This window comes from Sinohyriopsis cumingii, chromosome 7, assembly GCF_028554795.1.
Source record: "Sinohyriopsis cumingii isolate HCF-2022 chromosome 7, ASM2855479v2, whole genome shotgun sequence".
Lineage (NCBI taxonomy): Eukaryota > Metazoa > Mollusca > Bivalvia > Unionida > Unionidae > Sinohyriopsis > Sinohyriopsis cumingii.
In genome coordinates, this window is record NC_142967.1 from 73,744,439 (window position 1) to 73,863,031 (window position 118,593).

At 35.7% G+C, this 118,593-nt stretch overlaps 2 protein-coding genes across 6 annotated transcripts; one reads left to right on the top strand and one right to left on the bottom strand.

The window, feature by feature from the left end:
• The first annotated feature begins 21,896 nt into the window (after nucleotides 1-21,896).
• LOC149795520 (L-seryl-tRNA(Sec) kinase-like) lies at nucleotides 21,897-47,425 on the top strand. Of its 4 annotated transcripts, none has more exons than XM_089965323.1 (6): nucleotides 21,897-21,982; nucleotides 25,777-25,979; nucleotides 33,895-34,171; nucleotides 38,312-38,504; nucleotides 43,647-43,819; nucleotides 46,717-47,425. In XM_089965323.1, exons 2-6 carry the CDS (start codon nucleotides 25,791-25,793, stop codon nucleotides 46,953-46,955), a joined length of 1,071 nt encoding a protein of 356 aa, XP_089821449.1. In that variant the 5' UTR covers nucleotides 21,897-21,982; nucleotides 25,777-25,790; the 3' UTR covers nucleotides 46,956-47,425. The 4 variants fall into 4 exon arrangements, with proteins under 4 accessions (XP_089821449.1, XP_089821452.1, XP_089821451.1 ...); XM_089965326.1 differs by lacking the exon at nucleotides 21,897-21,982 and adding an exon at nucleotides 22,001-22,153; XM_089965325.1 differs by lacking the exon at nucleotides 21,897-21,982 and adding an exon at nucleotides 22,196-22,382.
• A 7,471-nt stretch (nucleotides 47,426-54,896) lies between these two features.
• LOC149795521 (lipid droplet-regulating VLDL assembly factor AUP1-like) lies at nucleotides 54,897-109,471 on the bottom strand. 2 transcript variants are annotated; one of them, XM_089965321.1, is made up of 12 exons: nucleotides 109,339-109,471; nucleotides 108,049-108,183; nucleotides 100,457-100,610; nucleotides 98,513-98,624; nucleotides 94,510-94,582; nucleotides 92,232-92,268; nucleotides 81,311-81,352; nucleotides 74,490-74,563; nucleotides 72,458-72,657; nucleotides 69,090-69,254; nucleotides 60,859-60,965; nucleotides 54,897-57,710 (listed from the first exon to the last, which is right to left on the bottom strand). In XM_089965321.1, exons 1-12 carry the CDS (start codon nucleotides 109,371-109,373, stop codon nucleotides 57,597-57,599), a joined length of 1,248 nt encoding a protein of 415 aa, XP_089821447.1. In that variant the 5' UTR covers nucleotides 109,374-109,471; the 3' UTR covers nucleotides 54,897-57,596. The 2 variants fall into 2 exon arrangements, with proteins under 2 accessions (XP_089821447.1, XP_089821446.1); XM_089965320.1 differs by having other exon boundaries at nucleotides 54,897-57,734.
• Nucleotides 109,472-118,593: the final 9,122 nt, after the last annotated feature.

The following is a 118,593-nucleotide window of genomic DNA, read 5'->3' on the forward strand; positions in this document are numbered from 1 at the left end:
CAAGCATTAGCATCCTACATACATGATCTGCAGAGAAGGTTACTAAATCTGGTTGGTTTTGTAGCTAGCTGCTCAAGTAATCACCAGACCCTGTTAGTGGCAGTACAACTTCATCATAGTTCTCAAGTTTATAGCTTTAGCTTCATTTACCAAAAAAAAATTATTTAGGTTGTTGTTGTTGTTGTTGTTCTAGGGTTTAACACCATTTTTCAGCACAAGATAGGCTATACATGGCGGCCAGTATAACTGGTGGAGGAAGAACCCTGGAAAACCCAGGGAAGAACCACCGACCCACGAGAAGCTACTGGCAGGCTTTCCCACATACCCACCCTAGCCGAGCCTTGGACTCGAACCCACGCAGACAGAGGTGAGATGGCAGTGATCCAGAACGGTGAGCGCTTTAGACCACTCGGCCACTCAGGGCCCCTTGTTATTTAGGTAAGGAAATGTCACTCATTTCTCATTACCATTTGCATAAAGCTTAATAGTGTTAAGTTTGTAGCTTATCTCTGCCAGTACTCACTCTCATTAGGAGAGTGGCTTTATCCTTCACATGGGAACTAAAGTTTTAATATCCTCCAAAGGATGACATTTATAGAGGTTGCATGCTCATGCATTTCCTCCACCACTAACCTGTTCTTCTAATATTAATGTGATAATGATTGGATAATGTATTTAATGGGGAAAAGACATTTTTATTGTAAGTTATGTTTCTTAATGAATACTTACCTGATCACATTACAGTAAGGCTCTTGAACACCCACTTGAAATGCTAGCATCGGCATTGATGTTTCACTTAAGCCTAAACTGAAAACACCTTTTATATGGGGAATCACCTGGCAGTGAAAAAGGGATGTGTGTGTGTGTGTGTGTGTGTGTGTGTGTATATATATATATATATATATATATATATATATATATATATATATATATATATATATATATATATTATTTTGAAAGAGTTAATTCCAATAGATAATTTTTAAAAAATTGGGAATAATTTTTTACTTCTTTTTTTCTTTCTGTTGGTATCCTCATTAACTAGACTGTTGAGATTCTGTATTACAGCTTTTATACTCCAAAACAGTGTTTATTTGTGTGTCTATATATCACACTTTGGTCAAGTTTGACATTTAAGTAAGGGAATTAGTATATTGCAAAAAAGACATGATGGGGCATTTGTGTTCTTTTGACACATAGTTTAAAGTAATTCTGCCATTGAACATTTGACATAGCTTTGTTGTTTTTTTTTTTAATTGACCCCTATTAAAAATATAAGGTGAGAAAATGCATTTGCTTGAACTTAAAATGAATATCGTTAGTTTGCTGTTGTGAATATGAAAAAGAAATAACTGAAACATTGAGACAAAACATCGTTATGGTGATATTAGCATTTATTTTTATATGATGGGTAAATGAGCCATAATCAGTACATGTATTGTATTCAAGAACAAAGTATGCAATTTCCAGCAACATCTCTCCAACTCTATTTTTTTGCAATCCATTAGTATGTGATTCATCAGTCATCGAGATGATAACATTAACTATTCAGTTTTATTATCCACCATTATCTGGATATTGTCAGTTTATTACAGTCTACTAGTGTGTGGTTTATGTTGCAAGTCATTTGAGATCATAGCTATGTTACAGTACACTTTATATTATCCACCATTACCTGAATGTTGTCAATTCATTGCAGTCTGTTAGTATGTGGTTTATCATTAAAGTCATTTGTGATAATAACTATATTACAGTAGAGTTTCTGATATTTTCATGGGTTTTTTTTGGTGCAAAATAAGTTTTTTTGGCACTAATGTTGGTGGTTTGGGCACATAATTATTTTGTTTCCATAAAAGGATCATTGTTCATTGGGTCTTTAACTTCATGGTTTGTAACAAGCACAAAATACAAAATTTGGTTCCTCACAATATTGTTTCTTCTAAAAATAATGGTAAATTCACAGTATTTCATTTCATTTTGAGCAAAGACCATATCTTCAGAAAGTTAAATGAAAAAGACAGTTATCTGAATCCCAATTATCCGAACAATCTCTTAATTTGTCTTTCCCTCATCTCCCTCACCACCCCCCCACAACTGGCAAGTTCAGATAAGTGAGGTTCTGCTGTAAGTAAAAATGATATCAGTTTTCATTTTATTTTCAAGATGTGAAATTGTGATAAGAAGTATAAAAAAATTATGCAAGTGCAAAATTAAGGTATGAAAAGTTTTTTTTGGGCTGGATTGCATGGATTGATGATGTCTCTGTTCATCCATCTGTCTGACATTAATACTGATAAGGATTTGCATTGAGGTCTCAAACACTATTGCTAACAGGGTCACATTACTTGATATGTAAGTATTTTATCACTAATGATAAAGTCATCAGTGAAAATTAAGTAAGTATGACCTCTATTTCATGGTTCAGTGATTTGTGCTTACCTTTGCGCTACACTCAGTTTCTTAGTTAAAAACATTATCTGAGTATAATAACTTAGGGAGTACTACCATTACCTTGCAAAACCAGCCCTCTCAACTAAAATGTTTTGCTATAGGAGCTAAATGCTGTGTGGCCACAAATGTGGCTGACAGTGATCTCCCCTTGAAATAGGAATTAGTGCAAAATCCCATGTATACCTTATTTACTACTTTTGCTTGTGCCAAGTAGCATACTCTCATCTGTTCAGAGACTTCCCAAACCATGTTCAAGAATTTTGGAGGGAAATATACTCTATGTATTTCAAGTTTTCTCTTGCTCCTTTCTTTTTCAAAGCCAAAGTCTTTTTACTGTACAATTATAACTTTTTCGTGAAGATAGGAACCCTTCTGTATTTACCATGGGTTGCATGTATAGCCTTTCATCTTGGAGCATTTGTAATAAGAATTATAACATTATTGTATTGTGCAGGTAATGTTTATGTTACCTCACACATATAGCTATATAAATTCACTTTCATCGGATACATGCATACATAGCAACCACTTTGTAGTTATTAAAAAGAGATGCTTCAGTGACTTTACCCAGTATACTGTAATGGTGATAGGTCTTGGGTCATTAAAAAATAAAATAAAATTTGTGTACCAAGACTTGCATGCAGGTAAGAAATCTAGCATTTCTTATGTCCCAACACTCAGACACCAAAAAATATCAAGACAAAATTTGGCAAGATCATCATATGTCACACAGCAGTGACCAGCTCATGTTCGATGACGATGTCAGTAAACCGTTATAAACTACTATAATTGGTTTGCATTTTATTTATCCAACTTAAAATAACAAGGTAAATGGAGACTTCACAATGCATGGGCTGAATAGAGATTACTGGGAGAAGTGTACTGTAAATGTATGGTACTTACGCTGCAATCATCCTTAGCATCGTTAATGTCCTGTATATTCCCAAAACTTTTCGGTGCAAATTTGCTTTATTTATCATTTTTACCAAATTGCATTCTTCCAGATCACATTAAAACTAGAAGTGCATTGCTGTTTTATTTACTTTCATCTATACATTCAAGAGTTACCATTTTTCAGTGATATAAGCGATCCTACAAAGCGATGTAATCTATATATTAAAAAAATGAAATAAGACAAATAACTTGGATATATTTACATATATTCATTAAAGAATGATCACAATATAGCTCAAAATTCGGAATATCAATCAACTAAGATCATCATCAATCCATTTTAGTGTTCTGTTTCAGCTTAACACAAAATTATAATTTTCCACATAAACAGTGGAAAGATGTCAGTGACAACCATAGAACAGAGTACATGTCTAGCTCATGTAGGTTGCCACACAGGAAATAAATGTCAGTATACACTGTTTGCACTGGAATTATATGTCAGTATACACTGTTATATATGTCAGTATACACTGTTTGCACTGGAAATATATGTCGGTATACACTGTTATATATGTCAGTATACACTATTTGCACTGGAAATCATTGGGCTTCAGTACTGGGAGTTTGAGCTGAACACAAGTGAAATTGCAGAATTGCACTCCAAAAGACAATGATGCAATGATCATCGATACTGATGTAATCTTTGTCAATAATTTCTTGTTGAATAAGTATTGCAAAACAGAAAGCTCACCACCCAATTAACAACATAGAAGATCCCTTTTGACCTCACCACCTCAACTAGAAAACCGATTTTGGAGGAACCCATAGGCATGATACCACTATGTTTGATAGCCAGTCATCTGGAGGAACCCATAGGCATGATACCACTGTGTTTGACAGCCAGTCATCTGGAGGAACCCATAGGCATGATACCACTGTGTTTGACAGCCAGTTATCTGTGCTAACTATAAATGATCAAGATTAGGATCAAATCAAGCCAACTCAGATGCTGTATCACACGATGCAAGCAATGACCTGTTCAGTGGATCAGATGTCTCATAACCTAACCCAGCATAAAGAACTGGAGAACAGTTTTGTTCTCTGCTTTCTCCATCAGTAGCTTGGTCCAGAGTTCCAGCATAAATTGACATGCTAATCAAGAAAGACCAGTTAGTGTTCAACTGTAACCATAGTCAGGTCTAGTGGCTGACTTTAAGTGACAAAGCATAGACTAATGACATATCACATCAGAATGTCAGATCCTTCATCACTATGCACCTCCGATACTGTCTTGCATGGTATAGGTTAGGACCAGTTTTGTGGCTGACATATCCCATAACCCTCTCCAGTATAAGAAACTTTACAAGATTGTGGAGGAAAAGATGGCTGTGTTCTGTCACAGATGGACTGCCATTTGAATTGGATTGCACAAGGACACTGATAAAGCCAATCATGCCAACAAGGTTGAATGATGGCCCTGCTTACACTGATCAGTATCTCATGTACAGTCCCAGCATCTGAGCATTAGCACTCATCGGGATGAATCTACCCATCACCTCCAATTCCAAAGGTATCACAAAAAGCAGGAGAATAGGAGGGTCACATCATCCCAATTCTTCCCTTAAGTGGGATGAATTATGGATAAATAACTTGATAAATCTCACAGTGGAAACCCATTTGAAATACAGATATTTTCTCATCTATGTAAGTAATCTTGATGGCAGGCATTTCACCCCATTATAGAGCTGTTAACCTGTACATCTGGATTGTAATGAACACGTCCTCAAAAACTAATAGTTCTCACAAGGAGTGGTGGAGATAATCACTTGAGCAAGATGGCCCTCCACTTTGAAAGTATAGAAGGGTAAGTGGAGAATTTTTTCACAATGTTGTGAGCATGAACTCATTTCTCCGCTTAAGGCGTCAATATCCCAAATAGTTAACTTTCTGCTTTGGCTCTCTGAACAGAAATAGCTTCAATCATGACAAAAGCTGCCATTCCACTTTATCTGGCATGCTGCATCATCACGGAAGAGAGGAAATAGGATAAAACAAAGACCTCTATTTTCTGTCAAATTTTAATTTTGCATGCCCAAATGTGCTGACTCTGTGCCCCAAGTGGAATCTATCATTGCTGCTTGTGTGACGAAACAAGGCACCCTTTTAACTGCTATAAAGAACTTCATTGGTTCACCTCCAATATAAGATCTGCTTCGTGTTAGTTATGGCATACTGAATCAGCATAATATAAATAGCTTCGTTCATTGACCTGAACTACTGAAAGTTCCAACTGGTTGGGTCCATCACAGTCCCTGCTTTCATTGTCAAGAACAGGCTCTGATTTTGGGGAGTCAGTCTTTTGTGGTGAAACCTCTTTCTAGCCTGGACCCTTGAACTCCCAGTCATCTACAGGACCAAATGAGAGTTTTGAAGTGGTACTTGGAAAGACTGGAACCAGTGTGAAGAGGGAGATCCCTTCTGTTATTACCTGTAAGGGGAAAGGACGATATCTCATTGCAGGCTCTATAGTACTGGATAAGATGGGTTAGCTCTTCTGCATGCAGAGAATTAACCCAAATCAATGAACTTGATTCAGCTCAGGGAGTTAGGGCAGTGTCAACTAGTGTTGTATTCAAGCAAAACTGTGTAGCTGACATAATATAAGCATTGGGATGGTAGTCGGAGTAAACTTCAACTAGCTTCTACCTCTGGGATCCTTTACCCCAGAAGGCTTAATTAGACCTTGTGGGACCCATCTCAACCACACAACAGGATACAATCTCTGGTAATTTGGCAGCTCATTAGGGGCATGGCATGATGGCTGCAGCTGGATTTGTTGGAGGGTAAATTTTCCCTTCTCCTATAGCCTCGTCATGGCATATAGAATCAGTGCTTCAGCTGAGTTCTCAATCTAGAAGCTGCCTCACATAACTTGGGGAATTGAAGATGGTCTCTCAGGAGTAAGGGTATGTATTTCCCTTCACATCTTACCTATTCTTCTAATGTATTATGATCCTGTAATGTATTTGAAAAGACAAGTTTTATAGTAAAATATGCTTGTGTGATAAAACTTACCAGAGTATACAAATCCCATTTGCCAGCCTTCCTGCTGTTAAATTGTTCTAGGAGAGCACATGTTCTGCTCCAGGAGTAACTGAGGTACACACTAGATTTGGCACCAATCCCTGTATCAGGGATAGATATCTCTGTCTACTTTAAGTGCCATAGTTGTGACCAGACAGCATTTAGCTCCCATAGCGTAAAAATGCAGTTAGAAGTGTTGGATTTGCAAGAGAGTGGTAGAACTCACTATGATATTATGATCAGGTAGTTTTGCTAAAACAAGTTAGTTTCTTTCGGTTAGGGTTTGCATTTAGCTTGGTTTCTCTGGCACTATTGTCTGCAGAGTAATTTAACTTGGATTAAAGATGCATCTTGAAGAGGAATACAATCTTCATTCAAAATTAGGTCATTGTGACCATATTTCCCACTAGTGTCCTGTATTAAACATTGTATTTAACTTAGTCTCTCAGATACTAACTATGGCTGCAGAATGTATAGCTTGGTATGTAGATGCTGCATGAAAAAGTACTACACACTTCAGTCAGAACTAAGCAGTCCTGGCCTATATTTTATGCTCCAATGACCTGCATTAAGTTTTGGACTTTGATCACATGTAAACTATTACTGCTGAGTGATGTAACCGGATATATAGGATGGATCATAGGAAGTAGTACACCTATTAGACAACGTTTTGCAGTCCAGCCATATCGCCATTAATGTTTTTTTTAAATCTTGAAGCATGTGATGAGTTAGTTTATATGTTATGTACATTTTTATAAAAGGATATGAGACAATTGATTGGTCCAGAATACACTATGTTATATGCCAAGAACACATTGAATATATGCTTTTTTTATTAGTGTTATTCCAAGCAGTTAATAGTATATTAATGTTGGTGTTCATTCACAACACTTTCAAATGTCATGTTCAAATCCTGTTTCCGCATTTCAGTAGTACAAGCTTTATCCATATTTCTTCAATACATGAAAGACAGGAATTTAGTTGTAGAAAATTTTGTTCATTATTTATGTTTTATTCTGGTTACAAATGTTCACTGGTGGAAAAAAATAAGAGAGTTTAATTGTGTAAATGAGGTTGATGCTTGGCTTTGTCATATACGCTGTGCCATGTAAACACATATGCTATCCAGGGTAGGCATTTTTCAAAACTGTATGCAAGGCTACTCTGATTACTAAAGAGTTCAAATGATAAAATTCTAAGTTGCATCAGTGGGTGACTAATCCACATATAAAGTGCCTTTCCAATTACTGGAATAACCCACATCACCACCACAATGTCATATATGGCATATTTCTTAATTAATGCCCCCAGGGGCACTACATTTTCCAAAAATGTTGGGCATTTATTAGGACACAGTAGTGAAAGCTAAAGTTTGTCTTTTGATGTACTCTTATAACGACCACATGTATACCTGGGGGGTCTTTCTGCTACTGGATTCCATCATTGTAAATATCAGCACGGATAAAATGATCAGTTGATCATCAAATTTTCCTACTCAACATCTCACTGAAGTAGGACTGGTACTGCTAATCTGTTACACATAAACTGATACCCCACTAAAATAGCAAAGTTCTCAAATGGGAAGTGTGCACCACTTATACCCACAGTGACATGCATAGAATATGGGAATGAACCCATGTAATTTAAACATTAAATCGATGAATCTTATTGAATAATACTGTATGCCCTGCACTTATAGCAGTCTGTGTAAAATTGTGGGTTTTTTTGGTACAGTGGTTTTAGCTCTGCAACTGGTTATTGGTCAAATCAAAACTGTATTGATGTGCCCTGGTTTATCAGTATTTAACCTCAGTTTAGGTTGCAAGACAGCATGTGGCATTATGAACGTGTAGTGAAATGATGGCATCTTATTCATCTATGTTGACAGGGTATACAGTTGGAGATCTATTTTTAAAATTTGTTTTTAATTGCAGTCTGGAATTTATCGAAGTTCAACATGTAAAAGCAAGTATTTGATGTCTGAAATTATCCTATATATATTTCATTTAGTTCTACAGCTCACAAAAGAGTTTCTTGCCAAATATTTACCATGTGTTTTCTATTCATTAAACATTTTTTCTGGCTCATTTTTATATAATCTATTATGTTGTAATTTCAAACTATAATATGTATTTTAAATCTTTTATAATGATATTACTTTTTTGCACCCTTCATCTTGTGATTATTGTTTTTTATTCAGTTACCATATGCTGTAAAGATCATAAAGGAAATCTGTTTTTCACAAAAAAATTTGTTCCTTTTCTGTAAATTTCTAAATAACTATTGTTGGCAATGTTTCTAAATAATTGTTGTTTGTGTTGTTTTTAAATAATTGTTGTTTGTGATACAGTACTCAGTCACTTTATATCCACTCATTATAACACTAATTGAATAATTAGACTTGTTGAAAAAATGTCAAGAATAGTAATGTATTAGCATATTAGCTGAATTAAGACGGAGTTGCTAAAGGTGGGTGTGAACCAGTTATTGAAGATTTATGTCTGAAATAAAAGTGTGAATTTCTTCTTCTCATATATTTGAAATGAAGGTGTACTTTCCTACAAATGTTGGGCAATACTTAAATTTTTAATTGCCCATCATATGTTGGGCATAATAGGTCATTGGGTTGGCCAATTAGATCGTTAGCAGTTGATTGTGTGACCCATAATTATGTAACAGTTTGGAGATATTTTCATGAAACTTCATCTAGTTATGTATCATAATTAGGCACTGTTAGCCATGCTCCTCACCTCAGACATTAGATCACAGCAAGGGAAGATGCAATTTTGTGACATTAAACCTTGTCTGAAGTATAAATTTTGAACCACTTTAGATATTTTAGTCAGTTATATATCATGTAAAATTAGTGACTTGCATACCATGGCCATGGACCCTGCCTGAAGATCAAGGTCACAGCAAGAGATGATGCAAGTCTGTGTGTGACTTGTATTCTTTTCTGGAGTCAAACCTTTAAACCACTGAAAATATGTTAAGTTTTGTCATATGTCAAGTATGGACAGTTGGGCACATTCTATAGTAATTGCAGCCAAGGTGAAGGTCACAGAAAGGATGATTGTAATTCTGATTTGTGTCTTTGTCTGGAGTAGCTCTTTTGACCCACTGAAGATACTTTAATTGAACTTTGACCAGTTATATATCATGACTAGACAGTGTGTCACATACCATTGTCACAACCCTGCCTCAAGGTCATAGTCATGGTGTGGAAAATATAAAAAGGTCACCTCGATCCATTTATGGGAATAGCTTTAAAACCAAAGAAAATATTTTAATGAGACTTTGCCTTTTATCTGTCTTGACTTGAGAGTCTCACATATTCATGATCATACCCCTTGCATCAAGGTTGAGGTTACAGCAAGGGTTAATGCATATCAGTGTCCATTCTCCTTGTACAGGCTGTCATTTCTTAACCCCTACATATATCTTGAAACTTCACCTAGGTTCACACCTCATCTTACATTAATCCATTCCCTAGTGCAGAGGTCAGGGCCATTAATAGGGTAAGTGTCTATAGATGGGTTTGTCATGTACTGACATCTCTTGATGGAAGCTCATAATTGCAGTCATTCAGCATGTCTGTCTGTCTGTGTCCAATGGTCCATCTGTCTGTCCACATCCAAGATTAAGATTAGTTTAAAGATTTGGGTGTTTTTGACATAAAGTTTAATACTAAAGTTTTATGTTTTCTAGTTAAATAAAAGGCAAGACTTTACAGAAAAGGGAGTCATTTGTATTTTATTGAGAAACATAATATTTTATCAGCTTTATATATCTTTTTACACCATTTTAACTTTCAGCACCAGCTAAATTTAACATTATTTCCCATTGATGATACTAATTATTAATTCCCTTTGTCTTGTTGGGTTTCTGTGTTTCTTACTGAAAGTTTTGTAGTTTTGTCAAATACGTTTTGCGTCAGAATATTGTCCGTAATTATTGATTATTTAGTCCTTCCTGGAGAACTTTGCTTTGAACTCAAGTTGTGTTTAATATTGGGCTTTCTGTTCATTGTGATGTGCAATGACATGGAATGTGCACCTAATTTTTTATGTACATTTGAATAAGATTTGTTAGCCTGAATTTGCAGGTATGTGTAACGTTTTAGTGTACTATGATGTTTTTGTCAACATGGAGGTTTTGTATTATTGTTTTACTGGTCATAGACCAGCAGAGCTTACAAGATGGCCTGTCATTCATTATTGCTATACCTACCTTCTAAACTACTTGGAGGATTACAACAAAACTTTACATATAAATTCATACCAAGGCATAGTTGGTTTGAAATGAAGAGAATACTGGTTGGACATGCAGTATGGCCTCCACAGTGGCTGAAAATCTTGCCATCACATCTTCTCCTTAATGGAAGGTCATATTGACTTGATGACTTCCTGTGATGTATGGTTGGTCCTGAATGAAAATGGTTCCAGTTGGACTTCCATGAAGGCCACCTTCTTCAAAATATTGTTATGACTACACTCCTAAGCAGACAGTCATATCCAAATGTGGTTTTCACAGAATTATTATGTCTGGTTGGTTATAAATCAAAATGGTTCAGTCTGTCATCCAATATGGCCACCATGATGTCCCTTTTGAAAATCTTGTTTTCACTAATTCACCTTAAGAGATAGTCATGTCAACATGGAGTTTTCACCAAAGACTTTTTATGATGTCTAGTTGGTTCTAAATAAAATGGTATAAATCTTACATCTAATATGGCCACCATGACGGCTGTCTTAAAAAATGTTGGCTCGTGAATAAAACACATGATTTCAACACTCGGCAGTTAAAAAGAAGAAATGGTCTTTTCTTGGATTTCTGGAAATTCTTTCCAGCCAGTAGAGTGTCAGTCCCTTCGAGGAACTCTTGTTTTAAAAGTATCATATTCAGGTAGAGAACATAATAGAGTATGTTGCTGGCTAACTCAGGATGCACTTGACACTAATATTGAACCTCGTGATTTGCATGCCTTGCTATGTGTTCCCATCAAGAGGTCATAGATAAGCATTAAGGCATCTTCATCAAATCACAGGCCAGATATAGTATTTTTTAAACTGTTTTTCCAATGTCATTAATTGCATTAATCAGACAATACCTGTACCCTGAATGAAAAGTTTCCTTGATTTTACATCTGGACATTCATCTTTAGCATACAAATCCATGGAAATAACCCTTTATCACAAATGGGCAACATGGTTCTGATGTTTATTTGCATATTATCTAACTAAAATTGTCAGTTTAAAAAGTTTCTTAAGAAAATAAAAACAATTAAAGGAAACATTAAAAAATTAAACAAGAAAGGTATTGTTGTTGAAAGTGTCCTTATAAATTGATGACAAAAAAGCTTTATAGCTTTTTCATTGTCTTTAGATCTGAAACATCAAATGACATGTACAAGGCTGTGTTCAGTGAAAAGTCACAATATTTTAATTGTTAGAATGGAATGATGGATTCAGTTAAACTGCTTGCTCATTTCTTGCATTTTCAGCATGACAGACACAGAACAAAAATGTGGTGCAGAATTACTAAGGAATTTAAATTTACTTATTATAAAATAAACTGAATTTACATTTAATAAATTTCAGTTCAAGTTGACATTTTTGAATAACTGAGAGAATACTGATTCAGAACTTGCCATAATTTCAAGTCAAATCTTAGTGAGGTTGCAAGTTTGAACCCCAGCCAAGTCATAAGTAGGTAGAGAGCCCACCTTTGATTCTGGAGGTCACGGGTTTGAACCCAGCCAAGGCATACCAAAGACTTATAAAAATGGTACTAGTAGCTTCCTAGCTAGGCACTCAGTATTAACAGGTTAGTGTTAAGGACTGGTCAGCCTGGTCTCATGATAATATGGACAAGACAAGGAAGCACTTTCATTATTAATCTGTGTCAAATGTGTAACCAGCTATAAACAACATAGATCCATATCTACCATTACATAATGTGTAACCAGCTGCAAAAAAAACAACATAGATCCATACCATTACATAATGTGTAACCAGCTATAAACAACACAGATCCATATAATTACATAATGTTGGATTTTTAACGTAGCTTTAACAATTTTTCAGTCATATTGCTGCGATGTCTGCAGTGTGGCAGTTTATAGTGATGTCTAGCACTGGGGCATCATGCCACAGACATGTAGCATAATGTCCCACCCAGTCACATTATCCTCACACCAGGCAGACCAGTCCTAACACTAACCTCTTAATGCTGAGTGCCAAGCGAGGCAGCTGTTAGTACCATTTTTGTAAGTCTTTGATATGACTTGGCCAGGGATTGAACCCACGACCTCCTGTATCCGATGAAGATGATCTAACCACTAGGCCACCGGAGCAGTATTCACATAATGTGTAACCAGCTATAAACAACATGGATTCATATCGAGCTACAAATAACAGTGATCCATATTTACCATCACATAATGTGTAACCAGCTACAAACAACATAGATCCATACTGAGCTACAAATAAAATAGATCCATATTTACCATCACATAATGTGTAACCAGCTACAAACAACATAGATCCATACTGAGCTACAAATAAAATAGATCCATATTTACCATCACATAATGTGTAACCAGCTACAAACAACATAGATCCATATTCAGCTACAAATAAAATAGATCCATATTTACCATCACATAATGTGTAACCAGCTACAAACAACATAGATCCATATTCAGCTACAAATAAAATAGATCCATATTTACCATCACATAATGTGTAACAAGCTACAAACAACATAGATCCATATTGAGCTACAAATAAAATAGATCCATATTTACCATCACATAATGTGTAACCAGCTACAAACAACATAGATCCATATTGAGCTACAAATAAAATAGATCCATATTTACCATCACATAATGTGTAACCAGCTACAAACAACATAGATCCATATTGAGCTACAAATAAAATAGATCCATATTTACCATCACATAATGTGTAACCAGCTACAAACAACATAGATCCATATTGAGCTACAAATAAAATAGATCCATATTTACCATCACATAATGTGTAACCAGCTACAAACAACATAGATCCATACTGAGCTACAAATAAAATAGATCCATATTTACCATCACATAATGTGTAACCAGCTACAAACAACATAGATCCATATTCAGCTACAAATAAAATAGATCCATATTTACCATCACATAATGTGTAACCAGCTACAAACAACATAGATCCATACTGAGCTACAAATAAAATAGATCCATATTTACCATCACATAATGTGTAACCAGCTACAAACAACATAGATCCATACTGAGCTACAAATAAAATAGATTCATATTTACCATCACATAATGTGTAACCAGCTACAAACAACATAGATCCATATTCAGCTACAAATAAAATAGATCCATATTTACCATCACATAATGTGTAACCAACTACAAATAACAGAGATCCATATTTACCGTCACATAATGTGTAACCAGCTGCAGCTGCTTAAACCCACAGCTAATAGTGTATCTACCATACAATAAAAATGTCATTGCAGTTCTGTGCTATGTAGATCCTGGATCAAGATTTAAAATGCATTGATCAGCTTAAGTTCAGAATAAGCATAAATAGTGATACTTGTTTAATTGACATCTTTGTCCAAATAATTAATTTGAACTTATTACACAGTGTGATTTTTCTGGTAATCTGTGCATATTATTTTGGTACACTATGCATCTGATTTGCCTTATTTACATCATTAATTTTGTCAGACTTTGATAGTTTCTGTTCTTAGATTGTCATTGTCACTGGACAAAGTTGGACAGATCTACCAGCAATATATATATATATATATATATATATATATATATATATATATATATATATATATATATATATATATATATATATCCCCAGAATCAACTTCATACGTAAAAAAGGTGGGTGTGTAATATCATCTTCAATTGCACTTCCATTGGTAGCCATGATAAAGGTAGTTACTTTGTAGAATACACTTCTTACTCAGGTTTGTCTGCAATAACAAGTTGGAACTGTTAGCAAATATAAAATGCCAAGAACAAGGGCAAAATACTTTCAAGAGACAAAAGTTTGTTTACTGTTTGGCATGATTGTGATTTTTATTGATGTGACGAGATCATAGCTAGTTGTTATTATTAAGAAGTACAAATGTGAATATATTGATATGTAATTGGTAATTGCATGAACGGTCAATAAAAGATACATTTTTAGTATTGGCCTTTCTATTTATATTGATTGATTCATATGGGTCATCACATTTTTATTACTGGGTGTTCCATTTATATTGATTGGTTCATGGGATCTTCTCATTTTCAATATTGAGCTTTCTTTATATAGATTGATTCATGGGATCTTCACATTTTTAATATTGGACTTTCTGTTTGTATTGGTTGATTCATAGGGCCTTCACATTTTGAAGACGGAATTCTGCAGTAATATTATATGTGCACGTGTCCAAAACCTGTTTACCTGTTTTCATCACACCTAGAATTGATATATGTGATGGGTGTTGTTTGTTTGTTTTTTCATTCTTTTATAATCTCTTTTTAAGCATTCTTTTAATTGTTTGAAAAGCCCTTTCGTCAAGACCATCACTCTGTGGATATTTTGGACTACTTGTAATGTGCCTGAATCCGTAATTTGTCGCAAACTCTTTGAATATTGCGAATGTGTATTGCTGACCATTATCTGAAACTAATACTTCTGGTGTACCGTGTCGTGCAAAGATTGATTTGAGATGACTGACAATTGCTTCTGAACCTGTGCCTTGCAAGTTTGCTATTTCCATGTATCGTGAAAAATAATACCAAGAGATATGTTGGACCATTCAGTTCAAACAAGTCTGAAGTGACTTTTTGCTAAGGTCGACTTGGAAATGTATTTCGTATCATTAGTTCAGCTTGATCTCTTGAGTTTTCTATGCAATTTTGGCAAGACTTTACCAAGTGTTCTAGCTGAGTGCTTAGTCCTTTCCACCAAACTGACATTTTGACGTGTTCTTAGCATTTAACTATGCCTTGGTAACCATCGTGAATTCTCGCTAGGATTTTTAAAAAAGTGATTCTGGTACGACCAGGCGTGTACCTTTCATTAAAAGACCATTCTGAATGGTAAATTCACCTCTATCTGCCCAGCACGATTGAAGTTTCCCGTCAATAGTGGATTCTCTGGCCACCCCTTTTCAAAGAATTGTACAGGTTGTTTGCAAATCGAATCATTTCGATATTCAGACTTTATTTGTTCAAGCTGAGTATTTGATGCGGCCAAATTACTAACTACGAAATCAACACAGGCGTTAGTTTCAGCCTGAAATTATCTGCCACTCTCAGAGTGATAACTTAAAGGTGCTCTAGACAGAGCATCAGCAGTTAATAGATTTTTGCCAGCAACATGAACTATACAAAAGTTTAATCTCATCAAACGCATTCTAAAGCGTTGAATTCTAGGGGGTAAATCTTCCAAGATTTTTGTGCTCATTAGTGGTACTAATGGCTTATGGTCAGTTTCAAGTTTTAATTGTGACTCAATTAAATAGCTACTGAAACATTCACAAACCCAAGTGATTGCAATGGTCTCTTTAGTTGCTCAGTTTCTGACATACCTCGTGATGCGAACGCAACCGGTCTCAGAGTGCGACCGTGCTTCTGCCGTAGCACAGCACCTAGTCCAAATGAAGATGCATATGCAGAAACAACTATTTCTCTGTTTGGATCATAACGTGCTAAAACTGGTGAAGATCTAATTTCTTGCTCGATATCTCTAAAAGCTTGTTCTTGATCTGGACCCAAAGTCCACGAGTTTTACCTTTCAAAAGCTCATGTAATGGTCTTGATTTTTCTGCCAAATTTGGACTAGATTTGCCAAGTTGGTTTGCCATACCGAGAAATCATCGTATCTCTCTTTGTATTTCGGTGTTGTTTATAGATTTGACTATTTCGGGATCAGGTATGCAACCTTTTTCGTTAAAAACATGCCCAAGAAACCTAATGGATGGTCTTGAAAATTCACACTTTACAGCGTTCAGAGTGAATTGATTTCATGACCATTTCTAGTATTTCGCCATGCTGTTTCTGCATTTCCCCCAAAACAAGAACATCGTCCATGTGAAAGAGTGTTCCCCCATGCCGCTCCAGAGTTTCTGACATCTTTTTGGAAAAAAAGTAAGGTGCGGAACTGATTCTGAATGGAAGGCGATTAAAATAAAACCTACTAAAAGGAGTAATGAAGGTTGTAAGGCGGCGTGAATTTGACAAGTTTATCTGCCAAAAGCCTTAGTTTGCATAAAGTTTGGTGAAAAACTTTGCACCTGCTAGTTTTGCAAAGAATTCTTCAACTGATGGTAGTGGGTGGTTCTCTCTTTTAACTGATTAATTCATTTTAGTTAAAGTCAAGCAAATTCTTACCTTACCGTTTGGTTTCGGAGCGACAACCATTGATGGCCGCAACACTCAGTGGGCTCATCAACTTTTGAAATAACACCCATTTTTCCATTCTATCGATCTCCTCTTAAACTTTATTCAATAAAGGGATAGGAACCTTTATTGGGGTAGATATGGCATAAGGTTTGGCATTTTTGTCCAGGGTTATGTTATAGAACCATTTTGTTTTCCCTGGACCTGTCAACAAATTTGGGAATTTCTCGCGATAATCCTTATCAACGATTATAGATTTATTGTGAATTTTGGTCTCGGGCATTTACTGTGGATATATTTACCTGTTCAATAATCTTGAGACCCTGAATCGCGGGCCTGCCCAAGAGTGCCTGATTCAGTCCCTTTACAACAATTATGTCTTATACACACTGAACGCATTGTTCGATTCCAGTCCACATGTAAATTTTCCCAGCACCTTAAGTTCAGAGTTTCCAGCTCCATACAGCTTTCGGTCAGACTTTGATAGTTTTGGTCTCCGATTTTTCGTAAATCCCTCTCAGGAATTATAGTCATCAGCTCCAGTATCAATCTTGAACAAAAGTGAAGTGTTCAATCTCACACGCGTTATCCACGGCTGACCCTTCTTTGTGCTAATGGTCCCTAGAAATCCAGATTCCGCTCTCGATTCTATTGTGCGAACGGCTGATTTTGACAACATTTTGCATAGTGTCCCCTTTTCTTACACTTGTGGCATTTTGCTTCTTTTGCTGGACATTGGTCCAGAGAATGATTAGCTTTGTTTCCGCATCTTATGCATCCTTTTCTGCTTAGTATATAATTATTCTGTTGAACTTTTGGTATTTTATGTTTCTGCTTCCCATATTTCATTGAAGAAAATTTTACTGCATCCAGTTCAGTCATTCGTTCTCCAGTTGCTCGTATAGTTGATTGTTGCTTTTTCACAGACTCATTTTGTCGAGCTTGACTAGCGGCAGACTCTAGAGTTAGATTTCAATTTTTCCGATAGTTTTGATTCTCGCAGTCCAACTACAAGTCGATCTCTGATGATTTCGCCATGTAGTGGCCAGAAATGACAATTATCTGCTTATACATAGATAGCTGTAACAAAAATGTTCACTGTTTCTCCCTCTTCCAGCTTTCTGTGATTAAATTTTGCCCTTTCAAAATTTACATTCCTCTTTGGAATGAAATATCGCACGAATCTATTTGTCACGGGCTTCCACTTCTTTTGATCTTCTTCTGTCAGGTTGAACAAAGACGAAATGTCATCAGCCTCACTTCCCATGGAGTAAATCAAGGTATTTACTTGAATTTCTTCCTCATTTACACTAAGTCCAGACGCTTGACGAAAGTGTTCAAATCGCTGAAACCACTTTTCCCCAAGTTTCAGGTCTCGAAAAGTCACATTTTTGCGGGTTTGTAAATTGAAATGAAGCCATTTTCAACTCTGATAATTTTAATCCTGTGTTTTTACCGCTGCCACCATGTAATGTTATTTGTTATTGAAAAATAACTGCAGAAGGCATTCTATACTTTTTTAAAAAAAATATAAGACATCAATGCAGTTAGGAAGGGGAGTAAAGACTGCCCTGAAAGCCTTTTTCCCCATGGAACATAAACCCTAGTGAATGCATAACATAATCCAGCTGTTGGTGTATTTCGGTTCTAATCCAGTGTGGAATATCTGATTACTTTTACTGTCAAGTGATATTTCAAAACTGCTTAGATTAAAGCTTATACTGCATTCCGTACCTCGTTGTTTGATATCGTTTTATTGTTGGGCTCGTCGTTCGTTCATTCGTGTATCGTTGTTTGTTACAACAGACGTTTGGCTCTAGCCTTCTGAGATTTCTGAAACTTACGATATCCTCGGAATTTTAACATCTAGCCTATGAAAGTTTCTCTTCCTTCCTTTTCCCTTTGTTCCTCTTTTTCCTTCTTTGTGTGTACTTTTTCGTCCGAAAATTGAGGCGTCTTCTTTTTATTGCCCTGCATGCGCTTCTATTTATTCTTCGTTTTTTTTTTTTCTTCTTTTCTTTCAGAGCTTCCCGAGTCACCTGAATGTGGGATGTTTATTATTATCTAATATGCCAGAGCTTTCTCATATTCGTCTTCGGCTGTAACCCCATCGCTTGTAATTCCCTTCGTATGGGGCAACTCTATTTTCTTGTTTGGCGCGGTATCTCTTTGTCTAGTGTTTCTCTATTTGTACATTTCTTTGATGCATGGTCTGTCATTCAACATTTCTAGCGCTTCCTATGGAAAACGCACCCCCGGTACCAACAGTTAACCAGACAGTCATACATGTAAAAGAAAGTTTTATTTCATTTAATTGCTCTCTCAATTTCCATAATTCGTGTCCCCGTTTGGATTTTGTATCCTTGGTATTGTTGCATCTCGGCGCCATATATTTTCAATCCACATTTCTGATGGCACTTTTAGATTGAATCTTCCAAAGGAATTTCATTCAGTACACCAGAAATGTATATCTCATCCAATTTGTCCCTTTTTTTAGGTGGAGACTCCGCTATGCTTACTTTCTTTCCACTGATGCTTATGTTTACTTTCTTTCCACTGATGCTTATAGGACCATATACATGGCTCTTCTATTTTGTGATGTAGACTGTGTAATCAGTTTATGTCGCTGTTGCTCAGTTTTTTTCCCCTGTGATTTCTCAGTATTTTAGGTCTTCCAAAATCTGTGCTGTCTTTGGCCATTATTCCGGTGGCAATGAAGTCATATCAAGCCTCCTGTGCCCCTGCTCTCCGCTGGGCCAGAAGTGTTTTCTCTGTTCCTGTTCTTTCCGTTGATGTGGTAAAATAATTATCCAAAACTTGCATTTTCTTTGCTATTATGTTCACCTACTATGTTATGTTAAAAGTTCTAAGTAAAGTACAGTGCCTATACAAGAATTGCAGGGATTGCACGTGTTTTAAAATGCACCTGCTCAATTTTCCTGTTCACTTTATAGAAAGGCAATATTCCATCCTGTTGCGTTATGCTCATGGGCAAAACTTATCTTTCTGCATTTGCACTATTCTATGCAATGATTATTCCAGTTGCAGTAGAGACAGGCAATCTCTATTCTAAATGAATTCTCTTTTTCAGATACTACTTATGCTGGACTTCAACTGCAAATTGAACCATAGTTTGATTCAGGTGTATAATATTTCGAGTAATACTGCTTGTGATCACGTGGCTGAACTGGCTTAAGGACTCTGGTCACAGTTATTTTTTCCTATAAATTCTCGACATTTAGTTACTCAGTACTGAAATTTCCACTGTGTCCAAATCTTAACAAATCATATGTTAATCTAAAACACCTTCCGAGATGAATTCACGGTGAAGCTCTTGTCATAGGTAATCTAGCCTTTTTTTTGACAGGATGGACTGTAAATAAAGCAACATGCATTGGATCATTGATTTCACCTCATTATTCATTGTGCACTGTTGCCAAATACACACAGACAACCACACCATAATACTCAATTTCCAAAAATAAATAATTACATTTAAGTCAATACCATGAATGCCGAAATCAAAACACTTGTATCACCGCTAAAATGAGAGGAAAAAATAAAATAGACTGGGACTACATTAGTGGGTGCTGAACCGGAACTAATAAAGGTGACCCAACTCCTTAAGCAGGGCAAGACAATGTAGCTACAAATTTCATCTTTTGACCATGTCGGCATGGTCGGCTGGCTTGATTGTTTGAAATTTGTCAATGTGTATTATACTGTTTACGAAAAGAAATATTTCAGAGAGGATTAAATACATTAATTGGTTATAGATGGGTTATTCAAGAGCCCAATCAACATCAAGCAATGAACATTTACATTGGGGCATAATTCCACGTGGGCCACATTACAGATCTAATTAACAAAACTTTACAGTCAAATATTTTTTCCTGCTCATCTGAAGGAAGCTAAGGTAGTTCAGGTTTCAAAAAGAACAACCCTATTTATTCAAGTAACTATAGACCTGTCAGCGTTGACCCATCATATAAAAACTTTGAGAAATCAGCGAGACTCAGCACCATTTTTCGAGAACATTTTTAACAAAGATTTGAGTACTTTTCTTTAAGGTAATGGATGACAGACCATTCTTTTGTGCCTGTTGGACGACAGGAGGAAGGTTTTTGATGAAAACAAATATGTAGATGCAGTTTTGATGGATTTATCCAAGGCTTTTGACAACGTCCCTCATTTGCAAGTCAAGGGCTTGTGGTATGTCGGGTAGTTCAGTATGACTCTTACTGGGCTATCTGTCAAAACGAAAGATGCAAATTAAGTTGCAGGGTGTCATGCCTATCTGAACTGAAATTCAAAAAGGAGTTCCACATTGGTTGATCCTCAGACTATTTCTCTTTAATGTTTTTATCCATGATATCTTCGATTATATTACATGTGGTTAACTCACATTGGAACCACTCTGCACCATCGATTCATCGTCTTCGATTAGCTCCGAATAATTCAATACATTTCCGTAACCTTGGGACTTGCTTTTACATAAGAGTTGAACCGCTTGCCATTTTTATTTTCTTTATTTTTTTAAATATAAACTGGACTATTAAAACAAGACTGAATTATTATTAGATTCCTATGTCAGACTGGTTGTTTCCACTAGAAACTCCCATTTGCTTTGAACCGCGGACAATACGACAGTGCTAGGGACCCCCACAGGGGTACATATTGCGATCATTACTTGCAGTTTATTTATAAATCATGCACAATATAACACGTACGTAAGTTATAGGTACAACGATACAAGCCCCTGTGGTGATGGGGAATCCATGTCTATAATCACTTTAGAAAGAATAAACTAATGAATAAAATGACTAGGCTTTGTGGATTTCGTGTATCCCTGATTCGTTTCGAGTTTTTAGATCGCGTACAGATTGACGGGGTGGTGGTGGTGGGTGGGGTTGCCGAATACAAAGCACATTTATCTGGGAACACGTAGCTCAAAATGATTAGCCATATTCGTTTCGTTAAAGATATGAAACAACATGTTTACCCACTTCGGCATTTCTCGGCTACCGTCCCTATTCAAAAAAGGAAATGGCGCAAACGAGTTTGAAGACTGGACCACCTGATTTTGACTGGATTTACTTCAGTAAGAAGAAAGACATTACAGTAAGTATAGTACGACGAAAAGCAGTGGGACTTTTATCTGTGCAATATGGGCTGCCAGTTGTGTGAAATACACTTGAAAAGTATATTTCTAGTTCCGGGAACACCTCTTATTCGGAGTTTCCTGTGACTTACTCGAGTTGATTCATGGAATACTCTTAGTCATACAGCACAGTAAATATATTAATTACACATGAATTAGTGGAAGAGTGTCTATATATGCTGCCAAATGACTAAACTTTGACTACTCATTCCGGTGTCAACGACATCGGAACACGCTATACAAGGCCGTTATTTGGATAGTAAGACACTAAGATAGCAGTAAAACAAAACCAACATGTGCTACGTCTTACATTGTAGGAGTAATGCCAGGTTGTGCAAGAGGAGCTACTCTGATATTGTGGTAATACAGAAAATATATGTTTACGATTGCTTATACTTGAAAAATTGTTGCTACTTCCATGGCAATAATTCTGCTTGTGCCTTCCAACAGAAACTTTTCAGAGAGAATTAAAGAAATGCATCCGTAACCTGTAAAACATATCTGTAACCACCTGTGATGGGGAGTGTAGAGCCGGGGTTGTCGCTGAGAATCAACCACAAACATGAGCATGAAAGTACGTGTTGATCCTTTTGAACAACTCCCATTATTATAATGAAAAGTAATACACTTTGTAAAACAATGGTTTAAAGTCAATACCTGTCAGTTGCAAAAGCCACCAGAAAACAACACTCCATACTTCATTTTGACTCTTATTTGCTATCATAGATTTGATCTCTTGGTTCTTGACAGATACGGTAATCATGTGATCTAACTCTTGCATAACATCATTGGACATTATCAGATGACAAATTGGTTAACCATTTGATTTGTTACAGTGATAGCAATTTTAAGAAGATATAGAGTATATTTGAGAACATGGGGTACAACCATTGTTTGGAAACTGATATTCATGGGTATATTTTAAAATAGTGTGCTCATCAACAATCCCAAGATTTTCCTAAAATCACCTGGTGGTGCAGAAGTAATAATTTGTGGTCATGTAGTATATCTAAGATAAGTACAATATTCATTAGATACATGCTGGAAAAGACTTGTTTGTTTATATGTAATCTGCCATGTTCATCCCGAGTTCTAGAAGAGTCCATTTTTGATCCTGCAATGAAGTCAAAGGGAGGCAACTACATTTTGGCTGAATAGAAAAGCTGATCATAATAAATAAACAAATTAACAATTCCACAGATTATGGTGGCATGGAAGAATTTGATTTGAAGAGACCACCCTGCATGTAATGACTAGCAATTGTTACACCATTTGTTGATACAAATGGTGTTGGAATAGTTTATGCACAAAATGAATTAAGTAACTTAATATGTATTTAAAGATGCTGACACGAAAATTCACAGAGCTGCAGACACTGATATTATTTGTGATGCTGTGAATAATGAACTTTAGGTGGATGCACTCTATATATTGATTCACAGAGCTACAGATGCAATATCATTTGCGATGCTGTTTGTATAAACTAAAGGTGGATGCACTCTATTTATTTGCCACCAGATATTACAGCTTTTTGAATAGATTTACTGGATGATGCATCCATAATAACATGCAAGTTTTTAAATGTTATACGGATTGAAGCCAATAAAACATAATTAAAGTTTGTGCACATACAACTGGCTTCGCTGCCATATTTTCCAGTTTTGTCTAATTGAGTATAGTTTGATTTTTCATAGATGATGTATTTTTGGCCAATAGGGTGTCAACAGTATTTGTGCAAATGTCAATCACTGTCTGTCACTCTGTCACACAAGAAAATTTGTTACGGACAGCACACACTCTGCAGGAAATGAAGCCAGAGGCAAATCAAGGGTAATTAAGACTGATGTGTCAATCTAAGGCTACTTGAGTAATAAAAATGCACAGGTTTTAAATTCTATGTCTCAGAAATGGGGCACATTTAAATTCTAAGCATCAGAAATTGAGAACCCTGCTATTAATGTCATTATCCTTGTTTTATTACATTGTACAGCGATATATAGATGTGTACAATAAATAAAATTAGATTGAAGAGATGAAACTGGTGAACCTTATATGTTGTAAGTAACAAATATAAACTGCTCCGGTGGCCTAGTGGTTAGAGCGTCCACCTTGGATGTGAGATGATGTGTGTTTCAAACCTCGGCAGAGTCATACGAAGGCTTATAAAAATGGTACTAACAGATGCCTCGATAGGCACTCAGCATTAAGATGTTAGTGTTAGGACTGTTCGACCTGGTGTCAGGATACTGTGACTGTGTGGGACAACATGCTGTCTTTGGCACAATGCCTCATTGCTAGACACTATAAACTGCCACACTACAGACATCGTAGCAATATGACTGAAATATTGTTAAAGCTGTGTTAGAATCCAAATCACACACACGCACACACAAATATAATCATAATTTTTGTCCATTGACAAATGTAGCCAGTGTATTTATGTCGAGGGTCTGAATTATTTGTAGTTCATTCTTGAATCTCTATAGTATTTTTGCAGGTTAGTGTTATTTATATCTGTAGCATGCGTTTAATTGTAATGGTCATTTGTAAACCATATATTTTTCATAGAAAAGTTTTGTTCATGGTTGTAGATTTAGGAAATTCTTCATCTGTAAACAACATATTTACTTGGATTTTGATTCAGGACCATGGTTGTTCCCTGAGAAATTCTGTTGTCTATCTGATTTTTGTCATCATGTTTATTTGAATTTAAGTTCAATGACTGGCCTTGTTTGCCAGTTTGGTATTTTAATGAAGCGAACTTGCTTACAAATTTGATGGGGAAAATGACCCACATCCTGGGTATGTTGTTGTGTCAAAGGTCAGGTGAGAGTTTCTGTACAAGGGATTTTTTTATATTCCAGTATAAATATCAGTTAGTGGAATTAGTCATAATTGTTTTTAGTTATAATATACTTTATAAATAGAATGTGAGAGGAATTAGTTATCTAAATTATTCATTGGAATTACAAGTGCTTATAAACTTTTTGACAAAACACTGTTTTGGGATTATTGAGAATTCATTAAAAGACATTCTGGATTACATCATTGTGATACATCAAGATTTTTGGTACATCAGCACATTCAGGATTCTTGGAATTCTATCACAACATTTAAAACTTTTAGACTTGCGATAGAACGTTTAGGATTATTTGGTATTTAAATTCACAATAATGTAAGTTCCTTTTTAATTTTCACTTTGTATACTAGTGAAATAAATTGTTGAATTTTATCTTTTGTTTGATAACACTTATATCTTTTAATTACTTTAAGGCCATAAATTGTAACAACAGAGTCAGAGAAAAGAACTTGTTACATTGGTACCATTGAAAATACAGCCAGGAATCAAGACTCCAATTACCATCATGCAGTGATGTGTTCATGATGGCATCTGTTGTAGATTTTCTGCTATACAAGTTTAGTTGGTATAATATGACAGAAAGTAATGTCATCATTATGTAATATAAAACTCAAACTAGACTGCAATGGATGGAATGTAAAATGACAATAAGTACAGGTAATGAAAATTAGATCACGTACAGATTGACGGGGTGGTGGTGGGTGGGTGGTTTATGAAAATTAGATACATGTACCACTAACTATGAGTGCCATCTTTTCTGTATGAATAGTAAGCACTTATAATAGTTTATTAGCAGGAAATAACAGCCTTTATAAGATGCATGGTTCAGCATAAATACATTGTTAGATAAAATATTCTATATGTAAAATTGTCACCTAAATTCTGTTGTTTCAGGTTTCTCTTGTTTAATGGCCGGTCGACCAATTCCCTGCCTCCTTTTGCTGTGTGGCCTGCCAGGAAGTGGAAAGACAACCCACACAAAAGAGCTAGTTAAGAAGTTAATAAATGAAAATGTTCTTGCATTGGTCTTTGATGAGCTGATGCCACAAGAGTTGGCAGAAAAGATGATCCTTCAGTCAGCAGTTGATGAAAGTTTGGTAAAAGAAATTTTTATGTGTTAAATATATGATCTTGTGAAGCACAGATCACACTGGAATAAAAAAAAATTTGGGATAAGTTCACCTCTCCTGTTAAAGAATTCCAGAGTGATTGGAAAATCTAGAGAAGTAAGTTAGGAGTCAGATTTTAGAAAAATAAGTTCACCAAGCTGGTGTTTTACTCTTGAAGTTAACTAGTATTGAATTATACAGAATACACCTCATTATACTTTATGACAAAATTAAAAAATTTCTATATTCTGAAAATCTGTTGTATAACTTTGTTGATAACATTAGATAGTAATCTTAAATACAGGTATCCATATTGAAATAGGTGACTAATACCAACATTATGGCCATTTGTCTTGGTTTTTTTTTTTATGAGCTAGTCCATTTTTCACCTGGTCTGTCCTCTGCTTAACCTGAGTATTTTTGCATCTGTGTAAAGTAGTGTTCTGTATTCTTGAATTCCTTTTGTGGCCACCCTAAAGGCAAAGAATCTAATCTCACTTTGTTATCAGGTAGGACATTGGATATTGGTCTCAAAACTACCTTAATGATACAGTTTAAGGTTTGAGGGTTTTACTTACTTCCAAGAGTTTACAATTCTGTATGGTGCAGAACTCAAACAAGTGCCAGAAAAATGGGAGGAGTCACTTCTTCATCCAGATAGAACAAGGCATAGTGAGATAGCTTGAAGGAGTAGTGAATTGTAAATATAATTTTCTTGCAATAATGTATGTGTATTGTTTAAAATATCAGTATTGTTATTACTGTCTATATTTGTATGATTTGAAGCAGAATGTTCTTTTGATTTGAAATTTAAGATTACATTGCTGCTTATTTATTTTAGGTCTTGTTAACAGAATGAGTTAAAAAGGTCTGGTTATGGTGATGTACCAGTAATCATGGTGATGTACCAGTAGTCAAAGCAATCTCTACATGTGTTGATGTACCAGTAGTCAAAACAATCTCTACATGTGTTGATGTACCAGTAGTCAAAACAATCTCTACATGTGCCCTGTGAAGAATTTGAAAAAGGCACATTTTACAAGATCTAAATATTCAATCCTAGCATCATTCTCAGCGATTTCCTGGAGGCAGCTATTTGAATTCATCCTTGGCATGAACCAGGTCTGTGGTGGCTGAGTGGTTAGCATACTGGACACACATCCTAAATAGTACAGGTTTGAACCCTACAGTCAGACTAGTGTGCACGAGTCAGCAACCTTGGTATGCCCTTGAGCAAGGCACTTCACTCCAACTTCCTCAGCTCTAAACAACCAACTTGTGTTGATGTAACAAAAAAAACACCAAACCAAATCATGACATGAATATATTGTATGATGGTATCATGAGGAAATACCATGCTAAGTTAAAAACGTATTTCTTAGCTTGAATATCTTTAATTCCCTGTCATGTTTGGGTACATGCTACATTAAGCTGCATACTACTCTGTTGTGCAAGCATTTTGTACTGATTGGCTTTAAAATTTTCACCCAAAATGTGGTAGTCAGTCCATCTGCACTTTTTATGGCTTTACAGAAAAAAACAGTTTGCTCTGATTGCTATAGATGTGTCACTCATTAGATTTTTTTATACATGATCATGAAATCTATTTTCACTGTTGATTCAGTGCAAAAAAATGAAGGTGTTGCATTTGGAACACCTTGGAATTTAGTCATCAGACAGGTTTGCTCATATCTTTTCCTTGGTGTGTTTTTCCACAACGTATCTGTTGGAACACTAGTTAAGGTTAGCAGTAACTTAAATTATTCCCTTTTCATCAAGTCAGCTTGTCTCATAAACTAACCTATCCAATCCAGTGGTTCGTTATGTAATTGGTTAAGCTGATAATTAATATTTTTTTCAGCCCATTTTTATGAATTTGCTGCATAATGGGACTTTTAAGAAGTGTTCATTCTTATGTTAAAACCTGACTGGGTGCTTCAGGAACCTGGGATCTCCGTTGTTGGAGCAAGACTGGTACAAATCCAAGCCATGCTATATTGGGTGTCTTTTCAAATCAGTCTTTGGGTGAATATCACTCAAATGAATTACAAAAGTGACATCTTGGCAAAAATAATTGTCACCAGTAGGGCATAACCGATTAGCATTTTTCTACTGATTTCTGATTCCGGATTTTGGGCATGAAATTTTTCCGATTCCGGATACGATTCAATTAATTGGAAATGCTAAATTAAAAGGTTTTTCAAATTAACTTTTTAAACCGTGTTACACACGTTTTGCATATCACACCGATGTCACAAGGGGAAGGATATGGCAGGACTATAGCAAAATGCAACGAAGTTCAAAGCCACAAAGAATCCATGAAATTTTTTATTTTTGTAAAATGCACTGAAACATTATAAACGTTTTTTCTACGATCACATTGTTATACATAATAATTATAAAAACTTACGATTTTACAAATAAAACTTGCAAACTGAAATCCACGTGTTATGGCGCCCTAAGTATTTATTTTCCTGTGATATTGTTCTTGTTTTTTGGCAAAGATATTATAATATAATAAATTTAGAAATGCGAGTTAAAGAGTCTTGAATATTGAATCATTTATGTCGACCAGCTGCCAGTTCCGACCCATTCTTTGTTCAACAATTAGTTGATCTTGCCGCCACGCTTTAATTTTCCCGCCTTAATCATTTATGTCGGCAAGCGGCCAGTTCCATCCTGTACTTTATTCAACAATTAGTTGATCTTGCCGCCATGCTTTAATGCCGCGGTCAAATAAAAATAAAACAGGCTTTTGTTTGGTCCTATAAAGTTGGCCTCTTGCAGCGACTTAAATAAAAGCAATGAAATCTGATCGATTCTTGCATTTTCCAAAGTGATCGGTGATTGAAACAAGTTTATTGTGCTGTGAAAGTTTCCTTATTAACTTTATTTATATTTACGATTGTAAGAATCATTTTCTTTTAATACCTCATTAGCATGTGTCAATGTATTTAATATTATGCCTTCATTATTGAGGATGTTGACATAAACGGGTAGGTCTGTATTATATATTTTAATAAATTTAAATCTTTCGGTCTAACTCAAGTATTATCGTTTCATCCCGTTGTGTTGACCATATTGGACTTTTCTGACTTCTTATTTAACTTTATTAACGCACTATCGAATGACACGCAGTGTTAGACACGATGCTATAGAAATTCAACTTTATTATTTTTATTATCCGAATCTGTCGTTCCTGCCTTGTCCGACTCCGATTAATCGGAAGTTCATACTATCCGGTGGAATCCGATTTCCGGATCAAAAGTCGGTTATGCCCTAGTCACCAGCTTGATTCAGTCCTGGGTTGGCAATAAAATTAAAACTTATCTTTGAGGGGATCCTAAGCTGCTAAAGTTGTTCTGGTTGTTTAGTTTTTTTAGTTTTCTTTCCACCTTTCAACATGCCAAAAGAAATTGGCAAATGCAGCCATCAAAAGGCTCGTTGGGACACCACCCTACCTGATTGGCACTTGACCAAAAGAGCTTTTGGGATGGTCTGTTGCGTGTCATAAATCGATCATGCATGGACAAATGCCCTTTTTGCATGTCATAAATCGATCATGCACAGACAAATGCCTTTTTTGTGCCTTGTGGACAGAGGTGTGGGAAATGGCAGAACCACTGCTTCTTTAGCTGTAGAAGAAAACTAACACTTACCCTCCTTCCCCATTGGACATACTCCAGTGCAGTCAGATCACTGGCACTTCACAGTATAAGGAAGTTGCCAGAGTATTGATTCTGGGTGGGATCGATGGCATTATTGGTGTAAGGAAGTTGCCAGCATGCCAGGTGAAGAAAGGATCAGTAGCACTTCCTGCTGTAAGGAAGTTGGCATCTATGAGCAAGTCCTGAGTATTTGGCATAAGGAAGGTTGAGTCATTTCATCTCACTCAATGAAGGATTGTAGATCATTGGAGTAGACAAGTACCCTGGATATGGAATTCTCAAGATGAGCTTTCTTTCCTGACTTGTCAGTCACCAGTCATTGGGTTGTGGCATCAGGCTCTATGTACCAGGCATGGGGTACTGATCACCAGTCATTTAGTACCAGACATTGGACTTTGGTCTATGCCCAGCGAGCCATGGAATCAGATTGTTTGCCAACCCATTTGAGATGTTCGCATTAAAGAGTCCCCATCAACATCATCATTCCCAACCAGGACCAGGAAGCCACCTGCCTTCTCTAAGAATAATTCCAAATACAGTCCCAGCTAAACTGGGTGAGTGGAAGTTCCAACCTAAACAGTCAAGTTTACATTAAAAAAAAATTTTTTTTTTTTGTATGGCTACTTTTTACTTAATTTTATTATCTTTACTTTCTATAGGTTATATTCTTGTACTTCATTTTTACATTTATTTGGACACCGCTCTAGTGGCCTAGTAGTTAGAGCATCCACCTCAGATGTGGGAGGTTGTATGTTCTATTCCTGGCCTAGTCATACCAAAGACTTTTAAATATGGTACTAACAGCTATTTCGCTTGGCGCTCAGCATTAAGAGGTTAGTGTTAGGACTGGTTGGCCTGGTGTCAGGATAATGTGACTGGGTGGGACGTCATGCTACATGTCTGCAGCATGATGCCCCAGTGCTAGACATCACTATAAACTGCCACTCTGCAGACATTGTAGTGACATGAATGAAAATTGTTAAAGCTATGTTAAAAATCCAAATAAAACACACACACACATTTATACGGACAAGTAAAACTTTGTACAGTTCTTCATTTTTCCTTAGAACTTGAATTTTCATTGGCACCATATGTTGATGTACCTTTAAACACTGATACATACATATAAACATATATCATTCATAAAACTGAAGGAAGTCTGTGGACTCCAGCACCCTCCCAAAGGAGGGAAGCATTTGTCTCTAGAGACTTGCATCCACTTCTGACATCCCAGTAAGTGCCAGACAAGGCCTTGTCAGACCTAACAAATGATGACTAGATTCTGTCCCTGATAAGATGTCTTCTGTGGTTCTTAACCTCTTTCAGGGACTTCCTTTGGTTTTCTTGAGGAAAGGAGGCCTTTCAGTTTTGGTCTCTTTGCATTGGCCTAGTTTCCTCATCCAGAGTCTTTACCAGGGTGATCTGAATAATAATAGCTTACTTTAATTTGTTATGAATTTCTGATGAGTGGTTGATACAAAATCTTCTTGAATGTACCTTTCTAAGAGCCCTACCAATGTGTTGGAAGATGGTGGTTTGTTTTGGTTCGATAGTTCCCCATGGAAGACTTCATATGAGGCATATCCAGTTTCTAATGCCAGCAAACTGGAGAACTACAGTACTGGTTCCATTGGTATCTAGATTTCCTCACCAAACGAGTTGGTAGCTCAATCAGGACAGGCTTGTAGCCAGAGTTCCGATACTTTCCCACAGAACTTGGCTTTTTCTTGTATTCCAACACCTCAGAAATAGGGCTAGGGTGCTCATCTAGAGTTAGAAGGTGTGGTGTTTCATCAACATCATGTGCCTCGATGAATTAATTGCAATTTTTTTGAAAGGGTACCTTATGGACTAATTTTTCTTATACATTTCATGAATTTTTTTTTGAATATGCACATATAAATATAGGCAAAAATGGAAGTCTAATTTTTCAGCTCACTTTAAATTAGACACATTTGATAACTTCTAAAAGTGACATCAGTGCAAATAGTGAAAGAAATATTAGTGTTTCTGATAGATTAATAGTGTGAAAATTTGGATGGTATGCAGTTCATTTTAAAAGCTCACAATGAAACTAAATTTTGGACTGGCATTATGAAGGTCTCATTCTTAGAAGCTGTTTATTATAATGGTCTACTCATCCTAAACTCACAGGTCTCACTAGGATTGTAAAACTTGGAGTCCAGGACTCTCATTTTGGTGAAAATAGGAGTCCCACCATCAAAAGTTGCAGTCCCTTCTTTCCTACAGAATCAACATAGACATGAGTGCATCTATTTTTAGATGGAGAGGTTTTCGTAATGTAATCACTAATTATAATATAGCTTCATTACAACAGTCTATTGACAGGATCGCAGATTTATGGTTTATTTATTTGTATACATACTTGTAGTAATTTTAGGCAAATTAATAGTATCTGATTTGCTGTTTTTTTCCCCAGTATCTTCGCAAATACATGCCAGGTTGGAAAACAGCTTAGACCTTAAAGCGCATCTTGCGAATTCCACAACATAGCATTGAACCATACATTTCTGACCTACATAATTTGCATTTTAAAGTTAAATCGTTAATCAAATAATACGTCGGCTTTGGTTTCAATGATTTGCATATTTTTTCTGAATATATTTGCCCAATGATTTAAGAAAACAGACAATCTAATAAACTGGTACATCCCAGTCTTAGCAAAGTCCGCCATTATTTCCCGTTAGGCCTACTGATTCACTTACAGCTTCAAACTAATTTTATGACGAAATAGTGTATAAGAGGCAGTTAATATATATCCAGATCACCGATTCTGATCTTAAAACACACGTTTGTATGTTTTATCATCAAAGGATAGCATGCAAGAAATTGATAGTTGCTACCTTACTCGGAAAAGGGTTAATGGTCAGTCAGCTATCAAAACATAATGCTGTGAATGGGCAAGAGTTTGTTTGTCAACGTAATTGATATAAAAACTAGGCCTAGCTACTGATGCCTTGATGAATACATTTCGCTACAACACTTGAACTAACCGGGCTGAGGCAAGGGGCATTAAAAAAAAAAAATAGTATGGTCAGTCAATGTACCTCTTACAAAGTCACAGGGTGAAGTCGTTTTCGCTTTCCTAACAGAAGAAGGCGAAGTTTACATTTTTAGGTGCCTTGTCACCCACTTACAAATGGCATTTTGTCAAAGTCTCAACATGTCTTGATTCTGAGGTCACTTGCATTGTTTATTCTGCTACATTCAGAAATGAACACAATAACGAAAGCTAAAGTTGTTTATTTGATGTACTTTTATAAATGACCACATGTATATCTCTGGGTCTTTCTGCCTCTGAATTCAATCACTGTAAATATCAATACATTTTCCCACCCGGCTGCCAGGCAAAGCCTTTGAACTTGCCGCCTGGCTATTGCTTCATGTTCTTTTTTACGTACTCTTATAAACTGGCAACATGTATGTATCAAGGGGTCTTTCAGTCACTGAATTCTGTCATTGTAAATATCAGCACAGCTAATTGATCAACATATTTTTCCCACAAAGCAGGTGGTTGAAGCAGGACTCGCAAGTCTTTTGAATTTTGCCACACACCTATTATATGCATACGGAGGACTCCTGCCTCAGTGATTTTCTGCATCCCATATAAAAAATTGGCATCCAAATACACGTAATTAAGCGTTTCCAAGATCTCCGTAAACTAGATGGAGAATTGCCATGAAACATTACACAGGTACATTCATCCCATGGTCTAGTCAGTCCTAAATGAAAATTGTGCCCCTCGGACAGCCAATATATCTACAAATTGGTATTTGGAATCTTCTGTTCAGAAATGGGTGACAGCAGGATAGGTTTGGCAGCTTTATCAGCCCATTCATTAACCTCATTTATACCAATGTGACTGGTTAGCCATCTGCACAGAATCCAGTGTGTCTGATTAGCCATCTGTACAGAATCCAATATGACTGGTTAGCAAACTGTACAGAATCCAGTGTGATTGGTTAGCCAAGTGTACAGAATATATTTTCCATATTCTATGCAATTAACATTTCCCTTATATATGGGATATTACTAAATTGTCAGTTTTAAGGTTTTTTTAGGCTTCTAATGTAAAGAGATGATTTGAAAATATGACATTCTTTGTTTTGATGCAGTGGGAAGATTTGAATGTGGCTTTGGTGGAGACTGTATTTGGCAGGACATTGTGCTGCTTTACCCAATCGGTAGTATATGTATATATTTGATGTTTTCAGGTTCCATCCCCATGGAAGCAGTTCCGAGAAGACATACTATGTTGTGTTGACACACTTGTCAGCCATCTTGTTAGTGACCTCACTGCATCCAGCAAAAGAGACATTTTGAATACAATCAGAAAACCAGTTCATGTTAATGAAGAATTATGGCATGGTTTTATGGCAGTGATTGTTTCAAGTTTGGTAGCTGATTGGACAAAACCTGCTTTGATAGTGATCGATGACAACATGTATTACAGAAGTATGCGGTACCAGTACTACCAGATTGCAAGGAAGTGTGAGTTATCTTGCTTCTTGTGAACAAAGAAGGTTGGTTCTAATATGAATAGAATGTAGAGAATTTATAAACTTGTCATTCTTGTAATAATAAAATTTCATCATTATCTAAGATAAAATGTAGCTATATGAGTATGTTCAGGATAATAGGTAGGGATTAAAATAATTATGTCTAAGAAGTGCAGTAAAAGTGTTGTGCCATAAGGAGTGCAGTAAAAGTACTGTGCCATAAGGAGTGCAGTAAAAGTGCTGTGCCATAAGGAGTGTAGTAAAAATCTGCTATAAAGAGTGCAGTAAAAGTGTTGTGTCATAAGGAGTGCAGTAAAAGTGATGTGCCATAAGGAGTGCAGTAAAAGTGCTGTGCCATAAGGAGTGTAGTAAAAATCTGCTGTAAGGAGTGCAGTAAAAGTGCTCTGCCATAAGGAGTGCAGTAAAAGTGCTCTGCCATAAGGAGTGCAGTAAAAATCTGTGCTTTAAGGAGTGCAGTAAAAGTGCTGTGCCATAAGGAGTGCAGTAAAAATCTGTGCTGTAAGGAGTGTGGTAAACATTTTCAAGTAATTTTGACCAATTATTTAATTCCTTAGGCATTTATTAGGTTTTTCAAAATTTAAGAGTCATTGACTTTAGCATATCTTTGACATTGTTGGATTAGACATTTGACACTGTAGGCTAAGACATTGAGAGTTACAGTCTGCTTGAACCATATTTGTTTATGAAATGATTGTCTCACATTGTGATTAGTGAAGCAAATGTATTACTTGTACAGCCCTGATAGCAGTGGAGGCGATGCTACATTTTGAAATGACAATGTTATTAAATTTGGGCAATTTCTTTTTTTATGATACAGTGTACCACCATCTTGTACTATAAAACTGTCATTACACTCTGTTTATAACAGCTGCAATGGGACAAAGTTAGAAGAAAACAGACAAGTTTTTTCAATTTTAAATGTAACTCAAAATTGATAAATGATAGAGATGTTAGAGGAGAGTTTATTTTAAAGCTTTAAAACATGTTAGATCAGAAAAAGGACAACGCATTAGTGCTTTACAATGAATGTTTGTTAGGATATGATCTTTGCAAATTTTGTTTAATGTGCTATCCTGTCAGTGGTTTTGCATCGATAGCAACCATACTGAATACCTATTTTCAGCTTCTTCTGAACTGATTTGCCAATTTTGATCAGACTTAGTGGGATATTTGCTCTATCAGAATTTTGTTGGCAACAGAATATCATGGCTGGAAGCTTTGTGGCTTGCATAGCATCCATATAGAAAATGTATTTTGAACTTATTCTCCAGAATGGCTCAGTCAGTTTTGATTAAACTTGGTGGGAATATTTTTTTTAAATAACTTAATGTACAATGGTTCTGGCTTCCTTAGTAACCAGGTGGAAATCCAGTTTTTGACTTCTTCATTAGGACTCCTGAAACATTTTTGATAGAACTTGGTCCAAAGCAACTGAATGGAAAACCTACATCACAAATGATATATTATATCTCCCGTGGATATATTTGCTAATGATAACAAACCGCTCCGGTGGCCTAGTAGTTAGAGCGTCCACCTCAGATGCAGGAGGTTGTGGGTTCAATCCCCGGCCAAGTCATACCAAAGACTTACAAGAATGGTACTAACAGCTGCCTCGCTTGGTGCTCAGCATTAAGAGGTTAGTGTTAGGACTGGTCAGCCTGGGTGGGACATCATGCTACATTGTTAAAGCTAAGTTAAAAATCCAGGTCACACACACACATGCTAATGATAACAAAATCATTTAATGGCTATCTTTCCAAAACTGCCTTACCAGATGTGATAGGTACTTTTGCTTTGATACCATTGATGCCAATATATCATTTAGTTCATCCCAAGGCACCTGGCTTATTACTACAGATGCCTTTTGCATGAATGTATGCCAGGTGATTGATATCAGGTCAGCTTGGGCTCTTGTTTTTGTTTCCTTGGTGTATTCAACTGGAATGTGGGTTAAATATTACTTACAGTATATTCCAAGCTAGTGGGACTGTCTCACCTTCAGGACACACAGTACTAATGGTATGGAAATATGGGAACCAGCCTGGAAATGGGTGAACATAAAATAGAGTATATATGGGTTTTGGCTGACCAGGATTGGTTAATAATGTAAGTTATGTTTTAGGAAAAAGAATCTTTTGAGAGCTTATCCTAGTTGTAAGAAAAAAAATAGAGACATTGTTTTATTGATGGAATTTCAGTCCTTTAGCAGCATTGAGTTTGGAACACTCATTACTAAAATTAGCACCTGACTCTTTGGTGCGGAATTGAAAGCACATGTTTCAAACACATGCAGGTCCAGAAAATGCAGCGGCTCATATCCTTTCCTCTACACAGAAGCTGACATCCAGGTTTCATCTATACTGATAAATATAGGTTTGATCATGAGCACTCACCAATTTGAAGTTATTGAATTTTTAATATTATGGTGTTTGCATAGGTTTACAATGGGAACTGAATTAGTACCCTGAGTCCTTCATAGGCAGACTCTAAATGTACAGAATATTACTTCATTATTCCTGCCCACCACTTCCTTTTGAATGTAAGTGAAAATTAATTCAGCCGAATTTCATTTTTCTTCAAAAAATTATTCATAACATTGGTTTTATAGTAATGGGCAAGTCCAGTAATTGTAATGGGCAGATCCAGTAATTGTTATAGGGAGATCCAGTGATTGTAATGGACAGATCCAGTTATTGTAATGGGCAGATCCAGTTATTGTAATGGGCAGATCCAGTTAATTGTAATGGGCAGATCAGTAATTGTAATGGTCAATTGAACTGTTAGAAATTCTCTGTCACTTATTTCTGATGGCCAAACAAATGTGTAATCAATATTGAATATTGACCACTTAAATTATTGAAGCATAATTATTAAAAACTTGATATCTTTAGTTAGAAAAGAAACATCAACCCATCACTTTGCTAAATTTGAATACATTACATTGACATGATGTAGGGCTTGAGATACAGAAGGATGCCCATAGATATATATAAGAATTGATGTTTTACAGGATTCTTGAAAAATGAATTCACAATTTACAAGCTTCATGATTTCATAAATTCTGTAAAATACGAAGTACTATTCTTTTGATTACACTTACACATAGTTATAAAAATAGTAAGTACTCTCTTACTATAAACAGCAGAAGTGTATTTTTTCTGTTGTTTACAACTATTGTTCAAGAGCATAAGAAGGGTTCATGAATACATAAATAGTTCACTTCTATAATAACTTCTAGTTTTCTGTATCACATGATGCACTTTTAACCAATCTAAATGCCTGTTATGAAGGATTGGTAAAAAAAAAAAAAATGAATTATGGCCCCTTAAGTTGAAAGCTTAGAACTCAGACAAAGTTAAGAAGGAAACTTTGCAGGAATTATGTGATCAAGAGATCATAAAGACATGTATAGAATGCTTAAATACCAAGAACAACCTGGATGGAAGGTTTTGGAAGTTTATAACCGGTGGGGTGATTTTTAGATTTCAATGAATGCCATGTTATACTGAAGACAATAAACTAATGAGACAGATGATGTATAAAATATAATAAAACACAGTTTACATTGATATCCCCAACCACTGGCATAGGTTCCAGTTATTTATTTGTTTTTATGTGTGTGTTAACAGAAATCTGCTTGCAGCAGCTTGTTCATATTGAGATTGGGTTAAATGATCAGTTTGTAGTGATTAAAAAGTCATGGACATTTATGGGTTAAATGATCAGTTTGTAGTGATTAAAAAGTCATGGACATTTATGGGTTAAATGATCAGTTTGTAGTGATTAAAAAGTCATGGACATTTATGGGTTAAATGATCAGTTTGTAGTGATTAAAAACTCATGGACATTTATGGGTTAAATGATCAGTTTGTAGTGATTAAAAACTTGTTTTGCTAGTTTTGAAGCTGTTTTCTTCAGATAATGCAATAACTTTTTCAATTTTTTTTGTCCATTGGAGATATGCATAATGTTTATGCTGCTGAAGTGGTGAAATTGAATGGGAGTGGTTACTAATCATTCCGGGAGAGGGGTGGTGCAATTTGGAGTTATTTGTGGTGGTTTTTTGTGTTGGCTGACATTTAATATATACTTCTTACTTTTTTGTTGACAGATAATTCAGCTTTTTGTCAAATTTATCATAGCTGTGATGTGGAAGTAGCCTGTGTTAGAAATAGTCAGCGAGAAGCTAAAGTGCCAAACAATGTCATCATTACCATGGCAACAAAGATAGAACCACCTGATCCACTCAATAATAGATGGGAAAAATTTTCTATAACAGTTAAAGCAGAACAGCATATGGATGTGTAAGTAAATGTTATTGCCGAAGGGGCTTTATTGGATATTTATATTGACATTTGCTTCCACACTTGTATAATCCATTATATGGGCTAGGGGTAGATTTATAAACACCGTTAATGTTGAAGCTGTTTATGACTGCCAGTACCTGACACATTGTGTGTGTTCCTAAAGTGATGTGTGTACATGGAAGTGGGTGTGCTCCTAAAGTGAAGATGTGTATACATGGAAGTGTATGTGATCCTAGAGTGATGATGTGTTTACATGGAAGTCTGTGTGCTCCTAAAAAAGTGATGATGTGTATACATGGAAGTCTTTGTGCTCCTAAAGCGACTATGTGTATACATGGAAGTCTGTGCTCCTAAGTGATGATGTGTATATATGGAAGTCTTTGTGCTCCTAAAGTGATGATGTGTATACATGGAAGTCTGTGTGCTCCAAAAGTGCTGATGTGTATACATGGAAGTCTGTTTGTGCTTCTAAAGTGATGATGTGCATACATGGAAGTCTGTGTGCTCCAAAAGTGATGATGTGTATACATGGAAGTCTGTTTGTGCTCCAAAAGTGATGATGTGTATACATGGAAGTCTGTGTGCTCCAGAAGTACTGATGGTTATACATAGAAATAGTTTACTGACAATATGCTAATGAATCTATTGATACTATATTCCTTTTTTCTTTAAGAGATAGCTCTATTAAAAAAATTGAACAGTATTGAAAACAAGATTTGCTACATTTAGAACTGCAGAAATCAGTGATGAAACATGAATGATGTATCACTCATATTTTAAATGTGCTAGGAATATCTGAATTGACACTGCTTTTCAATATGAATAAATGATCACATAAGACTTCCTTCAAATAATCAAACATGAAAATGTTGGTCACTGGCTGGTTGACATCTAGAATCACTCTTTGTCCAAAATTATTGAATTTTATGAAAATTATTGACCATGTATACTAATGATTTGGTTCAGTCATAATTAGTCCAACTGATTCACTAATTTATTAGAATCTCTGTCTAATTGAACTAGAATGGATTCATAATATATATTTAGCTGATAAATTCTGCGATGGTCTGACTGTGGTCTGTGGCAGTTTCCTTTGTCAGTTATTTTAGATCTGTCAAATGGTATTGAGTCAGGCTGGTCTCAGGGCTAGCCATTAAAAGCAGTTTGTGTCTTTAATTGTTTTGGTCTGCCTCAACAGTTTTCATGTGTTGTTACTCCTCCTCTTGATTTTGTGTGACTTCATTTACAAGTTGGAGCAGACTTGCATGACAGAACACCTCTTTTCCATCTGTAATTCATTTGGTTGTGATTGGTAGTCCAATCATTCTGTGTATATTATAGAATGTTCATTTATATGCAGTTGTCCATTTATTTCTTTTTGCTTCTTTTAGTAGTTCATAGTTTCTAGTTTAATACAAAACTGTTTTTTGTAATACTTATTTTCTGCATTCTGTATCAGTATTATTTCTGTGTTTTGTCTTTGTCACAAATATTGTTGGTATTACAGTAACATTGTTGGGGTCATATTTCTGATAGCCATCTTAGTACTGATAATTTAATTTGGTTCTGATTGGTCTAATCATCATTTCTATGTATGGCTCAACTCTGATTGGTCTAATCATCATTTCTGTGTATGGCTCAACTCTGATTGGTCTAATCATCATTTCTGTGTATGGCTCAACTCTGATTGGTCCAATCATCATTTCTGTGTATGGCTCAACTCTGATTGGTCTAATCATTATTTCTGTGTATGGCTCAACTCTGATTGGTCTAATCATTATTTCTGTGTATGGCTCAACTCTGATTGGTCTAATCATCATTTCTGTGTATGGCTCAACTCTGATTGGTCTAATCATCATTTCTGTGTATGGCTCAACTCTGGTTGCAAGGTTTGTTGTCAATCTGTTTGTTGTGAATATTTCCTGTGCAACTGTTTTGTTTCCATCTTGCAAATGTGTGATCTGCTCTGTCTTGTATTTATATTAAAATGTATATAATGTATTTATATTAAAATGTATATAATTTAGTTAGATTCAGTTTGTATAATCTGATAGATTACAATGTATTGAAATGATTAGATTAAAATGTATATAATCTGATTAGATTACAGTGTATATAACCTGATTAGATTACAGTGTATATAACCTGATTAGATTACAGTGTATATAGTTGATTAAATTGCAATGTATATAGTCTGATTATATTTTTATGCCATTAAAGCAGATTTTTCTTTTTTTTTCTATACATTTCTGAACTTTATGGATTAAGTCATTTCTTAGCACAAGATAGTATAAACCATTTGAGGTAGAGAAATGAAATTTCATGTGCATATTGGTATGTATATAACTTGATTAGATTTCTTTGTAATTATTGCAATTTATATAAAAAAAACTATATCTTTTTAATTTTTGGGCTTGCAGTGGAGGATTACATGCTTATGAAGGCAAATCTAAAGTGATTTTTCTTTGTCTTTTTTTTTGTTGGTGAAAGTTGTTAGTCACCTGATCCCACTTTTGGATAAGTGTGAAACTTGTCACAACTTTTAACGTTAAATCTATCTGTTTGCTAGTTAAATTTACTGAAATGGTTTCAGTTTTTTAATAATTTATTTTATGAACTTAACTTTGTAAAATACATAGAGGATACGCACTACTTAATGTCAATTTAAAGCTTAGTCTTTGCTTTTTTTTAAAGAGACATTACATATGAGTCTGTGTTATAAACATGAAGAAGGCTGCCACTCCGTGCCACATGAAGATATTGCTTAATATATTAATTGTATAAATCCCATTAACACTATGCCATGTTGCTATTCCCACCATTCCATATCACAAAGAGACATTGCTAAGGTTAAATGTATAAATCCCATTGACACTATGCCTTGTTGCTATTCCCACCATTCCATACCACAAAGAGACATTGCTAAGGTTAAATATATAAAAACCATTGACAGATATGCCTTGTTGCTATTCCCACCATTCCATACCACAAAGAGACATTGCTCAGGTAAATGTATAAATCCCATTGACACTATGCCTTGTTGCTATTCCCACCATTCCATACCACAAAGAGACATTGCTAAGATTAAATGTATAAATCCCATTGACACTATGCCTTGTTGCTATTCCCACCATTCCATACCACAAAGAGACATTGCTAAGGTTAAATGTATAAATCCCATTGACTGCTATGCCTTGTTGCTATTCCCACCATTCCATACCACAAAGAGACATTGCTAAGGTTAAATGTATAAATTCCATTGACAGCTATGCCTTGTTGCTATTCCCACCATTCCATACCACAAAGAGACATTGCTCAGGTAAATGTATAAATCCCATTGACAGCTATGCCTTGTTGCTATTCCCACCATTCCATACCACAAAGAGACATTGCTAAGGTTAAATGTATAAATCCCACTGACAGCTATGCCTTGTTGCTATTCCCACCATTCCATACCACAAAGAGACATTGCTAAGGTTAAATGTATAAATCCCATTGACACTATGCCTTGTTGCTATTCCCACCATTCCATACCACAAAGAGACATTGCTAAGGTTAAATGTATAAATCCCATTGACACTGTGCCTTGTTGCTATTCCCACATTCCATACCACAAAGAGACATTGCTGAGGTTAAATGTATAAATCCCATTGACAGCTATGCCTTGTTGCTATTCCCACCATTCCATACCACAAAGAGACATTACTAAGGTTAAATGTATAAATCCCATTGACAGCTATGCCTTGTTGCTATTCCCACCATTCCATACCACAAAGAGACATTGCTAAGGTTAAATATATAAAAACCATTGACAGATATGCCTTGTTGCTATTCCCACCATTCCATACCACAAAGAGACATTGCTAAGGTTAAATGTATAAATCCCATTGACACTATGCCTTGTTGCTATTCCCACCATTCCATACCACAAAGAGACATTGCTAAGGTTAAATGTATAAATCCCATTGACACTATGCCTTGTTGCTATTCCCACCATTCCATACCACAAAGAGACATTGCTAAGGTTAAATGTATAAATCCCATTGACACTGTGCCTTGTTGCTATTCCCACCATTCCATACCACAAAGAGACATTGCTAAGGTAAAATGTATAAATCCCATTGACAGCTATGCCTTGTTGCTATTCCCACCATTCCATACCACAAAGAGACATTGCTCAGGTTAAATGTATAAATTCCATTGACACTATGCCTTGTTGCTATTCCCACCATTCCATACCACAAAGAGACATTGCTAACGTTAAATGTATAAATCCCATTGACACTATGCCTTGTTGCTATTCCCACCATTCCATACCACAAAGAGACATTGCTAAGGTTGAATGTATAAATCCCATTGACACTATGCCTTGTTGCTATTCCCACCATTCCATACCACAAAGAGACATTGCTCAGGTAAATGTATAAATCCCATTGACAGCTATACCTTGTTGCTATTCCCACCATTCCATACCACAAAGAGACATTGCTAAGGTTAAATGTATAAATCCCATTGACACTATGCCTTGTTGCTATTCCCACCATTCCATACCACAAAGAGACATTGCTAAGGTTAAATGTATAAATCCCATTGACACTATGCCTTGTTGCTATTCCCACATTCCATACCACAAAGAGACATTGCTGAGGTTAAATGTATAAATCCCATTGACAGCTATGCCTTGTTGCTATTCCCACCATTCCATACCACAAAGAGACATTGCTAAGGTTAAATGTATAAATCCCATTGACAGCTATGCCTTGTTGCTATTCCCACCATTCCATACCACAAAGAGACATTGCTATGGTTAAATGTATAAATCCCATTGACAGCTATGCCTTGTTGCTATTCCCACCATTCCATACCAAAAAGAGATATTGCTACGGTTAAATGTATAAATCCCAATGACAGCTATGCCTTGTTGCTATTCCCACCATTCCATACCACAAAGAGACATTGATTTATAGCTGGCATTAGATCAGTTGATTTCAGTGTTATTGGACATGATGGTGTAAATTTTGAAGCCAGACCAGTGTCTTAGAATCCTGGCAGGCTAGATACTGTGTACAGTGGAATCTTTATATATGCACTCTTTATTTAAATTTCCTGAAATTCTCTGGGCAAACTTTATTTACACAGATGTCAGATTCAGGACCTTGTTCATAAAGCTAGACTTGAACCTGTCCAGAGTTTACCCCTGGTTGATGTGGAGCAACAAAACCATTCTAGAAGATTGTGCTCAGAAAGTATAGTGCACCAGTCTGATCAAGTACTCAGGAAGCTAGTAGCTAAGCACATGGCACAACTCAAAGGTAAATAGAGCTATTAGTGATGGGTGCATCACAGAGTGTCTCACTTGATACAGTTGATTTGACATGGCCTTGAACCAAGTAACAAAATATAACAGAATGGTCATTTAGGGTCCCAAACTTTGCTAGATGATTAAGTGGAATACAGGAATTCTGCTAATTTAGGGTCTTGTCAGTATGAAGGTTTGATTGAAATCCAAAACTTTGTAGTAAAGTTATTCTGTAGAGAATTAAGTTGTGAGGATGGGCAATCAGAGGTCATAACTCTTTCTTCAACTCATTCAAAGTCTTGTCAGCATGAAACTATACTAAAGTTGGTAAAAACTCCAACAATCCTATGTGAAGTATTCCTGCAGAAACTAAAGTCTGGCTGACAATCAATGGCCATAATTCCAGAAAATTATGCTTGAAATCAAATTAACTCAAAATATTATTAGTATAAAGCTGCAAATCAGTCTGGATAGAAATCCAACAAGCCTTTGTTAAGTCCAAGAAGCACGAGTTAGGAGGATGTACAATAAGGGAGTGTAACTCATGCCAGTGATGTTGTGAATCATTGGAAATTAAACTCATCTGAAATCTCTTTTATATAAAGTTGCATACCAGATTTGACTGAAATCCAACAAATTTAGTTGATAAAGTTTTCCTGTGGAAACCAAAATGAGGATAGGCAATCAGGGGGCATAACTCATGTCAAGATGTCAGGGAATGCATAGAAAAGTTTTTATTTATTAGGGTGAAAAAAGCAAAAAACTTAATCGTCTTCTCTTATTCTTAGTGCAGGGTTCATGCAATTATGGAAATCCTAGAAAAGTTTGTAAATTACAGATAAGCACTTCGTGGGCTTTGAAAAGTTTTGAAATTTTCATAAGTGATTCAATGTTTTGGAAAAATCATGGAATTTGGTTATTTTATATTATCTGGTTGCATTTTCTTTTGCCAACACAAAAGTTTTACCAACTTACGTAGCTTTGATAATGGATTTTATAGAGTAGGTTCCCCTAAAACATCACAGTAAGACTACGTCCAGGGATCTTACCACCATTTTTGAAATCATTGTATTCGCAGTACTCAGAAGAGAATGACCTATTCAATAGGATGAAGTATGCCCAAAGCCAGCTGTAAAATAGGTTTTTGTGTTAAATTTAAGTGTTATGTAAATATTAGACTTTATAAATTTATGTAGTAAGTATTCTTGAAATTGGTTAAAAAAAGTAATGGAATTTTAAAGATTGCTTCAACCCTGTAGTGCCAAGATTTGATGGGATGAAGAATTAAAGATGCAGCATCCAAATTTAGAATTAAACATATTTACCTTATATACTCGCATATAAGCCAAATAATTTTTAAAAAAATACCTTAATCAAAGCAAATTACAACTCAGCTTTTAAATTATTAGCATAATTTTCGAAGCATTATTTCCGAACCTTCATTATTGTATTTTGGGGATATCATCAAAGTATAGCGCATTGGTGCCCATGATTCGACTCCAACAGATGTACTTAATTCAGCAATTAATCAAACCTACATTGTACATGAAGTGGCACCACTATGTAAATAAGTTCAGTAGCCTAATTGCGAGCGTAGAATCGAACCGTATTGTTTGTTCATTGTGTTGTCATACTGGGATTACATTTTAATGAGTTAGGTTTTTACAATTTCAAAGCAGAGTAAAAATGTAATTACCAGTGCACTGATATAAAATGTCAAATGCAATAATGCATAAACAAACAATAATCGAGTCAAAAGGGAGAGGTAGTGTTACAGCAACTCGCAATTGCTAAATTCTTGTCAATATACATGGTACCCAGGAAAGGCAGTTTCTTGAAAATATATGTCAGGGTCCTTTGATTTCACCAAGTTCATATTAAATTGATTAGAAAATTCTAAATTGCATTTTTGGGTGAGTATCCCAATAAACTAAAATGTCACGTAAGGTGTATCTACCATATCAGACAAAGAGTGGTGTTGGCATCTTATGTTTACAAAGCTGACATCATCAACTAAGGTGTTCCAGCTTTCTAATGAAAACGATTGACCCACAAATGTCACCAAACAAGATTGGATTTACTTGTACACATGAAAAATGGTCGCATTTCTTGATTTGAGGGAGAAATTACTAAGCTCAAAATATGATGAAGCTGTCAATGATTTTTTAAAGACATGTTTTGGTGTATAGGACCAATATCTTTCAAGATTTAGTATTATTCAGACAATTTGGTATTTACAACTTTTTACACATAATGGCGCTAATGAGGCTTTAAAGGTTGCATAAAAGAAGATCCTAGTAATATTAGTAACAAAATTAACGACTATGAATACTAGGGTAAGATTTCAAGTTTGTCAACGTACCAAACCATGCATTCAGTTTCCTTCAAGAGCATTATTGCCACAAGCAACCTTGGATAGATGAAGAAAATGTGGAAATACAAAATATGATCATATTTAACTGAAAAGCAACTACTCTCATATTTTTTACAACAGTAAAACAAGAACAACAGTCAATGATGAAAAATAACATGGCCATGTGATCATAAAATAAGCATTTAAAGTTTTCTTTTTTGAAGATAATTACCATGCCCTTGACAACTAACATGCCCTTGATAATTACTATGCCATTAGGTAACAAAAATGGAAAATTAGGAACATCCCAATACCTGCTATACACTATGTGCAACATTAAAGACATCCAATTGTAATTAAAGAGCTAAAATTGTTTTATGGTTTACAAGAGATCATGAAGTAAATCGTTATCTATATTTGTATAAAATTTATGAAACTTGCATTTTCAATCTTTTATGTGCATCAGAATCTAGGAAGTACAGAAATTTTCAACTTTGTTTGTTAATCTTTTATGAAATGGGCACTTGCATTAAGATCTATTCTTTTTATTTTTCCAGTCAAAGGTTGTAGCAAAGCAGACCTTAGGGTACATGCAGAAAAGTTTCAATCTCAGAGGTCCAAGATTCTTGACCACCTGCGGGCAGGGATTATTCTTGTTCCAGATTACATTGTTGATGGTGTATCAGATGCCAGCAAAGATCAACATAGTTTATTTGTACAGTTTTTTGAGGCTCTTTTAACATTGGAACATTTGGATCAATTAAGACACTCTAATGAATTTGAACAGTATAGTTGAAGTAAGAGAGTTGTATGCTTGAAGGTAAATCTCTATAAACACCCCACCACCTCATCTTCATATTACTTGGGTAAGATGATAAATACCATTAAATTAACTGTGGCTTTATCACTGCTGCTTAATTTACTTATCAAATATTCTTTGCTGATAAGAACCAAATTATAATGGTAAGATGATAAATACCATTAAATTAACTGTGGCTTTATCATTGCTGCTTAATTTACTTATCAAATATTCTTTGCTGATAAGAACCAAATTATAATGGTAAGATGATAAATACCATTAAATTAACTGTGGTTTTATCATTGCTGCTTAATTTACTTATCAAATATTCTTTGCTGATAAGAACCAAATTATAATAAGATTTTACATAATAAAATACTTTGTTTAGTGGTTTTGTGTATATTATATATACTTGCTTATATGTAAAAACAAACTGATTTTGAAAAAAATGATCCTGATCTGCCATAGCATAAACAATCATTTTTTCCAGTTCTTGTTAACTCTCCAGAAGAGATAAAACCCATCATATGTGTGACTTTGGATTGGTTAATCTTTAAAGAATATTTTCATATTCCATGCTCATTTGCTGCTGTAATCCAGATACAAATTGTTAAAAACATGCAATACAGCATTGTGTGGCAGTGATGTATCCTACCAAGAAAAGTTAACTCATTGTGTGGTATGAACATCCCCAAGTCAACACAGGAAGCCCGTAATCATATACAAAATTACTATGGGCTGTTTCCTTTGCATTTGAATATACATTTTACCCAAGGAAATACATTTTCAGACAGGATATTCCAGGGTTTTTTATTTACTCATTTTATCAGAAAATTATACAAAATTCTAAATTTTATAAGCTTATGACTACTTTGTAATGAATGTGCCTTCCCTGGGTCCCTATTATGTTTGACAGGAACAGTCCTGATATGACATATTTATTCCCTGATGGACATGGGTATATGAATACATAAACAAGTATGAATCAGAAATCCTTTAAGACCTACATATATCTAATTTTTTTAAAAAAATGTACTTTTCCATTCAACCACAGACCTGGCCATTATTTTGTTATCTTTAACAACTTCTGAGTAATATAGAACAGGCATTTGTCTTGCATGTAGGTGGCATTAATATTAAGATTCATTGTTTTGTATTTGTGTCTCTGAGAGTCAGATATACAGTGATATATCATTGCACCGGCTGCAGATTAAACGAAATGTTCTGTTGAACAATTGTTTTGCCATACATACTCTGCATGTCAGTGATTTGTGTCATTATTAGCCTCACTTTCATTTGTGACACAAAAAAATGTGATTTACTGTTTACTTGTGTTAATAGTAGTGTAGGAAATACTTGTATTATTGGTAAAACCTTGTATAGGAAATATTTGTATTATTGGTAATACCTTGTATAGGAAATAATTGTATTATTGGTAGTACCTTGAATAGGAAATAATTGTATTATTGGTAGTACCTTGAATAGGAAATAATTGTATTATTGGTAATATCTTGTATAGGACATACTTGTATTATTGGTAATACCTTGTATAGGAAATACTTGTATTATTGGTAGTACATGTACCTTGAATAGGAAATACTTGTATTATTGGTAATACACATATAAGACATACTTGTATAATACCTGTATAGGAAATATTTGTATTATTAGTAATATATGGTATAAATATGACTGAAGTGAATCTCTTGAATAAAAGTTTTGTACTGCAAATATTATATAAAATATTACATTTTATTGCAATTATTGGCAAAACAAAAGTCATAATTCTTTGATTAAAAGTGTCTTCCCTGGCTCCCATGTATGATTTACTGGAAAAGCCCTAAGATCAAGGATATATTTTTGATCTTATCCAGATGAAAATGATACATATATTTTTAAAAAGAGAACATTATATTTTAAAATGCAAAGGAAATTGTCTTATCATAAATTATTCTCTTCCTGCATTTAACAAGACCCTATATTGTCAACTTTTTAAACAAGAGACTTCAGCTGAAGTCAAAAACCTGCAATTAAGACGAGGTACTTGGATCAAAATACTCGATTAAGATAAGGTACTTGGATAAAAACTTGCAATTAAAATAAGGTACTTGGATCAAAACTTGCAATTAAGATAAGGTACTTGGATCAAAACTTGCAATTAAGACAAGTTACTTGGATCAAAACCCTCAGTTAAGATAAATTACTTGGATAAAAAGTTGCATTTAAGATAAGGTACTTGCATCTAAATTTCAAATAAGGTACTTGCATCAAAACCCACAATTAAGGTACTTGCATTAAAACCCACAATTAAGATAAGGTACTTGCATCAAAACTTGCAATTAAGATAAGGTACTTGCATTAAAACCCTCAACTGACACAACGTACTTGCATCAAAACCTCAGTTATGGTACTTGCATCAAAACCCTCAATTAAGATAAGGTGCTTGGATCAAAACCTTCAATAAAGATAAGGTGCCTAAATCGAAATCTTTAGTAAAGATAAGGTACTTCAAGTTAATCTTTACCTATTCTAATATAGCATAAAATTAGTGGAACAATAGACAACATTGAAAGTTGAATGTTTGTAACTTTGCAAAAGTTACAGTGTTATAAAATTTGAACTTGAGTTTCAAGCATATGGGGCCTGGAGAGGGATCTAGTTTACCCAATTAATGAACAGATTTGTTAGAGGTCAGACATCTCTACTTAAAACCATATTTAATGAAGATAATATCTACTTAAAAAGTTCTTGTAAATTTATTGAAGACAACAGTGACATCCCCTTGTAAGCATTTAAGTACATCATGCAAGATCACATACCCCACTTTTTGAGATTCCATACTGCATCACTTTGTTGCATGACTTTTAGGTGGATACGGTCATAAAAATCTTAGAGACTAAAACAATAACCAAATTTCACACTTTCTCTTGGCCTTCTCCTTGCATATAATGCATATAAATAACATATCCATAATACCTCATTTGTGTTATATGTTTCTAAATAATAAATAAATTAGCTGATTTGATTATACATGGCAGCCAGCGTGTCTTGTGGAGTAAGAACTACTGACCCATGGGAAGCTACTGGCAGACTTTGCCACAAACACACATTGGTTGAGCTGGGACTTGAACTCACATGGACAGAGGTGATATGTGTGAGTGATCTGTAAAGGCAAGTGCTTTAGACCACTTGGCCACCTGAGGTCCCAATAAATCAAGTGCTTTAGACCATTTGGCCACCTGAGGTCCCAATAAATGAAATGAATCAACCACCACCATACCATTATACGCTAGGATGGAAGTAAGAAGACCGAAACAAATTCTTTTGCATGCTGAGATACAGTTAAGGAATCATATGAATGTAATTGTGAATTATAAAATCTGACGACCATGAATACACACACATGCTGTGCATCTCTCCTGTGGCCACACATGGTAAGCGTCAAATGTTTGATTAGCTGAAATTCCAATTTAATTAAGTGGTTGTAAATAAGTCACTGCCAGACAAGAGCTAGGGAGTGGCATGTTGTTCATACACTGGCAAACTACACTTCAAACTGCATGACGGCTTTAAATCATCTGCCCCTCTTGGAAGTTTTGATAATGGGATTGAGCAAGAGATCACTTAGAGATGGAGAATGTAGTAAATTTTGGATGCTGTGCTCCTTCAGGAAGTGTCACGATGGCCGATTTATGTGCTATGTTGTCACAGTCTGTTTTTCATCAGCCATCAACAAATCTTGCATAAACCCTTTTGATGCTTCAAATGATTGTTTACTGCATTAAAAAGCTGACAATGCAGGTGATAATAAAAATATCTTCCACACTGTATCCTTCACAGCATTGACTATTCACTCACCAATCTTCCAGAATGTGGGTCATCTTCCATGGATTTTTTACCAACTTTAAAATGATGAAAGCACCTCAAAATTTTATATGACAGAGAGCTACAGCTGCAAATTTTATTCAAACCTGCCTTGATATCAATAAGAGTACTCAAAAGCATCATGATTATACAGTATGCTAATTACATAACTGTGCTCCTTATCTTATATTTTTACAGCACTGTCATTTACCAATGTTACGTCATGCCATTTACCAATGTTATGTCATGCCATTTACCAATGTTATGTCATGTCATTTACCAATGTTATGTCATGTCATTTACCAATGTTATGTCATGTCATTTACCAATGTTATGTCATTTACCAATGTTGTCATTTACCAATGTTATATCATGTCATTTACCAATGTTATGTCATGTTATTTACCAATGTTATGTCATGCATATATCTACAGCTGTACAGATCATTTAATAGAATGTTATTCTATCAATCGATATTGAATTTTCTGTCATAGTCAAAGAAACAAAGGTTATAATAAAACATGAACTTTTCAAATACCCCTCATTATGACAACAGTTGTTGCAAGGTTTCACTTTATCCCTATCTGATGCCACATCTACAACAATTGAACAATATGCATTCTATTAAAGTTGGTCAAATTCTTTTCAGTTTATTTTTAAAGATAAAAATGTTTAAATATTTTCCTGAATTTGGTTCACAAAGGTCATCAGCATCATCACATAAAACAGAAGGACCTTCAAGATTGGATACTTTGTCTAATATTGTAAAATTATGTCATGCAGTTCTGACAAGTTTTTTTGTTTTTTTCTTTCAGTATTAAGTAAGTGATCATATTTAATGGTGGATTATCATTACTTGTGCAAATTTGAAAGCCATTTATGCGAGGGTGTATTCTGTTAAATTTTAAGCAGTTTTTCACAAGTATTTTAAATGTTTTTCAGTTTACATAATGGTGGTAGAATGTGTTGGCAGCACAGCATCACCTGCATACACCTAAAAGCCATTAAAATTGGTCCTTTTTGTCAAACTTGGTCAAATTCTATATTTGTTTTAGAAAAAGTTGTTTAATGGTTTTTCTTTTTTTAGTAACAGTAGCTACACTTGATGGTGTGTGTGTGTGATTTTGATTCTTAACATAGCTTTTAACAATTTTTCAGTTGTATCGCTATGATGTCTGCGGTGTGGCAGTTTATAGTGATGTCTAGCACTGGGGCATCATGCTGCAGACATGTGGCACAATGTCCGACCCAGTCACATTATTCTGACACCAGACCGACCAGTCCTAACACTAACCTCTTAATGATGAGCGCCAAGCAAGGCAGCTGTTAGTACCATTTTTGTAAGTTTTTGGTATGACTCGACTGAGATCAAACCCATGACCTCCCGCATCCGAGGCGGACGCTCTAGCCACTAGGCCACCAGAGTTCGTCTGCATTTGATGGTGAAAGCCCTTCAAGCCAGAGTGCTTTGTCAAATCTGGTCAAATTCTCTAATGTAACTTTTGAGAAATTTTGTTCAAGTTTTTCTCTCATTAGTAATTACATCCAAATGTCATCATGACTCCATATCATTTGTTCAAGACTAAAAGCTCTTCTTGGGATGCTTGCTGTCAAATTTGGTCAGATTCTGTTCAAAGCATTTTCAGAAGTGTTTTTTTATTGTTTAATAATGACAGTCACAATTGACAGCAGATTGGCATTATTTGTACAAATTTTTAAGCCCTTCGCGCTGGGAAGCTGTCTTTTCAAAGTTGAGGTCTTTTTAAGAAGTAGTTTAAAGGTGGGGATTTTTCTTTCTTTTTTTTTGTTACACCTTATCTGGCCATATGGTAACAGTTTTAGAGATCATGCTCATTAAGATGCTAACCACTTTCTCCCAATATTTGTTTGCACCTACTGGACACAGCCTAAAAAGCATATCTGATAAAATCTACCTTTGCATGCTGTTTCCTAATCATGGTCAGTTCAAATTTACATAAAGTTGTATCAAATGCAAATTAAAATTTTACTGCAAGTGCATATGTGTCATATAACATCACATTGTTAGTAATACTGACAAAGTCATTTGTCAAAGGAATACATTTAGGCTGTACAACCATGGTTCACTTATATAAACGGAAGAGAAACATTCTGTAGATAAAAAGTCATAATCTGTCTGACCAACTCATTTTGTCTTGGCATGTAAATGGAAATATGCACATTTTTTGTCTAGGCCCAACAGACAATGTGGCAACTAAGTTCTTCAAACATTTTTCTTTCCACTCCACAGGTTCAAGACAGATATGAATTTGCTTTTAGAAGATTACACACATCATTTAACAAAGCAAGTAATGGCAGACCTGCTTGGGCATTGTTATTTTTAGTAATGGCAGCCATATTTGATGGCAGATCTGGACCATTTGTAGAAAAATAAGAGCCCTTCATGCTAGGTCAAATTCTGTTTGGTGGATTTAGCCTACCTGGCTGTAAGGCCAAGTGAGCTTATGGTGTGATCCTTTGTTGTGCATCATCTGTTCACAGTTGATTATTACAACTTTAAAAAAAATTCAAATCAGAATTTGACAGAAAGAATCCTAGCGTAAAACGTTCTTCATATATTTAACAGATGCAGATATGCCATCTATAAATACCTTTTGTTACTAAACACAGAACAACTTTTAAATTACTTCTCAAAAACTGTTCAACAGAATTTGAATAATATTGACTGAGTTAAAAAAAATAATTTTAAAAAGGCTATATAGACCTGATAAAATAAGACTTCTACATGTTAATAAAAATATACCTAACAACTTTCATTTTTCTGCTTTAAGTGGTTGTTGCTTAACCACATTAACAAGGTGTTTGTCAAAAATATCCAAGTCCAAAGTTTTCTTAAAATATGTAAAAAAAAAAAAAAAAAAAAAGAAATATTGCTAATAAGATCATTTACTTATGAATTCAAACATGCTAGAAAAATTTAATTTGTCTATGCTGAGTGTGTTTTTGTGTAATACTACGAATTTTCTATGTCTGGACATACAGATATGAACAAATCAAGATACTGTCATTACAAACAGTGGAAGAATAACATTTCATTGTTTAACCATTTAACCTAACTGATTCACAATGTCTTGGATGATTACTGTTCACTCAACAAAGTCATCAACTTTTCTTAGATCTGCTTTCTGCCGGTAATAATTATTGACAAAGAATACTGCAAGGTTTTCATGTATATACAAACCCCATTAAGTTATAATCTATCTTTGTGTGTGTGTGTGTATGTGTACATAGAATAAGTGTTAGTCAACATGTGCTGCATTCTCCTTGGATAAAATATAATTCATAAATCTCAATATCCAATGTAAATTATATGAACAAGAATATAAATAAAAAATGTGACCAAATGTATTTCAAAACAAGCAAAAACCGAGATTCATATGGGTCACCTCTTTCAGTATATTATGATTTACATGATGTTATTATGTTTTAGCATATGCTGATGTATTCACTGAATAACTTAATAAATAAACTTAATAACTTCATTTGGAAGGATCATTGCTTGTTAGTGTTGGAGTAATTTATATCTGTTCATATAGCTGGGTCCATGCAATCCAAAATCACTTAAATATTTAGTTTGGTGTATATTTGCTTGTGGTGCTATAGTTAAATTTCTATTACCAAGTAATGGTCATTACATACCCTATATGCTCACTTATAAATCCATCTGCAAACTGCACAAAAAACCCAGATCTGCTTTTGTATAATGTGTCAGCAGTTCTAGGTCTGTGTCGTTTGTTAGGAGCAATAAGTAGAACAAGCAACTCAGACTAAAATTAGTAACAAAAAAATAAATCCACTGGCCTGTCATGTCAATTTGATATCTCAAGAGAAACAACCTAAATTTAGGTAAATGAATAGCCCAAACAGAACATTCTCTGCCTTTTCCACAGCATGCTTGGAAAAAATCCTCACTTGTAAATAATGTTCATTCTGAACTGACCTCAATCCTGTGGTTGTTATTACATTGTAATAACTTCACAATGAACAGATGGTATGTCACCACTAATATCAAAACAAGCAATATTTGAAACTGAATGAATTACATTCTTTTATTACGCAGTTGCAGGAATAACAATACAAATTAAATGTGCAGGTATTTCATTCATTGCTGAAACATCATCCAGTGTCATTTTCAAGACCTATCATGTTACAAGACACAGCTGAAAACTTACCAAATTGTTAAAATAACTATGATCACCTTTGAGTCTCTTTCAGAGATTCAAAGTTATTTGATTTGCATTGTTAAGAAGAGACGAGTATGTTCTGATGCTTAACAGCCCTGATAATAGTTATCTCCCCTGGATATTGTTACTCGAGTAGTGTACTTGAATCAAAAGCAAAAATGTTTTTAAAAGGAAATCACAATAACTTTGTTAACATTTCTAATGCTGATATAAATTCTCTGGTGGCATAAAAAAGAATATATATATATATATATATATATATATATATATATATATATATATATATATATATATATATATATATATAATAGTATAAAAGGACTATGCATAGAGATATCTCTGGAATTATGTTCTATCTGATTTTATGTAAATGTGTATTCTACCCTCCCTTTAATCTTCTACATGTCTGGTAAAGTGATTTTACAAACTGCTGCATAAGCAGTTTTCATTTCTCATTATTTACTCATTATTTACTAAGATATAGAAATTACAACCACATCATGCTGTGCCCAATCTCTCTCAGAGTTCACAGCATTATGAAACAGTAACATAACAAACATGTTTTGTCATATCAATGATGTAATAATGTAATCATGTTTTGAGATGCACAGTAAGAAATGATTTTACAAAAGTGACCATACTTAAATATAAAATATAAAAAGCTTTTATTCTGAAATTCCCAACTTATTCGAGTGTAATAAAACTCTTTTTATAAAGAAAGGTTCAAGTGGGGCTGATATCATTTACCTGGGCTTCTTATAGTACTGTATGCACATAATGCTTTGTAGACTATATCCCCATTTTGAAAAAAATTATTTGAGAAAATAAAGTCGTAACTATTATTAGGCACTTAGCTCACAACCGAACTTGTCCAGGATGTCATATAAATCTATAACACCAAGTTTTAATCAAATTTTCCAGAATTAAAGACACAAGAGAAGTAACAAGGTCTGCCAATCAGAAAAGATCAATTAATAAGGTGTGCAGACCTCACTTTTTATCAAACCCAAGACCATGAAAAGCTTATTTACTAAGTTGGAGAAAACCCAATCTAAATTTGGTCTCCATAATGGTAACAAGACCAGACGGTATGATAGAAGAGTACCTCCAAAATATCTGTAGATCTTGTTTATAATGAAAATCAACCAAGATCTTGATGATATAAAAATGCTAGATTGAACTATTTTTGATCAGTAATTATAGTGTGGACAAGTTCACCTAAATAGCTACAAGATCATATCATAAATATGCAAAGATCTTGCTCATTATCACACTTCCCAAAGATCATGATGTTGCAAGCTCATATTCTACATTTTATCAAAATCGGGTAAAAAAATATGGCCTCCTGATTGGTATGTGTGTGTGTGATTTGGATTTTTAACATAGCTTTAACAATTTTCCAGTCACACTGATATCTGCAGTGTGGTGTGAATTGGATGGATGTCATCAGAAAATGATGGATGGATACTGGGTCATACCAGAGGCTAGCATGGCCTGATGGCTAGGGCAGCTGGAAACTGATGTGTAGTATAAATTACACTTTTTTTAAAATTAGGCTTTGAAATCTTTGTTCCTTTTTGAACAGCTGTATTAATTTACTAAATAATGTCAATTCTAATTAAATTCACCAGGTGGATATTTGTAATGTTTAAGCAATGACAGCAGAAAATTAGCACCATTTCTTTTAAGATCACTTTCTCTTTCATTTTTGATTTATATTCACATACCATCTTAAAATTCACAATGAGTTACCCGAATGAACATGTTGTAACTAGGACAGATAATCATGAGCTGTGTCAGGAGGCCAGTTCAACTGCACAATACTCGATGTTTTGAATGGTTTTCCAAATCATATCAGAAACACATCTGCTTAGAAGTGAAAATTACCATTCCATATTATTTTAATCTTGCTGCTGCAGGTGTTAAGTGGACTCTGCAGGGATGTGTAAAGGATGTACTAACTGTAAGATTTTGTGAAGTCCCACTTTTGTCCTTCTCCAGATGAGGGATAAGGTAGCACGCATTCTTTAAGAGTAACAAATAAATTACTTTTACAATAGGCCATGCCTGATTTTTTTTTTCTGAGACAAATGCATTTGCCCAGAACTCGACTCTTACTGTAAGGCACTTGCCCAATTAAGACACTGTACTAGTTTGGGATATTGGATGTTCCATTGTGTACAGTCCTAGCATTGTCGGATGACATTTAATAGCAATACAAACGGCTTACGGTGAAATGGAATGCTAAACATGCAGTAAGGTTCATAATATATTATATGCAGATTAATTCACTGTGAATTCTCTATTTTTTGTGAGATAACAATTTTTGTGGATTAAATGGTTGCTACAAAGCACTAATTTAAACACAGAACCAACAATTGTTCTTTTATAAAAACAACAGAGCTCCTTCCCAACCCACAAATTAAAGAACTGACAAAAAAGCGATTATTTGCAGAGCCACAAAAATTGATACCCATAAAAATAAATGAATTCACAGTATTTCAAAGGATTTATTTCAATATAAATTTCTGTATAAACTGGCATATTGCTATCATACAAGTCCATGTTTTTCTTTATATCTCTGTCGGGCCATTTCAATCATTGCTTTTTTCCTCTCTGCATATGACAGCTGTCGGTCTCCTGATGTCCTTCCAAAGTCTTTTGCCTTAAATTGGAGTGAATAATTAGTCTGAAAAAAGGCAAATGTCATATCAACTTTTTATGTATATGAATTCAAAACCTACCCTCATTCTATTTTATATATATGAATTCAAAATCTACTTTAATTCTGTTTGACATATATGAATTCAAAACCTCCCCATATTCTATTTTCTGTATATGACTTCAAAATTTATCCTCATTCTGTTTTATGTGTATGAATTCAAAATCTAACATTGTTTTACATATATGAATTGAAAATCTACCTAATTCTGTTTTACGTACATGAATTGAAAATCTACCTAATTCTGTTTTATGTATATGAATTCAAAACCTTCCCAATTCTTTTTTATGTATATATGAATTCAAAACCTACCTTAATTTTGTTTTATGTATATGAATTCAAAACCTACCTTAATTCTGATTTATGTATATGAATTCAAAACCTACCTTAATTCTGTTTTGTTGTTGTTGGGTTTAACACCATTTTTCAGCACAAGATAGGCTATACATGGCGGCCAATATAACTGGTGGAGGAAGAACCCTGGAAAACACTGGGAAAAACCACCAACCCACAAGAAGCTACTGGCAAGCTTTCTCATGCATTCACATTAGCCGAGCCTGAGTTTCGAACCCATTCAGACAGAGGTGAGATGGCAGTGAGCCGGAAAGGTGAACACTTCAGACCACTTGGCCACTCATGGCCCCCCTAATTCTGTTTTATGTATATGAATTCAAAACCTAGCCTAATTCTGTTTTATGTATATGAATTCAAAACCTCCCCTCATTCTGTTTTTTTGTATATGAATTCAAAATCTACCCTAATTCTTTTTTCTGTATATGAATTCAAAACCTCCCCTCATTCTGTTTTATGTATATGAATTCAAAATCTACCCTAATTCAGTTTTATGTAAATGAATTCAAAATCTACCCTAATTCAGTTTTATGTAGACGAATTCAAAACCTAGCCACCACTCCGGTGGCCTACTAGTGGTTAGATCATCTGTCTTGGAAGCGGGAGGTTATGGGTTTGATCACCTGCCGAGTCATACCAAAGACTTACAAAAATGGTACTAACAGCTGCCTCGCTTGGTACTCAGCATTAAGAGGTTAGTGTTAGGACTGGTTGGCCTGGTGTCAGGTTAATGTGACTGGGTGGGACATCATGCTACATGTCTGTGGCATGATGCCCCAGTGCTGGACATCACTATAAACTGCCACACTGCAGACATCGTAGTGATATGACTGAAAAATTGTTACAGCTACATTAAAATCCTAATCACACACACCTAACCTAGCCTAATTCTGTTTGATGTATGTGAATTCCAAACCTACCCTAATTCAGTTTGACATATGAATTAAAAACCTCCTCTAATTCAGTTTGATGTATATGAATTCCAAACCTAGCCTAATTCTGTTTGATGTACAGTGCATATGAATTCAAAACCTACCCTAATTCTTTTTTCAAGTACAGCTTACTCAGATATCTTCATGGCATTACAATTTGTTCTTCATCCATATTGGATTGCACATAAGCACCATTTGCTTGAAAAGTATCTGTGCCAGAATGCTGTTTGAAAAAGCTGGATAAATTCTGTTGAGTAAGTTTTTGTGTTAATACTGTTTGCTGGTAAATGTTTTGGCTTTATCTGATGGTTGATGGGCATTGTTTCTATATACCTAAAAGTACTTTGAAGGTAGTATACATATTCAAAAATTTAGTAAAATTTTGTTGAGAACTTTTTAAGAATATTTAGAGGTTTTAAATTTAGTACAAGCAGCCATATTTGATGGCTAATACCCATCACTTGTATAAATTTAAGTTTGTTTATTCCTAGTAATGGCAGCCATATTTAATGGCAAATCAGCATCATGTGTATAAATTTAAAGCTGTCAATGCCAGAATGCTTTCTGTAAAATTTGGTCAAATTCTGCAGAGCAGAGTTTGAGATGTTATATAAAGTTATTTTCAACTCTTAGCAATGGCAGCCATATCTGATGGCAGGCCGAAAGTCCTTGATGCCAATGCTTTCTGTCAAAAAGTCCTTGATGCCAATGCTTTGTCAAAAAGTCCTTGATGCCAATGCTTTCTGTCAAAAAGTTCTTGATGCTGATGCTTTCTGACAAAAGGTTCTTGATGCCAATGCTTTCTGTCAAAAGGTCAAATTATGTTCAGCTCTTTTTGAGAAGAAAACATTTATATGTATTTTGAAAGTGATAACATCCATATTTGACAGTGGTCATATAAAATTGTGGTCATATAAAACAGCTCATCAGCATCAACTGAGCAAACTTGAAAACCCTTTATGCAAATGCCTTCTGTAAATTTTATCACATTCTGACGGAGAAAAAATCATTTAAAGCTTTTTATTTTTTGCAACAGTGGCGACATCTGATGGTAAATTAATCGTTGTAAAAATCTGTTTGCACTTCTTGCTTTCTGTCAAATATGGTACTATTCTGCTGAGCAATGTCTGAAAAAATGTCCTTCAAAGTTTTGGTCCTCATTTTGGTAAAAGTGGCCCCAATTTTTGTGTTGAATCAATTGTACAACTTTGAAAACCATTTACACCAGGATACGTCTGTCAAATTTGGTCAGATTCTGTTGAGTAGTTTGAAATATTTTCTATTTTAAGTAATGGCAGCCACATTTGAGAGTAGATCAGCATCATCTGTATGAACTTTAAAACTTTTCATCAAGTTTAGTCAAATTCTGTTCAGCTGGTTTTAGAAAAAGTCCCTGATTTTTTTTTTACAGTTGTAGTATTGATGGTATTATTTCATGGCAGATTTACATAGTTTTTTTAGAAGGATTCCATCCAGACCAGATGCAAAGCCACACCAAAGTTTACTTGGTCTTATGGTCATGTAAGCTAAAAATGTAAAGAATAAATAGTTAAAACATTTATACAGACATTAATTACCAAGTGAATAGTGAATTGAGTAAGAAAGATGTGGTTTACGTACAATATATGGACTGATTTTGCTTGGTCTCATTTTCATGAATTTTACAACCACGAAACATTAACTAGGAGGAAAAAATATTAAATATGCAAAATCACAAAACAAAAAAGTTAAACAAAAAAATTCAACTAAAATGTAAGAATTCATATTTGTTAAATTCATGTATCTAATTGCCGATGCACAGAAAATACCTGTGAATGTTTGGTACTGTGGCCTATTTTTCCAATATCCTCCTCTTTATTATCTATGTTACCTTCCAAAATATTAGTTATTGTTACATCAACATCTCCAGTCAGCTCTAAAATAGAAAATATATATATATATATATATATATATATATATATATATATATATATATATATATATATATATATATATATATATAACACAAATTCGGATATAACATGGTCATGGTGTGACTCCTGAAATTTTATTTACATGTATTTTTCTTGTACACGAAAAATAAATCTTTCTTAAAAGTATTAAGAAAAAAAACATACAAAGTTTATTATCTTTTCAGGAAGAGATATTTCATGAATAATACAAGACGATCATGGTGTGGCAACTGAAATTTTACATGTATTTTTCTTGTGCACGAAAAAAGTTTGTTCTTCTTAAAAGTACGAAAAAATAACATGTAAAAAGTTTATTCTGGGATCGCATAGAACTTCGCCAATGTCACAATCTGTGATTTTATTTTCCTTATTGGTGGTAAAATATACCAAATGGCGATTTTTTTCTCAATCACATTGTTGGCTGTTTAAACTTGTATAAACAAGCATTGGTTTGGAGTGGAGAAATTCAGAGGCACCATGAAAGGAAGCTGCAAACTGGATATACAATGCACTGAAATTTATCTATTGTTACATAAACAAATTCTTTGTCCATATTGACAAACCATCTTAACAGAGCATTGGTATATCATAATTTGCTTATGTTGACATATGAGAACAAGTACTGTATGTTGTGAGATATCAGCTCTTTTTTGTTGCTGTTGACATTTCTGGTAGTGGAGATCAACCGGACGAGGCATTATCTCATAATCTAACTTTCGTCGGATTTTTGGCCACTTGCTAGTAATTAATATATTCACACAGACTGACATTTGTATGTGAATGGTAAGTAAAATTCCTCTTCTTTTCACTCAGAATTAAAACCTTCAGAACACTCATATTTTCTGTATAAATCCTTGTCATCTGACAAAAACAACTGCGTCTCTATCATCTGTTGACCCTTTGTTAAATTTCTGATGCATGCATGGAAGGCAGCATCACTCCGCTACCACAAATGTAAAAAAAAACAACAACAAAAACCCCATCTTACATGTTGGTCTAATCAATAGGCAGGATGAACAGGAACTACAAATGACCAAATGACGGCCAATTCCTTTTTTTTTAAATGTGCCCAGATAAAACAGTTTGCTTAAATTTCAAAGAAAACAGATTACCTTTGAAGCACCGACTGTTATGAAAACGTACAAAGCAATGGAGAAAAAAAATCGGTTTCAATCATGCAATACAATTATTTGATGTTGCCGTCTCAGTAAGAAATTAAGAAATGGCCCTTTGTTTGGTTCTAAAAAGCTGTCCTTTATCGGTGACTTCAATAATGCATGCACCTTTCATCAAGGAAAGCCGACTACAATCTTCAATAAAAACAAAGAACTTTTCTTCAAAGGAAGCCAGTACCAAACAAAGCAATGGAATCTGATGGATTTTTTTCATTTTCCAATGTGACTGGAACACGTTTACTCTGCTGTGAAAGCTTCCTTTTTGCAGGGAAAAAAATTATGCTTACGAACGCTACCAATGGCGGCATAAAACGCAAACTAACTTTTACCAACTTGGGATGTACTGAAAAGTAAATGTGTTTCATCATTTGTTACATGACTGTGCTATGTTTACTCACTAAATTCAGACCTATATGACCTGTGACTAAATTATTGAATATTTTAAATCTCAGTGTGTGCATATTTTCGATGGAATTACTTGTATTGTGGATTCAATGTATGTGATGAGATTCACAGGTGAATACACGGTGTTGATACTCTATTCAAAAATATACATTAGACATATATATGTAAACATTATACACATGTATGTACCACTCCATGGTTCTCTAAATAAAGTAAAATATATGTCTTCTCTGTTTTCACTACAAGTGTATTTTCCATTTAATATGCATTGATTTAAGATGGTGCTGATGAAGCAAGTATTTTATCGCCCGCATTTATGACCACCACCCGCAATTTTTTTGGGTATATGCATCACTTTCTTCAGCTAAGTGACCTGGTTGCTTATAACACAGTTTGGTCTATAATACAGTCAAGTTCTATGGCTCCCAACCACCGTGTTACAGCGGGGTCACACTGGTTATATATATATATATAGATATAGATATACATATACACACACACACACTGAGTAGAATTCCGAAAACTTTAAGTTTTGTGAACCTAACTTTTTTCCAGTTCAGCCTTATTTTGGAATTATTTATGGAAGTCAGTAGATCTAAGTGATGCCCAATATGTTTAGGCCACAGGTAATATTACGGCTTTTCTCTGGGACTGACTAGGCCATTTGAGTGATGTCCAGTATGTTGGAAGTCATAGGCAACAGAAGGCATAACTCTGGGATTGAGTAGATCGCTTCAGTGTTGCTGGGTTATGTTCAGGTCATAGGCAACAGAAAGCTTTAGTTATGTTGAGGTCACAAGCAATCAAAGCCTTTATGCTGGGTATGAGTAGGTCACCTGAGTGATGACCAGGATGTTGACATCACAGACAAAAGAAGGCTTTACTCTGACTGATCAGGTCATTTGAGTCTAGCTTATCTGAGTGCTGCCCCATATGTTGAGGTCATGGACAGCTGAAGGCTTTACGTTGGGACTGTGTAGATCACTTCAGCCATGTCCAACACGTTGAGGTGACCTGCATTAGAAAATTGTACTCAGTAGGTCAGGTCACCGACAACAGAATGTTATACTCTGGGACTGAGTACGTCATTTATGTCATGCAGGTAAATTTGAGGTCACAGGCAATAAAACGTTTTAGTCTTGAACTTGGCAGGATGTTTGAGTGATATCTGGGATATTCAGGTCACATGCAATGCTTAACTGAGTAAGCCATTTGAATGATGCCCAGTATGCTGAGGTCACAGCCAACAGAAGGGTATACTCTGGAACTAAGTAAGTATTCTCAGTCCTCCCCTCTATATTGTGATCACAGATAATGAAAGAGTTCATTCAAGGGTTGAGTTGGTAATGTGAGCGATCCCTAATGTCTGAGTCAGTAACAACCCAGTCACACTGTTTGGAAGCCCCCTGGAAGAGATGGAGTCCTTCATGTACCTGGGCAGCATTATCAACCAGCAGGGTGGCACAGATGCAGACGTCAAGGCAAGGATCGGAAAGGCAAGAGCAGCTTTCATACAGCTCAAGAACATCTGGAGCTCCAAAAAAATTTCCTTGACTACCAATATCACTGTTCAACTCCAACATGAAGTCAGTCCTACTGTATGGAGCAGAGACCTGGAGAACCACCAAGTCGACTGTAAAGAGAGTTCAGACCTTCATCAACAGCTGCCTAAAAAGAATTCTCCAGATCTGCTGGCAAGACACCATCAGCAACACCAACATGTGGCAGAGAACCTCCCAGCTTCCTGCAGAGGACAAAATATAAAAGAGAAGGTGGGGCTGGATAGGACACACCCTACGTAAGCTACCACCAACATTACCAGATAGGCATTGAGGTGGAACTCTCAAGACAAGCCGAGAAGGGACCAACCATGAAACACCTGGTGACATGACCTTGAGGCGGGCATCACAAAGATGGGTCACACCTGGAGTCAGCTTGAGGGGATGGCACAGGACAGAAAAGTCTCTGGCAATCTTTTCTGGGCAGCCTATACCCTGGCAGGGGTTACGGGCAAAAGTGAACTGAAACTAATGTCTGAGAGATTCATATTCGAGTTACTCGAAATTTACATCATAAATACAGTGGAAAAAGCTTAGTGAAAACGGGGATTTAACCAATTTTTCTAATTTTATGAAAGTACTGATTTAGTTCTAAAGATGTATGCATGCTAATGAAACAAATTTTCCTAGCTGCAGATGTTTTTGTCGTTTTGTATGTTCCATGATATACATAAACCATAGTGTCTGCAACTTTATATACACTTTTCATTATTTATTTGATATGTACAATGATCAAAGGTGAAAAACTGAATTATTTTCTTCAATTATGCCTACTTATGAAATTTTAATTAGAATATATTTCCCTAAACAAAATGTTCAAAGGGACAAAAATGTTTAGAAATTTTATTGATTGAGGATCTGAAATATTACAGACATGACAGTATTATGTATTTAAATGAAGATGTTATAACTGAAATGAACAGATAGTTTGAAGATCCTACATCAAAATTCTTAAAAGTTTCAAGTTCATAACAAATTATAGAAGTTATGCATGAGCATGTACATGTATATTTATGTATACTTAGATATAGGAATGACTTGGTATACCAACATCCATTATTCAAAATAAAAAAAATTAAAATACTGGGGAATAAATTTGTATCAATTTATCTGTTTTAAAAATTTAACATTGATTTATCTCAGACGAATGGACCAAAAACGGTTCCAATATTGTCTTTGTTAATTGTATTTGTTAATTAACCTCTAATTAAGAGCAAAGGTGAGAAAGGCATCTGAAAGCTTACTCATGTCTCATGAAAAACTTTGCAGTCGTTCTTAATACAATGTAACCCCACTATAGCATGCTCCATTATAACACGAATTTGGATATAACATGGTTGTGGCAAGGCTACCAAAATTTCACATATGTGTACTTTTCTCATACACTAAAAAAAAATTCTTTCTTCAAAAGTAAGAAAAGTAACGTGTAATAAGTTTATTATCATTTTTGGGGAAGAGATCGTTTGTGAATTCTAATATAAAATGATTGTGGCATGGCTCCTGCAATGTCACATACATGTATTTATCCCATACACAAAAAGTTTTTCTTCTTAAAAGTAGGCAAAATAACGTAAAAAGTTTATTCAGAGATCACGCTGTGCTTTGCCAATGTCGCAAACTGCGATTTATGTTCCTTACTGGCAACAAATTATAACATCTGGCAAATATTTTAAACCAAAATTATTGACTGTTTAAACTTGTATATACATGTATAACCTTGGGTTTGGAGTGAAGAAATTCAGAGGTATCATGAAAGGAAGCCACAAACTTGATATAAAATGCACTGAAATTTATCTACTGTTAGATAAACTAATTCTTTGTTGATATTGACAAACCATGTTAAATCATAATCTGCTTACTCTGACATCTGGCCTGAGTACAGTATGCTGTGAGATATTTCTGGTAGCGGAAATCAATGGGATGAGTTACTATCTCATAATGGATCTTTCGGACGAAACAGTGTCAGATTATAGACTGCTCACTAGTAATTAATAAATTTTGACTGACTTCTGTATGTGGATGGTAAGCAAAATTTCTCTTCTTTTCCATGATAGAATTAAATCCTTCAGAACACTCATATTTTCTGGGGTAATCCTTGTCAGAACAGAACAGAACACCTGTTTATTTATCGCATGTTGGCCCTTTTTTAAAATAACATTTCTCACACCTACATGGAAGGCAGCATAACTCCACCACCAGAAAAAAAAGAAGAAAAAAACCCCCAACTCCCGAGATCTACTCTTTGGTCTCCTTATGCTACCAAGACTAGCTACAATCGACCAATTTTTGAAGGCAGGAAAAGTAACTGCTACAATCAACCAAACAATGGCTAATTTCTTTCGTATTTAAAATGCACCCAAAAAATAGCTTTGCTGAAACTTCAAAGGAAACTGATCACCTCTGAAGCACTGATTGTTCTGTATAAATACTTAGCAAATGAAGAAAAAGGAAATTCAGTCTCAATAAATGTTCTACAATTATTTGATGTTGCCCCCGCAATAAGAAACTGACATCTGTTTGGTCCTCCATAGGTGTCCTTTAGCAGTAACTTTAATAAAACACACCCTTCATTAAAAGAAGCCGATTACAATCTTCAATAAAAACAAATAATCTTTCATTAAAGTAAGTCAGCTCCAAACTTAAACAAAAGCAGTGGAATCTGATAGATTTTTGCATTTTCCAAAGTGAATGGAACACATTTATTGTGCCAATAAAATTTCATTTTTGGAGGGAAAAAATTATGCTTATGGTTGCTACCAATGGCAACATAAAATGTAAATAAATTTTCAATATTTTCAAACCACAGATATATGGCCATTAAGTTTAATGAAGATGGGGTATCTCGCAAAGATGTTTGTTAAACTTTTTATTTTGTTTGTTTTCACTACCTATCAATAGCCTCATGACCTGGGTAGCATTGGCAAGATGATACTGTCTCCATCTGACCAAAATCTAGGCCAATTTAAGTACATGTACATGTAACATGCAAACAGCTATAGCCATGTGCTACTTACGACAATTGTAGTGAATTGTTAAGTGACAATTGGATATAGATCAAAACGAGACCAACCTTTTTTTAAAAACAAATATGTATTATTTGTGTTTTCAAAAGGGGTTTTAGTCATACATGAAATTTATAATATGTGATCTATACTTGAATGCATGGATTTATTATAAACAAGTACAGTACTCAATGGATTATGGACTGTACTACACAAATGTAATTTGTCAATATACAAGCATTTTTTTCAGACTAGTTTGTCTTCATTTATGCAAAAGCACGTAATTTTGCTCCTGCTTTTTTACCCACCCACCCCACCATATTTTAGGTAAATGCATCATTTTTTCACCCAACTGACTTGGTTATAACACAGTTCAGTCTATAACAAGGTCTCATTCTATGGACCCCAACTACCGTGTTAGAGCTGGGTTGCACTGTATAACACCTACTTAAAATCTTGCTGCACAGCTTAAAATGACATGTTCATTACATTATGAATCATCAATATGTATTTTGTTACATAAGCATATCACAGCACTATGAACTGTGTGAACGGCTGGACAAAAATGTATCTGTTAACAACTTATCTCTCTTTTCAAATAGCATAAAGAAACATATTTATAAAATTTTATTAATTGCAGTAGTACTTGTGGAAATTTATAAAGTCAATACAAAGTACACAAGATGATGAGAAATAATTTCATGATTTAAAGGCAGCTTTAAATCAGTCATGCAGAAAACTTGTCACACTGAAAAAATTCACTTACTAACATGGTACAGTAAAACTTGCCTACAGCAGCCACCCATGGGAAAAGCAAAAGTGCCTTTATAGAAAGATGATCTCTGAAGGTAAGTTCAGCTTTCAAACTTTGTTCATGACAAATGCATATACTATGAACTGAATGGCATAAGCATTATTATTAGTAGTAGTATCATTATTGTTTCATATGTAGTATTATTAGCAGTAGTATGGTATCAACATACATGTATCTATCTAACGGTGCCTTTATATGGATGAGTATTATATAGGCATTTAAAAATTAGTGCATGTATAAGCATATATCCTTTATATGGGGAGTCTTGTATGAGCAGGTGTCTTTGTATGTCTTGTATCAGTATGTGCTTTTATATGAAGGTATGTATGTATGTGTTGTATCAGTTGTGCCTTTATATGGAGGTGTCTTTGTAAGTCTTGTATCAGTATATGAATTTATTTGAAGGTGTCTTTGTATGTCTTGTATCAGTATATGCCTTTATATGTAGGTGTCTTAGTATGTCTTGTATCAGTATGTATCTTTATATGGAGGTGTCTTTGTATGTCTTGTATCAGTATGTGCCTTTATATGGAGGTGTCTTTGTATGTCTTGTATCAGTATGTGCCTTTATATGGAGGTGTCTCTGTATGTCTTGTATCAGTATGTGCCTTTATATGGAGGTGTCTTTGTATGTCTTGTATCAGTATGTATCTTTATATGGAGGTGTCTATGTATGTCTTGTATCAGTATGTACCATTATATGGAGGTGTCTTTGTATGTCTTGTATCAGTATGTGCCTTTATATGGAAGTGTCTAGCACAAACAGACATCCTCAATATCGCTGTGTCCAATACGAAAATAAGGTATTTATATTGCTGTGTGAGTGTGTGTCATTTATATGAAGAGGTCTGCAAGTTTAAATGTATATATTTATGAGACCAAATTGTGTCAAGAATGAGTGGTAATGAATACCCTACAATGGTATTTTTTGCCACCTCTTACATTAGGATTAAATTTCCATGGGTAAAACATCCTAGCTTCCCTATAAACTGCATGCATGTTTCTTATACCTCTAATCTTCAAATATCAAACCGTATTTAAATTAGATGTTAATATTCAATCTACATGTACATGTATGAGACTGGCCAAATTTAAAATCTTTTGGGTGTGAGATAAGCATGACCATACTCACCTATAGTCCTAACGATAACAGAGACAGACACATGTGGAAGAACATCTTTGACCTGAAGAACCATCATCCTCATCTCTTCACTGAGACTGAGCAATAAATCCTCCTCTGAGGTTCCAGAAGAGGGGGGATTTTCATCTTCCTTTTGTGGACGTAAAGCTCCCCCTGCTGTAAAATTGGTTAAAACAAATTTTTCACAAGTAGTGAACTTGCTCTAATAGTATTCCTTCAGATGGCATATATAATTTTACTCTGACCTTTTTGATTCCTATTCTAGATTCATATGTTTTAGTGACATGCAGACTGTTATGAAAAAGTGAACCATTCTGCAAATCCCATCTAGTGACAGACAAAAGTAACCAAGTTCTACTGGAGGAAATGATTTTTTTTTTAACATATAGGATTTACATGAATGCTCATTTAAGATGAAATGTATGAGCAACAAGAAGGACAGAGCCTGCATACCAACCCTACAATCAAATGGTTGTTGTAAAACATGTGACCTTGACCCCAAGATAAAAAGCTTCATAATAATTTATTTCAAGTGTGAAGAAAATCCATCAGTGTTTAGGAGATATTAGAAAATAAAAAGTAAACAAAATTCACAAAAATTTTCTCCAACCTTGACCTCAAGGTTAAAAGATCTAGTGAGTATGTTACTGAATGAATTGCCTTGGGTTCATATTTTGATGCCAATCAAGAAGAAAAGAAAAAAATTCTACCAAGGTATTTAGGAAAATATACAAATAAAATCACTTCAACCAAAACATTGATGCAAATTTCTATGATATAGGTTCATGAAACAAAAATAAAATTTAATTATTAGTCTGTGGAACATTAAATTCATAAAACACAATATGTTCTGTAATAAATATTGTTATCAAGATATAAACAGTGTAACTTCAAATCAACTCCTCTAACAACCTCCTTGGCACAATGGAGACATTTGTCCCAATAAGGCCATTCTGTCTTTACAAACAAGAGTCACTGGAATGGACTGACACTCTACTCTCCCAAAAGAATTCCAGAAATTCATCATAAGACCATTTATTCTTTGTAAGTGTTGGAACCATCTCAGATATTCTGGAGCATTAAGATTTTCAAATTAGCCACAGTGGTAGCCATATTCATTTAGGACAAACTAGCCATAAGAAAACTGGTGAAAACCCAGGTTTGATAAGACCATCCATTCAGGAGAACTGGTGCTACAATCTTCAATATATTCATTACGACAACCGTATCTGATGTATGTAGGACCAAACAGATCACACAATTACTCATATGTAGATAACCCAATGCTGATATGGTTTTCTATCTAGGAGGTGTAGCAATAAGATTTTCAAGAGTACTACTCCGGTGGTCATATTGGATATCAGATTGGCACAATTTTTATTGAAGACAAACTAGAGATCATAAGATGTCTTCTGTGACAATCCCACGCTGATGTGACTTTATGTTCAGGTGGAGTGATAACAAAAAGATTGTCAATATGGCTGCTGTGGTGGCCATACTGGATGTCACAACCATGCTATTTTTATTTAGAGCCAACTAAACATCATAAAAATAGTCTTTAAGTAAAACCCCCATGCTGATTTGACCCTCCATTTAAGTGAAGTAAAAAACCCATACTGATTTGACCCTCCATTTTAGTGAAGTAAAAAACCCATACTGATTTGACCCTCCATTTTAGTCAAGTAACAAACCCATACTGATTTGATCCTCCATTTTAGTGAAGTAAAATCCCCATACTGATTTGATCCTCCATTTAAGTGAAGTAGTGATGAAAAGAATTTCATGATGACTGCTGTGGCAACCATACTGGATGCCTGAGTGGAACCATTTAGGAGCAACTAGACATAATAAAGTCACAGAATGGTGAGGTTTGAGTTCTGTTGAAATTCTGAAGGCATTTTGCATTATGTCAAAGTGGTCAGGGCATTTGCCATAGTATGGTGACCTGCCCTATCAATAACTATGGGAATGTGACATGCAGACTCCCACATGTTTGTTACATGCATTGTCAACAAGTCTAAGTTTAGTGAGACCAAGTCCAGCAAGGAAGAAGTTGCTGCTATATTCCTAAATAGATTAAAAAAAAATTTGAAACACTGTGAAAATCACATTGTAAAAAAGTTGGATAGACATTTTGGCTTTCGTTATCTAGGTTTGGACTTCCACATGATAAAACTCCCAATGTGTCTTATAACAGCAAACAGCAAATGATGCTAGGAGCTAGATTTCTGTTAAAAAGGCCTTGGAATTACCAGAGTCCTGTATTTTTTGACAAATGGGTGACAATCACCCTAATCTAAAGGAAATGCATTAGTGATGTACAGAGGGATGGTCAGCTTCCTCTTCCTCATCTATGGATGCCTGACCATGTGACTGTAGTAGGAGGTCATTCTGAAGGACAAAATATTTTATGAATCTCTTCAACTGCCACCAAAAGAGTGAACTCAGTTCTTTCCATGCCAGGATCTGAGTTCTGCATCTGATCAAGGTTATCACCATTGTAATTTTGTTGGGTTATATGTGCCTGATAAACCTTCCACACTGGCATATATCATTCCAAAACAGGTAGAATCATCAATGGTGGCATGTTGGTATTGTTACATATCCATGAGAAATTACATAAATTTGAATGGTTGACACATCTGACACTATGAAATTCTTACATTTTTTGCACTTAACTGCTACTTACAAATAACAAAAAAAGAAAGCATAAGTTACAAAAACTGACAAAATAGCAACTACAGCAATTTAAAATCAGTAAGAAGTAAAATAAAATAACAAACGAAAATTCAAGCAGAAACCTGACACACAAAAAAAAGAGCAAAGAAATGGCATAGGCAAATATTAATTTCACAACTGTGACAGGAACACAATTTTGTAAGCAGATGGCTAATATTTCCAAAGAAAACAAAATTTTGGGAAGGGACAGATATGGCATTACTAACAAAAAGCTTCAACTGATAAAAATCTTGCATACAGGTAGCCACCTGAAGGTCACAGGGAAGGTAATTGTAATGGGATCTGAGAAAATTTCTTTCAGTTAATACTATTAATGGATTCAGGATGTATTAGATGTTCTATTCCTAATGTAAATGTGAATAACAATATATTCAATACATACAGATGGAATCTGACAAAATCTTGACCCTTGACCCTTTGGATTATCTTTCTGTATCCAAAAAAATATTCTATGTGAAAAAACATTGCAAAAAGTTCAGAAAAGGTTGGGCAATAACATAACAACCTGAAGGACTTAAGTGCTAAATTTAAACACTGAAAAAAAAACATCTTAGGACTGGAAGTGTACAAATCTGTCAATACAAAAATAATAAAATACAATATCATTAAATAATACAAACCATGATTCGGACCCGAGGGTGCAGAAGATGTAGTGGTTTGGTTGAGCGAGGCTAACTGCAGTTTCTTCTTGTACTCTGCCTTGTCAGTAAATGTATATTGAGTGGCCTTGGTATTTATACTTTTAGCTATAGATGTCTGGACCCTATGGGCATAAGCTTCACTGTCCTCACCTTCTGTGGGTTCTTCAAGGGTGAGAAATCTACAGAAAAAAGGACTCTAGGTATACCTATGGTCTAAGCGCTTTATCATTCCATTCATGATTATATAGATCTAAGATGTGTTGTACCTACAATACCCACAACTAACAATGCCAATTAATCTTGATGGTTGGTTGAAACAGCATTGTTCCACCCACTATGGCAATTACAATGCCAGGGAAACAGCATTGTTCCACCCACTATGGCAATTACAAAACCAGGGAAACAGCACTTGTTTTGGACAAACCCAAACATTCAGAGATACAAACATAATAATGTCAACAGAAATGTCAATTTTAAAAACTGAAATCTGAATATAAAATAAAAATACTTAAAATGTTTATCTATTTGAAGCATTGTGAGATACAAACATAATAATGTCAACAGAAATGTCAACTTTAAAAATTGAAATCTGAATATAAAATAAAAATACTTAAAATGTTTATCTATTTGAAGCATTGTTGGTTTAAGCTGCGTTTGACAGAAATGTGCTTCCTACAGTCATCTATTACAAAGGTAATAATGAAGTACATCAACAAAAGACTGCAAAAGGCATATTTATTTGTCCAATGTTGATGCTTTGTGTATTCCATTTAGAATGCATGTAGCATATGGTTTTTTTTTATTCAAGGTATAATCCTCATCAACCATTTTCAATCATCTTTCCTGAATTTTCTCAGGTAAATCTGTTAAGCTGATGTGATTTCTAATCAGTCAACATTCAACTGCTTTTACTACACAAACACTTAGGTATGCATTTACAGAAAAATTTGCAATTGGACATTACAAGCATTTCTGTGACCTAGATATACCAATGATCAAGTTACTTTGCGCTCCACATAAGACTGTATCTGACCTGAAAATCTAAATCTGATAAAAGCAATGCTGTTGGTGTAATCTGAGATTAAAATTTACAAAGATTTTGCCAAAATCTGAATACCTGGCACCCATGCACATTTCCCAATAAAACTCATCAGCCAGATACAGAACTGATGGGTGTGTGCATGCTAATAATTGTAGACATAGGAAATTCCCTGTAAAATCATCCATTTTTGCAAGTCATTGTGGGTAAGTTTCTACATGGTATGGCTGGTTTTAGGTTCTCCTTTAGTAAGATTTCATTGCTATAGTGGTTGAACTAGTAAGGATAACACTGCACCAGTTTTACCCACAATTCATTATTTATAGTGTCAATTTGTGAATACAAAGCAAAGCAATCATAAAGGTCTGAAATAAGCAATTGGTCAATCACCTGCCCACACAGGCAAAAATAAAAGGGAATGAGGTATCAACGTCTGGATATTGTAGGGGGTGGGTAAAACATTAAGTTTCTTATGAAATTTAACCCACAGATGTTAAATTTTCACATTCCTAACCGAATATGTCAAATCATCCATATTCAAAATCAAACCAGACACATTTTCTCATTCAGCACCTTCATCCGGGATATTTAAAATTAGTTTATTATAAACGGGCTTTACACTGTAAGTCATTGTAAAGTGGCTTTACTGTGTAAGTCATTATAAAATGACTTTACTTTTAAGTCATTATAAACTGGCTATACTTTGTAAGTCTCATTTTCAAAAATGAGTACCTGTCAGAAACAAAATACGAAACAAATGACCTTATAATCTTTTGCAATGACAGTTTAACTATAGCAAGTTGATAACGTTTCTGTTCTTGTAAACATGGTTAAGTAAAATTCTTGACAAAGTAAACAGCACATTCATTACTGGTATGACTTAATGTAATACCAAAATCAAAACAGTCTTTATATCCTTACATCTTCAAATACATGACGGTTATTCCAGAATAGAGTATTGGTAATTCTTACTTCACTTTAAAAATTGTGCATGGAGTAAACAGGCACCAGAAAAAGTCCCACCAAAATGACCCATCCAGTGTTGTCTGCAACAAAAGGTGCAATTATAAAATTAACATAATGAGTCAATGTATAAAAAAATGTTATGTCTTTTATAGATTAAAATTTGTAACAGCAACTACAAACCATAAATACTCAAATAATTCATATTCATAATATACTGGCACTCAGCATCATGAGGTTAGTGTTTGACCTGTTGTCAGGATAATGTGACTGTGTGGGACATGATGCTACATGTCTGCAGACATCATAGCGATATGACTGAATTTTTTTTAAAGCTATGTTAAAAATCCAAATCACACACACACAAATCCAAATCACACACACACAAATCCAATCACATGAAACAGGTCAACATTATGAGCTAACATACAAGCTCTTTTCTTTAAATGAATAAATTAGTGCATCACAAGCTGTGTTGATGATTGTATTCATGAACTATTTTGCAATAATAATAACAAGAGTCTCATTAACAAACTGATGCTCTGTTGTTCCAACAAATGTCAAGCAATCCAAGAGAATTTTGTTTTCAACTGTTGAATCCATCTCTGATATACCTGAACAATAAGATTTTTCAAGATGGCCACTGTGGCGGTAATATTTGACATAAGATCAGTGTTCATTCAGGACCAATTACACATTGTAAGAGGTCTTTTGGTGAAAACTCCATGTTGATGTAACCATCCATTTAGTGATAACAAGATTTTCAAGATGACCATCATGGTGGTAATATCTGATTTCAGACCACCAGTTTTTTCATTTAGATCCACAAGATATCATAAGTAGTCTTTTTATTGAAGATAAACAAGATGGCTGCCATGTATGGCTGGTTGTAACACAGCTCCACTCAATATTCAATGAACTTGGTCTAAAAACTGGTGTTAAATATGCTAATACCTACTGCCATAATTTATAATGTGGATTTATGACATTATTAAGTTAGTGTAAATGAAATTTAATGTGCATGTTTTCATTTATTCACTTTGGTAGACTATTAATGAGCAATATTAACTACTGAGAAATATTAACATGTATTCCACAATTTTCAGGCACTAAAATGAAGAGTACTGTCTCTACAGTGGAGAAACTGGGCATATGACACAGGTATGCCATCATGGCAAACAGACTGAGTGCTTCAGATGCCATAAATTGGGGCACAAACCAAGACTTTGTCAATCAGTGTATTATACATATTAGGAAGCTGACAAAGAGGAGAATGCCAATGCTTCATTTACAACAAATCTAAATGTACAGAGTGTGACTCTTGACTCTAACTACTCAATGGACACTATTGTAAATGCAAAAGTTAATGGATTTTCAGGGTCTGTTTGTGACTTTGAAGATGCTAATATATATGAACATTTAAATATGGAAATAGGATGTCAGAATGATAAAAGTAGTATGGAGACAATCTCAATGAGTACCCTATTGCATGACGAGATACACATAATTGATATGAAACTAGATACAAAAGGTTTTAACATAGGTCACTTAAATGTACAATGTATAGTGGGAAAAATAGACCAGATTAAGTAAATTTTGTCTTCTAAGGAAAAAAATATACATGTTTTAGGACTCACTCACACTGAAAGCAAATTAAAAGCTAACCACAATGATAATCTATTTCACTGTCAAGGCTACAATAAACCATTACGTTGGGACAGAGAGACAGCGGGGGGGGGGGGGAGGTCTTGTATACATTAAGAGAAGATGTAACTGCAGAAAGGCAACTTGACTTGGAGTCACATGAAACTGAGAGTATCTGGGTGGAAATTTCTCAAAATAATGCACAATCATTCGTAGTTGATTTCATTTACAGGCCACCTTCCTCCAAAGCAATTTGATATGACAACTTTTTGAAACAAATGGAAAATGTTCTTGCACAGGAGAAAGAAACATATATACTCGGCAATATAAATAAGAACCTTTTCAATACTCAAATAAGGAACAACTGGATGGAATTTATTGAATTGTTGGGCCTAGTCCAGCTGGTAAATGAGCCCACAAGGGTAACAGAAAAATCATGCACTCTTATTGATCACATTTATACCAACCTACCAGACAATGTGGCTTGTGTTAATGTACCGAATGTTGGTCTTAGTGACCACTATCCTACTTTTTTGACAAGAAAGGTTAAATGCAAGAGAAATAAAAAATACACACACAAAATGATCACTTACAGATCATACAATTTTTTTTACTGAAGAACAATTTCTCCATGACCTACAAAAAGTTTCATGAAATATGATCCAAAATTTGGATGACATAGATGAAGCTCTGAGGGTGTGGACTGACTTATTTATGGATGTAGTCTTTAAGCATGCACCACTGAAAATACATTGAGTAAAGAATGAAATCCAACCTAATTGGCCTACTGCTGAAATCCTAGATGCTGTGAAAACATGAGACCAATTCAAGGCTATGGGAAACCATGCACAATATAAAGTATGGAGAAATAAAATAACAAGTATGATTAAAAAAGCTAAAAAACCTATTATCAATCATTGCTTGAAAACAAAAAGAGCCACACAAACTCCATTTGGAAAGTCTTCAATGAACTCACTGGAGGAACACACAAAGATCATACAAATAAAATTCACTCACTTCTGGTAAATGACACCATAGTCACTGATAACAATGACATTACAAATGTTTTCAATGATTTTTTTCACCAACATTACCACAAAGTTAAAAGAACCAGTGATAGAAAACAACTTTAATGAACTGAAAAAGTTATGCAGCAGCAAAATCTCTAAGGAGGTATGTTTCTCTATTCCACCAGGACAAAAAAACTTTGTTAAAAAATGACTCAGTGAACTTGATACCAAGAATCTACAGGACTTAATCAGATTGGTCCATGGCTCATTAAATCTTCTGCCTCTGCTATTGTAGATAGCATAATATTCATAATCAGTTTAAGTATTGCAACCTCATCTGTCCCCAAAATATGGAAAACTGCAAAAGTAACTCCTATTCACAAATCTGGTTCTAAGGATGATGCTAATAACTACCAGCCAACCTCAATACTAACAAACCTGTCAAAATTGATTGAAAAATATGTCCATGACTCATTCATGTCATATTTAACCAAACACTTGCTGTTACACCCTAATCAATTAGACTGACACATTCATGTGAGACTGCCTTGATCTCCCTAACTGATAAATGGCTTCAAGCACTTGACAAACAGTATAAAATTCCCAAACCAAATAAGGAATTGTTTAAAAAAAGTTTCCAATACTCTGGAACTTTGCTCAGGAGCATATTTTTTTTTACATAATTTCTGGCTATGGGTTGGTGGGCAGCAGAAGCGATTTTAATATTGGGTTGGGGACAGAAGCGATTTACGTGACAGTTGAATGGAGGTAATCTACTAAATTCTTATAGATCATATAATCTGCTGCATATTTTTATTTGTATTCATTCATTATAATCAATCTTGTGTTTGTCTGTCAGCCATGTATGTTTCTGATACTGTGAAATCACAGATTTTCTTGGTGGCTTTTTATTTGTAGATGTCATTGATCAGACCCTTAATACCTGCTAATTTATTGTAGATGTCATTGATCAGACCCTTAATACCTACTAATTTATTGTAGATGTCATTGATCAGACCTGTAACACCTATGAATTTATTGTAGACGTCATTGATCAAACCCTTAATACCTACTAATGTCCATGAATATAGATTTTATAATAGGAAATTCTATTCTAATACACAAATCATGAATTTGTATCCTTACTGAACTGATGTATCCTTACTAGGGGTGAAACGATACGCGTGTGCCACGTATCGATATGATACACGATACACAACCTACGATACGATACATATCGATACATGTATCAAACTGAAAATGGGATTATCACAGTACATTTGATTAATCATGTGAATGTATATGTTGAATGGTATTTTCAAGTTCAAACAGTGTCAAATATGCAATGTATCAGCAGTGAGTCACCTTGTTAACCTGTTATGTATAATGATAACAGAGAAAAAATTGAGTCATGATACAATGTCACGACTACTAACATTGTTGTTCTGTGTAACCAAATAAAATATAACAAAATCTTTCATGTGTTTCTTTATCCTTCATTCAATAAAAATGAAATGTTACAAGTTTTGTGTCTGATTCATCATGCAACAACATACTGGAACAAAATAATATATTAAAAAGTACACGTAACACAAAAATACAACAAAAATTTAAAATGCTTAGGATTAGGAAATCATAATTATGCAACCTTTTCTAAGCTGTATACTTTCCTCCTTTCTTCAGTTCAAGAAAGATTATCTTAGAAAACACAAATGATAAACTTCACTGCAGCAAACACTAATTAATTTCACATAAATTGCCATGTGTGTAATTGAAGTCTATAGATGAATTAAAGAAAGTTCCTAATAACTGAAGACGATATCCTCATCAACTTAAATGCATCTTCCAGCAAATGAATAAATCTTCTTAAGTCACAAACTCAGTGTTCTAAAACTAGCTGACAATTGTGATGACTGTAAATGGCATAAATGAACTGAATTAGATAATTCTGCCTAACAGATGCACAGGACTATTACAAGTTTTGTCTCTGATTCATCATGCAATAACATACTGCAACACAGTAACACACTAAAAAGTACATGTAATACAAAAATACAAAATAAATTTAAAATTATTGGGATTCAGAAATAATAATTATGCAGTGTTAAACCTGAGATCTGTTATATCAATCTATATCACACAAACACCCAACTGCAGTGTAAAAACTGAGATCTGTTATATCTATCTATAACACATACAAGCACCCAACTGCAGTGTCAAACCTGAGATCTGCTATATCAATTTACAACTTGCAAGCACCTAACTGCAGTATTGAACCTGAGATCTGCTACATCCATCTTTATCACACAAGCACCCAACTGCAAACAACGTTAAGCCTGAGATCTGTTATATGAATCTACAATACACAGCACCTAACTGCAAATAATGTTGAACCTGATATATGCTATATCAGTCTATAACGCGCAAGCACCTAACTGCAGTGTTAAATGTAATTTCACATAAATTGTCATGTGTATTTGAATTCAATAATTGAATTAAAGAAAAGTTCATGATAATTGAAAATGATATCCTCATCAACATAAATGCGTTTTCCAGAAAATGAATGAGTCTTCTTAAGTCACAAACTCATTGTTCTAAAACTGTCTGGCAATTGTGATGACTCTGTAAAAGGCATAAATGAACTGAATTAGATCATTCTGTATAACATATGCACAAGACTGTCAGACTACTCGTCACAACTTTCAAAGTTTCATATTCTTCTTCAAAAAAATCAAAATATCCACATTCTCCCCAGTCAGAGAGGCTCTTTGTGCTGATACAACATCTCCAGCAGTTGAAAAGACTCTTTCAGATGGCACTGATGTTGCTGGAATAGTCAACAACATCTTGTTTAGGATGAGTAGCATTAACAAGATTTTCAAGATGACCACCATGACAGTGGAATATCAGACCAGTACCATCATTAAGTATCCAATGGACACAATATGAAGTCTCTTGGTGAAACTCCATGTCAAGATGACATTCATTCAAATGCACTTGCACTATAACAATCTTGTCATGGCTTCCCATACTCTCAATGTGCCATATGAAATTGAAAGAAACTCTAAATCTGTAAACATGAACATTTTCATGTATGACATTACACAATGCAGCCAAAACATTTCAATTTATGAAAAGACTTCTATTTTAAGCATACAAATTAATTGCTTTCACATTAATATAAATTCAGAATGGAACAGTAGATAATAGTGTTTGATAGTCTATTATTTTGCACATATTCATGGACTAATTGTGACTAACATAATTCATGAATATGTGTACTTTAAGAAGGCAGAAACTCTGTATGATATTTAATTTTCTTGAGCTTCAATACCTTCACATTTCTCAAATGTTTCCTCATTTCATTGGATTGCAAAAAGATGAAGTGAATATTAATTACCATCAATGAATATAAATGTGTTTTTTTCCCAGAATTATAGGACTCAACCACAAGAAATTTATTAATACAAAATCAGGCCATCATTACATGAAGTTTTCAAGTTTAAAAAATTGTGCATGCAAATAAATTGTAATCAATATATTTCCATTGTTTATCATCTTTCATAAATATATTATGATATATATTTCTCAGAATGCTGGCATTAAAACTATCAATAATCCAAACATTAAAACAATCACACAAACATGCATGCTCTACCATTGGACACAACAGGGCATGCTTCAACTATCAGTTAGGAAAATATGCTGCGACTTTAAATTTGAAGTCTAGCTTACCTATGAAAACTACGAAAATTGGTACTCCATGAATTTAAAGTACTTCATAGTATATTTTAAGTATTTTTTATGAGGTTTTATTTTACTCAGAACTGTTCACTTTTTTTCCATGAGACCTCTGCCTTCATGACATAAGTGCTTACTGAGAGCTAGAAAACTATTTACAAAGTCTTTTAAATAAATTTGTTTTTTTGTGTGGTTACTTTTGATGTTTACAGCAAAGCAACACTTTAAAAGTTATATTGTGCTGTGATAAGTTAAGTAAAGTGCCTTGCCCAACGACACACTAACAGCTGATCCAAGCCGATCTGATCATGGGAACCTGCACCCTTGTAGTCATGAATCCAATGCCTTAACCACTCAGTCAACATAACTCAAATAAATTGTTAAGAAAGAGCCATACTTACTAATAATCATCCAATATACTTAACTTTTACTTACCAGTGCTATTGGGATACCCAGCCTTGTTACTGTGATTGAAATCTTGAAATAAATGAAATGTATACAATTATCAACAAATCATACCCATATATAAAGCTTCTTCAATTATGGACTACAAGTATTTATTATATAAGATACTCCAAATGCTTTAAGAGTAACAGTAAAGCCTTGGGGCTTTACGTTATACTGCTTTGTAATAACTGTCAATCCCTTTGTACTACTGCCATACTAGTTCATTTTGTGGTTGCTTCAAAGTAATAATTTAAAGGCCCAATGAACAATTGTCCTTCAAATAATCCAGACATTTAAGTGCCCATAAAAAAGGAAATTATTTGCAAGAACATGAAATCTGATCAATGTATACAGAAAATAAATAAAATCAGTGTTTCTTAATGAACCAAACAAGTCTCTGAATACTGAAAGATTCCCCTGTCATTCTAAACCAGTAATTTAACCAGACAAGAAAATAAATTTACGCATTCAAGAAGATACACCTTCCAACATTCCAAACTTTAATTCCCCATTTATTTAACAACAGGCAAGCCTTACACAAAGCAATTCTGTAAAGACAAGTGTACAATCCTTACCATGCAAATGGTATGCAATGCAGTAAAGACAAGTATACAATCTTGACTATGCAAATGGTATGCAATGCAGTAAGGCAAGTGTGCAATCCTGACTATGCAAATGGTATGCAATGCAGTAAGACAAATGTACAATCCTAACTATGGTATACAATGCAGTAAGACAAGTGTACAATCCTAAATATGCAAATGGTATGCAATGCAGTAAGACAAATGTACAATCCTAACTATGGTATGCAATACAGTAAGACAAGTGTACAATCCTAACTATGCAAATGGTATGCAATGCAGTAAAGACAAGTGTACAATCCTGACTATGCAAATGGTATGCAATACAGTAAGACAAATGTACAATTCTAACTATTGCAAATGGTAAGCAATGCAGTAAAGACAAGTGTACAATCCTGACTATGCAAATGGTATGCAATACAGTAAGACAAATGTACAATTCTAACTATTGCAAATGGTAAGCAATGCAGTATGGAGATGAAAATTCCCTAGCCAAGCTAACCTGGACTACTAATAACATATGGATAGTGAAATTTCATGTAAGTTGTTGTTGTTGTTCAAGGTTTAACGCCATTTTTCAGCACAAGATAGGCTATACATGGTGGCCAGTATAAATGGTGGAGGAAGAACCCTGGAAAATTCAGGAAAGAACCACCGACCCATGAGAAGCTACTGGCAGGCTTTCCCACGTACCCACGCTAGCCGAGCCTTGGACTCGAACCCATGCAGACAGGTGAGATGGCAGTGATCCGGAATGGTGAGCGCTTTAGACCACTCGGCCACTCGGGGCCCCTTTCATGTAAGTAACCAAGCTTTATATACACAAACAATTTGGGAAAGCATTTTATTCACATCATCCTTACTGGGCTAGTGTGTCAAAATTGTACTTGTCATTTCTTATTTTTATCATTATTTATGTAAAATATGTCTAGTTTATATAGAAAAATTAAAAAAGGTTGTCCAAGTGAACAGACACTGGTGAATTACATGTTTTACATATGGATAGAGTTCATCTGTTTTACTCAATTATGTGAAAAGTATGAAAAATGAATATGTTAGACATAAACAATGTCACATATGTACAATATAGGTATTTGCCAGTGAAACCGTAAACTAGTATTATGCATGTTGCCAGTCCATCCTGTCTTAAAATATATATAAGTGAATTGGTGTAATTTCTATGAATGTGACAGACCCTCAAGCTGGGATGCTTTCTGACAAACTTGGCCAAATTTTGTTAAACTGCTTTATACAAGTTATTAAAAATTTTAGTATCAGCAGCCAAATCTGATGGCAGATTGGCATCATTTGTATCAACTTTAGAGCCCTTTATGGCAGATTAGCATCATTTGTATCAACTTTATAGCCCTTTATGGCAGATTGGCATCATTTGTTTCAACTTTATAGCCTTTTATGGCAGATTGGCATCATTTGTATCAACTTCATAGCCCTTTATGGCAGATTGGCATCATTTGTATCAACTTTATAGCCTTTTATGGCAGACTGGCATCAGTTGTATCAACTTTATAGCCCTTTATGGCAGATTGGCATCATTTGTATCAACTTTATAGCCCTTTATGTGATTGGCATCATTTGTATCAACTTTACAGCCCTTTATGCGATAATGCTTTCCATTAAATTTGTTCAAATACTTTTGTGTGGTTATTGAGAAGCCTCTGAAAGGAATATCTATTTTTAGTGATGATAGCCATATTTAATGGCAAATCAGCATCATTTGTATAAATCTGAAGGTCCTGTAAAAATGGGGAGAGGAGTTAGGTTGGGTCAAATTTGGTTAAATTCTGATGAGCAGCTTCTGAGAAGTCATTTAAAGCTGTTTTTTTAAAAATATAATGGTGGTTATATTTAAAGGCAAATCAAAACAATACATATATAAGTTGTTTACACCAAGATACTCTTTTAAAAAAAAAAAAGTTACTTGCCCAGCATGTTTATTTGTCTAGAGTCAGTGCTTGATACAAGATGTATTTGTGCATACTGACAAAATCATTTAAAGACAATAACAAATAAAAAAATCCAAATACTGCAAAATACTAATATATACTGATTTTCCAATACCATTCAATCCCAAAAAAATATTATGCAAACTACAAATTGATTAAATGCAACATCCTTGTATTTATGTTATCATGATTGCTGTCAGCATGGTTTTATTACATTATCATGATTACTGTCAGCATGGTTTTATTACATTATCATGATGTGCTGTCAGCATGGTTTTATTACATTATGATGTGCTGTCATCATGGTTTTATTACATTATCATGATGTGCTATCAGCATGATTTTATTACATTATTATGATGTGCTGTCAGCATGGTTTTATTACATTATCATGATGTGCTGTCAGCATGGTTTTATTACATTATGATGTGCTGTCATTTTGGTTTTATTACATTATCATGATGTGCTGTCAGCATGGTTTTATTACAATATGATGTGCTGTCAGCATGGTTTGATTACATTATCATGATGTGCTGTCAGCATGGTTTGATTACATTATCATGATGTGCTGTCAGCATGGTTTGATTACATTATCATGATGTGCTGTCAGCATGGTTTTATTACATTATCATGATGTGCTGTCAGCATGGTTTTAGGTCATTTGGTTGTAATTTACTTGGATATTTCTAAATTTACCTGTCATTCCATTAAATCATTAAAAATTGTTAGAACTATTGATGGAAATTACTGTAGGCCCAGTACTGATGCAACTGTCACAGAAAAATGTTGTTCTTTCTAATCTACTATAATTAACTCATGTAAACGAAAGAAATGTTTCTCTTATTTTATTCTTCACTTCTCTATTTTTCATACTGGATGCTGGACCATGCAAGCATCTTATATATGCAGATTATGTAAGAAGTGAACATTGAAACATCATAAGTTAAAACCTCCTTCATGTGCACTGGTGTTTGACCCAATTATTTTCCAAAATTTAAATCTCATAAAAATGGATTCAATATTTCTTAATTAGAATTAACTGATACAATGTAAATGTGTTTATGTTGTACCTGCTAATTATCGAGAACAATAAGTAATCAAGATATTGAAATCATTAATTTCTCTTTTTATTTCCTCTTTATGGTGGGGTCTATAGCTTCATGAATGGCCTGCCATTTACATTTGCTTTAAACCCTTCTGGTAAACAACATTTTGAGCAGTTTCAAACACTGGTTAAAAGAAGAAGATTAGATTGTCTTTACTTGGGCTAATTATCCAATGAAACAACCAGTAACAGCTGCTATGATCACTTGAAACAAAAAGGCAATAAGTGTTATAAAAAAATGTTGGTTGTAAACATTATATTTACTTGTAAGCCAGTATAGGTGGCGCTCTACAGTTTCATAATTTTGCAGAGGGTTAGGATTTTAAAGAAAAAGAATTTCCCTGGCTTTTCTCACTGGTTATACTGGCTATTTAAAAAAGACCTTGTATATCTTAGGTATAATTCAAAGAACCTTTAATTCCCTATATTTTGGTGTATGATTAATGGTTGTAATATGGGTTATAGAGTATACAGCTTGGCCTTACTCCAGATGTGCACCTTTCAAAAAAGTGCTAGCTCCACTTGGTCATTTTCACTTCCTGAACTTCAGAGGTAAATTGTATAAAAAAGAGCCGATAACTTTTTTACATTTTAAATATTTGGTAATTCATTCATTGCACTTTCAGAAGCTGGTATTTCCTAGTCTGGCAAAATTCATTTTTCCTATTTTAATAGCTGCTATGGATAGTGTACTTTAGACTAATTCAGGCTGATTTTTTAGCACAAGGGAGCAGTCATTTTAGTTAGTATTGTGTTTAAATCATGTACAATTTCCAAAAGTACAATATCGAAAGAAATATCATCCACATTACATTAATGTAGCATAGAGATATGCCAACATTCTCTCCATTGTGCATGTTTTAAATGCAAACAACTTCACCTTATATACGTCACTCTCTCAAAAGTACACAATAACTGGTGAGTGCCCCCATAAAGAGAATATAGATATTATTATTTTATGATGTAATTCTGATTTTATGGCTGAAACATTTAATTCGCAAGCATCAAAACAATCCTTTTGAATAATTGTCCTGCATTTCCCCCCACAGAACAGTATTTATGAGTGTCAGAGTCTCTAACAAGTCCAGCCCCTCCCCTATGATAAAAAGTGAGCTATTTCAAGAATGCACATTACATTTTGTATACATAGCAACCAATGTTATGCTGAATGACAGGAACATTAAACTAGCCATAATTATTTCTGAGATATCAACAATTAATTTTACAGTTTGAAAAGGGAGGGAACACATCTGGTTCATAAAGGTCAAAGGTCAAAGTGTAAAATATTTGCCTATTGTTTAATATGGAAGAAGCAAATTCACTTTCTCATGATATTTTTAATTTATTTCATTGCAAATAAATGAAAAGAAACATTTCCACTATATATTTCTTTTACTTATTGCAACAGTGTTAAATTTAAGTTGACTCTATTCCTATATTCTAAGACTTCTAATTTCCCCATAATTAAGGTCACTACTCACACAAACATGCCTAATGGCAAATTATGTAAGCAAGAGCAAAATGAGCATGATTAGCTTATTTTCATGCTTAACATCAATATCAATGTACCATTTTATTCAGATCATAATACATGATTATATGAAAATAAAAGAAAAGAATTGCATACATTTTTATATTTGCTTTAAGGTGGCGCTCTACAGTTTCATAATTTTGCATAGGGTTAAGATTTTAAAGAAAAAGAATTTCCCCAGCTATCCTCACTGATTATAATACTGGCTGTATAAAAAAAATCTTGTATATCTGAGGTATAATTGAAAGAACCTTTAATTCCCTATATTTTGGTGTATGATTAATGGTTGTAATATGGGTTATAAAGTATACAGCTTGGCCTTACCCCAGATGTGCACCTTTCAAAAAAGTGCTAGCTCCACTTGGTCATTTTCACTTCCTGAACTTCAGAGGTAAATTGTATAAAAGAGAGCCGATAACTTTTTTTACATTTTATATATTTGGTAATTCATTCATTGCACTTTCAGAAGCTGGTATTGTCTAGTCTGGCAAAATTCATTTTCCCTATTTTAACAGCTGCTATGGATAGTGTACTTTAGACTAATTCAGGCTGATTTTTTAGCACAAGGGAGCAGTCATTTTAGTCAGCATTGTGTTTAAATCATGTACAATTTCCAAAAGTACAATATCGAAAGAAATATCATCCACATTAATGTAGCATAGAGGTATGCCAACATTCTCTCCATTGAGCATGTTTTAAATGAAAACAACTTCACCTTACATGCGTTACTCTCTCAAAAGTACATAATAACTGGTGAGTGCCCCAATAGCAATTATAGACTGATTATAGGACTGATAAGCGATACAGACCGGGGTTAATTAGATGCGAAATAATGGTTACTAAAGTGCATCACATGTTATTTCACAGATTACTACCATATGTACTTGCTTATAAGTCAATGTTTTTAACTGAAAATTCAAATCATAACATAAAAAAAAAATTCAAATTTTTTTATTAGAAACGATAGATGTCTGCAGTAAGTACATTTTCGTTCATTTTTCATTTCTCCTGTAACCTGGCTGGTCATAGGAGTACCACTGATAACTTTGTGACAATCTTGCTCCATTCTGCCCTGTTCTCCACTGCTCTTTGGGACTTTACCTGTGCCCTGTAGGATTATCTTTAATAGGACAGATGAGCATGAGATGTGACCAGACCATCTTGGTTTACATTTCTTTAAAGTGGTGAGCAGATATTCATATGATCCAGTAGTACCTTGGATTTTAATGTGCACTTCCTAATTAGAGATGTGATCCATGTATGACAAGTTCAGGATCCTTTGAATATATCTGATCTCAAAGACATGGATTCTTCTCTCTAGTTTTGCTGTCACAGTCCAAGTCTCACATGCATACAGGCATATGGACATGACAAGGGAGTGCATAAGATTGATCCTGGACCCAAGTGTGATGTTGTTTTCCTTCCAAATTGTCTTCAGCCTTGCTAGTGCAGCTGTTATCTGCACAATCCTTGACAGAACCTCAGATCTTGAACCTTCATCAGTGGCAATAGCACCTCAATGAAGCTTGTCACTGTGCCAGCTTCTGTCCATTTACTCTTATTTCCTTTAGGATGCCATTCAGGTTGTTCGTTATTAGATTGGTCTTTTCAGCGCTGAGCTCCGTCCCATACCTTAGAAATGCTTGATTGCAATGGTTCACTAAGATTCCAGTTATTGTCAACTCCTGCTAAGCCAACAAGACTGCATGCTAGACCTTGTCAAAAGCCTTCTTGAAGTTGGTGAAGACATGATAGAGGTACTGTTGATGCTGCAGATACTTTTCACAGAGGATTTGAAGGTTGAAGATCTGTTCTATAATACTAAAACCAGCCTATTCTTAAACAATGATGTGCTCTGCTTGGGGTTTCAGTCTACAGAGGATTATCTGAAGCATAAACTTGCTTGGGTGACTAATGAGGCTGATTGGTAGTTCAGGCACAGTCGCAGATTCGCTTTCTTAGGAAAAGTGATGATCAGAGACTGGGTCCATGCGATGGGCCATTCTCCTGTTTGCCAGATTCTGTTGCGGATTGTTCTCAGGACATTTATCATGGAGGTTCCTCCAGCTTGAACAAGTTCTAATGGTATATTATCTTCCCCAACTGACTGGGCCCAAGGGTGTTTGTTAGTACAAGGTTATTGTAGGTGGTGAAGTCCAGGAGCTTCAGTCCTCTTTCCTTGGTCTGTTCATTACAGTATGGACCAAGACTTCTTGTCAATCTGCCTGTGCATCTTCTCCTGCCTTGGCATTCCAGTCTCCTTGAATAACTAGAATATCATTCTTGGGTGTCTGGTTGATGAGAGTTTGAAGCTGGTCATAGAACACATCCACTTCCTTGTCATCATCGTTAGATGTTGGGGCATAAACCTCTATGATGTTCATGGGAGATGCCCTCAAGTGGATGGTAATCATCCTGTTAGGCACTGGTTGGCAACCTGGGTCCTTCATCCGTTTATTTCTCTTCAAAATTTTTCCAGCACATCTTGCAGTGTCCAAGGATGTGCCAGTGGTATCGTCCCCACTCATGGGTTAGCTCAAGTTTCCCTGCTGATCTTATTGTACTGACATTCCAAGTTCCAATGGTGATCTCTTGCCTATCATTTATGTGGCACTCTACAGTTTCGTATTTTGCACAGGGTTAGAATTTTAAAGAAAAAGAATTTCCCCGGCTTTCCTCACTGGTTATACTGGCTATTTAAAAAAGACCTTGTATATCTTAGGTATAATGCAAAGAACCTTTAATTCCCTTTATTTTGGTGTATGATTTATGGGTGTAATATGGGTTATAGAGTATACAGCTTGGCCTTACTCCAGATGTGTACCTTTCAAAAAAGTGCTAGCTCTACTTGGTCATTTTCACTTCCTGAACTTCAGAGGTAAATTGTATAAAAAAGAGCCGATAACTTTTTTTTACATTTTACATATTTGGTAATTCATTCATTGCACTTTCAAAAGCTGGTATTGTCTAGACTGGCAAAATTCATTTTCCCTATTTTAATAGCTGCTATGGATAGTGTACTTTAGACTAATTCAGGCTGATTTTTTAGGATAAGGGAGCAGTCATTTTAGTTAGCAGTGTGCTTAAATCATGTACAATTTCCAAAAGTACAATAGCCATTGAAATATCATCCACATTACATTAATATAGCATAGAGGTATGCCAACATTTTCTCCATTGTGCATGTTTTAAATGCAAACAACTTCACCTTACATATGTCACTCTCTCAAAAGTGAACGCCACCAGTGGAACCCATCCCTCTCCAGGCCTTAGACCAAGCCGATGTCCATGTTAATATATGGCTCACCCCAGTCTTGAACATGTGACCGTTCAGTTCATCTTGGTATCCCTCTGCTCTGGCTCTTGACTTCAATTTGGAAGACTTCTGCCCTAGGATGTCATGTGTGTGTGTGATTTTGAATGTCAATGCAGCATTAACAATTTTTCAGTCATATTGCTACAATGTTTGCAGTATGGCAGTTTATAGTGATGTTGAGCACTAGGGCATCATGCCGCAGACATGTAGCATGATGTCCCACCCAGTCACATTATCCTGACACCAGGCAAACCACTCCTAACATTAACCTCTTTATGCTGAGCGTCAAGCGAGGCAGCTGTTAGTACCATTTTTATTAAGTCTTTGGTATAACTCGACTGTGGTTTGAACCTGCAACCTCCCACATCTGAGGTGGATGCTCTAATCACTAGGCCACTGTAGCGGTCTCATGTCATGTTACCACCACATTTCTCCCATAGGTTTTGTAGACTCATGAAGATGGGAGTATCTTCAATCTTCCCATGCAAGTTTTATATTGCCCACTGCCTGTGCAGTAACTACAAATACTATTAGTTCAATTACTTTTATGTTTTCATGCAACTATTCCCATTCCGATATACACTGTGTTTATCATTTTCAAGTCGGTATTCATTATGCAATACCAGTATCTACAGTTATTTGGATTTCAATAATCTGAAAATAATTTTTTTTAAATGACCGCAAAGTCAAGTCCCTCTGCATGTTTGACCACAACCCCTTAGCACCCTTGTTTTTTTCATGTGATAGCCCTTTGATTGAGAGATGAATTTGATACTTGTTCATTGCCAAATAACAGAAGGTGGTTATTTGAACTCCCTGTGATCTTGCCACACCTGATACCTCTTCAGTTGCATCCTTTAACAGACTTCACAGACTGTATGATCAAAGTGTCACTTATGGAGCCCTTGCTCAGTTTCCACATAAATGCCTGCATGTGACAGTAATGAAGAGGAATCTGAGTTGGATGATATTTATGATGACTAAAGGATGGTCATTCTGAACATTATTTGGTCACCATGACAATGATGAAACTTTGAACCAGATGTCATTAGTGACATTTATAGGATATATATATATATATATATATATATATATATATATATATATATATATATATATATATATCCCCAAGGTGTTGACTATTCTTTCATTGTTTATATGTATTATGTACAGGCAACTATTTTTATACTTGTATGAGACTTATCACAGAATTCATGGATTTATTCTATAAATTGATTTAAAATGTCAAGCACTCATGCCAGGATGCTCTCTATCAATGCTGGACCAATTTGTATTGAGTAATTTTTGAGATAATATTGTTGTTAGGTTTTTCTTTTTTATGCAACAGTGACCACATCTGTAGGCAGACTGGCATTATTCCTTGATATTATAATCATCTGATGAAAATTTAAAGATTTCAAGATGCTATCTGTCAAATTATGTCAAATGCTGCTGAGTGGGTTTTGAAAAGACATCATTCATAACAATAGTTTTGTTAGTAATGGTTGCCATATTTGATAGTGTATCAGCATCATTGGAACAAATCTGAACAAACTTGATGCCATCATGCTTTTTGTCAGATTTGGTAAATTTTTATTGAGTGATTATTTAGAAGACGTTTTAAAGGTTTTCCTATATTTTGGACACATCTGACTGTGGACTGGCATCCTTCAAACAAATCTGAACTCCATGCCATGATGCTAATAAATTTGAATTCTGTTGAAATTTTTTTGAGATGTTTTAAATTAGAACAGTGAATGAACAAAACACAATGGATAACTGACAAAACACACATAGGATAATTGACAATGCACACAACAGACAATTGACAAAGGGCCACACAATTAGGACACTTAGAAAACTTGAAAAATGGCTATAATAGCCTGAAAATCAAACAAGGACATCTATGTTATTGTGCAGAAACCAAACTGGTAACAGAATGATGCATACACAACTTCATAACATAATACACTCCACCTTATGGCAGACACATCAATGGTAAAACAAAATCTAAAATGTGTAGACATTTGAAAAATTGTGAATTGGCCTCAATATTTAATCAAGTTATCAAGCTTCTGACCCATGATAAAGTGTGTAGAACTTCTTGCTTTAAGTTTAATTGTTTTGGTGCTATGGGTCTTAAAAGAATCCTGGACAGATGAACATGTGCAGCAACAAACAGCAGTAAAACAATATGCACTCCTTCTGATATCACAGTTGGTTTATAAATATAAATAAATATAATAGTACATCAATATTTAATATGATAATTCAACCTATAAAACCTTTGCAGCTGGACATTAATTTAAAGGTGGTTTTGGGAATACAGATTATCAGTGCTGAAAAAAAGACATCTTTTACAAAAGTGATATTTGAAAATATTTGACAGATTTGTATTAAGTTCAAACTTACTGGCTGTACTGGTATTTTCAGCTCAAATGGAAATGAACTGAAATTAGTAAAAAAAATAATAATAATGTTAATCTAAAATCAGACCCTATAATGTCATGTCATCGAATATAGCAACTCAAATGTGTAATGCTGATAAAACTTTTATTATTTAGTATATTAATGTTTTTTTCTTCTTCCAAGATGACATGAATAAAGCATCCAAGAAGTTCCCAAAGGTCCAAAGCGGATGTGTCCAAAACTCATATAATATGCTCAACTTTCTCACATGGTCTATCAAACAAAACATCATGGGATACTTAATACTGATTATTACACTTTTGTGCTTATTTCAAATAAAATTTTAATGACTGCATCATGGCTCACAATAAAGGAAAACAAAATTCCATTGAAGGGACTGACACTCTACTGGATAAAAAGAATTTTCAGGAATCCAACATAAAACCAAACACTTTTAGGCTATACAGGTTAGCCACTATCTTTAGTGGAGGAAGAACCCATTAAAACACTGGGAAGAATCACTAACCCATGGGAAGCTACTGGTAAACTTTCTCTCATACCCACATTGGCCGAGCCAAGGCTCAAACCCATGCAGACTGAGATGAGATGTCAGTGATTTGTAAAGGAACGTATATTGGACTGCTTGGCAACCCAAGACCCCTTTTATTTAGGCCCATGTAGCAATAACAAGATTTACAAGATGGCCTCCATACTGTATGTCAGATCAACACCAACTGTGTCTTCGGATGAAAACCCCATCTCAAACTGAAGAAAATAAAAAGACTTAACCCAAACTGAACACAACATAAAAGAACTTGACGTCTCAAGTGTTAAGGCACAACTGCTAGAAATCTTAGCATAACATCACCTATAAAACTAACTACAACACAAAAATATTCCTGGATAGGGGTAAAAAGTTCAACCTTCCAGAAGAGATGGAAGTTTGTTACGTGATAAATATCACGTCGACCAACTGTGACCTTGACTCAACTTAATGATTCTTACTCTGAGAAAGAATAAAATAAAAAATTAAAAAAACTTGTTTACCAAAACTGTCAATGATTGTGAAACACAGTCAGCAACTATATACAATGTTTAATTTATTAGTTGTTTACATCAAATATTAACAAAAAATTTAAAAAATCAGCCAGAACTGAACTCTATTCTGGACAATACCAAATCCAGTAAACAATGTTACGGTACAATAGCATGTACTGAAAAATACATTTAAAAAAAACTAACAGACCCAAAACTAAATTAATTATACATAACAAGTACCAACTATACATCATAAGCAGCCTTTTATTGAAAACCTCATGTGGATATGGCTATCTGTACAGTGGATAGTGGATATGACTATCTGTACAGAGGATATGACTATCTGTACAGAGGATATGACTATCTATACAGTGGATATGACTATCTGTACAGTGGATATGATTATCTGTACAGTGGATATGATTATCTGTACAGTAGATATGACTATACAGTGGATATGACTATCTGTACAGTGGATATGGCTATCTGTACAGTGGATATGACTATCTGTACTATCTGTACAGGAGTAGTGATAGCAAGATTTTCATGATCAGCTTTTCACCATAGATGCAGATGAATTAAGTGGATGAAATCTAAATCACAGGGTACATACATCTCCTTCAGCTACCTTTTTATATATAAATGTGCGTTAGCATGTATTATGCACGAGTTTAAATTTGATTTGTGAACAATGATAGTAATTTGATTTCTTAATGGGGATGCAAGTTACATGTTATTAGTCCTGATCTGTAATATTTATACACAAGGCTGTATGAATGTATGTGAGCATGTATGTGACATGGGTAGTGACTGACTGCACCCTGCATGTATCTGTACATATTTCTTAGACTCGTACTATCATGTAAATGAGTTACCTTCCTTAAATAAAGTCTTTATTATTATTATTATAATTATTATTATTATTATTATTATTATTATTAAGATGGCCACTGTAGCAACCATAGTGGAAGTCAAGGAGGTACCATTTCTTTTAGGAGTAACTAGACATTAGGATGAATGTATGTGAAGTTTCATGGCAATTCTACAAGTAGTTTAGGAGAAGTAAAGACAACAAACTAGTGCTAATGGATGGACTGGTGGCAGACTGCACACCATCCCATTAGCTCTTATGGATTAGGACCCTGAGCTTATTATGCCACCTCTCTGCATACATTTTAAATGAAGATGCTTCACCTATTTCTCTTATTTGTAGAGAATATCTATCAAAGAAAATTTAACACACCTGAACTTCAGCATTCCTGCTGCTCCATTGGTTGTTGTCTGCTCTGGATGAAATAAGACTGGTGTGCTAGAGTCTACAACAAACAAAAATAACCATGTAAAAAGGTCGAAAATTAAAAGCTCATGTATTTTCATTACATGCTAAAATACAACCTTTTACACTTCGCAGACCAAGCTACTTCTGAGCATTATAGAAATAGGAGTGAAAAAAATACACTTCTGACAAACAAAAAAAAGGTGTCAATAGCTGTGCGCAGATTTAATGACAAAGTCAAAGCAGCACTTGTTCAATAATAATTACTAATGAGTTCATATAATTTATTACATTATACTGAGTTTTTCAGTAAATTATTTATGGAGTTTAAAATTATGTGAATATTTTGTTTGGGTCAATAATATTCTTCATAAAATAGAAAATACATATAAATATATAAATAGAATATAAATACATCAAAGTCTTCTCTTGATCTTCAATTTTTATGACACCCAGGATTTTAAAAAAGGTAAGGTACTTCTTGCATGAAGAGATACACCATACACATAAACAAAAATAAAGTAAAGGTGAAAGCTTTAAAGCACTCAGCTACATGGGGATTTCTAGCTTCTTGAAGGTCGGTGGTTCTTTCCGGGGATTTCCCGGGTTCTTCCTCCACCATTAATACTGGCCACCATGTATAGCCTATCGTGTGCTGAAAAATGGCGCTAAACCCTACAACAACAACAACAACATGGGGATTTCAATATTTTTTGCAAGTTTCCTATCTTAGTAAGGTACTTTGACAGCACTAATTTAAACTATATAAGTTAGATCAAAGAAATTATATTTCCATATTTTTAGTCCATGAGATAAAGAAATACAATTTTTATTTTTGTTTCCGTCTCTTTTTTATTTACAGAAGAAAATTTACATCTATTTTCTATGAAAAAACTGAAAAATCTCAGACATTTTATCTGTGACTAGATCTGCCAATGAATAATGCACCGGCAGATCAGGGTCTGTACAGTTTGAAAGGAGTAATCTGTAGAGTGAACAATATAGACACTGATCTGCATGTACATTTGTTACAGCATATACGAACCTGTGTTGTTTGCAGTTTGACTTGACTTATAAGTGAGTATATATGGTAAATCCCAATATATTTCTTTGAGAAGTGGCAGCTTACCAAATTAAAACAAATAGATCAGTTATTCTTGGTTAGTTTGCTCATTATTTTGCCACTGGGCTAATTAAAACCACTGTTATGTGGTGTACTTGAAAAACCCATGCTATGCAGTTATGGATGACTTACTTTGTGAAATCACAGTGGGCTAATACATGTAGAGCAAATCATTTACTGATTCATGATTGGCAAAGTCTTCCAGTAACAAACAAAGTCTTAGATTAGCTGCATGTGGACTAATATGATCAGAGGAGAAATAATATTGATTATGTATAACTTCATTTTGTGGTGACAACTGTGAAATGACACCGACATGCAGCACACTGCATACAATGTATATGAACTGACTGAAAATGTATCAGGGTACAATGTTATCACAAGATGCAATTTTGTGCTAGCTATAACAATGGAAATTTAAAAATATCAAAGTGATCTTTTAGTGTTGATTGTAAAATTAATTATAATTCATTAACATTTTGACACATCTGCAGCTTTACTTGATACTGGTAAAATATTTACTGTTATAAACTACTGACCTATATTCTCAAACCAATAATGGTCGCTTCTTTAATGTAATCCTTGAATGTGTTTTATAAAGCAGTCAAGTGAACAGATTACAAATATTTCTGCATGTTTTCAAACAAACAGAGACAGAGAGAGAAAGAGAAAATGATGAAACATTGCGGTTTATTAAAGTATGTCCAACTTAAATGATCTCTTGACCTCTCTAACAAGAGTACAACGAATGGTGCACAACATATCCACCCAGGTTTAAAGAACTAGTGGGACAAGGCTGACTCTGGAATCTATTGCAAAAGGGTCTCAATGACATGTTACTTTGATCAAGGTGAGTAGTCTTGAATGAAAATTACTGGGCAGAAACTATTATTTTCTTATCAGACTTACCATGACTGACCTCAGATCTCTAGATACCAAAATAGGTTGCTTTATTACACTGAGTGCAGGCCATCCACAAAGTCTGGTCAAAGAACTTACTCTATAATGAAAGTGATTCTGCAAAACCCTTTTATCCTTCAGTCTTAATGATCCTGATGTTTGACCCCAAAATTAGTAGAGCTCTTACATACCTGAAGTACAAGCCTGCTACAAACTTTGATCTAGAACTAAAGTAAAGTCATTATGCAAAGCAAGCCATTTTTTTCTTCTTTCTGTCTCTAACACTGACCTTTAACCATTTGATCCCCAAATCAACAGACTTTGTGCTTTATTCCAAGTGCAACCAATTCATAAAAGTTTAGTCCATGTTTGTGATGTAACACTCAAGCTATTGCTCTGAAACCAATTTTCTTCTTCCAGTCAGTGACCTTGATCTTTAACCTGTGACCCCCAAATCAGTAGATCAAAAAATGTCTGATATACAACAATTAGAGAATGCTTTATCCACTAATTAGCATAATGAGGATCTAAGATCTGCAATTCACATACTGAAAACAAATGGTGATTGATAAAAACTTTTAATTAGGTGGAGAAAATGTCATATAAAATGTGGACCAGGAATGTTAGGAATGTTCTAGCGTAAGATACTTGGGACGAAGTGAAGGCACTTTCAGAGTGGAGTGGTCACCAAAGATTGCAAAATTTTCAAATGAACTCTGAATAGTCTGAGCATCCTGGAATATATATATATATATATATATATATATATATATATATATATATATATATATATATATATATATATATATATATTGCTTTTCCTATGTACTGTGTATGTTTAAATGGAACTGAAACTGGCCAACTGAAAATAAGCTATAAACTGATGCAGTATGTAATTTCTCCTTTGGCCAGTGAGAGGACAATATAACATTCAGCAAGTTGCACTTACATATTAAGCAGGCATGATCATGGCCATGTCTAGTGATAGTGTGGGGAAAATGGTCTGGTATTCCTTAAAGATGTGATAGTAAGCCAAACTTTCGATAGGCATACAAAGTCAAATGTCTGAGCTAAGCATAAGTACAAAATTTATTACGATACATGAAAGGTAGCTTGAAATGTCAGCACGGAATTTTAAAAATGTTGCACAAGAAGGGAGAGAAGTGTCTTCCATCATATTATTATAACTGATAGTTAAACTGTGAGCAATGATATGAACTTCTGTAACTAGAAGTTAAATGCCTTGAAGATGAGTTTCAGTGATAGCAGCAACCACATGGCAACGTTACTAAGAAATTTAAGAGTATCCATCAATGAATAGAGGGCTAGGGGGATCCAACCTGTAACAATGTATCTGCCCCAGCCCTCTATTCAATGGCAGATACTCTTTAATTTTCTTGCTAATGAGACCCTGTGGTGGCAACTGTTTTACACAGTCCAATATGATGGTTAAAGACTGGCATGGTAGCCTTGATTTCAAATGAACCAATCATATTTTAGAACTCTATATCATACATACATGCAATGTATTTACTCTCGGAATGGAACTGGATGCCCGTTCTAACCAGAAAATTGTGAAGAATAATTTTTGTATTTTAAAAAACGGATTATTAACAAGAAAAACGTACACCCATGTTCAGATCCAAAATATGGGACACTAGGCAGCTATGCCATAACCATGCGTTAAAATTAACCTAACCCAAAACTTAACAAACAGGTTTACCCCACCACTGTGTCCAAAATCTAACCTAAACATAACACTTAACCAACATGGATACCCCACCACCATGCCTGAAAATTAAAATAACACGGATACCCCACCATGGTACCTGAAAACTAGCCTAAACAAAAAACTTAATTATGGTATAGCAGACAGATGGACAAAGGTAGCAATTATATGGCCCATCACTGTTATGGTGGGGCATACAAAAAATTACACACATTTACCTTGAAGGTGCTTTTTAATGTTGCTTATGAACCCCTCTCTGCTCTCTTCACACCCAAAGTCTCTGTAGCCAAAGTTCATTCTTAGTACTGAATGCGTATCTGGATCACTAGGCTGAAAATATTAACAATATTATCCAAGTGGAATTTAAAATTTCTATCACGCAGCTAAGAAATGTTTGTGTACAAAGAATGTTTTGCGAACGACAAAAGTTACTGTTCTTATGAACAAGTTACCAATAGTCATCTTCCTTGACCCAATATTGATTCAATTTTAAGACATTTTCTGTATTCAGATAGCTATTAATGCAAATTGCCTTCTAAAATCAAAGCAAGAAATCCACTCAGTGAAAGAGAAAACTACTGCTATGGTTAGGATTTGCAAAGAGGAGGTAACTCCTCTAAAAAATTTCCACTCAGCTGATAATGGTCAGTGATTTCATATGTTTTGACAGTGAAGACCAACTGTATGTTTTATTTCACAATAACACTGATTATTTCTCTTATGGTTTAATAGATTACACTTACCATATTAACAGGAGGCCCAAATGAGCATGAATTTGTTGTTCACCAAATACTAGTCTTCAATACAAAAGTACCACCAACTGCCCAGGTAATTTTGGTTCAAAGGTTGTACTGCTATTGTGATTTGTGTGATTTAGATTTTTTAACATAATTTTATCTGTCATAACACTAACCTCTTAATGATGAGTGCCAAGCGAGGTAACTGTTAGTACCATTTTTACAAGTCTTTGGTATGACTCGGCGAAGGATCAAACCCAGGACCACCCGCATCTGAGATGGATGTTCTAACCACAAGGCCACCAGAGTGGTCAGTACTGCTATTGAAGTCAAATGCTTGCTATGGAGGCCTCTAAAAGCTCAAACTTGGTAGAATACAGGTAGAACATATCACAAAACATATTGCTACAACTATTTATTCACAATACTTTTATTTCTTCGAGATGCCAAAATTACATTTTCAAACAAACAACATTGAAAAAAGGCTGCTACTAAAAACTAGTCTGACAAACACTAAGATGTAATAGAAATGTGAAGAAACATACATTTTTCACCTGGCTGCTAATGTAATGTTGGCTTGTTTACTAATTAATAAATATTGTGCAACTTTTCTCTTTACATTTTAACTTTTAATCTTTTCAACTTTTTAAATTTTAACTTTTAATCAGCATTATGTACCTACCTACCCACCTTCCAGGCATAAAAGACAAAAGACAATAAAAGATAAATCTATGTGGTCATAAAAAAAATATACTTAACTCAAGTTAGTGAAGCATAAAATGACGGTCACAGCAACCATATTTGCTTGTAAAGTCATAGTATTAAGATATGCATCCTATTGTCAAGTTTTCTAATTGAAAAATAAACATCACCCAATAAATGAACTTAAAACTCAAACATTTAAACAAAGTTACTTAAAACGAAATATAGGTCACATTGACCTCTTTCTACAATAAGGATTTAGAACTTTCAATGATGAACCCACTTGCTAAGTTTCATGATTTTAGACTGGAAGGAATGCATATAACATGCCAAAAGCTCATGTTGCCACAAAGGTGGAATGTAAGTCACAGTTTCCTTTGGAGTAAGGGTTGTTAGTAACAGCGATGCACATCATCATCAATTTCATTAATCTAGCATGAACATTACACAAGAAATGAACACACAAAAGCAAAATTTAAACCAAGTCAATTAAGCATAACATATGGGCCATAATAACCTACTAATGAAATAAGGAAGTAGTGCTCACCAAGCTTCATGACTCATTGGAAGAAAGACTTTAAGATTAGTGAGGGTGTCCTTATATATATTCTTTATCTGTGTGGCCATATCGACTGTAGTACAAAAGCTTACCTCTACTTTCTAGATAAGCTAATACCGTAAATATCAATGACAATACATACAAATTTTCTATGCAAAACTTACTGTAAAATTGTTGGCGATGAGGTAAATCACAATTTGATCCAATTCAGACACATGGTTTGAAACAAGCAATTTTGATGACTGTCCTTTTTTTCTTTTGTCTTCTGTCACCATAACTTGGATACCAAGTACACCAACAAGTCCCCGCAAAACAAAACTGAAAATGAGATAAAACTGCCTTTTATGTTGGTAAGCATGTCATACTCTTTAAATTTAAATTCATCTACAGCACTTTCTACAACTATTTAAAAACTGGAAAATACAGCCAAATAACAGTTGTAAGTTGAACAAACATGAGATTGTAATTAGTCTATTGATCAAAACAATGATAAGGCACCAACAATCAATTAAAGGTGCCTTAATCTCCTTACCTAATCCAAACTCTGCCTGCCACTGCTGAGGCCATGAGGAAGCAGGCCTTGCAGGAAAAGGAGTGCCAGAGATGCCCTTAAAATTGGTTCAAAAATGTGTCAGCCAGGTTAACACACAAGATAGGTTCCACTATGGGTATAGGATTAACATTTGGGCCATGTATACAAAAAGTTGGTGAGCAGGTCAGATAAGTCTGATATCCTCTCTCCCATGATGATAAAATGTGTCAGAAGTCATGGAGCAGTAATCTTTGATCATACTTGATGCTAACTTTCACCTTTCAAAGACCCAGAGGAGGAAATCAGTGGTATAGGCAGGATTTACTCATTTGCTCACCAGGTGAAAATGTGCCATTTGCCTACATATGCTTTCAGAGTGAAGGGGCATCGCACCTGAGCAAATCTTTCCATGTCTGGTTGCAAGAATTGTTTATTTCTGAGGGCCTGTTTAATATAATTCAGATGTGCAGGTTCAGGAGCTCCAGACTGGGATGAAACAACTGTCATGGTGGTTGTTTGAGCAGATGAAGGAAAAGCCTATTTTTCCACAGGATTTCTGATGCAATACTGATGAGGTTATTGATCCACGACTTTTCCTATTGACATGGTGTGACAAGGATGACGAGACAGGCTAATTTCTTTGCTTTTGGTATCACCTTTGAAAGAAGAGGTGTGGGAGGGAAGGCATATATGTTCAGGCTGGTCCAATCCAATGTTAGGTAATCGAGTGCACAACCTTTGGGTCCAAGATGGGAGAGACAAAGGCTGGGAGTTTGGTTTTCCACCTTATCACAAACAGGTCCACCAATGGTCTGCCCCACTGGGTACAGATCTGAATGAAAACCAAGGGATGGAGAGACCATTCCTTTCATACTAGTTGATTGTTCTGTGACAAAGGGTCAGCCAGTACACTGAGGAGTCCCAGGATATGGCAAACATGTCGATTTGTTGATAATACCAATTCAGGAAAACCCCACACCATGACACAAAGGTCTGGAGACTTGAAAGAGACAGCATGCACCAATGGCTTCCCGAAAGGAAGGTAGTAGGTGGGCTCACCACCCTTCCATACTTGTATCTCTAGCAGCTGGACTTGTAGATGTATACCCACTGTGAGTCAAGTTAGGGTGCTCCCAATCCTGCAGATGGCACCTCAGTTGGGAGCAGATGGTGAAAGGATGGTGTGATGGGCAAACATCAGGACTCCATTTGTGAAGAGGAAACAGATGCAATGGGTGCATCCGAAGGTAACCTAGGACCATGAGGTCCACTGCCACATTGAGAAAGCCTAGCAGGCAAAAGAAATTCCTGTGCAGATAGAATTTCCTCAAAAGTAAGGTGCTACCATGGGTCGTATTTCAATGCCCAATCCTGAGGAAGATGAAATAGGTTGCCTGTGTATTGAACTTCATACCTAGGTGAACAAATTGTTGAGATGGTACTGGGTTGGACTTTTCCTTGTCCAGATTGGAAACAAGGATCAGTCATCATGTCTTGTGAGATCTAACTCACTGATGTTGCTGCAGGATGTCATCCAGGTAACTTGATGTTGCTGCCATGGAAATAGTTCCAACATGTGCCATTATTCAATTCATCATGCAAGTGAAGACCTATGGGCCACTGTTGAGCCCTAAAAGGAGTGCCCTGACATGGCATACAATGTAGTAGGCAAATCACAGGCCATGTGTTGGGAGCCTTGTGAATAGAGACAGGAAGGAATGCACAATCTAAGTCCACAATGATAGCAAAGTCTCCCTCATTGATGGCGTTCAATATGCGCTGTGGTGTTTCCAGTGGGAACCAAGGATAAATGGATTGAGGGCGCTTAGGCCAATGGAAAAATGTAGAGTGTCATTTGCCATTTGGACCAAGACAAGTGTGGAACAAACAATAGGACCATCTCAGTGCTATATCCACTTTGGTATGCAAAAATTGACTTTTGCTGGATGAATTATTGATAGGAAGACTTTCTGAGGTTTGTGTCCTATGAGTAGCTCTTTGGTCCTTTTGCTGATTTTCCGTATGATCCCTGTTTCAATTCTGTGGTTGTGGAAAGAGGGAGGGCCAAAGTGTGTTGAACAGCTCTGTTCAGTACTCTGGTCATTCTTGAGGACTCACGCATGCCCATGGGTAGTATGGAGAAGATAATCTATGTTCCATCTGCTGATAGATAGCCATAGAGACGAAAGTCCAAAAACAAAGTCACGGGAATGATAATGCTAACTAACTGCCAAGTGTCATTCAAAGGTCATCTGGTCCATACGTATGGAGTATGGCTGTGTCATCCCCAAAGCGGTGATATCACTGTCAACTGCTGGGGTTACTGTACGAAAGGCTGGTGGGGAAGGCAAAGGTTGAACTGCTAATGAACTGATGATGAAGGCAAATCAGAATATCTGCAACTCTCCAAACGTAATTTAAGTCAGACTCTTCCATTTCATCTCGAGATCAACTGATGCTGGAGCTCTGGTCTAGGTTGTTGATGTAGTGGGAGGAGGAGGAGGAGGACAAAACTCCAGGAGTGGAAACATCATCAGCAGAGACTCGGAAGGCTGAATCTTCCCATACCATCGGATAGTGTGGAAGAGGTGACAGAACTGTAGAACAAGCAATTTCATCTTGGATGTGTGAGGTGAGGCTTAAGTCCCCGGTAACGCTTGAGACTTAGCTGGCAAATAGTGAGGAGGTCTGTTGCTCACTTAACTCACAGAAGAACCTGAATTAGAAAACATGATTTCAAGACATTCGCGGAGTAAAGAGTCTCTTTTTGTGTCATAGTGTAGAGTAACTGCAAAGAGACATCTGTTGATGCACAAGGAACTATTTGTGGCATCGTGCTGAATGAATATCTCAACATGGCATGAGGGTTAGGCTGGTCCGTGTACATGTCTGCGAAAGTTGGGTTCGACGTACTGAAAGCCAGGCTGCTATTCATTGAGCCCATAATAATGTTTGACTCTTCATGATCCCTAGTATATGGCCTAGACCAGTTGCAACAGAAATAGGATATCCATGTGAGGAGAATATTGTCAGGATCTTCAGTTGGGATGGGTTATGGTATATTTGATCCATGTAACCTGTCTGTATGGTTGCTGAATGAAAGGGAACTTAGCTGTTTGTTAGCTCTGTCCCTTGCTGTTCAGCAAGATAAATAAAGTTGGACTCCATGGAGGCAAGGTAGAGGAAGTTCCAAAAATGCTGAGACCTGTGGTGGTGATGTGGGTGCTGAAGCTGTTTCAGATCATGTCGATGTCCGATGCTTCCTGGCTAAATAGAAAGTTTAATTATCTCCCTTGTCCACATAAAGTTTCACACAGAGGAAACGTTAGAATGCATACTGGTGACATCTTCATCCTGAGCTGTTTGTTGTTTTCACTTTGCCCATAGTTCTGATCTGTAAGACAAAACAGAGCAAAACATATAAACCTGTAGCTGTGCACCTGTCTTTAGAACATGATGTCCATGCAGAGCTAAATCATTAAAATAGTGACCCAGAAATTGATAACAGACAGTCTATTAAAGCAAGGATACATACAGGTAAAATATAATGACATTAACACCATTTATAAACCTGTGAGCCTGCACATGTGATGCTTGAATAAGTATAGAAACATGCATGCGTAGGAGGTGACTGAATAAACCATGTATAGAACAATTGACCTGTACCGTTTTTACCAGAGCAGAAGAAATACAGAAATGTACAAGAGTGTCTTCATTACACACAAAAAACCTTCACATAAAAGGGAACTTAGGCACCATTATAGTGGCATACACAGTAGGTGCGACAATATCCATTATGAGGCAACACTTGTAGGGAAAAGGCAGAGCCTGCCCCTACAAGTAAATACTTTAAAGTTGGTGCCTGGACGCTACAAACGCCTTGGATTAGAAACACCAATATAAACCTGTTGATAATTGAATTAGATATATAGGAGATTATTTTTAAGCACTAGAGACTTGCATGCATAAAATAATTATAGTCCAAACTTAAAGTGAAGTCCCTTAGGTTCCCATTGCAAGTACCTAACGACAAAGTGTAGCAACTGTAAAGGCAGAACTTTGTCAAAATAAAATGAGGAAAAGTTGGAAATATAGATTGGAGTATACTTTCTTTAGAAATGAAAAACTCCTCCAAATTGTAGTGGTGTATCTTCCACGCAGATTCTCACTTTTGCAAGGTCTCTCACGAGCGAGCTTCTTGTCAAGAGCAAAAATAGGAACTGATAGATTCTTAGACTTTGCCACCAAGCTTTATGCCTAAGGGGAAATCACTCTGCCTAACTGCCACATAGGTCAACAGACAACTTTTAGCTCTCTTTAGCTAAAAGTAGTATCTGGAAGGGCTGAATTTATGAAGCAGTTATAGTTCGACTACAGTATTATGACTAGGTAATGTATTTGAAGAAACTGGTTTGGTTTTGGTTTCATGCATTTGATGTAAGTTTTCAGCACATGATAGGCTATACAACGCAGCCAATACATTTGGAGGAGAAAGAAGCCAAGAAGATCCCCGGAAGCTACAACTAAGTTTTCTCACATACCCATGACGGCCAAATCGAGACTAAGACTCCAATGGATCAACATGAGACATGAGTGAACAGTAAAGATGAGTGCCTTAGACCACTTAACCTCCCATGGCCCTTTTAGAAAGAAAACTTATGTATTGAGGACTTGGCCGATCTGATTTTCATGCATACAAAATTTAAAATAAGAACATTTTTAAGACTTTATCCTCCCAGAGAACTCTCGTTACAATAAATAAAAAAACACCTACTAAATCTACAATTAACCAAGGTCACCAGTTTTGCCACATATGCATTGTTTATATTCAAGAATGTTTGCCGATTTTAGGACACCTTTTCCACGGTCTATTTGTTCTGTTCACTGTTTTGCATCAGAAACTTCTGCTGTATTGGAACATTATTACAACTATCCAACACAGCCAGATCAGCTCTTTCATAAATTACTGATGGTGTCTTACAGTATTGTATCAGTTAAGCTGAGTAATGCCAGTAGAGCTAAAATGACTAAAATGACCTTTGAAATCTGCCACCCAGTAAGGTAATGAAATACATATACAGTGAAGATTATTAAGTTCATGGATACAATAATTTATCTTAGAACATTCCAAGTTTAATTTTCCATGCAAATTTCTAATTACATGTAGTATGTATTCCAAAGGGGGCCCCGAGTGGCCGAGTGGTCTAAAGCGCTCTCCGTTACGGATCACTGTCATCTCACCTCTGTCTGCGTGGGTTCGAGTCTCGGATTCGGACAATGTAGATATGTGAGAAAGCTTGCCAGTAGCTTCTCGAGGGTCGGTGGTTCTTTCTGGGGATTTTCCAGTTTCTTCCTCCACCATTAATACTGGCCGCCATGTATAGCCTATCGCGTGCTGAAAAATGGCATTAAACCCTACAAAAACAACAACATATATTCCAAAGGCTTTGTTATAATGTCCCTTTGTTAAAAAAATTTCATTGGTTATAGCATTTGTCTGCCAATTAAAATTAGCTCAAGTGAAAAGTTTTTATCACCTGATACACTGAAGCCAAAAATGGCAGTCATTAAAATTACAAATCCATATATATCCATTTTGGCGTATTTCAATAAATTAAAACAGTACACAAGTAATCCAGCAACTGTTAGAAAATCAAAACTTAATTTACGAACTTTTTCAGTCAAAAAGAGATGTACAGTATTTACTACCACCCCTTTAGAAATTGCACTGCCCCTGAGGCATCTATTAGAATAACTACGGTATGTCTGATTTGTTTGAGTTGCCACTTTTAATGACTGAAACTCTTGTGTAATCATGAACAAATCATGTGTAACTGCTTCTGGAGAGATTGGTCTGGTAAGAAGGATGTTTATTTATTGGATTATGTTAATTCTGATATTGACAGTCACACATGATACCAATTTTTGTGGATATTACTTGTGAAATTAGTGAAACCAGGAAGCAACAGATGTTTCTGCTACTGGAAGTAACAAAGATGTTGATCATTCAGCCCAGCCATTGTACCTGGAGCCAGCAAGGTTCTAGTTAACATACCTGACATTAGATTGTACCTACCAGCTCAATGTGTCACACGATATTCTTTGTAAGCATGTCACTTAAAAATATATCAAGAACATATCTCAGATTAATTAAAAAAAATGAATGACTTAAGACAATTTCTTTCAGTCCAAATAAATAAGAGCTATTTTGATAGTATTTAAGTTGCTGAATAAAAACATTCTCACAAAAAAAGTAATTTTAATAATTTACTGGCTGATACATGTACATGCATGCTGAAACTTTCATCCAATGGTAAAACTTGCTTATTTTCACTCATGATAACATACATTTATACAACTGTATGTTGTTTGAAAACATATGAATTTTGACATTATTCTTACCAGTATAAATCATTTGCTACATGAACAACCAATGTCACTGTCATGGAAAAATAAATGATGAATTTGGATATAGCATATCTTGGTTATAATGTTCTAAATGGCTGTATCCACTGTGAAATGTTATAATATAAATGATCTTTACTTATTTAGTTGTCAGAACTTGTGGTCTGGACTCTGAGATTCCATAACCTTTTGCAGGTGCTGTCAAATGCCAATGGCAATAGATAGGTTGCAGACAGATTAACACCTTGGATGCAGTGATACCCATATATTTATGTCTACATGACGCTGATGTAGTAATAGTGACTAGGCAGTCAAAGACAGGTGAGCTGATGCTGTTAACCTTACTGAGCATTACAAATTCAATTAAATGGCATAACTGAACTGACCCTGTGTTAGAAAAAAGTTGAATTTCAGAATGTTTGCAGAGTTTTAAGTACAATAAAGGAAGACCCTTGCCTGTCCAGTAATGGAGTTCTGCACATCTTGAAGAAGTTTGGCATGTAATAATGACCAGATGATTGTTTATGGAATCTATGCACTGTTTACCTCTTGTTGTAGATGCCTGATGTTAGCACTAGTTCATATTACAAAATTATACACGATTCCAGAGCACTCTGATCTAGAAGTCTGAGATATGACAGAGTGATTAAATTAAAACTCACCACTGAAAAAAATCCACATGTATGTTTTCCAACTGAGACATATGGAATGCTGGCATACAGCAAAATTCAACAACAATAATTCTCACACAGCCACTGCTGCCATCAAAGTGGTATCTAAATCTCAATATTTGCCAGTACAGGCAAGAAAGAAACCTACCTTCGAAAACTGGACACAGGAAGTATACTAGCAACCAGTAGAGTGTGAAGTCCCATAAACATCCGTACAATTGCGAGGCATATTCCAAGAGGGAAGTAAAGTATAACAGAAATGATTCCAGACCCCTCAGGGAACCTGCAAATACAAATGACCAACTAAAATTAAAATCATGGTTTGATAAATACTGTGCCCTTAGCAAAATTCTCATATAATTATGCATATAATGCATGCCTCACATTCAAATAAGTACAAGCTGTATGCTTTCCATTTAAATAAGCATAAAGGTGTTTATGTGAGAAAGCTTGCCAGAAGCTTCTCGTGGGTCGGTGGTTCTTTCCAGGGTTTTCCTGGGTTCTTCCTCCACCATTAACTGATTTTGGAATTCCCGGCTTGCATCCCATTCCAGCCAATTGAAATGTAGGCCAGTGTAATTTGGAAACAAGTCTATTTGCTTGTGCAAGAATTTTAATTTATCAGAAAAAAGACAGAGTAAGTAAAGTCTAACTAAAGCAAATAGACTTTCATCTTTTGAAAAGCATCAACATGTACTGCCAAGTGTTCAAGATACTCATGAAAATTAGGCCTCTCATTCCCATCAGTCAGCTAGGGAACAAGCTACATAACAAGATGTCACACCCAAAAACATACATATATATGAGAAGAGATGTTTTGCACTGTTGGACTAGACAGTGGCTGGAGTTCTTGTGGAATGCCCCATCATAATGTATATAATTTTAAGCCTTTGTGCTTTTGGGTCCAAAATTTTAAAGTCTATTTAATGGATAATGTATTATTTATGTGCCTATAATACAATGTTTCATATGGATAACAAGATACCAATATTATACGACTGAATAACATTGCAATTTGTGCTGCATTTGTAATTGTTAAGCTTCCATACAATATAAGGATTAGCTGTGATAACTGATTTGGCAGACAATCAGTTTATGCATTTTTTTATTATTTTATTTATCCTATATAAATATTTTGTCATTCTTAAGTTACTTCCAAAAGCTGAAGAAAAACTGTAGAGCCAGTCCACCCTTCCAGGCAATATTCAGAATCTGGAGGAGCTTATGAACTGGTCTCTTGTTTTTCATAATGGCAAAACGTGCTTAGGATATGGACATCCTCCACACATACGCCGGTAACAGATTGGTTTTTTATTTGTTTTGGGTTGGGTTGGGGCTCTTTTTTTATATATAGACATTTGCACTCGTTATCTGCTTGGCGAGGAAGAGAAAAATGGTTTCCTGCAAACCGCTCGAAGATATCTTTTAATTTATATACCTTGATGATGAAAACAGACTTTTCAAAGAGACCATATTTTATACAGATTATATATCTCCTTGAAATAAATATGTTACACAAAACGTGAACGTAGGTGAACCGGAGTTCTTTAACAGGGTGCTGACATGTTTAACTTGCATTGTGGGATTAACATTAAATACCCTTTCCCGATTCGCCACCCGTTCCAATAAACAACCAACCTAAAAAAGAATCGACAAATTTCCGGAATACCAATAGAGGGGAGAGAGGAATAAATAAATAAATAAATAAATAAATAAATCAGACCTAAATGTAGTGTGTTTTTTCTAGGATACTTTGATGATGGAGATACACAATTCTTTTGCAAAGATTTATTTGAATTCAATTTCTCAGGTTCAATGTTTTTGATGGTTACATTGAAGACACCTAAGAAGAATCATCTATATTGACAAGCTTAACCGTTCTCAATGAGCCTTAACCAGTCATCTATATTGACAAGCTTAAGCGTTCTCAATGAGCCTTAACCAGTCATCTATATTGACAAGCTTAAGCGTTCTCAATGAGCCTTAACCAGTCATCTATATTGACAAGCTTAAGCGTTCTCAATGAGCCTTAACCAGTCATCTATATTGACAAGCTTACGCGTTCTCAATGAGCCTTAACCAGTCATCTATATTGACAAGCTTAAGCGTTCTCAATGAGCCTTAACCAGTCATCTATATTGACAAGCTTACGCGTTCTCAATGAGCCTTAACCAGTCAGTAATAAGTAGCATAACCTCCTTTCTGGTACTTAAATTAGTAGTGAAGGGGGACACTTTAGCCTCAATGGGAATTAGCATTAAAAACACCCTTGGGACACTTTAGCCTCAATGGAAATTTAACATGGAGAAAAATCGTGGGGCACTTTAGCCTCAATGGGAATTAGCATTAAAAACACCCTTGGGACACTTTAGCCTCAATGGAAATTTAACATGGGAATAGAGTTTGGGCTTGTTTAGGGACAAGGGGAATTGAATATGGGATTTTTTTTTTTTTTTTAAATTTTTTTTAAAAAAAAAATTTTTTTTAAAAAGGGGTAGGCAATTCAAAGACTATCTCTTTTCGAGAAATATGGGGCCCTGAAAAGGGCCTTTGGGTTTTTTCTTCTTCTTCTTTTAACTTCTTAACTTCTTCCACCATCCTCTTATTTTGTCCATCATTTCTTTCTTCTTTTTCTTTTCTGTTTCCGGCAACCAGTCCGGGTGGCCCATGGCCCGGAACTTCTCTTGGATTTTCATCCAGTTTGTGTTCAGTTTTTCGAATTCATCCCTTTTTTTTCTATTTTCTTCTTCTTTTCTTTCCTTTAACCACTTTTCTTTGATCTTCTTGACCTCTTCGGTCAGCACATTCCTCATTAGTTCTTCAGCTTTCTTAAGTTTTTCTAACCCCCACTTCGCGAAACACCAATCTGTCCATTCTACAATGTCTTCTAGAAAGCACCTTGCACTCGTCACATGATCTATCGCTTCTTTTAACTTACCCACTTTGACATACGGTGGGTTAATTAAACCTCTGATTCTCTTCTCCTCATCCTCTATCATTTCTTTTACAATATTTACGGATAAGTGGAGGCTGGTTACTTGTCTTGAGACGAAGTCTTTTGTCACTGCATACCTCCATTCCTGTTCAACCCTTTCTACTACACTCAATCCATCTACCATCCAATACCAACTTCCCATAAGATCGTTGTATAAAGCTGAAGCTGCTGGCATCTTCTTGTTTGCTTATTCCGTAGAATGGGTTCCAATGGCCAACACTGTTAGTTTTATACTCAAAGCGCGAACGTGAAGGAAAACATCCCCCTAAAACATAAAATGGATCTTACCTAGATGATGACCCAACAACGCGCGGACGTGAAGGAAAACATCCCCCTACTTTCTCATTTCATATAATAAAACCCTAACTATACTCTTCACATACGCTAAGAAACCCATAATCTACTATTCACACAAACATACCTGAGCTCTTACAAACACAAACACACAAACACACAAACGCATACCCTCACACTATCTTTAAAAAAAGAGTTAGTGTTTATATACACACTACTCTACCTACACACATTGGCAAATGGATCGTTATTTCTTTTCTAGAGTATTGGGTAGCCCTGAAAAGGGCTGTTTTTTGAACTCCTGATGCACCTATCTAATGGTTGCACCGTCCTGGCCTGGCGCCACACACGCATCTTCTTCCCCAGTCTTCCTTCACCTTTCTTCTGGGGAGCGCAGAGGGAGGATGATTCGCTTCAGCACCCCAATCCTCTGTTTCAGGAATATTAAACGACATCCTCTCTTCTCTTTTCTTTTCCTCCTCTTCCCTCTGTCTTCTCTCCTCTTCTTCCTTCTTTATTCTTGCTTCTTCTACTATAGCCTCCGCTGATAGTTCGTTTACTATCCGCCTGGCATATTCCAGGTGCATCTGGAGTTCTAACAGTTTCACTATTCTGCTATTCATTCTTGTGTTGATCAATCAACAAGGGTAGCTGGACTACCCAGCGAGTTTCAATTTATACTGAAAGCGCGGACGTGAAGGAAAACATCCCCTAAAAACATAAAATTCATCTTACCTAGATCATTAACCAGAACAACGCGCGGACCTAAAAGAAACACTCGCTCACTTTTTTATGCTACCCATCACTTCAATTGACTATCCTCATACGCAAAGCAATCCAATCTAACCCAAAATCTACACCTCAAGCAGCCCAAAAAAACAAACATCATTTTAATCTACTATCCACACCAACCTACTTTATCACTTACAAACACAATCACACAAACACATACCCTCACATTTTTTAAGAAAGAGTTAGTGTTTATTTTCACACTACTCTACCTACACACACTGGCAAATCGATTGTTATTTCTTTTCTAGAGTATTGGGTAGCCCTGAAAAGGGCTGTTTTTTTGTTTGCTATGGCATTCTTTTTTAGTTTCTAAGAATGCGATGTCCTCTGAGGATAGACTTTCTGGCAATAGGTCTGCTTCTTCGGAAAGAGAAGAAGAATTCTTTGGTGTCGATACGACAATCGACAAAGCCTCTGTCAGCTTCAGGTTGCTGCTGCTGTTGCTGTTGTTGTTGCTGCTGTTGCTGCTGTTGCTGCTGTCTCTGAAGTCTGTACTTCTCTGTCCATTCTTCTTTTTTCCTGTTCATTTCTTCTCTGAAGAGCTCTTCTATCAGGTCTTCAGTGATTTTTAACATTCTCACATTCTCTATTTCTTCTGGCTTCGGTATCAGACTGTGTCTGACCCTATGCAGATTCACGTAGGCTTCGTTGAGCTTAGCTAGTTTGGAGCACATATTCTTAGGAGGATGAGTCGACAATGGATGGCTAGACTGGGAACAAACCGGTTCTTAAAGTGAAAGCGCGGACGTGAAGGAAAACATCCCCCACACGGTTTTCGAGCCGCAACGTTCATGAGAGGGATAGTAAGAAATGAAAGAGCATCAATCCAACATTCTTATAGCTAAACAAACCACAAAGGCATTTTTTTCTAAACACAACATTTTTTATTCAAAAAATCACTTAACACTAAACATCAACATTTTTAACAATAATCCAACACTATAACATCAAACAATCTTTTTCAAATGACAAATATTTTTTCTTCAATTACTAACTACTTTAAACAGGGCTGACAACGTTGTGAATGAAATTGTGATTTCCACTGTTGGAAATCATTAGGCCATTGATGGACACTACGTTTCCTAGCTTGAGACAAAAGATAAGCATAATGGTCACAAAACCATCGATCTACTTTCACATCGTTTCTAGCAGAAGAACGAGGATCGAAATGAGTCACTAAATGTTCTAAGGGATAGCCCAGGCTGCGATGATGCAGAAAATACACACAGTACTGTCCACACACCAAGGAATCTGTGCCTTGTAATTTCACGTTATTGAATCGGGTGGTTTGAGCATTTCTTCTCATAAAGTCGATGATATCGTCTTCCAAAGGGGGCAATCCGTACGAATCAAAATATTCCACACATCCTTCTTGAGGAAAGTAGACGGCTACCCAGTGGGTTCCTGGGAGATGACTGTCGTCCGTGTTGATCACGTAAGCTTGATGGTCTTTAGGTTTGCGATGAGGGAGTTCATCTTTAGCACAGACGACGGGATTCCAAGAAGCCGTATACGAACTGTGGTTCAAAAGGTAATAAAGTTCCCAGGTATCCATTGATTTGTGTTTGTTTTCTTCTTCTTCTTCACAGGTAATAATAAGTCGTCAATTCGATCCTGACTTTTTGCTTGAAAATGTCTGACGAATAAACGGTTATTCGTTCTGTTTCCTCACTCTGATTCAGGAGAGCTTCGATACGATGGATCTCTTGAGTGGTTAATGGTGGACAAGAATGTTCACGCAAGTCTTTATACCACTGGTGCAACACGTCTTTGTTCGAGATGAGGCTCCAAGCTTCGTCCAGATACTCGTCCAATTTTTCTTCTTGACTCAACATCAGGCATTTATCGTGTTGAATTTGACTGGGATGATCGTTTTGACATCCATAGCAATTTTTCTTGATCAATTCCGTCATTTTGTCGACCAAGTGTTTGGCAAAACAGGAGACTAAATGGGCTTCTTGTTCTGGCCATCTCGACTTCATCATGATATCTTCTTCGTCTTTGTCTTGAGATTCTTCTCCTTCCACGGTCTCCTTACATTCCATCTCCAAAGTTTCTCCACTAGGTAAAGAGGGACAACAGTCTTCCATGGCTTTCTAATAATCTAGAATGACTTCTCTCAAACTGTTGATTTCTATGGTATTATCGAATTCTGCATACAGGATGACGTTCACTGTCTTGTCCAGTGGCTTTGCAAACTGAAGTTCCACACGAATCTGGCCAGATTTTATAGGGTGGAAATGTCCCTCGTCGCTGCCTTGGTCTGGAGTGAAATCGAAAGCCCACAAAGCATAGCCTCCTCCATAATCGTCATACTCAATGCCGTGACTGGTGTTGGTTCCTAACTGGCCGGTGGCTTCGTACAGGGACAAGTACGATCTCAAGTAATTCTTCTCGTTACCAAACTTAGGTTCAAAGGGTCGGGTACACAAGGTCTTACCATCGCGACTGACTTCGATTTTGGACACGCCGAAGTGTTGAAAGTTGAAAGGATTTTTAGCGATGGCTCCGTTGAAGGCTTCATTCTCGACCATACCAAGGATTAAACGCTTGGGTAGCTGTCCTTGAAACAGATGATCTTGGGTTATGGATTGAAGGTTAGCGGGAATGGTGAACGTTTTCACTTCCACGCGTCGGATGGGATACTTGGCGGTCGTTCTGCTCAACGTCTGACTGATGTCGTTTGCCACTTTAGGTAACACTTCTACGCGTCGTACGTAGAGTTTGGCCTCTAAAATTGTGCTTTTAGGACCCTTAGTAGCATCAGCAGCCTGCAAATGGAAAGTGGTACTGCTGCGATTCAGTCTCAAGCGAACATTCACCCCGTTCAGCAAATATTTCTCTTGCAACCACATGTCCAAATGCAAACGATCCATCAGTTCTAAACTGTTCTTATTTAGGATTTTGCTTTCTCTTGCCTCAAAGCCGGAATTGCTTGGATCTATTGCATCGAATTTCTCTGGTGTGTCATCTACCCACAGCACACAGGCATTGAGGTGACTTGTCTTGGCATCTGTTCCGTACGTCAAGAGATTTTCCAGGTAGGCACGGTAAGGGTATGTATCCATGCTGCTGCTGACCAGTTTGTTATTCAAGTACAAATCCACTGAGCTGAACAAGGAATGCATGAAATTGTTGACGGGAGCTATATTATCATCGTCTTCTACTCCTTTATCATCTTTTTTTAGAACTTGGACTTTCAAGTACAAGTAACTGCTATTCAGATCGATGTAATCTTCGGGCTGTCCCTTGATTTCAAACTCGATGGGAGCGGAATCGGTCAATGAGGAGATGGGATTAAATTCCACCCACTGGGATTCTTGCATCGTCATCATGGTGGGGGGCATGGCAAACAGATCCAGTTCCGTCTTGGAACAAGCGCAAGACTCTCGGTGCATCATTTTTTGTTGTTGCTGTGTTTCAATAATCGAAAACGTCTAAGTCTCGAACGGTTCTTCTTTTCTTGGCCTTTCTCGCTTGAAGTCTGGTGAAAGGGTGTTTTCTTCTTCGTCGTCGTCTCTTTCTGCCTTGTCCTTGCTGAATGCTTGACTCGGTAGCATGCAGGGCATTTATAGGTGTGTCTCGTCGGCCTAAAATGTCTTTGCCCGTTTGCAGCAAGACATTTTTACCTGCCCTCATGAAGGCTTCTTTAGGGTTTTGTTTGTCGATGATGACATTTTGGAGAAATTCTTTGCCTTGTGTCAGTGCCGCATCTTTCAAGGCGTGCAATCCGCGTGTCACCATCGGTTTCAACACCGGGGCCACCGAACGAAAGGCCGATTTTAACATGTCTCCTAAACCGTGTCCTCGCTGTCGAGCCACCCCTCGGTACACTGGATACATGACTTACTTACGAATCGTGAGAAAACCGTTTTCGAAAATGGAGTTTCACCGTGACTTTTCCTTTGGTGAATGGAATATTTTGTCCCAAATCTCCTTTTATAGTAATGTTGACCGTGTCCAAATACGACTTGCTGACAGGCAAATAGTGAGGATGGACAAATTCGCGGTGAACGTGGTAAGTGTTTCCACCTTCCTCGTCAGCGTTTGTGGCAGAATCCACTTTGAAAGGAATGACACGCAGTAACGGTACGGAGGTGTGTCCCACCACGTTGTATTCCACTACATCGGAGTACACAAAGATCAAATTCAGTCCTTGGTTCAGTTCTACCGGGGTACGAAAATACTGGCCAAAAGTCACGTTGTCGTAAATGATGGGTAATTCGTCTTTTTCTTTTTCTACTTTCTCCCTCATCTCCATGTCACCGCCCAACATGTCAAACAATTCACGACAAAATTCAATGGACACGATTTTAGGCCGTTCGAATTTCATCAAGAAGCGACGAGCTACTTTGTGGTACTCCAGGGTGACACTTTTGTTCCTGAAAGTTTCCTTCTTAAAAGTTTCCCCAAACACGCCATTAAACTTGGAGGCTATGGCGCTGACCAAATGATGACCACTGAAATAATAGCCTGGGGGAATCACAAAGTTGTAGGTCCACGTTTTAGTTTTCTCATCATAGGTTCTATTGGTAGATGTGCCAATTCTATCCAACTCCACTTGCAATTGTTGGTCATGAACTTCCACCTTAAAATAATTTTGATTGGGAAGGACATTGTGGACTTGGGTTGGGTGAATCATTTCCACTAAAGCCACTTCCCAATGGGCTTCGTGATCTAAGGGGATGGCTTGAGGTAATTTGGCCGTGTAACAGCACAACGTGTTGTGGGGAAACACCTCCATGGAACTGTCACTGGGTAAAGTTAAGTAAAATTGGTTTTGGTGACTCATAATTCCAGAGTTCTGTGGCTGTCCGAGGGAATATTAGTGGACGTCAGAGGCGTGTCTCCGCCCAAAATGGGGTTCTGGTTGTGGTTGTTGGAGTGGTGACTGGCACTGACACTGGACACAACGTTCCCGTTTGAGGAGAATTTCAGGGAGGGATTGGGAAGCAGGTAACCGATGCAACTGCTCAATAAAATGGTCCACAATTGTTTGTCTCCTTGTTGCAAACTCAAATTGGCGATGGCTGCCCCGATGACACAATACACCACGAAGATTTGGCAGAAAAAGACGATTTGCGTTTTAGGCACACGTTCTCCACACCACACCCACAAGGGTTGTTTTTGTAAATCTTGCAGAGAAGAACTAGGGGAAGAAGGACTGGTCGACGTAGCTGCGTCTGCTGCTGTGTGAAAGGGCATGATGGTCACTTCTTCTTTTTATAGTCGATGACTTGCGAAGCGTCGATCCAAGAATCGAAACTGGGTGGATATCCTTTCCAACGTACTTTGACTTCTTTGACACGTCGTTTGCCCACTTTACGGGTTCTGCGTTCGAGAATGCTTTCGATGTCGTACACGTCGTCTTCTTTTTTGGTGACACGTTGTAACTCGGGCAAATAAAACGTTCCTTTGAGTACTTCTCCGTTCATGTCTTCCAATTTATAGACGGCAGGATGACGGCCATGCACTCGTCCAGTGACGCGAAACAATTCGGTCGTCCAGTTAGGTAAGTAACCTTTGTCGAAAGTGCGTTTGGTTTTGCCAATGCGCACCCAATCTCCTACGGTCAACTCTCCACTTTTCTTGGGGACAGCCCTCGTCGGGGACGTACCGAACAGGCGCTCGAACACCAGCACTTCGTTGTCGGGAGTCACGTCTTGCGGGGCACGTCCGATGCTTCGATGGTAAGATTGGTTGTACGCTTGCACCAGGTGAGGTAAGATGTCGATGTACTTCAGAGTGTGGTGATGCGTAAAATATTTCCACATGCGTTCTTTCAAAGTGCGTTGAAAACGTTCCACGATGCTGGCTTTGGTTTCGGGATTCTCGGTGGTAAAAAAATGAATGTCACGTTTCTTTAATTCTTTTTGGAAAGCTTGGTTCAGAAATTCGGTGCCTTTGTCCGTTTGCCATCGAAGAGGGCGACGACCGCTTTGTTTCAACACCCGTTGCAGGGCTCGAACTAACTCGCTGCTGGATTTGGAAGTCAAAGGCACGACCCAGGCAAATTTGGAAAAGACGTCGATGACACAAAACAAATATTTGTAACTACGATTGTAGCTGGCCAAATGAGAGACATCGGCTAAATCAGCTTGCCATTGATGATCGATGCCTTCCACTCGGGTGCGACTTCTGGCAAACTTGCGTCGAATGGGTTTGTGTAAAGTGTAGGTAGCTTGTTCTTGTAACCATCGTTGCACTTGAGGTAAACGGAGACTTTTCAGTCGCGTTTTGGCAGCACGATACAATTTTTGAACTCCTGCGTAACCTGCAGGATGCGAGGGATCGTAGTAAATGCTAGCTAAGACTTTTTCCATTTTGTTAGTGTGTTAATAAGTCACCCACTCTTCGGTGATGCTACTTTGGGTGGGTCGAAAGGGTGGTTTGGAAACGGATTTACGTGTCCGATGGGCTACGGGAGTAGAAGTCGAAGGTAGTGGTGGTGGTGGTGGAGGTGGGAATGGAATGGCTTTGGTTTTCTTTTCTTTTTTCGCTTCTGGTTTCCCTTCTTTCTTTTTCACTTCTGTCGAAGGAGGTGTGGACATCATCTTTTTAACCCAAGCTTTCATTTCTTCTCGTTGGGGTGTGGGGGACGGGGTCAACAAG

What these genes read in the sequence shown, in the direction of transcription:
- LOC149795521 (XM_089965320.1), bottom strand. Translation starts at nt 109,373, where the DNA reads ATGGTCTCTTTGAAAAGTCTGTTTTCATCATCAAG. An exon ending in AGTCTGTTTTCATCATCAAG is followed by an intron (nt 108,184 to 109,338) that starts GTATATAAATTA and finishes TTGTATTTGCAG; the next exon opens with GTTCCCTGAGGGGTCTGGAA. An exon ending in CATTAAAAAGCACCTTCAAG is followed by an intron (nt 94,583 to 98,512) that starts GTAAATGTGTGT and finishes TGTTTGTTGTAG; the next exon opens with ACTCTAGCACACCAGTCTTA.
- LOC149795520 (XM_089965322.1), top strand. Translation starts at nt 22,539, where the DNA reads ATGGGGAGTGTAGAGCCGGGGTTGTCGCTGAGAATCAACCACAAACAT. An exon ending in CCACAAACATGAGCATGAAA is followed by an intron (nt 22,597 to 25,776) that starts GTACGTGTTGAT and finishes CTGTTGTTTCAG; the next exon opens with GTTTCTCTTGTTTAATGGCC. An exon ending in GCACATGGCACAACTCAAAG is followed by an intron (nt 43,820 to 46,716) that starts GTAAATAGAGCT and finishes TTATTTTTCCAG; the next exon opens with TCAAAGGTTGTAGCAAAGCA.